Source organism: Strongylocentrotus purpuratus, unplaced genomic scaffold (genome assembly GCF_000002235.5).
Source record: "Strongylocentrotus purpuratus isolate Spur 01 unplaced genomic scaffold, Spur_5.0 spur5_scaffold_6, whole genome shotgun sequence".
In the NCBI taxonomy this organism is placed as follows: Eukaryota; Metazoa; Echinodermata; class Echinoidea; order Camarodonta; family Strongylocentrotidae; genus Strongylocentrotus; species Strongylocentrotus purpuratus.
The window spans coordinates 37329134-37431803 of NW_022145612.1; the positions used below are offsets into that span (position 1 = coordinate 37329134).

At 36.9% G+C, this 102670-nt stretch overlaps 1 protein-coding gene across 5 annotated transcripts; it reads left to right on the forward strand.

Annotated features, from left to right (window-relative positions):
- Nucleotides 1-52649: 52649 nt before the first annotated feature.
- Nucleotides 52650-95014, forward strand: COLP1alpha (alpha-1 collagen). Of its 5 annotated transcripts, XM_030999851.1 has the most exons (51): nucleotides 52651-52850; nucleotides 64223-64654; nucleotides 65526-65948; nucleotides 66273-66689; nucleotides 67059-67496; nucleotides 67731-68576; nucleotides 68926-70620; nucleotides 70937-71368; nucleotides 71569-71976; nucleotides 72293-72727; nucleotides 73002-73427; nucleotides 73618-74049; nucleotides 74501-74920; nucleotides 75362-75375; nucleotides 75781-75846; nucleotides 76069-76116; nucleotides 76429-76482; nucleotides 76816-76974; nucleotides 77358-77402; nucleotides 77656-77709; nucleotides 78108-78161; nucleotides 78595-78648; nucleotides 79001-79054; nucleotides 79425-79523; nucleotides 79832-79984; nucleotides 80376-80474; nucleotides 80866-80964; nucleotides 81412-81510; nucleotides 81881-81934; nucleotides 82265-82318; nucleotides 82598-83164; nucleotides 83585-83683; nucleotides 84219-84272; nucleotides 84677-84730; nucleotides 85088-85141; nucleotides 85711-85764; nucleotides 86194-86247; nucleotides 86737-86790; nucleotides 87074-87181; nucleotides 87576-87683; nucleotides 88189-88350; nucleotides 88687-88794; nucleotides 89202-89309; nucleotides 89730-89837; nucleotides 90147-90254; nucleotides 90691-90852; nucleotides 91326-91565; nucleotides 92023-92197; nucleotides 92551-92654; nucleotides 93174-93434; nucleotides 93821-95014. In XM_030999851.1, the coding sequence occupies exons 1-51, from the start codon at nucleotides 52754-52756 to the stop codon at nucleotides 93965-93967; spliced, it is 11049 nt and encodes a 3682-aa protein (XP_030855711.1). In that variant the 5' UTR covers nucleotides 52651-52753; the 3' UTR covers nucleotides 93968-95014.
- Nucleotides 95015-102670: the final 7656 nt, after the last annotated feature.

Below are 102670 nucleotides of genomic sequence, written 5' to 3' on the forward strand. Positions count from 1 at the left end.
TTAATTCTAGGGCAATTCCATAGTATATTGACTCGTAATTCACCAACATCATTATAGTAATCAGAATGAACTTAGATACATCAAAGTTACAAATTTATTTATTTATGCATGCATGCATGTTCACAACTTCACAATTCATTGGAGTTAACATCACATAAAAACGAATACAATATAACCAATCATTTTCAATTTTACAATCCATTTGAATTGACTTCACGTGAAAAAGAATATAACAATATTTTATCGAAGACAAGTTGCAACTATCATACACAAAAAGGTGATGAAAGATAAGCAAATAGAGCTTGAATCGTTAAAACACCTTAACCAAGGTATTTCCCTTGAAACTCACATTCTAAAACCGTATTCATGTATGCACAAATTCACATTCCTCAATGTGTGACCTTAAGCTTTTTGACCCATGAGGACATTATGATGTATGTGACCAAAGGGGGTGGGGGCATGAGTCCCAATAACTTCATAATATACCACTAACCAGAGCAGAGGTTGGTCATTATGTTTCTAATCAATATAGCACAAGTACTAAATAGCTGACATTTACATTATTTGCAAGATTGTTAAGCTGGCAGAAAAACAGTTGGTGTTGTTTATTTTCAGTATCGTGTCATGCTGTATCTATGACTGTACATGTACATTGTATTTAGATATTGAAGCGGATTGTTTGTGTAAGAAACACAAGCGGAGGCTGAGGACCAATTTCATTAACATCTATTATTCCCATGTTATGTTGAATTAGTCGTCGAGTAATAAGCATTTTTATACTATAAGTATAACACTAATTAACTAATTGTTATACTATATTGTATCTTTGTCTAATTAAAATAAAGCTTAACCATCTCCACCATCACGGATGTACGTCGATCGTTGGAGCAAAGGGCTCAAATGAAAGATACACTCTTTGTTCATACGTGGCTTCTACAAAGTGGGTGGGGCTTGGTTGCAATAATTTTCAAATAGATAAATTTCAAAGTAAGCCTAAAACTCGAACATATAGTTCTCCATTTTGCCTAATGTAGTTGATGCTACAATCATAATTAATTGTGAGTCTACCCATTTACATGTATGATATTCCGTTAACAGTCCGTATAGAGCCCGTAAGACGAAATTAATTACAAGGAATTAAAAATGCCACATTTTGTTAAAATTTTGTTTCTACCCATTTCATCTGCTCTATTGAATTTCATGTACATGTATCTATTTGAGTGTTATGTATATTTTAAAATTTACGTGGAATAGAATCAGATTTGAATGTCATTAAAATGCAACAATATTGTTCGTTTTAATACAGGCCTCTGTTACTCGTTAGTAAAACACTGCAACACAATTTGTTGATTCGTGTTTCAGTACATACTGCAGAACACGCCATAACGATTAGAAGCACCTGTTATTCTACTCTGCTATATGTGACCAAACAACAAGTCGATTTCAGTTTTTGTGTATAATTTTTGTGTATAATATTCTACATTTCGTACTCATGATATTTATACACAGTTTTCGAGACTTGCCACAAATATTTTCGTCGGACTACGGGTCGGGAAGAGACGGCATGAGCGTGGGCAGGGGTGCACCCCCAAACAGCGGGGAGCTAATTGCTGACTATGCTGGAATTCTGCCCTCTCGTTGATCCGCCCCTCCTCACCCCCAGTTATGCTGGCTGCACCCTCCCCTCTCAAAATTATACTCCCTCCCCCTTGTCGCGCTCTCTGTCTTGCTGTATTAATGTACACCCTCTCCCACTTTAAACGTTCTCTCTCTCTCTCTCTCTCTCTCTCTCTCTTTCTCTCTCTCTGTCTGGCTCTCTATGTCTGCCTGTCTCTCTTTCTTCCTCCCATTTTCCCTCTTTGCCTGTCACTCGCGTGGGGGGGGGGGGGGTGTATCATCGACCGTCGATGGGGTTCACTTAATTATCATATTGCACCAGGCATTATATGTTATCATAATTATTAGTTCATTTATCCTATTTTGTCGAAAATATTTTGTTCAGCCGATGTCAACGCTGTGATATACATGTATGTGCGTTTTGAGTTTTTTAAATTTTTAATCCAGACTGATTTCGCCTGGATTTTTGTGTGCAAAAAAAGAAAGAAAAATCTATAGTCCCAGGTAGAAACAAACTAGACAGACACGAAATTGGACACAGCCGACCTTGGTGACATTCACGCGAACAATTTTTTTTTCACGAGTTCATGGAAAGTGCTATCATTTTTTTTCTTCCAGTTTCGCAAACAGATTATTGGGAATGGATGGGTGTGGCCATAACCAAACGACCTTGAAAGTGCACCCCAGACAACGAAAGAGGAAAATGATAATCCATGGCTAATCCATGGCTAGACAAAGAGAATGACAAGTTTAAGACGAAATTGTGTTTTTAAGACAATCAATAATTATTGCTCAAAAAGAACTGTGATTGATTATTAATCATGGTAATTGATCTGTCATTTGATTACGCTAATTAGCGAAAAAATGTTTTTTAAAGGTCCTGCAACACTGGCAGTGACCTTCAAAACCATGAAAATTCTTACAAGCGCCGGATAATTCGGTCATTGGTTATTTACTTCTTCCTTCTTCTTTTTTTGATGTTGATCTTTTTTGGTCGGTCGGGTGTCGTTCTTGCGTCGGCCTTCTCTGTGCGACTGTAGGATATAGAGGGAGAGGGGCATCGAACCCCTAACAACCCCCTCTACCAACGCCCCTTCATGACTGAAAAGAAAATATTTTGATGATCGTGCTGGAGGAGGAGGGTGGGTGTCACCTCGGTTACGTCATCTGGTGTTGATTTGGCACTGTTTTTGTAGTTGCTAATGAGGACAGGGCCGCGCGATAACAGACATCTGATGTGAATGGAATCGAGTATTCTTTTGTTTCAAACTGTTCAAACAAGAAGAGAAGTTGGATAAATTTGTTATGAGAGTAATTAGATCTGAAATTACCCCGGGAAATTACAAGGGGTAGGGGTGTTCCTTTTCTGATTTTGGCGAATTGAAACAAATTTAGGTAACATACCGGACAGAATAAGCTTTTTAAACAAACAACCCTGGACCAGGGACATCTCTAGCATGTCCCCTTAAATTTACCATCTGGTGTTTTTCATCCCAAGACCTGGGGAGGAGGAAGAAATGTTAGAAACCATGTGGGTGAAAAGGAGCAGTAAGTGCAGAAGAAGAATAAAATGGCCGAGGAGGAAGGAGAGAGAGAGAAAAAGAGAGAGAAAGAGAGAAAGAGGGAGAGAGAGAGAGAGAGAGAGAGAGAGAGAGAGAGAGGGTGGGGGAGAGGGGGAGAGGGGAGAGATGGGGTGATTGGGATCTCTTATACTCTTAACAGGATTACAATTACATGGACTGTATTCAAACAAACGTAGTAGTACTAGTACTAGCTAGCACTTAGTACAAATACGTAGTAATCCTGTCTTAATTTTCGTGATTATTGACATCATCACCACCACCATCACCATCATCATCATCATCACATTCATCATCATCACATTCATCATCATCACCATCAACGTCACCACCATCACAACACTCGCCATTTCCCTATCTCATTTGGAGCAATGCGTAATCCTGAAAATAGTTCGGCACAATTATTATTCAAATTTTGTAGTCCAGTACAGGGATCGGAGAAACTTCCAAAACATTACGCGTATAGTTCGGTAAAAAAAAAAGAAGACACGAAAAATTCCGGTTAGTTACAAGAACAAAAGCCTGTTTCTTTCCTTTCAATTTCACTGTCCGTGCCAAGGGTTGTGTGCTTTATCAACTGAAATTGGAATAAGCAAGTTATTGCAGATTGGATGAAAACGTCTTGTAAAGTATGGGATATGGGAGTTATAAACGTATGAAACTTTAAAACGAATATAAATTTTTAAAGAGTGCTTTTGTGTGTGTACATGTATTACACATAGGAGGGGAGTACTCCCTTTCTTTATATTTTTTTTCATTGTAAAACAAATGTCTATTTGAAAGGATATTTGCAAGAATAATTACAAAATAAAAACTAGATGGGAACGAAACAATAACTGCTGCCCTCCTGAAACCTTACATCCCGGAGTTTTCAAGTGTATAGTAAACTTTTACATTCCATTAACAATTTGGGGTGTACTCAGACTTTTAATCACATAATCGAATTGTCTTGTGGGGGCGGGGGCCCCAATGTCCGAAAAATCTCTGACAAGCCAAAAAAGTAAAGGGGCTTGTGGATCGTTGTCTGCTCTAAAATTGCTATCGGGGCAGAATTAGGACAGGGAATTGATTATGTACATCATTCTAGAGAGGTCATTTCTATGTATTGAAGGTATGCAATATGGGGTTTGCGGGGCGGGGAGGGGAGGGGGTCGTGTGTCCAGTACCCCTGGATCCGTCAATGATTACAAAGACGGAAGGAAATTATCAAGTAGACTCGGATTAAGAATAATCTACCCCTCCAGGAAGACAGGCTTGTCGAATATTATGCTGATAGCACAAAAAGTGCTTCGTCGCACAGTTCGTCAAAAAGAAGACACGCCACAGTTGCCCAATCTCTATACAAGAAAAAAACATCCTTACAACCTGTGAATGTTTGGTTATTCTACTTCACTAATGTTTCAAAACAATATGAAAAGAACTGCAAATGAAGAATCTGGTGTCCACTGTTATTTGTTGGTCTATATGCTATATACGAAAGATGTGCAGAAATATTTCGCATATATTATATTACACTATTTATCGTACGGAGTTTCAAACAGATATCACCGTTTGAGGGTAAAATTATGTGTAACACTAACATGTTGAACTAGAAGAAACTAGAAAGAAATTGCTAAAAGTTTCGTCTGGAAAACATCATCGCAATCCACTGGTTATTCGAGTGGAATCCAATTTCCTTTTATGATGAGTATGAATTATGAAATGGTTGAGTATATCGCTCAGTTGGTCTCGAATCCGCAATAAAAATGTTGCGAAATAGAGAGACTATAAGCTCGGCTTTTCAGGCTCATTTTGCAATAAATAAAGAATGCTTACTTTGTAATATATCTCGGTATACTGGGCAAGGGAGAGAAAGAGGAGGAGAAGGCGAAAGGAGAAGGAAGGAGAAGAAAAAGAAGAAGGTGATGAAGAAGAAGAAGCACAAAAAAGAAGAAGAAGAAGAAAAAAAAAAGGAAGAGATGATTACAAGAAGAGAAGGAGGAGGAGCAGAAGAAAGAAAAAGGAGAAGGAGACGGAGGGGGAAGTGGATGAATTAGGTGGAGAAAGAAGAGGAGTGGAAAAAGAAGAAGAAGAAGGAGGAAGAGGAGGAGAAGAAGAAGAAGAAGAAGACCTTGTTCAACAGTCAGCACTTTCTATAAACAACAACATTATTGAACAATTATACAACTACATGTCTTTTGGTATAAATTTTGAGTTCACTTTCGTTTGGAGGGGTAACCGAAGTTCGTGCATGGAGCTGTTGCTACCAACTCAAATTCGCTCCATTGTGTGTATGATCAACCACGCATTTTATCAAATTTTCTATTGTTTTCAGTCGCACCTCCCAACAACATCTTTTAGTAATTAGGACCGTTGATCAGGTTAAATCGATTAAAAAGGAGATCTGAACTGAATTTGAACTTGAATTTTGGGTCATGGCCCCGGAAGAAAAAGAGGATAGATAAACAACCCCATTGCCAGTAAAAGCTGCGACTTCCCCTTTCGACCCTCAGCTTCACATTCAAGAACAAACTCCCGTTTTCTTTTTCTTTTTTCGAAATGGATCACTTTTGCAGATGATAAGTTTTTCCCCTTACGTGAGGATGTATCGTCGGAAGTTCAACCTTTGGTAGGTCAGTGATTAAGAATGGAAGAAGTTCAAATGCAGGTCATGCCTTTAAACCCTGGCTAACAATATCCTACTCATCCTAACAATACAAAGGGATGTTGTTTGAATGATCCAACCTGTACAATGTCCTTTCAGAATAGAATCAGTATGATATAATACAATATCCTCTTATAAAAATTGCTCAGTTCGATACAATACTGCATGCATCAAGATGATGTAAGAAGAGACTTGTATAAACAAATTATTAAAAAAGAGATTTTCAGAGTTTTTCAAACTTGTGTCAACCCCCTCTTTTCCTGAATCCTATAGGTTCGCCCCTGGCCATTGACCACGATACTGTTCTTATCTTTCTTGACCAGTAGGGTTTGCACTTTTCCCGACGGTACCTTGACTGCAGCATTCAGCGGCAATAACAAGGAAAGGGCAAAGGATTATCAACGGTTCTAGATCCACTTCCCAATTTCGTTTCCATGTCATGTGTACCACGAAATTAACAGATTACTCGCTGGTAATCTGTTAAACTCCTCGTGAACTGAAGTTTTTACATCGAACTATAAAACACCTGTAATCGAACATGTTGTCATTATACGGTTGGTTATATTTTGGCTATATATTTTACCATGATAACAGCATGCATAATGAAGGATTTTGTAAATTGTTTTTTAAATGTCCACGAAAAAGAAATATGCTAGGAATTGTTAATTTTTATACTTCCAAGTATAATGACATCAGGTTTAGCGTTGGAAACAAATGCCCTCTCTTGTGTTTATTTGTTACAACGTCCTTGTAACAAACCAAATGGCCAAAATAATCAACGTATTGGACTACAGTTTATAGAAGTTTGTTTATTTGCTTGCTTTTTCAAACCTTTGGATAACTAGAGACAATAAACGGTTATTATATACTTGTCTATCTCGATGCACTTATTGATTTTTACTAATTTTGATTCATTATTCCCAAGATAAGATTCATCTTATTTTTCGTCTAAACTTCCACAAAATTCAGGGTTATTATCAAAACGTTGATGTTTACTTTCTTCTCAAAATAAATTATCCACAACGTTGGTCTGGATTGATTTAGATTTATTAACTCTTACATTAATCATCAAGTTTGACAACATTCAGGATAACTAGATCGTGAAGAGGAAAGGTGGCAAAGCAATAGGCTGAAAAATTTGACATTTGGAGACAATGACCTGTGCAATTAAAAGAGCTTTGTTACTTTCGGGTTGTTTCTCCATTTCCTGACGCGCTTGTGAGAGACGCCACTGGAGACCATTTTCTGTTTCAACACAACTCTACAAATAAAAACAAACAATAACAAAAAAGATAAAAGAGAGAAAGGGAAAGGGAGAAGGGATGGGTAAAACAGAAGTCTGGACCACACGACTCCCATCTCCATAATCAGTAGCTTTGTAAATTCGCATTCCATTTTCTGAGTAAGATCTGTGTCCCCCCCCCCCCTTGTGCCAGAGCCCCCTCAATGGATGGCCTTACGCTACGTCTCTGCCTCTCATTCAACATTTGCATTCAATTCCAATAGAAAATGCAACGCCCATTTACGGAGAGCCACGCCCCCTCGATAATTGATATCTGCACCCACCCCTGAATTTAAAAACAGTATTATGCTTTGCCAAATCGATAAACCAATTTCCCACAAATAGGATCGTCGCTATGGGAGGGGGAGGGGGTTTGGATGTAAAACCCCTAATCGTTTTTTTCCACCACCACCAAATTTGAATTTTGTTGAGCGTTGTCGAAAAAATGTGCAACGTTGAGAACCTACTTTTCGCTTATTAGGAAGAAATAGGCTTTCTCGTTGGTAAATTTTGTTTTACCCCCGCCGCCCATATTGAACATGGTCTGTTGACGCCCCTTGACATCCGTGGATATGAAACTAAACCAAACCATGCTGATAGAGTCCATGACCAAACGAATAGGAAATAGACAGAGATTACTCGCATTCTTGGCAGAAAACAAAGAGGTCAATACCTTGAGCCGGAAAACTCGTTTTATGCTACCTTTTCACACCATCAGATAGTTGATAGCAGTGGCGTCATTAGATCATTAGATCATGTTATATCATGGTGGAGGAGTGGGGAGGGCATAAACCCAATACAACGAGATTCCAACCAGCGAAAAGTGGTCCACAGACTCAGTTACAAATTGTTATGTCATGGCGACGTTATCACAAGCCTCGTGAGTTTAGGACTGTTGCCCCCTTCCCATTGAAACACTGATTATACATTCATAAAGGAAGGAAATGAAAAGTTCTTTTTAATCCGACGCGAGGTTTCGATAAAAAGGTCCTCGGTATTTATCAAATTTACCAGTAGAGGTTACAAAAAATATCATCAAACCCGCCCTCATGGCCTCACACTCTAACGAATATTATTAGGATTGGAAAAGTATACATGTATTCGCCAATGTTTTGGTCAGGGGTGCAACCCCTACCCCTCCCTCAATATTGCGAGGCGCCTCTTTGATAGGCGATACAGTAGATTGGTAGACCTTCTGTTTCTGGCCAAAGACTGGAAGAAAGGAAACCAGGGATTTGCAGATCTGTCCTTGAACTACGACTTCGATGAATCGAGTTGTCATGGTAATCAGATGGACGTCAAAAGAGGAAAGAAGAAGAAGACACCAGTTTCGAAACGGAGGAAACTCTTGACGAGACATCATCCTGTCTGGCGGTCGAGAAGGAGAACGTACGTGCCTCGCAGGTGGATATAGGGCGTTTCCATGACGACGGGGTCTGGATCGTACACGAGATGTGGTTTCACCCATATATTCTTGGAAGTTATCTTGGTATAGGAAATGGCTAAAACTACTTTTTTTTTTTGCAGAGAAGTTAAAATTAGGTTACCGCGCCAGTTTCAGTTTTACACTCTGATTGATCAAACTTCCTTAAATAATGAGAATAATAGAATATGTACGTATATGAATGTAAAATAGCAAGGTGTGTGTTTTTTTTCAGTATTTCTATGACAAAAAGTGCAACTCAATCTGTTTTCTCGGTGTTCGACCGTTCGCCAGATGCCACTTTACGAAGAATTAGAGACTGGAGGAAAAGATGAATATTGATAAGGTTGTATATCTAATAACGTTACTCTCATATGGAATGAAATGTAAAAATCTTAAAATCCTAAGTATTTCTTAATAAAAATGCTTTCGTTTTAACTCGATTACATCATTGATAATTATTTCCGTGAAGTAATGACAACAATTGTCCGTCCGAACTTTGATATGTTACAGCATAGCAACGATTCTGTAGATCTGGGAGATGATTTGGGATGAGGATGGGAAGAAAGGTCAAGTATTATGACGTCATGAATTAAGGGTGAAAGACGTAGGCCGATGTACATTCCTGAACTAATAAATTCTCTCACAATGGCATGTATGACCTACTATACATCAAAGTTCACAGACCTACAGGTAAAAAAAATGTACATATTGAAATACAACACAAACAGCAGCAGCAGTATCAACAACAACAACAACAACACTGCTGATTAATATACTTCAGATTTCGAAAAAGATGAGGAGGAAGTAATAGCAGGAAAATTGATACTGATAACAATAATGGTGACAATGATGCATATTCGATGATAACAGCAAAAAGGAACAACAAACAAACGACAACGATGCTGATGATGATGTATTGATAATAATGATAATGACAGTATAATTAATGATAATGATGATATCAATAATGATGATAATAATAAAAACCATTAATTGAATTATTAATGATAACAGAATACTTTTGTGAAGGCCTAGGCTCTTGCTCTTCGAATACTAGCACAGTAACTACATCCAGATGGTCAACATGATGTCCCCCACCCAACCCTTTTCTCTCCCCTTCTCTCTTTCTTTCTCTCTCTCTCTCTCTCTCTCTACATACTTGTTTCAAGCCTTGACCTTAGCCGTTCCTCTGCCAAGGCTAATAATCAATTCCCTCATCTTCACTGACTTGTGACCCTTGGCCGTGAGAAGACAGACATACCATTCTCACTGCTATGTCCATCTTTCTTATCTTGTTTGTTTGTTTGTTTGTTTGTTTGATTTTGTTTCTACATTTTTCAACATAATAAAAAGTAATTTACAAACTAGGTCCATATATATTATTAACAAAAGTCAAAACTGAATTTGATTACATTACAAAACTGGCCTATAGTAAATGCCACGCATGTACTTTTCTCTTTGTTTAATTTAAATGTGACAGGATAGAAGCATCTTCCAATTTAAAATAAATCATTACATTTCCATGACAATACAACAACATATCGATTGTTTTGTTTTGCATTTTAGACGGATAACATAGTTATTCAAACAATATGCTTACAGTCTTATCGCTGCTTATATCCGACATAAAACACACATAGCACGGTTAATGTACTATCATGACATATTTCAGATCATTTATTAAGTCAGGGTGTATGCACTTTAGATTGTTCAACAAACTTTGGTATATCCTTAGAGTTGATGCCCTTTGATGATACCTTACACGTATCAAAGGGTGCGTTCAATCGAATTTTCAAAGCTAGAATCACAAACATGAATCACAAATCAAAACGCCGTTACAAAAAACAAGGTCACTGCGGTTTGCGTTCAAGCGATTTTTCATCAACGCTGATTCTAGCTCATTACATCATAATGACAATCCGAAAATTTTTCCTACTCTCCTCCTTCTCCATCTGTATTTCTTCTTCTTCTTCTTCATCATCATCTTCTTCTTCTTCTTCTTTCTTCTTTATCTTCTTCTTCTTCTTCACCTTCTTCTTCTTCTTCTTCATCATCATCTTCTTCTTCTTATTCTTCTTCATCATCTTCTTCTTCTTCTTCTTCTTCTTCTTCTTCTTCTTCTTCTTCTTCTTCTTCTTCTTCTTCTTCTTCCTCTTCTTCTTCTTCTTCCTCCTCCTTATCTTACTCTTTAACCTTTTCCCATTTAATTGCTTCATCCTCTTCCTCATTCTTTCGATTATTCCACATTGTCACCGTTATCATCGTCACCAACAGCAACACCAACAACAATATCATTGTCATAATTTATCTCTAAAGATACATGTACATTATTCTCTTCTTCAAGAGTTATGTGAGAGCACACATACTTCATCAAGGCATTAGGTAGCCCCCCCCCCCCGTCCTCACACCACCCCCTATCTCCCCCTCCCCACAATCAATACCACGTACAGCATTCCAATGGGGGAGAAGTTGTCTTATAATACCGTATAGCTGGAGTGTTGCGCTATTGGTGAAAAGTTGTAATGATTTTTGATGACTGAGTCTCTTTACGAACGTTGTCTTGATTTAGGCGGCAACACGGATATATTGAATTGTGCTTCTGAGAAACTGTCGTCAGCACATTACCAACAGACTGTGAACAGCTAATTTGGGGTCACTTGCCAGCCTCAGAAACTAATGTTAAAATGTCTTTATTCAGCATTAGGGTTTATTCTATGCTAAATAAAAAACACACTTCAACTATTTTCTCCACCTTATACCAACAAAGTGAATCCTTCATTGAAAAAGTAGGTCCATGCAGTCTTTCATCTTTATAAAAGATGCTCTTTAGTATTTGGCTATGACGCTGTTATATGAAGAAGAAAAAACAGAACAAGCGAAAGTTATATTTCTTCGAAATAGACGAATTTCCGAAACAATTTCGGCGATTTTCAACGACTTGCAAACAAATAGATACATACAATCTCTTTGCTCCCCTGTGTGGGGGTGAATGAGTGGGTGCAACGTGGACAGAACGTGAGGAACCGAAGTCACACCAGATGGACAAGTCGACTGAAATTCTAAGAACCATAATTATATTTGCCGAAATGTTATCCCTACATTATTTCCCCGAAGGTCGCTATAAACGACAGTTTTTCAAAGTAAAAAAGCAAACTTCATTTCGAACTTTACTCTCACTGCCACAGGCAAACGCAATTGGTGAGAGATGAAAGGAATATCATTGAGAAGTTTTAACTCCAAACCCAAAATGCCTCTGAATTTGAATGCATTGCATTCCTAAATAGAATTAGGAAACAGGCTACAGATGTGTTCGGCATTGCTTATTCATTTTAAATTAGGGATTGTGAAACTCGCGGTTACAGAAACCATCAGCATTACATTGGTAAAGAAAACGCACCAAAAGCAGAACCTAGTAAGTGGTGGCACCAGGCTTAAATGTAAGGGCGTGGCGAGGGGCACGGTGAAAATTCGAGCCTCGTGTACAGGTTGTTCAAACGCTGACTCGGGAAGCATTAGTGAAAAGGGCAGAAGTATCAACCGGGGCAAATTAAGGCCCATCTCCTACCTCCCAGTGCTGCCACTGTGTGGGCTCAGATTATTTGCAAAAGCAAACTCGATTGAAAGAATATGGAAACCACAACTTTGAAAAAAAAAAGAAAAACATACAGTTGAAAATAACGCGGTGAAGTGGAGGAATTTCCATCTTTGAACTGGCACGTTCTTCGTGTAATTCTGTTTTCATCTACCGGAGGCATTACGGGGATTCAAACCACCATCTCTTTTGCCGTTACGACATTATTATTGTACTGGTTCATTGCGAAGGGGCACGCAGATGTATAAAAACAACGGATTTGGACGATTTAATCTGTATTGTAACAGTTGAAGGGGGGCTTCCATGTTGGCAAAGACAGCTGATGATACTTGAGGGAAACGAGGAAGTTTATGAAGTTACTGCCCTTGGCGTAAATCATGACAGATGTTTATTCCCCCTAATCATAATGAATAAAACATGATTGGGTAAGGAGAAGTTAGGGATTAAAAAAGGTACAATTTTTTCAGGGATGGAAAGAAGGTATATAGCTTACGAGAACTCAGGCACAGAGGAGAGATAGATAGTTTGATTGTTTGTTTGTTTTATTTATTCACCATGTAAAATAACTGTTTACAGATAATGACATACATTGGGTACATTGATATATAATACATAGTAGGAATAATGCATAAACAGTTTTTTTTTTAAGCGCAACGTCCCTAAGTAACATGGTTGATAATTATTAGGTAAAAATAGAACATGGCTTAAAATAAGACATTCGTTATAATAGTTGCGCCCCCCACCCACCGATTTGCATTTTAGGGTTTAACGATCAACCCAGGGTGCGTTTGACATTTGTATCTTACGAAATGCCCCCCCCCCCACACACAAACCTCTACCACCACCACCACCACCACCAACACCACCACCACCACCACCACCACCACCACCACCACTACCACCACCATTAATTTTTTAAGTCGTATGCGGCTATATATGGATATGAGAATTAACTACCGAAAAAATGTATGTATAGGCCTATGAATCGTTTTATATTATTTCATTTTCATATTTTAAAAATAAGCGGTAAAAGGGCGTTCATTCTATACTATGAGTCAATGCCCTTCTGGCTCCAAACAGTAAAAATGTATACATTCAAAAAAGAATTACAACAACAACAAAAAAACGATTACAACTAGGGTCTAGCCGAAAACACCGTTTCGACTACATTGTATTTCTGGTAAATCATGGGATAAATGCATACATGTACAAAACTGTTTTAGATATAATAAGCGAAACATAACGAGATAAAAGAAAACGTACATGAGATGGCATGAGTCTAGTATTCAGTCGGGGATCCAAAGGGCATCGGGGGAATTTTCCAACTTGCCTCCCCCTCTCTCCCCCCCCCCCCCCCCCCCCACCTAGCAGCCATAGAATCTGGATCCGCCACTGGTCCATATTGGCGGTGTATTCCTTCGTCTTTGAGAAAATGACTTTGGCCCTGTCTGACCCGGCATGTCACACGGCCCAGCAATGAAAGAACGTCATCATAGACCAAAGTGACAGATTTATTCCAAATATTATAGCTGATCGTATTTGAACCAGGTGGAAAGAAATGAAATACAAGAATATTTGTTTTTTGTTTGTTGTTGCATTTTTCAAGGTAATAGAAAGTAATCATATACAAACTAGGTACATTAATATTACTAACAAAAGTTGAAATACGTTAATTATCATATCATGATATAAATCAACGAAACATTTCAAAAACACATAGTAGATAATTCATTTCCAAATTGAAAAATGCAGGTTACCACTGTATTGTAACAATGATGCAGGGCCCTCAGGGAGAACAGTATGAATACTGAGGCTACCCTTGGTAAACAAGAAATATTATTATTATTATTATTATCATGAATGTATAATACAAATTTTTAAAATACCGTCTTTTTTTGTTTGTTTCAGTGAGCAAAGGCAGTTAAAGATCGAATTCGTCAAACGCCTTTCCTTTTGTAGATTTTTTGCAATTTATGGTAAATATGATTCAATAATCATTGGGTTATTGGTAAGGTAGGTCACGGAGCACGTTTGTCCCCCAAAGAGTCACAAGTTCGACCATCTGACCATGACTTGTCAGTGGCATAGCCATTTAAAATGACCCACACATGTATGGGCAATAATGGGAGTTAACAAAATATAATTTAGTAGAACAACTTTACTTCTAGAAAAGGATGATAATCAGGGGTGTATCCATATGTTGATATAAAAGGAGGATGGTAGGGTGCCGGGGAGGGGGAGGGGGTGTTGCAGTCCCCCGTATTGTATATAGTACCACCCCCTCCCCGAACCTTCAACCAGGGGCGTACCCAGGTTTATATACCTGATGGATACGCCACATCAAAGGCATTGTCTTACCATACATTCATTTTCCCCCTTCAATTCAGCATTTCATAAACACATAGATTTGATTGAATACCCGGTCACTTCACACTATACTAATTTATTGTATTTCCGTATTGCAGCTATAAAACTTTATATACTAAAAAAAAATGGATTTATGGACCTGAAACAAGATGAAAATCACTTCACTGGGGAGCAAAATTAGAATTCATGAAAAGGTCTTGTTCAGTACTGCTGTCTATGTCTGCAAAACGGGAGGGGCACATTATACGCCGGCAATCCGCCCTGGATACGCCACTGCCCTTGTCCTATTTCGATTTACATACCTTAGTCACGGAGGATGACGAAAGTTTGTGCAATTAAACATGTTAGAAATAATAAATAAAGTCTAACATGTTCCTTTTTTTTATAAATATAAATATAGGAAACAAGGCAGTCTAGACTTGTGTTCATTCTACAGCGGCTTAGAATTCATACTATTCAGATACCCTTTAATCCCTATTAGACCCTCCGGATTGATTTTTTTTTCTTCTCCAAAGAAAAACAGCCCCACTGTGGGTATCAAACCGCACATGACTGAAATAACAATGCCCATGTGGAGAAAGACATTAGTTCATGTGACAGTATAATACCATGTTCAACGTTGCTGCTCACAACATGATGTCTGGGTTCAATGATGCAAAAAAACAAAAAAGGGTCACGTCTACTCTTGAAACAAGAACGATGATAATTTTGGTAATGATTTGTGAAGCTAGCACAACTTTGGATGATGGAGCAGGAGGATATGGGGGGGGGGGGGGGGTGATCGGAGGGGGAGCGGGAGGTGTCTCAGTAACCCCATATCAAAATAATGAATAAAACAAATATCAGATTAGATTTGGAGAAAACGAACTCGTGCATTTACACTTCAATGGCCTGTGCTTTGTTATTGGTCAAGGCGTCAAGCTATGTACTTGAAACGATATAACCTAGAAACACTGAAAGATCAGAATTTATTATGCTTCATGTAAGATTGTCAAAATATCAACAAATATCAAAAATATCAGTGGAGGAATAGGAAAGCGAAAGAGAGAGAGAGAGAGAGAGAGAGAGAGTGAGAAGAAAAAACCCACCTGTCCATTATCTTGGTAGGCTAATAGCTTAGCAATTGATAAATACCGTTCGTGATTTTATTCTCCAATGAACGCCCTTCAATTTTTAAGTTATTTTTTCTCTTTCTCCAATTACTTGAAGTAATGTCTAATGAAATGACCATTAATCAAAGAAGAATGTCTCCCTCTTCAGTGCAACTGAGATAATGTCGTCTGCCGACATGGCTACGATCATCGATGATGACAAGAAAATGACTGCACATTTCATTGAAACGAAAGATTTCAAGATTATTAGGTGCTTTTGCAGGTAAGCCAGGATGAAAGTTGAAGAAACCGTATGAAAAGATTAAGAATTAAAAGTATACAAATACACAGCCCACTTTACTGGCTGAAAGAATATTTCTTTCAATTTCGGCTTTGCTTTGTCAATGACTCAATCGTGCCACCTGTCTCGTCAACACAAGTCAATGTTCTTCTGGACACTTTGTATCGATTTTCTCATGTACGAGGTTATAGGGCAATAAATGGCGATGGGAATGGCGTTGGCATTGATTTATACTGTACAGTGTAGCTTACAACATCGAGTTAGTGTAAAAATTTGCAATGTGATTTTTGTAAAACCGATCAACGTGAATGAATATCGAGTATCCAGACGACCTTTCAAAAAAACAAAATTGAAGATCGTGTGAAGATGCGTGTTGTTGTTGTTGATTAGTTTTTTGTGGCAATCAGTCAATTTTGACTATATTCGCCAACAAAATATTAATTAAGGCCAGACCCTTTGTAGATTTTCACAAGTGTCAGGTTAATTAGACTAGACCATTGTAGAGAGGGGTTTATTCCCCGTAGGGTCACTCAATAAATAGGGGTCAGGAAAAGGGAAAAGAGAAAACCCGGAAGAAAACTTCTCGAAGCCAAGTCTTGTCCTTGAAATATGGTAAAATAGGGGTAAATTTGGGAAAGTGTCCTAACAATCTTATAAATATAAATAGGGGTATTCCAAAGTACGATTTTGTCCTTGTTTTGACTTAAAAAGGGGGTTAAATATCACAAAATGTCCTTGAAATTGACCGCAATAGGGGGGTATTTGCATTTGTGGTATAACGGTCATATGCGTCGCCCTCTGCGGGGCAGTGACCCCACCGGGGATTATTTTACTAACAACATTGTGTTGAGAGGCTATATAGGCCCGGCCTGGCCTGTGTATGAAACGAAGTCTGCAGTTATATACAAACACTTTAGTAAGCAACCAGGGAACCGACAGCTTTAAGTCCTCTCCGAGGGGCTTCATATGAGGATTAATGCCTTACCAAAGAGCTTCAAACCTAGGACTTCCCGGTTACAAGACCACTGCTCTACCACTGAGCAATTGCGCCCCCCTCCATGTGTTATGAATGTGATGACAATATTAAAGTAGGCCACCATCGTAATGTAATTACTATGTTCCGGCCATACTGTGAAGATCTCTTGTTGAATGTTGGTTAGATGTTGATCTGACATTGAACTCAAGGCCCCATACAGGTGTAATGCTAAATTTGCAACACATCTGTTTTGTATCAATTAGCCTAGCATTCAGGTGGACTTTAAATTAAAGCTTTTGATTTGGTATTGCTCACAGCTTATTAAATCCAATAGAACAGTATACATGTATGTCATTCAAAGTTTTTAATGTTAATAACCACATTCTCTGGTGTCAAGCTGTAATGGGATACACTAGTTATGTATGATAGCATCTCTATCTCATCACTTGTTGCCATGTCAGGCAAGCCAATGATAAGCTTTTGGATATCTAAAGTAACTGTGTCAGAGGTATGCATAATGAATTATAAACTGGGCTTATACATAATCACCCACCCCCCTCCCAGAATTAAAGAAGAAAAAAGAGAGACGCACTCACACATGCAGTTGCTTCAGAAGCTTTGTTAACCAGTTAAGAGTAGAAAGAAATTTAAGCAATTGTGCTTATAATCTTTGTTGTGAGCAGTTTAGTGAATACAAATTTAGTGTCTTGTATATATGCACATAGAGATTTTAGCAGTCTGAAATTAATATAACCCTCACAACACAAAAACTGAAATGAGATTGAGAGAAGAGGGTTTTGATAATATGATTTCAAAGAATTTGAAGAATCGTCTTTCAGTTCATTTGAAGCTATCTTTGGAAGATATCAACTTGTTGCAGTCTGCAGTAGTTGTCCTTCATTTCTCATCTCTTGTATTTCTGTGCTTTGTTTTGTCTCGTGCTGTCTCCCAATTTCAGTCAGTCCTTTGCCCCCTTCTCTCTTATCTAACACTCTCCTCCTTCTGTATTGGCCCTTTCTCTCTCTAATATTCATTTATATATATTCAGCCTGTCTCTCTGTCTTTTTCTCTCATCATGTCACATGGTTTATTCTCTTTTAATCCATTTTCTTTTTTGTGTACTACAAACTTATCTCTTTTTGTCCCCTCTAACCCCCCCCTCTCTCTCTCTCTCTCTCTCTCTCCCCCCCCCCCTCTCTCTCTCTCTCTCTCTCTCTGTGCTCTTATTCAATAACTCATCTGGAGTACATCCACTTCTTTTTATTAATAGACTTCCTTACCTTGTCGATCACACTGCTTGATTTATCTGGGCTGTATATTATTTTCACTTTTTTTTATGGCAGTGGCATAGTAATCAGAGGAAAGTTGGAGAGGTCGATCTTCAAAATTGCTATTAGAGAAGAAAAAGATGAAAAGGGGGCAAAAACAAAATATGTGGGAGGGGGCTTTGAATGGGCATTTGATTGATCTGCTCCACCAACTATAAAATCCCAGCTAAAGGGTTGTCATACTGTAAATTTTCCCTGATGTTCTACTGGACCATGGTTAAGCTAATTTACATGTAAAATTTTGCACAAGTCACCATAATTTGTGTCAACAATTCAAAATGGAGTCTTTGCCTGCAGACTATCTCTCACATCCTCATCCTTTACTTTATATATTTCCTCTTCTTTTCATCCTTGTTCCTCATTTCTTCCTCCTGTTCTTATGTCTCTCTGGAGGATGAAGTGACTCTGCCAGTTATTTATGAAGTCAGAAGATCAAGGGCTGTTAATACGATTTCCAGGCTGGCCTTCCACTTTATTCAAACTTTCTAGGCATTTCTCACCGCTTATCTGCAAGGGGCAAAAGTTTACTTCCTTCTTCCACCATCAATCTCTCTGTCTCTCTCTGTCTCTCTTTCATACCTTCTTTTTCTCTCATCTCTTTGTCTTTCTCTATTCTCTCTCCCTTTCTCTTTCTATTCCTCTCTTTCTCTCTCTTTCCTCTCTCACTGTTTCTTTTCCTCTCTCTCTCTATCTCCTTCCCCTCTCTCCTCTCTCCCCTTTCTCCTTCTCCCCTTTCTCCTCTCTCCCCTTTCTCCTCTCTCCACTTTCTTTCTCTTTCTCTCTCTCTCTCTCTCTCTCTCTCCCAATTCTGTCTCTTTTCTCATTTTCCATTGGGAATTCACACCCCTAACCATTTGACCCGTGGAAGACTCCTGGCCGAGGGTAACTGTGAAGTGATCCCATTCATTCACCATCTCAATTTACATGTAGGCTACATGCTTCTGTAATATATCTATGCATTGAACAATAGAAATTTCTATAGATACATACATAAATATATATTCCACTAAGGAACAAACAAATTTAACATTTATAACTGTTACAAATTACAAAAACATTATCACAGGCCCATTACAGATAAAACAATAACAAATCATTGGCAATCCTAGGGTGCGTTTAATCGACACTTTTTCACCCTAGAATCACGGTTTCTAAAGACGTTTAGTTTAAAACGCAATGCGTTCAAGCGATTTTTTCGTCGGTCGTAAAAATAAACGTGTTTGAAAACACAAACATGAAACGCTGAAAAAGATGCGTTTTGTATCATGATTCAAAAGAATCACGGTCGCTAAAATTCGATTGAACGGACGGAGTTCTCAATCATGATTGTATGACGAAGCCTCTTCCGGTTTGGGAAAAACCGCGCGCCCGCTTTGCATTCAAGTTTGCGTTCACTATACCATCGTGGCCTGTTCCGTTATGTTATTCCTTGTTTTTCCTTCTATCATTTTCTCTTTCTGTCTTTCCTTATGTTATTCTTTGTTTCTTCCTTCTATTATTATGTTATTCTTTTTTTTTTTTCCTTCTATCACCTTTTCTTATGTTATTCTTTGTTTTTATCATTCTATCATTTGCTCTTTCTGTCTTTCCTTATATGTTATTCTTTGTTTCTTCCTTCTATCATCTTCTCTTATGTTATTCTTTGTTTTTATAATTCTATCACTTTCTCTTATGTTATTCTTTGTTTTAATCATTCTGTTACTTTCTCTTTCTATCTTTCCTTATGTTATTCTTTGATTCTTCCTTCTTTCACCTTCTCTTATGTTATTCTTTGTTTTAATCATTCTATCACTTTCTCTTTCTGTTCTTCCTTATGTCATTCTTTGTTCCTTCCTTTTTTCACATTCTCTTTCTGTCTTTCCTTTTGTTATTCGTTGTTTCTTCCTTCTATTTTTATGTTATTCTTTGTTTTTTCCTTCTATTACCTTCTCTTTTGTTATTCTTTGTTTCTTCCTTCTATTCTTATGTTATGCTTTGTTTTTTCCTTCTATCACCTTTTATGTAATTCTTTGTTTTAAGCATTCTATCACTCTCTCTTTCTGTCTTTCTGTCTTTCCTTATGTTATTCTTCGACTCTTCCTTCTTTCACCTTCTCTTATGTTATTCTTTGTTTTTATCATTCTATCATTTGCTCTTTCTGTCTTTCCTTATGTTATTCTTTGTTTCTTCCTTCTATCACCTTCTCTTTTGTTATTCTTTGTTTCTTCCTTCTATTCTTATGTTATGCTTTGTTTTTTCCTTCTATCACCTTTTATGTAATTCTTTGTTTTAATCATTCTATCGACTTTATCTTTCTGTCTTTCCTTATGTTATTCTTTGTTTCTTCCTTCTATCACCTTCTCATTCTTTGTCTTATTATTGCGATCTATGCTCAAAACAGCAGTCGACAGTCGGCCGTAAACAATTCCAGAAAGCGCGCGCCGAAGTTCCTGGGCCATACTGCGCAGTGTGATGCGCAGTGGTTTGGCTCGCAATGAGCTAGAATCAGCGTTGATGAAAAATCGCTTGAACGCAAACCGCAGTGACCTTGCTTTTTGTAACGGCGTTTTGAATTGTGATTCATGTTTGTGATTCTAGCTTCGAAAATTCGATTGAACGCACCCCTAGTCAGAATTTCATACACCACTTCCTCTTACTTTATAATTATATTAAAACAAAAACAGTTTGTGTACTGATGAGATGTCTGTGGTGGTTCGTAACCTTGCTGCCAAAGCATTTTGTAAACCTTGTAAATTCTTATCATTATTGAGCAGAAAATGGAATAGTGATGAGTCTCTCGAAAGAAAAATAGAGATTGAGCAGAAAGTGACTTTCAGATGCAAACATTTCAAAATAGTCAGACATGCACAAACATAATTTGAGTTTGAAATGATAAAAATCCCCTTGCTCTGAAAATACATCATTTAAATACACAAAAACATTGATTTGTCTTTGTTACACTGTAAATCACATGAATAGAGATGTTGATTGGAGCATTGATATGACAAGGAAGTGGATTAAAAACCATGCCTTATTACACTGTTGCCAATTTAGATTGATGCTATTACCAGGTATTGATAATGATTAGCGTTGCCCTGCCCTCGACCTTGATGATAACCTAGACAGTGTTGTTGACTTCCACTTTGGTTTCCTGCTATTCAGCATCAATCAGCTACAATTAGCATAAATATTATTGTTAACGGCACTGAAATGACGCAATAAAATACTGCTCCCAAAGTGTTACAGACAGCAAGTTATGAATACAAAAGAGAAGCCAAATTCATTACACTATTCAAAGCTATATTTTCTTGTTTGTTTGAAAAATAAAGTTTTTGTTCCATTTTTCAATAACAATATTTTAATGATTATTTTGAAATTGGTTAGGATTAATTTCCCACAATCATGCAATGATACTTTTGGATACTATTTATCAATTTATTGGAATGTGTCATTACAATGTCTACTTCTACTTGTTTTGTCCAAATTTGTGAATAGGGGCTTGTAAATGAGTTACCTATATTGCTTCCTGAAATAAGCAGTACCAGGTTTTCAAGAATAGGAGATAATAGATGGAAATGGAGGGCCATGACCATCAATCAGCCTTTTCACACACATCTAAAATTCATCGTATCTAGAGATGATTAGAATCACTCAACAGTTTTAAACATGTTTATAGACAAAATTTCCCAGTGTGAACATCGTTTATATGATGTTGGGATAGATACAAAGTCGCGATCCATACGCCCCTAAAAGCAGGCTGCAGATACGAAGTTCATATCTAGAGCGCTTGACATTTTGTGTGTGAAAGGAAATTCGTGTTTAAACGTGTTTAAACTGGATGGAGCGTGCGCTTTGATTGATATGACATGACCTTCAATGCGCAATGGCACTACTGCACATTTTACGAGCAGTAGTTAATCACGAAACTATTAACGATCGCAACGAAATTTCTGTGTGTGAAAGGCTCGTGATTAGTTTAAACACGTTTCAAACACGTTTATACTAATCATGTTTATAGAATTTTAGCTGTGTGTGAAAAGGCTGCATGTCTGTTACAGACCTGGCACTTGATGTTGATGATGATGATGATGATTGCAGCTATTCAGAATTATGAATGCAATTTTTCATTAATGTGCATTGTTTTAGAGTGCATGATCGGGAGGGGGGCATGGGTTTGTGAAAGCTGTGTGGGGCGCAGAGATGAATTATGTATTGGTGAAATGCAGATCTGGACTCTGTATAATAAAGAATTGTGATTGATTTGAATCAAACGCAACTCTTTATAAGACGGAGCCCTGCACCAGTATTTTCAGTGCCTTAGTACACCACAGGAACCTGCGGAATCTGCTTCGAATTGGCATTCATATTCCAAGCCCCTGGTTACTATTACGTGATACTCTTGCTGATTAAAAACAAGCTTACACCATAACACACTTGCTATAGGAAGCAATTAGCAGATGTTATAGCAGAGATATCAACAGCAATACAAAACCATCCACTGATAATTTCAATCAGTCGGTTAGTTTTTGGTGATACTAAAGGGCTGGTCGTATCTCACTGATAACGATAGACTATTAATTGGCATATATTATGTAACAATAACTGTAGTGACAACGATAACTAAGGTTAGGAGAGAATTGTTAAGATTTTGTCAGCAAAGAACAAAGGACAATGACCACATAAAAAAAGTAAAGTTATTGCCTGTCATGATGTATTATCTTTGAGATCTTTCGTAAGAAATATGGTGCCCAAGCAATGCCAATAAGAAAATAAAATAATTGAGCAAGGCTCATTAATCAACATGATGAAATGTCGAGCTCTGACCTACAACAATGATTTCCGATGCCTTGTACACATAAACGGAGAGAGCAAACAATTTATCATAAACGTGGCTGGTTATAGTTATTGATTAGGTCTGACTGGCTCTTTAACCTAGGAAATAATGATGAGAATTTCAAGTCCTTGTGTCTAGTATTTTAGGTTTGTGGGACAAAAGAGTACAAGGCTATCACATTTAGACCAGAAACCATACAGGAAAGAGCTTGAAGTTTCAGAGATAAAGTGGTATTGTCAAGGCAGAATAGACAAAAGATGATGAGGGGCAGGAAATGAGCCTATAGATTTTCGAACGAGGGGTTTAGAGTTAAAGCTTTAGCGTACTTGGCACATCCGTCATACAACATTGCGTAAATGTTTACAGGTGCATGATTGAAAATTATCAAACAAGTTCATCAAAAAATTTGCAGTTGAATCCTCAATGGAATGGAAGTAATTCCTTTGGAATTTACAATACAATTAGAGAATCCTACAATGAATAAACACATTTATTCATGGTGTTAAATAAAAAAAAAAACTTTGATCTCTTTGAAAAAAGCCTTTATTAAGGTGATAGATGAGAAATCTTGTTATTTATCATCATTTTTAACAAATTAACTTAACTTATCACTGTTTACAAAGAGATTTAGAACCAAGCTCAAATTGTATTTGTTACAAAAATTTGTAAATTCAATTTATGTAATACCTCAAAATAACATATTTTAATCAGTATTCATGTATATTCTGATTTTCTTTGTTTTACTACACATTTATCTGCATGTCTTGGAAGAATGTGAAATAACATGAAATAACATCAATCTCATTTGATCTCACTACCTATCATAGTAACCAGTGGCATGTACAGCATCATTTCTAATTCTTACTGGGCAACTTATATATAAATCTAGGCAATACATTAGCCTATTCAGATATATGACTGAATGTAACTTACAAATAATGAGACAATAAAAAAAGTGCATCAGTCGTGAAATTAAATTCAACCAGATCTGGTATAGAAGAGATCAATAGGACTACTTTAACTGTTTACATGCCACACATATGATCTCTTAGTGCCACATTGTAATTATCATGGGATAGATGTACCAAAGGCTTTAAGATTATTTAAATGTTTCCTGTGCAAGATTAATCTATATCGGTGTTATAAGGAATGTCATGGAGCTAATCAAAACCAGAAATGGATAATTTTGCAAAGCCATTGTGTTGCGCAAAGAACTTTTCTGTCGAGTGGTGCCTCTTTTGAGAAGAAAAACATTTATTTATTTGTTTACTTCAACAGATATATACCGTTTTTGAAAAAGAAAAAAAATGAACATGAAAAAAAACCCAGTATTTAATAATTATTTTTACTATTATTGTTTTAAACGAATAAGGAAATGTATAAAAGAGTTGTTTTGTGCAAAATTGCACGTGTGGAAAACGAGTGACAGTCTAGAGAGGTGAAGAAAGCAACCAAAGTCTCAATCAGACATTTTTTAAAGGAAAAAAAGTGCGTCTAACCACAAGATATGATTATCATCAGTCTGCAAGGTTTCCTTTTTTGAGGAAACCAATAGATAAAAGCATGGATTATTGATATCTCATATGGTCTGGAAGAATTAACGTATTTGTTACATGTATTTTGGAAAGTATTACAGGAGCATTGACAGGTCATAAACTTGATTTCCCTATAAACCTTTATGTTCACAGAAGATGCCTTCAGTGAATTTACTTTTAATATAGATATTCTTTGAGAAGAGAAGCAGATATTGGTGGGAAAAAACAATGTCAAGAAATGTACATTTTACTTGAGTGAAGAGAAATTTGAAAATATGTACCATATTTTACCATGTATGGTTTTTATGATTCCAATGAATTTATGCAAAGGAGCCTAAAAAGTTATAGACGGTTAATCTGGAACTCTTTTGAAAAAAACTAACAAAACAACAACTTTGTGACAGTAAATTGTTCTTGTTATTCAGAGAAAGAGGGGAGGAGAGAACAAGAGTGAGAGAGGGGGAGGAAGAGAGAGAGAGAGAGAGAGAGAGAGAGAGAGACTGAGTAAGAAAAAGAAAAAGAAGATTTAGAAAGTTTGAATGAAATGAAAGGCCTAGCTGTAGTAATTGTTAATTGCTACATCAAGTGGTAGAATCTACTGTTAGGATAATGACAGGATAATGGTATGTAGATTATTGCACTGTAACTAGAAAGACAAAGGAAAATTACGCATTTTGTCTGGAAATGAAGTAACCGGTAGGTAACAACTATTAATTTGTAAATGAAAGTGCATAATTAAGGCAGGAATGCAGGGTTTCCTTGAACTTATGGCCAAACAAAAGTTTATATTCCCTTTTGTTAATTTTTGTTTGTGGGTGATGAAAACAAAGGTGTCTTTTTGTGCTACTGACAATGGAAATGTATGTTACTGAAATTGATAACATTGGAAGGTTTGACTTCACACTTTTTCTTCCGAAACATTTGGTAAAATTTCAACATAACTCAGGGACAGTTCATAAACCTTTATTGAAACTTGCTAATTTTGCAATATTTATTGCAAGTAGTAGACCTGATTTTAGCATAACTGGAACAAATCTGTCATTTATTCCCTGAACCTGTGGCGTTTTGCCAATCTAATATTCTTTTGTTAACGTTTGGCTCTTCACAAAATTAAATGAACAATGATGTGCTGGTCATTGTTTTGTTTAAGTTGTCTGTTTTGATATTATTGTTATTTTATCAATAGGAAGGTTTTCTGTAACATTTAGGCACCCAAACATTCTTTATACCTGAAAACTGTTTGGATTTTGCACCAGACTCTAAAAGTTATAAAAAGTTACAACATGATTTGGGCAGCCAGTGGTTTCCTCTTTCAACAGTTGATATTTTCTTATTCACCCAAAACAGGGTGTTTTATTGGAAATTTAATTCCTATGAGTCAGAAAAGCCCTGTCCATTGTTAATTAATGGCTTTTTAAATGGACTATAAAGCCCAATGTACCGGTATGTCCCATATGTAATCAAGTATTGAATTAAAACATATATTGACAAGAAAACATTTTATTTCAAGTTTTGTCTGATTCAGGCTCTAATAGAGCTATCAGCTTGAAACAGTTTTTAGATACACCATAATCTTACATATGGTTGGTAAATTATGGAAAAAAATAGTTTGGAATTGTCTAAATATATATGATACAAATACAGTATACGGAGATAATAAACCGATAAGATAAATACCCAGTGAACATACAAGAATTTTTTGACCTAGGTTCTCACACCTATTTTATCTCCGCTTTCTAGTGTCTATTCCTGAAAAGTAAAGAGCCCCAACTTGTGGTGGCGTGAGGACAGGTTGCCACCAGACGGCAGGATGTGGACGTATCCTTGGTGAGTCATGTCTACAGAATCAAAACTAGTCACTAATACTGATAAACCCCCTTCTGTTTATTTCCTCTCGTATGTCATCAGCATCAAATTCCGATTACTGATTAAACATGAAATATGTGGCTATATCAGAAGGGTTATGATAATAAAGAGATATCTATCACTTTCCTCTCAGACAAACTTTTCATGGTACTTTAGAAAAGTCTCCTTTTTCAGTCTCTGGTGAAATACAGAAATCTTGAATTATTTGTTTCCAATTAACGAATACTGTATGAACTTCTATCCTCCTAGAGTTTCACCAAGGAGTCAACCCTTGCTTGAACCAATTATTTTAATCAATCTATTAATTAAGGCTCATTGAACTTGGTATCTATTAATTAGTTATAGTTTGTTGTTTTGATAATACCAGTTTCTTTGAATCTTGTTTATAAGTATGTATCTATAAAAGGGAAAGTAAAATTAATCAATATAGTGAAGAAAAAAAGGAAAGGAACCGAGAGAGAGATAGAGGGAGGGGAGAGAGAGAGAGACAGAGACAGAGAGACAGATGAATAGGCAGAGAGAAAGACAAATTAGAAAAAATAATTTGAAAATAATGGTTAAAAATAGTTGTATCCTCTTTTTCTTTGCCAATTAGTCAGTGGTATTTAAAGTTAACAGTGGTGAGCTATCTAACAAACAAAAATATATATAGAAAGAAAAAAGGGAGAAATTCGGAGAGAAAGAGGGATAGTAACAGCAACAGACATTTAAAAAAAGGAAGTTACATGGTGTTTATGTTGGGAGGAAGTAGTTATCGAATTACAAAAGGGCACATTTCGAAAACCTAATCTGTTGATCTGGCAACATCATCTGGATTTCTTCTTCTTGGTAGGGAGTGCAGATGAGATATTGATTATGAATGATGAGGCGAGTCAAATTGTCAATTAATTTGCTTTAATGTTGTCTCAAACCGTGGACCTACCAATGCTCAAACCATCTCTGACGCGCCAAGTATTTAGAGGCCCAAGGGGGGGGGGGGGGGAGATGGGTAATCAATCAGTTTGAGTTAGGTTCTGTGCTAGCATAATGGCCCAAAATGAAGGGATGTTTTGATGATTCTGGTAGATAACCAGATTTTATCATCTGTAGCTATAGTGCAGTGTTTGAAGTTATCATAAGAAAAAGATTTGGAAAAGTTTTTTTTTTTTTTTTTTTTACTCCTTTTGATGATTATGCCATGAATCAAGGGGGATGCCCCCCTTTTTCACACTTTAAAAGTTCTTTTGAAGACACATTAATGAAGATATGAATAAATGCCAAAGTTGTCTTCCACTTTGCTGTTCTTTACAAGTAGGAATAATATTATGGAAAATGCAAATATGAACATACATGTGAAATTATCATGATATCTATCAAGAGGCTGGGCAAAGTGCTCATGTCATCAATTTATCTTAAAAAAAAATGTTTCATCCAATACTCCCTCTGTGAATACGAAATTTACATACAATACAAAAAGGGCTATTTGAGCTTATTTTTCTCCAAACTCTCAGAATCTCTGTTATTTCATGATTGCGGAATATAATCACCTTTCTATATTCTATTATTTTTGTTTTCTGTTTATTTTTGGTCGGATGCCGAATTTGTCAATTAGTTCCAGCATCCTTGTTTCATTGATAGAATGGGTGTATTTCCTATCCAGATGTAGAATGATAATGAACTTGAGCTTGAACTCAAAATTTAAACTTGACCTTTTTCATCACCATCATAATCATCACCACATATACCTGCCTAGTTTGCAATTTTGCACATTTATCAAATACAACCAGATGGCATGCAGTGTAAAAGTGATACTGAATTGTTAAAAAATTTAACTGTGCACATTCGTAGTGTAAATAATAAATGTATGGATCGAAATTAATTCCAATTAATCCCAAACTACAAAAGTTATTTAATATAGCACCTTTTCCTTGCAGTTACATAATAGATGAAATAAAATAAATATTACAGTGCTTTTATAGCACACATAGCTGCTATAGCATCTATATGCACTTATATAATCAACAAAGCATGTTTCCACATTGTTTCACCTAATTGGGGCACTTAAACAATACAATCAAAGTTCTATAGAGCAAAAGAAACGATGGTCAAGTGAATGTCCTTTCACTTGAAATGCTTGCAAACCGCTATTTCAGATTAGATGATACATCAATGGATTGATATGTAGGCCTACACCTTCTGACTGTTGTAGCATTGATCATTTGCCTGCAATCAGCTGGAGGAAAGGACCTCGAGTCTTGGCCATAGATTATCTATCACAGCCCATCATGGAAATCAAATTAGTTATTTACTTCTAAGGACCTTGATATTTACAGTTGCGTTTTAGATTACATCATGTCATAGCTTTAATAGCTGTGTGTGTGTTTGTGAACAAGTGAACGTAGTGCTATATGTGTGTTTATATATCTATGTATATATATATATCTGACTGCGTATTTGTGTAGGCAATACTGAAGTGGCATAAACAAACTTTCTATAAGGTCAATTTGCAATCGGTGCATCTTATACATTGTACATTCATTGTATCAAATACTGGCATGCATGAATTATGCTATTGTTTCATCATTGCATCTTTATTCTTATAATTACAATTGACAAATTGATATAAACATTGTTTTTTCATTCATTCTATCACAGCTTAAATGTTTCCAACCATTTAATTAGAAATTACTAAATATTTCCTATTTTAACTTCTTATATTTACATATTTGTTATTTGATTTCTCCTATTTTTCTTTTGCCAAAAATAAGAAAGATGTACAATGTGAATGACTTTCAATCATAATAGAATACAAAATACATTCTATGAGAAGAGGAGTAAAAACAAGAATGATAGAAGTCAGGCATGATGTACTGTATTTTTCTTTTGTCAATATTGCCCCTTGCATCTAAAAATAAAAGGAAAAAAAGAGGGAAAAGAATGAAAATAGTTTTTTAATGTAGGGCTATATTTATACAATGATTGGCTTCCATTCGTACAAACTGTATGGAGCTTGATACAGGTGTTGGATAAATGGATGTGGAAGTTTGACAAGGTTATTTAAGTTTCACTAGTTGTTTTAGATTAAAACTTTGTTATCAAGCATGTTACAAAATGGTATTTCCTGTGCACTCAGATTAAAACTTGCTAAATTGAGCAAATTACTAAACACAATTGCAATGAAATGACCAGTTACATTAAGATGCCCTTTACCAATGTAAGGTCTTTTTACATTTAAAAAATGTTTATCTTTAGGAAATTGTATTCAAATGCAATTTTACAACTTTGGTAAATTTGTATTCGAATAAAATGTTCTCCTTGTTGTGTGGTTTGGCTAGTAATAGTTTCTTTCCATAGATAGTACTCTTTGCAATATTTTTAATTACCTGATGTTAAGTTTTGCTATGTGATTAAAAAAGATTACCTGTTAAAGTCATATTGAGCCCAAAGAAAGTTGCTATTCTAATTATTTGGGGAGTTTGAAGTAATGTATATTTTCCAACCTAATTGATGCACTAGAGTCTAGCTTCCTTGCCTTGTGAAGATGTAATTGCATTTTATTTTACATTAAATTTTTGCAAGAAGTGAACATCGTACAATTTTACAATATTCTTGACAAGTTAAATTGTTTGAAAGACAGCTCAAGTGTGAATGGTGCAAATACCTGCTCACTTTCGATGATAAGAAAGGTTGAAGTTGCATAATACCTGATACCTGATAACTACAGGTAACTTTGACCTTGTAGGCTATATTCATAGTCCCATGGCTCAATGACCTGTTTCTTTATTGATGAGTGTGCTTTACCTGATTAAAGGTTCAAAAGTTTAACTTGGGAGGGCTGCTCATCAGTTTGGGTGCTAATTGCTTGTCACATGAGTACATGATAGGTACATGGAATGTTGTCAACAGGGTTTGAAGGAGGGGTGGGGCTGCATGGGTGTTGTGGGTGTTCCGGATAGCGTACATTGTTTCATATGGAATGTTTGTCAACAGGGTTATATGCTCTGGGATGTTTGTAAACAGGTTCTGGGTTGGGGTAATTGGGAGAGTTAATTTTAGGTAAATGAATGGCATATGTATATATATATATATATATATTGTTGGTGATAAAAATCAAGATTATAAGCTGGAAGGAGATACATAACAATTTTATTTCAAATTTCTTTTATTTGATGGGCTGGGCTATTACTAGGCCTTTTGAATTACTCCTCCATCTTGTTAAAAGGTAGTATTGTGTTTGTTATTGTGGCTAGCATGTCAGAGTATTTAACTTGTTTATGTCCTGACAAGTATATATATAGTGATGCAGAATAAAACACCAGCAGATCACCTGTCTGACTCACAAACCAAGTAGTGATGTCTCTAACTGTTGAGTAGATATAATGCACAAAAGGTAGTCTTTATATAGTTTTTACTCCAGAATCCTAAAATGTACAAATGGTAGCAGGGGGCCTCTACAGACCCTTTCAGACCCCTTTATCTTGATACCCATAAAAAGGTAGTGTGGAGCCTTGTTAACATCACATGCCTACATTTCTTTGATCATACATGTAGGCTAGCTGTACCTACTTGAATCTAGGCCTACCTGTAAACTAACTAGCCGCTGAAATAATCGCAATCAGAGTTCAGACTTCAGGAAGATCAGAGAGATTGGTAAATAAATAATTGACATGATGAATTGCATTCATCAGGTGTTTGTAGCCTAAAGGACGTAAACTGATATGAACAGATATTTTTATCATGCCTGTAGGCCTGCATGGACCTCTGTGTACACACTCAGCAGCGACATAAATGTCATTACGTTGAAGTAACTTACAGGGAGATTGATTACATATAGGCAATAATGTATGTTTGATCTGACTGTGACCTCACATATTTTCTTCCATTCATGAACCAGAAACATGAATATCTATGTCCACACCCTCATGGTTTTTAACTTTGAGTGTGTGCCAACCTCAAAGGTTTAAAAAATGATCCAATAACAACAACGAGTGTTCACCTAGGACAAAAAACAACAACAACAAGCAAACAAATATTCAACATTTAACAAGTCAGGTAATATTAAGCAGTAAATTCCACTACAAGCTGGCATAACCTCAAAGCTCATTGTAATTATCGTGCATAGATCGCTTGTGGTTATAACTTCAAGTAAACTTGAAAGTTTCATAATCATGAGCCCTTCCAAACTGTCTGTCAAGATAATCTTGAGGTTCCAAACCAAGACCCAAACTTTATGTTCAGGGAATGTGATGTAAACCTAACTAATGTAAAAGTAAGGCTAGCTTGGAAATTCCATGAATAGGTCTGACCTTCTTCCTTGTCATAAGACTTTTTAGGAGCCACCACATATTTTGGTGGATCAGCACTCGTAAATAAACAGGACACGATGAAAAAGTGATGTCTAGACAATCTATCATAGACATATAATGCAATGTCCCATGCTATCCTGCCCCTTATTCTATGTACCCTACCACCATCTCCTATACACCACATCCTCTGGTGGTGGTGTTGAGGATTGATGATGGGCTGCAGATAATCGGGTACAGGTCCAAGCTATGTCCAATGCTATCCCGCCCCTTACCCCTCCCTATGCACCCCTTCCTTTGCACCCCACCCCTCTTCCATACATTACATCATGTGTGGCGATGTTACAGTCAGCTACAGGTTCAAGCTCATGGAATCCCACCCCTTACCCCTCCCTCTGTACCCTACCCCCCTCCCATACGCTATACATCCTCTGGTGGTGGTGATGAGGATTTGATGATGGGCTGCTGACAATCGGGTACAGGTTCAAGCAAGGTCTCATGCTATTCTGCCCCTTACCCCTCTTTCTGTACCCCACCCCACTCTTCCATACATTACAACCTCTGGTGTTGAGGGTTTGGTGATGGGCTGCTGAAAATCAGGTAGCAATATCCAATGCTGTTCTACCCCTTACCCCTCTCTCTATACCCCACCCCACCCCTTTCCACCTCCGGTGAGGTGGTGGTGTTTAGGGTATATGATGATGGCCTGCTGACAATCAGATACAGGTTCAAGCAATCTTCAATTTAGTCCAGATAAACAAAAGAGTCCTCAAATTAATTGTTGATTGAATAGGATAGTTTGCAAAAGTTTTTGATGTAAATTGAAAATAGTAATTATAAATAAGTGGCAAAGCTTCATTGTGTCAAAGGTTCTGGTTTTACATGAGCCTTTAATTGCCTTGATGCTGTGTTACATGAACATTTATAACACGATTGCAACTACATGTTCTTTTGAAAAATCATCCTACCCTTAGGCAATTTCAATATTCTTTTGAGTCACTTCTTAAAATGTGCAAACATGGCAATGAAGTATTACATAATTCAAACATGATTTCTTTTGGATGTACAACAGGGCAGTGAAGTTACCCTTAGGAAGTTATCAAGGTCCTTAGAAGTAATTCATTATCTGAAAATATTCATCATCTTGTGTTATGGACTGAAAACTGAAAAGTGATGTGTTGTACGAATAAGTTTAGTTTTTCTTTATTATAATGTAAACAAAGGGTAAAATCTAAAGAACAATGCTTCAATGTTAAATTGTACCTTTAATCTTCTACCTACCCAGATGGGGAGATGAGTTTGGTATCATTGCACTTTTAGAGTACTGTAAATTTGATTGATATAGGTGGATTGGTTGACCCCTGACCTTCGTCTGTAGGGGATGTACCATGTGGTGTGAAGTTGAGAATAGTGTCAGGAGTGGAGTGAGTGGGAGAGGAGAGAGTTGGAGAGAGAGACAGAGAGTTAAAGAGAGAGAGACAGAGAGAGACAGAGAGAGAGAGAAATAGAGATATAGAGTGAGAGAGAGAGGGAGAGAGGGAGAAACGAAGATGGAGGCTTTTGAAATGAATAGTGTGGGAGTGGTAGATAAAAAACTCCACAAGAAGCAAAATCAAAGCATGATCGAGTGAGATGTTATACCAAGATCCTCCTGATTTTTGTGGAAATGGTAATTATACTGGATAGGAAATTGAAACAAACATCCCCTTCCAAATTAGCTTCTAAATAATGATAAGAATGATAAGAACAACCAGAATTTTGCTGCATCTAATAAAGTCCTTTTAGTCAATTCTAGCTGAATTGGCTTTAAATCATAGACAATCGCACTAGTGGTCTGACTTCATTATATGAGTCTGAGCCTCCAAGGAAGATTGAACTCTCTGGAATTTTAGATTTTATTGACTATTCAGATCCTTGAACATTAAGATTTTGCATCTTGGAATGTTCATATCAAATGCTGTTGCAAATTCTTAAAAAATTGGATCATAGTTGGATCGTATAGTATGCGTTAGGCTTTAGAAAATAAATAGGGGTGGGGTGGTTAAATATGAGGGATGATGGAATGTGATATAAATATCCGGCCAAATAACAATTCATTCCATGCCATCTGCCAGGTGTGGAAGTGTAAAAAAATGTTCCTTATGAAATATCTGGCATAAAAGATATTCTATGCACATGTTTCATATCTTGGCGAGAGGGTAATGTAATTTGTATAGTCCAATAATATATAGTAAATATTAAAAAGATATGTACCGCAGCCTGCATTTGTTATGGGGTGGGATGCTTATCGAAACCAAATTTTGCGTTTGCCACACGTTTTTCAAAACACTACAGTCTATTGGGGAAAACGAGTATGGTAAAATCGGTCGCTCAAAGATATTTACTTTTTTGAAGCACTTCTTGATCATTTTGAAGCGCAATTTATTTAGGAGGCTTTGGAAATGAATTTTAGGGCTTCAATATTACACCATATCACAGACACTGATAACACCTAGGGCCGTGCATCTCAGATTTAACATTGTTAAACGATCCCTTTAAGAGAATATCTGCGCAGTTAACCCATGTGCAATGTTAGAGCTAATGTACAGCATTGAAAAGGATCATTAGAAAGTTGTTTGAATAATTTCAGGTAATGATAAATTTCTATAATTCTAAATGGTTGCAAAGCTGTTCCTTGTTAATTCAAGTTGCACATTAAAAAAAAGAGACAAACATGATTTAAAACGAATGGCTAACTTATGAACTAGGATTTTTTATCATCTATTTAAGTGGTAACAGCTTCTTCTTTTTGGGGGGGAGGGGGAGCACTTAATAGGTAAAATGGGGATATTAAAAAAAACATGAAAAGAAACTTACATGTACATGTTTATTACCCCTTGCCACAACCTACATGTAATATGGTCAGTGGTATTGTCATATATTGCATTCCATCCACCTCATAAGATCGGACAGCTGAACGATTAATGCACCATAATGACAGTGCCCCCTCAGTAGCTTGACCCATGCTACATTACTTTACTGTCTCTTTATGTAACCAACTTAATTTACTGATATCAAATCAATGTGCGTTTAAATAGAGCCTGCCTCCATCCAAAAGATGAAAACGCTGTCCTCATTATTGTGACATTTGCCATACATACATATCCTACAGAATATATTCCAACCTACTATCATCATTTTCATCATCTGTTATCCAAATGACATTCTAGCAAGGGTGTGATTACTTTCATTATGAAAGCTTCCCATGCCGCTGGCATTCATGAGAATGTTGATGAAATCGAGATATGAAGGTCCCACCTAGTACACATACACCCACTCATAGAAATATGTTTTGATGGTGCTTGTTAGTACTGACAGTAATTGATTGTCAGATGACTTCTTTCTTCTAAAAAAAATGGTTTCCGGAAATCTGATTTCAATGATTGCACTGCATATCATTGCAGTTGTGAAGGTATTTTGGAGTTTTATTAAAGGTTTCATATTTCTCTTTTTTTCTATTTTTTTTTAAAATTCCCTACAGTTATAGCGTTTTTAATTGACTGCATTCTTGTGAGACAAAGTATTTCTGACTTTATTGTTCTTTTTTTTTCATGTTTTATTTTTCATGACCAAGATGTAAAACAGATATTTGTATTTATATTTAATTCTTGTCATGAGCAATCAAGAAGAATTAAGAAATCTATATCCACTTATGTGAATATGAGTCAAGTTGATCTTGTTTTTGAGCTTAGGAAGTTTATTACTGAAATATGTATACTCATGCAAGGTCGAGGTTGATTGGGGGAAGCACCTGGGGAGTCGTACATAGAAACACATGCATATAAAGTAGAATACAGAATGCGTTCCTTGGGAGGTAGTTGGGAATGAACAAATTAACCCATCTGCTATTGACCTCATGTGACCTCGTGACCTTTGCCCTGTCTGGTTCACCCCTGCTATTAAATTGATAATTAAATAAAGTTTAGTTGTGCTCGCTGTCTGAGGAGGAAAAAGTCTGCTATATTTTAGAAGGCTATGTTTTTTTCATCAGTACAATCATAAAGAGGGGGAGAATGAAGGGGTGCATAAAGAGAAAGAGAGCGAGATAGAGAGCGAGAGGTAAAGGGAGAGATAGAGAGAGAGGGGGGGATGGGGGAATAGAAAGGGGAGGTGAGAGAGGAAGAGGGGGAGAATTCAAATAGACCCAAAGAGGAAGAAGAAGGCAGGGTGTGGGGTTTTGAGGGTGAGATAATGGGGGGGGGGGGGGGGGGGTGTATTATGAAAGTGAGACGGTTTAGAGAATTTTCATAATACTACTATTTATACTACTTTCTCTTATAATATTCTCTAAGAGTGAACTAACTTTGACAATGTCATCCTTTATTACATTATCTTCCAAGAATGAAACTATTGTTTGAATGTGTTTGTGAAATATTTCCGATGCTGGGTGAGGTTAAGTGACGAGTCAGAACTCAATACAATGCATTAAAATTGGTTAAAGATTGAACAACACAAATCAACCAGTGTCAAAAGAAGGAAGAGAACTGCTGAGAATGCAGAGCCAACAAATGTCAGTGGAGGACCCACTATTTAAACTTGGAGTTGAATTTTTGTTCTTAGCAAGGATTTGTAGGTATTCCCTGGGGGTGGTAATGGATTCCCTGCCTACAAGTTCATCCAAGTCAAACTACTCTCCAGATGAGCACACAGAGAAAAATCTTGCCATCTGTCGAAAATAAAAGGTTACAGGTTTTGACAAACCAAGGGGGATTGAAGTGCAGGGCCAGCTAAAAACTGTTATTTTCAATCCACACATGCCCTAATCATTCATTGACATGTTACCGTGGTAATGCTCTAGAAAAAAACAAGGCTGCACATCAGCACTCTTGAAAGTGGATCTCTCCATAAAACAATCTATAGGAAAGACTGATATTGTAGATTAATTGAAAAATGTATACTTTATCTCAGTTTCATATAAATTTCTACAATTTAAATATTCACCTTAGATCTTCAATATGTCATTTTGTATTCCTGAATCTACCTGTCATATGTTTTATCATGCATTGATATAACAAAAGCATTATACTCAAGTAGCAGCCAGTGCTAGCCAGTTTGACCATGATAGCATAGCATAGAAAGTTTACTAGTAACAATGTATTGTTACTAGTACCATACATGACCATGTGTGAAAAACATCCAGATCGACAGCAGAGGAAAGATGTTGCATCTTTTCTGGAAATGACAAATTTTGTTTGCTATTATTTATTAGCAGAAATGAAACAATCCATGTTTCCAAAATTCCAAATTTATTGAAAGACTACCACGTTTTATTTTTTAAATATTTTCTCTGCGTATTGTCAACACTGGAATGAGCCTAATTTTGTTTGTTAGTGCATTCTCACACAGTTTGATCAATTTTGTTAAAATATATAAATGGCCATATTGGTACTGACAAGCTTTACTTTAGGGTTTTTAATAAATGGAATACCTAAATTGGCTGTACACCATGTAGATTGGAGGGAAAAAAATTATGAAAAAAGTGTGAAAAATGTTATGGGATGCATGATGGTATGTCAAAAGCCATTAGGAAGTCATCTCATTTAATCATTATTTTTAAGATATGCAAGATAGTGAAAGGGGGACTCAGGCTACTAGCATTGTCTTCATCAATTGGTTTTGGTTCTGAGGGAAGAGCAGCAATGTTTTTCAGTTCCAAGACAGAGAGAGAGAGAGAGAGAGATGGATAGACAGACATACATACAGAGAGAGAGAGAGAGAGAGGGGGGACAGAGACAGAGAGACAGAGACAGAGACAGACAGACAGACAGACATACAGAGACAGAGAGAGGGGGAGAGAGATGGATAGACAGACAAACAGAGAGAGAGAGGGGACAGAGAGGGGACAGAGAGAGAGAGACAGAGACAGAGAGAGGGGGAGAGAGATGGATAGACAGACAAACAGACAGAGAGAGGGGATAGAGTGAAAAGAGAGACAGAGAGAGATAGAGGGAGAGAGAGGGGAGGATGGATGCTAGGTAGGGTGCTGTGATCAATTAACCCTTGACCTTGTGAATTATGAAGGATAATACAAGTCTTAACTCGAACTGAGAGAAACCTATTGACAGCTCTTCACTTTACAAACTTTACTTTTTTCATTCAAAGCAAAAGTTTCATACCCAAATTTGCACTTGTAATTGTAATAAAAATATAGATATATCTCTCAAACCAATAATTAAAACCCTTTTGATCTAAATCTGGGGCATTGATTATTTGGTACAATCAGGAATACTCTTGAATGTACTTTTACGGGTTTGTTCCTGAATGATTTTATAATTTCAATAATCATCTCCTCAACAAACACAAAAGATTAACATGTCATATAAAAATGGTACTCTTCAAAGGTATGAGGTCAATTTGTTATGCATCAAATTTGGAATATTTAGCTTATAATATGTAGTTGACCTCATCACAGCATAGCCTTTCGTTAGGAAATATGATAATACATATGCGCTTAACTATCTGTTTACTGTAATAAGTTTGGATGCACCTCTTTCTGTAGCAAGTGCATAGCAATTAAATAGTGACTTATTATTTTATTTTGCTTTAGATATTTACACTATTTTATATTCATGAAATTCAGTGTAGATTTCAGGACCTGAAATTAACATGGAATATATGAAATCATCACTCTGGATTGACAGAAGCTAGACCCCTTCATGGGTTTTCCTCTGTCTACCACCCTTCAACCTTGTTTCATCCCTGACCTCGTCTTTCTCTACAATGCTCGTCAAAAATGTATTTCCAACAGTTAAATTCTGTAAACAGCTGATAGATTCAATTTTTGCTGACAGTGTGAAAATTGCAAGAAAGTGGTCCGACCAATCCCCCAAAGTGTGGTAGACATAGGAGTTCTCATGCAGGGACCTTGTCGAAAATTCAAGGCTGGTCGTATTTGTAAGAATGCTCACAATTCTAACAAAGCTGAAACATGAACAAATGAAATAAATTTGTAGTGATGGAAACTTATCCTGTTAAAGTTTTGCAGTAAAGGTGATGTCCTTGCTATTGTATATTGTGATAGACTTCTAATAATATATATAGCTTCATTAAAAAGTTTTATTCTAAGGGATCAGCATCCATTTTCCTGTCATTTTTTGGTGGAAAAATTGCTGTAGTTTAGAGAGGAAGTGAGCCCCCTTGTGGTAAAATTACAGACATTCCTGTACAGTCTGGGTTGGTATTGTTTCATACATGATCATGGCTTGACTGAACGTTACAAGAGTCCTCTAATGCTCCGTTAGAAATCAAAATGTGATCACATAGAATGACTTGTTTGATAGATTATGGTAGGGCCCCTCGTTTTTCAAAATAATTTCTGAAAATATATATATATATATACTACTTGCATAATATGTCATCATCAGTAGTGATATAAAGACAGGTGTAATATCTAGCAGCTTTCGTTCCCTGCCAATATTTAAATAAGTTATTTGAAAGAGTTAATACTTTTTTGGTGTGTTTAGATCAACACAGAATATAATTCTTAGACGTAACGGTCTATTTGTAAACTGGTGGGGAAGAAACAAATATATGTAGGGGATTGGTCTGTCATATTCAAATTTTGTTAGGACTACAAGTTGTATGATCAGTGAGTTATGTAAAAAGATAGATGGGTTTATGGGTTTATACGCTTTATCTGCACCCCGAAGTCTTGCATATAAAAAAAAGCTGGATCAATTGAAATGGTGACACAACATTTGCTCCTGCGACAATTGCTCCGGGCTTTATTTCGTCTAAGATGTAGGGTTAGGGTTAGGGTTTCAATAGGGTTTTATGTTAGGTTTAGGGTTAGGTTTAGGGTAGGGTATAGTGTTGAATCCAGGGTTGAAGTTAGCCATTCGATTAGTGTATGAAATTTACAGCGGAGCAATTGTCGCCGGAGCAAATGTCATGGAATCATTGAAATACAGTACTTCCTCAACTTCATGAACCATTAGTGACATCTTTCTCAGAGTGTTATACAGTGACCACACCCCTCCACCAAAAGGCTCCCCCCATTAACGCCTCATATCAGACAGGTCAAAAGTTCAAATGCTGACTGGAAGGAAATCCACACGAAATGTACCGAAACAATGAGCAGAGACACTGTCCAGATACCGGTAACGGTATGCATAATACCAGGATACCACTGCCCCTCTGCCCTAGTGTTGCCCTGGTAGTTCATTCTGGCTGTGATATGGCCGTGATGTATCCATGGGTGTAAGCTGTATGGGAGGAGGTCCTGTGGAGCTGGTGTATGATTGTACCAGCTGGGCCACTGGTATCAGTTAAAGGAACGTATCAGCACCGCTTTCCCTATTTTGCCTATTTTGAATTCATAAAAAAAATGTAGGCCTAGGGAATACCACTGCCCCTCTGCCCTATAGCTTTCATTCCAGCTGCCATATTATAATGGCGGTTAGGGAAGAAGGGCCTGTGGAGCTAGTGTAGGGCAAGACCAGCTAGGCCACTGGGTATTGGTTACAGAGATGTAGCAATACCTTGGCAATACTTAATTTTTTGCAGTTTTAATACAGGATCAGCTGTGGTAATTCTGGGAAGGGCTTGTGTCATGAATAAAGGGGCATATTAGTCCTGCCATCTATCCTGTATAAATGTGTGGATATGTGTTGGTATGTGTGTGTGGGTGGGGGTTAACAATGTGAATATTCCAGTATGTATTGTGAACTATCTTTCCAAACTCATTACAAAATGTCAAACCTATTTTGGACAAAGCAAATATGCCTACTTATGAAACAAAAATATGTTTAGGGTAAAATTAGGAAAAAACAATTAAACATGTGGGATCAAAATTACTTTCAGTTGTCAGGTTGATAAATGTGTTAATAACCAAGGAGTGTAGGCTTCAGTCTAATATGATATCTCCTTGGAATAACGTAAACTTAATGATATATTTACTAATGTTTGTTGTCATTATCATAATAAGGTGAATGTAAATAGAAAATATTGTGATAAAAGATGCACAGAATCAGAAGAAAAAAAATATGCACAAGGTAAGTCCCTTGATTTCGTTGGTCTGATTATCTGAGAGAAACATTTGTGATAAAGAAGAGGATTCGAAAGTGAAGAGTAGGGAAATAGTGAAGTAAAAATGAAAATGTCATTAGTTTGGACAGGAAAAAAACAGCTCTTTGCAATTGAACTTCACCTGAAGAAAAAAAAGATATTGGAGAATTAACTATACCTTATACTATACATGTTTAGTGAACTATGGTATGTCTATCAGGAGACTTGGAATAATTTGTAATCTCTAACATTTGAATAAAATAATTATAATTGATATAGGCCTACCTTTGAAGCTTATATTAGGCTTATGAAACTGTAAAATGCACCCCTTTACATTTCATTCTGCTACATATACATGCTTTGAAAGAAATTTTGCAGGGTAATTCCAAGAAATGTGTCCTACATTCAAACAAAAAGTTAAAAAACATTATTTAACCAAAATATGACCATTGTTTGAAACATTTTTTTAATGTCACAAATAAAGACCAAATAATATGTTTGAACAAATCATGTGTACAATATTCAGGCCAGAAATGTTTCCCTAAATTCTCATAAAACGTACACCTAGTTGCTAAACTAGGAAGTAGGAATACAGTTTGCTTATCAAAGGATGTGTACCAGCAATGGAAGCAATGTTATGAAAGATAGTTCTCTGTACTTTTCCTTTTGTTTTGTGTGTAGATTGTTTGTAAGTTTACAGAAAATTGAACCAAACAGTATATATATATATATATATATATACACATATATGCCAAGAGCAACATAAAAAGATGTGCTCCTGTATTAGCCATATAGATGTGTTGCATATTGCATCTCTCTCTCTCTCTCTCTCTCTCTCTTTCTCTCTCTCTCTCTCTCTCCCTCTCTCTCTCTCGCACTCTCTCATTGTCACTGATAATCAAATATGAACTTGGTCAGTTATATCAGATGTATGCAGCCCTTAAATTTTATTCCTTTGAAGAAAAAAATATAATCAAGATACCCATTTAGAATTTACATTATTTGATTATTGATCCGCCTACCTGCATTATATCAGTTTTGAGCCAGAGTGGAATTAACTCTGTGTCACCCTTTGTTTGTACCCAAACCACCTTACCAAGCTACCAATCTATACATGTATTCTATCTTTCTACCTGTATATCTCTATCCATACATCTATCTATTTATCTATCCTTGTCTATAGGCCCGATGCTCTATGTAATATTGATTGTGTATGATCTATATCTGTTTGTCTATCTTCTTATCTTCCCATTCCATATGCACTTACCTACCTCCCCACCTACATATCTATGTACCTATCTATATACCTATCTATTTATTTATATAGGCCTATGAAAAATAAGTATATCTGGCAAATTGGGACAGGTATGTGTTATCAATAATACACATCAAAATGTGATAAGAGTTCAAGTTAAGTGTTGGTGAACTAGGTTAGTATCTTCCTGTATGAAACCTATCCTTTCCAGTTCAACCAGAATGATTGGAAGCATATTTTGGGTTTGTAGGGGGTTCAATGGTAATTCCTGTGTTCTTCAAAAATATTTAGCTGTGATGGAACTTGTTATATGGATTAAGGTTTTTGTATCTTTCTGTGAAAGAGAAAGTATTAATAGACAATAGGATTCAAAATAAGTGTTGCAGTTTGTTTCAAATTCTATTTTGTGATAGAGCTGTTGATTTTCAGGCTTGTGAAATTTAAAATGTTTGAATGATTTGTTGATTTTAAAACTCTCAAATACAGTCTGGAATGAATCCAAGTTAGCTTTTGAATATATTTTGTTTATTTTTTCATCTCTATCTAACTTTATAATTTAGATGGGTAACAATATTTTGTAGGCCATAAGTTAATGATCCAGCAGAGTTACTCTTCAAAGCAAAGTCAATTGTTGCAGGAGCTTATGTCCTACCATATATGATGTTGCTAATTTGTTTTATTCTCTGGTCAGTGCTTCTGCATATCAGGAAAAGTACCCTGATGATATATATACAACATTTAACACAAAGACATTGTTTTACAGTTCAGAAAAAAAATTCACATGACTTTTCAATAAACAAAATTATCTACCGGTATGTGTGTTTGCATTTCGATGCTGCAGAGTGCATATTGCCTCCATTGTGCAAAGGAGGTATATATAGGCACTACTGGCTAAACACTGGACTGCAACAGGGCTATATCTTCCATTCATAAGTTGCTGACAGTACATATGGTTTAGATTACTCAGCATAAACCTCCGTCTAAATTGAATCAGACAAGTGGTAGAACTGGAAGATTCTGTTTGCTACCAGTTGCACATGTTCCCAAAACAGGATGATGAATGTCGAGTGTGCACTCTTGCTAGCAGTGACGGATTGGCCTGGTAGAAAACAAGGGCCAGAGAAACAAATAGCCCATAGAGAGGTATTGTCTCCATGGACCTAAATTAGCAAAGCAAAAGTGACCTAATATAGAGCTCTGAGAGTAAAAGATATTTACCTCACCCAAGGAAATTTATCTTTCTTTGCCATTGAAAACACAAAAAGAACTCCCAAGATCAATTTCAGTAGTGAAGTAAGAAATATGATATCATGGGCTGGGGAGCTGGGCTATATTAATGTTAGAATTTAATGCATTTGCATTCATTTTAGAACTTTTTGGATGTAATTGAATTGTCAGAACTTGTATGATGTAGTTTCCAGTTAATGTTACTGCAGGACAAAAATATTGAATTGTATGGATATATATACTTCAGCTTAAAAAAGAAAAGACCATTTAAGAACCCCACTCTGAATGTAGAAACTGAGAGTTGACTTTTCTTGGAATAAATTGATCCTTAGGCTTAGGTTTTGAATTGAATTTTCGGCTGGTCACCACATACTTTATGGCTATAATAGGGTGCCAAGTTTTTAATACTTGTGATGTGTAATAATATCTATGATTCTAAATCAGAGTTTGTTATTGAAATCTTTCTGGAGGTTGATATTGTCCTTGAAAGCAATTGATCAGGTTGGTTTTATTACTGTAAGAACTTATAGGTGTTATTGATTGGTATATTCCATTATTATATTTTTGAAAAACTTTGCAAAAGGGACACTGATAGATGATGGGATGCAAAGTACAATGTACTATGAACACATGAAGAAGGAAAGTAGTCAACGATATAATTCTACTTACATTCATATTCGTGATGGTACACAGACCAATGTCAAACTTTACTAATATTTTGTAATATTTTTCAATTTGTATTAAAATTTCTAATAAAAATACAAATAACTGTCCTGATTTCCTCTTCAGCTATAGGCACTGTGGTACCTCCACTGGTTAATGTATCCATATCTGACCCCTGTTTGATACAAATATTGTAAGGGTAATATGTTGCTAGGCAACTGCATCATACCATGCTGAGAAGCAGGAAGTAGGGGGCATTTTGGGTTCGTCATGCAATTAGAACAATCATGCACCCCCTCCATGTTACACGCTAGTCAAAGAGTGTATGCAAGGTACTGGTATATTTACACTGAACCATGCTACCTCTCAACTACAGTAAATCTAACTTTAAATTCATGAACTCAACATGAACTTACTGTATGTAAATAACATGAAATCTTTTTTAGTTAAAAAAAAAATGAAATGATGTATATAAACTTGTCGTGGAATAAATAGCACCAGAAAGTGAGATAAGTGGAAATCCAATCTTGGTCCTCTTGCATAAAAATGTGTATTTAAATGGAGTTACATAAACAAACACAACTTGATTTTTAACAAGTTCGGTTCACCATTTTGGGAGTTACCGTAATTAACGGTGTATTAACTGCACCTTTTTGCCGCTGAAAAAAATTCAAAGTCGGGGGTGCAGTTTATACACGGTACACCCAAAAGTTTAAAGTTTTGATTTATGCCCCTTCACCTGGCGCTATGCCTGGCAATGTCTCAAAGCTCAGTAATCGGTGTGTTGACTCACCACTCGGAAACTAGAACAACACTCAAATTTTTCTGTCATCTTGGTTTGAAAGTAATCTTTGTGATAGATCTCAATATGTAGTTTATAATAATAATTCCTCCAATTTTTCTTCTATTACACGGCGTACCACAAGGTTCTATCCTAGGTCCTCTACTGTTTTTTAATTTTCATTAATGATCTTACACATTCAGCTGTACCTCGCACTTAAATGAAAGGCCTTCCAGCATGGGTTTTTTAACAAGGGCGAAAAAGAGGGGTGGGTTAATACACGAGGGCGGTTTATACACCCTTAATTATGGTAGGTGTAATTTTGTTATGGATGAATCTAAGTAGAATATAGTTTTAAAGTTTGATACAATAGTTTTCTTCATGAATAAATAATTACTTTTATATTAATGAATGAGAATTTAAAATGGGACAAATGCTAACAAACTACCAGTTGTAATCTGTAATTATTTGTAAATATCTTAATAATGACATCAAAATAATGATATGCATAGAATGGTACATAGAAGAACAGATAGAAGTTTTAAAAGAAATTTAAAGAGGTTGATTCAATCATCCCTGATTTAATACCTCCAAAACACACAATGTTAATAGAAAAATTGTCATACAGTCAAACAATAGGCAACACAAAAAAAGAATTTTTGGTTGATCAGGTGGTAGATAGAATTCCAGAATTGCATTCCAGATGTGTTACATTAACCAAGATTTCATTAAAAAAAAAAACAATAACAAGAAAAATTACACTAAACGTTGCAACCTACATGATTGACATGTGCTAAATATATTTCCACTGTACCTCGATAAGCAATTTTCGCTGGTCACTTGACATGTGATCCATTTGTGAGGGAGATAATCCGGCAATAATACCATAATATTGTGATATTCCTCTGCTCATAAATTATACTCATCAATAATCAGGTAATATTGGCAAGCACTGCCTTGCATTGCATTGTTGTTACCAACTATGCAATGCCTTTTTTGGTCAAGGATCAGACCCCCAACTTCAGAGTTTAAAGCTAAAGACCAGTTATGGTCATGCAATTGCATAGTGAAAGAAACATTGTGAAATCGATCAGAAAAGGTTGATCATCTAGCATAGATGTACTGCAAGGTTCTGGAATCATCAAAATTATAAGAAATTTGGCCAAGTCTTCATAAAGTTAGAAGCACTGTACACAGAAAGTTGTATATGGGACTACACACACATGCGCGACACATGCATTTGTATCTCTCTACAGTATATAGATATACTAATTTACCAAATATATCAATTAGTAGGTGGTTTCCCGTCAAAATTATTATCGTCATGTAATATTCAAAACATATTCTTTCACATGATTGGTAATAAGAGCTTCAATTTCATTTTTTGAAATTGGGGCGTTTCCAATACTAGTCTTTACCTTTAACTTCACTAGGCAAGCCTTTAAAAATATTATGTCCATTTTGCAGATATTGTTCATATCTGCCCAATTTCAGTAATAATAGCATTTTCCCTAGGTACAGGCAAGATATAGAGAAAAAGGGTATTGGCTATAAAATAATTGGAAGCAAAATGATGATTATTTAGGTGCAACTATTCATATCTGCTAGTGTTTTAGCGCATCCGTAAAATATCTGTTATGTTTGGAGCCAATTTTATGGATTGTTAGGAGATGTGAACAATAGGGCCAAGACGCCCTTCCATTATCGCTTACTGTCTTCAGTAGATGACAAGATACAGTAACTCCACCAAGTCCCAAGATTTCTCTTTTCTTCCACCAAGGCATGTAACAAAAGATGGACAGGCCATCAGTGGCTGAAGGATAATAGACAATGTCAATCAGCAAGAGATAATGTGATTAGTGCAGGTCTAGACCACGAGGGTGCTATTAGGGGAAGTATTGTTTACATTTTCCACCTCATTGCACACAGAAGTGCAGCCTGGAAGAGAATGTTGTCATTGCTAGTCTTTTTGAAGACACCCTTTGCTCTGGGTACCCGGTAGGATGCGAAAGCTAATGTGGTTTGATTAGCATGTGGCGCTTGTAAAATGGCGACTGGCTGGAATGCTCCCCAGGGAGTGGAGAATGTGCATACCTTGTGTGCGTGTAAGCCTGAATCCGATGACCGGGGTAATAATAATATGTTGTAAAGCGCTGTGATACACATGTATGTCTGTAAGAGCGCTATATAAATGCCAATATTATTATTATTATTAGATGTTATGATCCATGCATCCTTCACTGGCAAATTGCTAATTGTATTTTTTAAATGCATGGATTTCTTCCACCCCCCCCCCTCCTCATTTGGAAGCATCTCCATAGATGAAACACTAACATTGTATGCTCCAGCTATGGTTGTGATGGTTACGTCAAATAAGAGTTGATAGTTAAAGAAACTGAGTATGCATGTTGTTCCCTCTTACTTCCTTTCTTCTGATAATAATGGAAGAAAGAAAGAAAGATCTTAAAAACTTTAGGCATTAAATAACATCATGTATATAATTCAATATAGTCCAAACTCATTTTGTTTTTAATCTCTCAAGTGCATGGACAAATGAAAGTTTAAAAGAAAGAAATATTACGATAGCATTTTGTATGAGTGGGGGAAAGATCAAATGCAAAATCACATTTAACCTCTCCACCTAATTGAAACAAAATATCTGGCCGAGTTAAATGGGTTCTACCTACACTCAAACCTCAAGGTTCATTGTTACATGAATAACTCGTTGATATGTTGATGAAATATCAATCCAAGATATGTTTTGTATTAAGAAAATACGATGGTGTAACTCTAAATAAGTTTAAACCTTTGATTAATTCTAGATGTTTGCAATAATATGAGGTTATTCAAAAAATAATGTAGTAGACAACATATAAACGAAGTAACAAAGTAATCAATGGTGTTGTGACTTTTGTCATGACTTTGCATCCTTTTAGTTTTATAGATGTGTTTTATGTAGTTTGTTTATTGTAAGATGATACTGACACAATAGAATACATATCTGCACTTTTACTCTGAAATGTTGTTTTAAATGTACAGAATCTTGTAGAGAAGTATTAAATAATTAACATAATTTTCAATATTTCATACTAAAAATTTGAGAATATTAATGTTCCTGTTTCATGCCAAATACTGATTGCTTGAGATTCACTTTCTATGCCATTTTATTACCGAAAGATTGGTTCTCCCAAGGAAAATACCAATATTCAGACACTGGAATCTAGAAATGTTCAGGTCAAAAATAGCATTTTTGAATAGATTGAGGCAACAAAAGACTTCAGATTTGATGACAAGATGATTCTTCATGTTATATCATCTATTAAAAGCCGGAAGGGCATTATGTAACTCCTATTCTTTTACATGACTATCTTTCGCAGGATGCAGTGGCTAAGCTATGGAGGGCACATATCCTTCAATGAGACCAGAAAAGAAGGAAATAGAAGAGAGGGAGAGAGAGAGAGAGATAGAGGGCGAGCGAGCAACAGAGAGAAACAGACAGACATAGAAAGAGAGGGGGAGGGGAAAGGGTACCGGTACATGAAAATGAGATGGTAGGGACCCATCCCATACCCTAACCCTTTATTTATTTCATTTTTTCAAAATTTATTTTCATTTATGTAGGTCAATATTTCATGTCAGAATCATTCCTTGGGTATGAATACCATATGTTTGGACAGGAAGTAATGTCTGGTCTAAGAGAAGTTAAAAGTTAGAAGACCATGGCCTTCTTTCTCATGTCCACTATTGGTAAACCTTTTTTTCGGTTTGAGGGGAGGTTATAGTTCTAGAACCTTTGGTTGTAAGCTGTTGGAATTCTTGTCTGTAATAAAAAACTCCTGCATTATTTTGTACCACAGTGTGTACACTTTAAAAATATCCTCCAAAATGTTACTTTCATAATATCTGCATGATTTTGTTCATATGAAATCATGGGAGAGGGTCTATTCAATTGGATGGCCCAACAAATATTGACAATATTTTACACTTGAGTGAGCACTGGCTAATTTAAAAAAAATGGTTTTGCACAAAATAGGTCCGCTTAAAAAAAAAATGATTTCAATAAACTTGAAATATGATAGCATATTAATCAAGCTGATCTTTAAAATTTGCCTTACACTATTCATATATCAGAGATGGTCCTTTCAGTCTCCTTTTTTCAGTACATGTAGTGTTTTCCTACATTTCCAAATTCATTCTCAAAATAATTTCTGAGAGCATGTCAATATGCATTGCTGCCATCTATTGCTAACAATGGGGTAATGTCCACAGGGGCTGTACAGTACCTCTTGATTCGGGAGGAACAAGTGAAATTTTATGAGGGAAACCATTCATGTCTGAATCCCCTAACAGATATTTGTGGCCATACAAATATTGCAAGATGTCATTATAAATGTTACATTTATTGAGCCATCTCATATTCTTAAAGTCAAATTTATAGAAATGTAAGATTTTGGGTCAAACCTTATATAGTAGTACGATAATATGAAATTTTCATTTCATTATTTGACTGTTTGTAAAGTGGTGCAACAACATTAAATCACTTATCATCTTTGGGTTTATTAAATAAACCGTCATATTTTGTTCAAGTTCAGTATAAATCCCTTTCATGTCTATCTCTTTTCTATAATTATCAACAATGAAAATAAAATATTTTCACACTAAACACTGGCTTCGAATCTGTCTTTTTTTCATAAACTGTATGGTAATTACTAATTATGAGTTTGGAGTAAATTATTGATCAGCAGCGCTGTGAAGAGAAAAATGAAATACGTAGACCATAAACAAATACCGGTAGGTAAATCACATTAAGTTACTTACGGAAGAAAGAGGCAAGACAGGTTGATTCTCTTATGGACGGTGGAATACTGTTCCATGTTTTAAAGTGTTAAATAATCTGTCCATTTATGAATGTTTGAAATATGAGATCACTAAGTCTTTGCAAATCTCAAATTGGTACTTTGGTCAGTGGATTGTGACGTAGGACGTGGATAACTTGCCCATTTGCCAGGTACAAAAATATCATTAATTTCTGTTTTTCTCGTAAGTTCCTTCTCCCTTGGGACACTTCTCAAAATATATTATAGATAGCATATTATTATAGGTCCTCTAGAAAGAATGGAGCAATGAATTTTTTTTTTTTTTTTTTTTTTCGTTGAAAAAATTAAATTGTAGTCATTTTATACATTAGAACAGATGGGAAAGCAGTCCGGCACTACATCACATTGACATTACCGCTTCAGCAAATTTGAAGTGCCCATGGATAGGTATAGTGATTACAACTTTCAAAAATTCAAAACTTTCTCATATTTAATCCGATTTAATTAACACTTTCATCAGTTTGCTTCTCTGACTTTTCTGCTTTTATTTAGAGTAGTTGTCTATTTGGGTTGGATTTCCCTTTAATAGATTTGCTGATTATATTTCAACCTTACGAACAGCCTTTTCACACACAGCTAAAATTCATCGTATCTAGAGATGATTAGAATCACTCAACAGTTTTAAACATGTTTATAGACAAAATTTCCCAGTGTGAACATCGTTTATACGATGTTGGGATAGATACGAAGTCGCGATCCATACGCCCCTAAAAGCAGGCTGCAGATACAAAGTTCGTATCTAGAGAGCTTGACATTTTGTGTGTGAAAGGAAATTCGTGTTTAAACGTGTTTAAACTGGATGGAGCGTGCGCTTTGATTGACATGACATGACCTTCAATGCGCAATGGCACTACTGCGCATTTTACGAGCAGTAGTTAATCACAAAACTATTAACGATCGCAACGAAATTTCTGTGTGTGAAAGGCTCGTGATTAGTTTAAACACGTTCGAAACACGTTTATACTAGTCATGTTTATAGAATTTTAGCTGTGTGTGAAAAGGCTGAAAGTTGTTTCCTGAACAAATCTTGCAGAGATGTAACATTTCAGGCCTTGCTAAGCATTGCTCTGTTTTGACCTTTGCATACTCTTTTGGGTTGCATGATTCTAATCATTTTGCTTGGGTTGAAGATAACACCGAACATAAAATAAAATGTTTTGGACAATGTTCTTTCTTTTTGTAAATATAAATTAAGTGCACAATAGATCTTGACATGACATATACTATTTAGATTATTGAACACCCATTTTCAATCTTGTGAGATTTCCAGAACTCAGTATTGTCATTAAAATAGAATATTTCAGAAGAAATGTTGTTAGAAATTCCATTAATCTCTTTGAGATATGCTACCTATTGTTTGATTTATAGCATACCTGTAAACCCATATTTAAGACAGCTGCACCAAGCAGTGTATTTCCTTTGAAGTTTTAAACAATGTGAGTTGTGAAATGTAATTTATAACACTTTGGGACACATATATCAATGTTTGTTTTTCACTTTTTTAAAATTCATCCAAAACATTTCAAAGTGTATTTCAATGGAATGGCCTTTTAAAACCTGTCTGGAATTAATTCTATAATTCCTCATGGTTTGAATTGCTGCTATATTTCCATCCTTATTTTTCGGAGGCCAAACATCTCCACTGTGTTCTTACAAACTTCTTTTAACATATTCTTTCAAATAAGCTCATTTTTTGAATTGGTGAATAACATTTCATCCTTTGTGCTTCATCAGCAATTTACCAGATTGTAAAAATTGTGTTTTTCTTTCTGATAAAAGTGTGTGAAAAGAGCACATTCTAACAGGGTTCCTGTGGTCATGGAAATTTGATAACATATTCCTGGCCTGGATAAGTCATGAAAAATGAAAAATACCAAGTCTTAGAAATGTCATGCAAAATCACTAAAAATCAGTGAAATATAATCATGAATATTATAAAGATAAAATTTTACACCTTTGAGACAAAAACAAATCTTTTCCAATTCTACTTCATGGATCTATTATTTAATTTTTGAATTATGGAATATATTTTTCTAGAAAGTATAAGAATCATGTTCTAATCTTAAACAATAAATATAGAAAACAAGAATAATGGTTTGCACAGAATGCGCTATTTTCTATAAAGCTGATTCATTGCCTCTTTTCACTATTTACATAGGCCTACTTGTTGTATTGATATGCTTCTTGTTTTTAAATTTGTTCAACTAAAATGGTAATTTATTCAAAAGAAAATGATATAAATATGATAAGAATGAGACTAAGAATCAGACGAAAATATATGAAATGCAATTTCCCATTCTGGTTAATGAATAAAGTTTGAAAGAAAAAAGCTTTAACAACGATGCAGTACGTACCTGCTTCTTTAACAAAAGCCTAATAATGTTGTGTCTATTTCTAAAAAGTTATGAATACGTACTATACTTAGTATGCAAGACCATAAGCATCATGTAGTTATACATTTTATATTGATTATTGATTAGCCAAAGCATTTAACCGTAAATTTAAAATCAAACATTAAATATGCTTTCATCAATCCGTTTAACTTGTTTTATTTGCCTGTTTAATAATCAACATTTGTTTCAATTAAATACATTTTTGTGCATTATTGTAGCAAAATGACTTTCATACAATTGTGTTTTTCCAAAATATGTTAACTTTTTTAACATGTGGTAAAGTAAATCTGGAGCATTTCTTCTTTTCTGGCAACTTGCTGAGTAAGAAAAGGTGAAAAAGTTAATTCATGTGCACGGATTTCGTTTACTCCAATATAATGTAGAGCTAACAAATTTCTGCAACAATAAGCATAGAAACGCAACAACTTTATGTGCACAAGCACTTTTCTCTGACAGATATCAGCTGAGAAAGGAATAAAAAAAAAAAGTTTGACAAAAAAACTCCTTGAAATAGCAGAATTGTCATCTAGGTATACACTGTATATGCACTGAGGTGTCTGTTTTTCTGGGCTGGAGCTCTGTATCGTAGTAGGAGAGTAACACATGGGCTAGGTGCTGAAGCCAGCTGGACTGCAGTACTTCCTCTGTGATTGGCTGAGGGAGTGACCCTGTGTCATATATCCCATAATAAGGGGATATAAAGGTCTCCTGCCATTCAGTGCAAAGTGAGAACCCTGATCCAGGAAAAGTTAGTTTGGCAGTAGTCTCCACTTTACTAGTACGAGTTTGAGGAACACAAAGATTGTACCAAGATGTATAGCTTTGTGGACCTTGCTGTTTGCCACAGGCGGAAGATCCTTCTAACGTTATTAGTATTATTTGCTGTACAGTCGTTTTCAAATGGACAAGGTAAGTTGGAAATACACTCTCCTACTCCAGGTTCTGGATGGTTTTTGATTTGCTCACCTTGTTTTTTTCATTCATTTTAAAAGTGATATGTTCTTCTGTTTACATGTTTTGTCCAGTGGAGTGGGACCACTCATGCATGATGGTCTTGCAGGCTTGCTTGTGTTTCCAAACTTTGAATGTCTTATCACCTGTCAATATTATTATACACGAGGAAGAAGCTTGTCTTCTCTTTCCTATTCTTAAATTCTCTAGAAATTTATTGGAAAGGATGTTTCTTACTCTGCATAATTATAGCTGGATGAAAGACTTTATTTCCCCCTACTTATTGCCTTAATTGTCGTAAGGTGCTGCCCGGCTTCACTCTCACTGTTTACTGTCTCTTTAACAATAGATGGAATTTTATGACAATATTATCATCCAAAATGAAAAGCTGTAAATTACCATAGTCAGCCTTGGCAAAGCTTTCTCTAAATTTGATTACGTATTTGAAATCCCGTAAGTTTGAATTTTTTTAAAAATATAGGTATAGGAGATATCCCACAACATGGGTATAAGTTTACACAACAACTGTTAATTTATATTGTTTCTTTTTGTTTGCTTTTAGTTTTAAGTTTCTGTGTGTACATACAAACAATGATCTACCGTACATATTGAAGCCAATGATTTGAAATAGTTTCAACTTGCAATCTATGAATATATTTATTCTTGAATTCATATTTTAACATGATAGAACATATACTTCTTGTTGGAATTCACACATGAACTCAATTGAACACGTTACCCGACCCTGCTGCTATGCTATGTCAGCCTAAACTGTTTTTATTGGAATAGCGATCTGTTCCATTTTTCTTGCCTTCCTACCTCGCCGGTCCGGGCCATGACCCTTTGCTAGTGCTGTATATATATCAGTCATTCCATGATAATGGATGAATCAATCTACAACCCAGACATGCTGACAGTGACAGGGTTTTTTATATTTTCACTACTTCTCACTTTAGAATCGGCCCATGGTGTGGGGTATGACTTATAGTGCAGTATATATGTATTATGCGACATTCCTAGTTCATAAAGGAGATTATTTAGAAATATGACTGTAAGGAGGCCTAGCTTATATATTAACTTTATTACATTATCTCACTACCTGTTTGTGAAGACTATTTGATTATTGAGGAACATACCCATAGACATGCAATTTCACTTTGTTAAGTTTAAAAGTTATGTTGTCATTCTTTGTAGAGAAACAATCTTTCTGAAACAGCTTACGGTGGTGAGGTCTATATTAGAAGAAATGGAATATGAGAATATTGAGTTAGGTGATATTATAATTCTTTGTATATTACGACTGGAAAAAACTTGTTTGGTGAAATGAAACATCGGAAGTAGAAAATTAGGCCCGGTTTTATGTCTTTGTTTAGTTTTTATGTCTTTGTTTGGTTTAGGAGTATCAAGTCAACTCAGGACTGCTATCAAATAGATTCAAATAGCCAAAGTAGAAATATCTTAATCTACAGATTCAGAATTATATGTGAATGTAACTAAATTAACTGTCAGGAAGGCAGATGATCAGTTTTGTTTTAAATGTCAAAATACAAAGGGGAAAGTGACTAGACACCTGTAAGTTGAAGTTGCTCATATTACATCGACATATTATTAACTACAATACAGGATTAGGTTTTACTTGTCTACTTCCTTTTGGGTTAAATATGTCAGTTCAGTGAGTAGGTATTTCCTGAAAACTATTGAGGAGGATTTTGTTCAATTTGGAAAAGAGACAGTCTAGCCTCTGTCTGTTCGGATGTTCCAGTGATTATATTAAGGCAAAATAACTAAAAAGAAAAAGAAATTAGGGGGATAGTAATAGTGAAATAGGATATGTTATAATTTATCAGTTATTCTTAATTCTTATTTCTTATTCTTAAAAATAGAGTGGATAGGTTCTAATGTTACATGTTTCATCCTGCTTATTAAGACCATAAAATTATACATTCGGCAACATCAGTGAACTGGACTTTATGAAAGGTATGCAAGATGAGATCCGGAAGATCCAGGAATTGGTCACCTGATGAAATTTGTGCCTGCGTGTGTCTTTTGTGTTTTTCTTGTATCTCTTTATGCCTAGACAAGCAGTATTTCCCACCTCCACCTCCGCAGAAAGTAATCCCCATAGCCCTTGAGAACCACTGGGTCATACATATTGCTGCAGTTGCAGTTTTGTGATGGAGGGGCGGTCCTATTCCTCTCATTTCCTGCCTGTATCATACCAGCCATGTCTATGCCCTTGGCGCGGCCAGACAATCAGCCCCATGGGGAAATGATATCTGCACATGTGCAGTGGTATATTCTCCCCATCAACAATTTTTTTCTTTTTCTCGCCTCCTCCTCTCTTCCCGTTTTTTTATGCTAAGGTAGGCTAGTTCATTGTCAACCCTGCACAAACTCAGCATCTCCTACGTGCACCCCAACCGATTTGCTGACTGAGTTATTTCTCAGTGGTGGGATGCAGGCCTGTGGTTGGTCCATTGCTAACCCACTTTTATTGCCAGCCAACTAGGGATGTTTCTAGCATTCTCTCTCCCTATATCTGACCTCGCCTTGAATTCTCAACTTAATTTCCGCAAGGAGGCATATTTATTTTTTTCTCACTGAATATTATTTTAGTCACATTTATTAGTTCGATAATTCTTTAGGAAATGTGGGCCCTCTTAGGATGTCATGAACAAACCTGAAGCAAATAATTTATTTTTCAATAACATCCGTTGATATAGAAAGAATAGTGTTAGTTTTGCTTGCGTCATATCACTAGATAGGTCCTATTGTAGTTCTGTTAACTTATATATTCTACTTAATATTTTCTTTTGCATTCCTGGCAATGGTGCACATAGTTACACTTTAATTTCATAATTTATCTTATTATAGCTTATAAGCCATATCTCTTAAAAACTATTGTTAAAAAACTATAAAAAGCAAGCAATGTGTTGATTATTGTCTTTGAAATTAAAGGGGAATTGCACACTGATATTAGGTTGGTTGTAATAGAAGCAGAAAAATTAAGAGGAACTGGTTAGTTCAAGTTTAAGCAAAATCTGATTTGAAATAAGAAAGTTATGAATTTTTAAAATTGCGAATCAATCAAACACAAGTTGGCAACTCTTTATCTTGCAATGTTCCTTCCCATTTGCTCTGTACTTAAACAATTCTGAAATTTCTTCTTCCCCTCAGAGAATGTTCAATCATACTTGCGACTTCTATATGATTAATTATTGTAAATATGTTTCTATTCAACCCCTGTACGAAACAAATCTATTCTGTCATCAATAACTAAGAAAATAAAGATAATGAAACTTCTGTACAAAGCACATTGGAGAGGACCTTGCAAGGTAATTTCTTGTGAAAGTTATGCTTTTTGATGACTAGTAAACATAAGAGTGAAATCCTTCATTTTTTGCAAGGATATTTCAGGATTTTAACAAAACATTTTGTTTGATTGTTATTTTTTTTTCTTGATACTGGCAGCATAATCTTAGCAACTTTATGTTGTCATTTATTAGACTTTTCATAATAGAGTGCTTGTCCATTGATGTAACAGCACAATTAAACTTTACCACTGATAGGTTTGTCACTAGATATATCTTAACTGTCCACTATCAAAGAAGGCCCCCTCCCCCCCCCCAACACAAAATTTATGAAAAAATGACTTTTGCATGTAGGTCAAATTCAACTTCCTCCCCGACTTGAGTTTTCAGATGGTTCTAATTAGTTCATGTGTCATGGAGCTAGCCTGTCTGCTATGCTCGTAGTAGTTGCAGTGTATCGCTGAATTTTGGTACCGGTAATTGAATTCTGTAGAATAAGAAACTGGACAACATTATTGAAGACTTTTAATATAATGGATTTATATTTTGTAGGATAAGGGAATATTTTCATTTTGCATTTATGCATTCTATTTATTTTGTGAAGCCTAGTATACCAAATCAGTTATAAAAAAATACTGAAGCCATTAAACATTGATTCCTTTTAGTTAGTACATTAACGAAACTGATAAGTCATTCAACATTGAAATTCTATCAGTATCCATTATCAAAATGGTTCATTCACCTTTTGCCTGGTTTATAATATTCAAAGTCTATTAGATTTTCAATAGATAATAAGATAGGATAAGGGAACACATATAACCCCAGTGCCTCAGAGAGGGAAGTATTCAAGCTCCAAATTTCCAACATCATAGTAAACTATTCTTTTTTGTGAGCAGTATATTCCTACTCCCCCATCCAGTTGTTTTTTTAAAAAAAAGGGTTAACCTTAAAATGCTCAGAGAAAATGTGCCCACCTAATGAAATCATTGTCATCAGTTTCATTTCTAAAAGAGTGAATGACAAACTTGAATGGCTTAGTCATTATTTGATCTACTCCAAACATATCCTCTAATGTAGGTGATACCAGATTAATTTTGTGACTCGAAAACATTGGATATTTAAGATACACTGAGATATATAGAGGACTGTATTATCCAGTTGATAGTTGCTTTTTTGTCCGAGACTATAAGTGATGTGTGAGAAACTTGAGAGAGAGAGTCGGTAAATCAAGAACTTAGTTTTGCTTTAAATAGTATAGCTGAAAAAAGTAGAAAGAAAATAAATAATTCCCAAAATCATAGTAAATGAAGGATGGTTTTATATCATATGATATCACTCATGAAGACATAGAAACAAATTATACTACAAAGATGTACATCAGAATCATCTTTAAAAAAAGAATGTTACAAATAATACACTATATGTAGAATTTACTACTGTAAACACAACAGTTCATGTATGTCTGTTATTTTCTTTTTCTTTTTGAAGATCTGAGTTTAGTACAGAATGTATTTCAAATTGATCTTTTGGATGCCATCATGTGTACCATGATTTTGGGAAGGTATTCATTCACAACAAACAACAAACTCTAGTCTTTAGAACTATTTACACTATAGTTACAAGTACAATGTACTCTTTCTGGATCACAACAAACAACATATGGTACTTTAGTCTTCAGAACTATTTACACTATAGTTACAAGTACAATGTACTTTTTCTGGATATACAAGGGAATGATTATTAATCATGACCACCTTTCGTATTCATTCTTTGGTTAAATTTCTTCCAAAAAATAATTTGAGGGTTCGTTAAATTTTAACTTCAAATTTTAATTTGACCTGAGTATTTTTTTTGGACCCAATTTGGAATTTCTTTATTCCTATCCTGCTTGCCAAGGCTGAATTAGTTGAGATATTATTATTATTTATTCTTTTGCCTGATAATTGTCAAAGTATCCGTGAATTATTACTCCAAGCTTGCATTATCTCTTTTTTTCCCCACCAAATTATTATGTTATAGATTTTTTTGCTTTGGAAATATAGGTAGTCCATGCATGTTATATTGCCTGAATTATGTCACTGGATTCGAGTGTTTCAATGTTAGGTCTTTTTGTCATTTATGCAATAGTCCCTTTAGTAGTAATTCATTCGTTTGCAAATGCTTTACAGTTTACACATCATGCATGAGTGGTCCCCACATTGAGTTTTTGGAGTGGAGATTTCCCTCAAATACAAATACAATGTTCATTTTATTTTGTTTTTGCATGATTTTGTTCATGAAGAATGTTATTCTGCCTGAAATTGTTATTTTGTAAAATTCATTTTGCATGTACTTTTGATATATACATATATGAGCATGGTTAATGTTTCATTTGAAGTGAAATGCTTTCATTCTTAGCATGAATTATTTCAGCATGATTTAAAGTGCACGATTGTTATCATCATAAGAATGAAATCTTTTTATTTATATGAATGACAGTATGTATTTCAATATATCATTTTTAAAATTGTTTTGAGCAAAACATTGAACAATTATCAAGTGGAAATTATGGATTTGTCTTAAAAGATTATTTTAAAAATTATCTTTCTTGCAGAGAGCACTGTAAAAATTATTATTTTTGGTTCATTCCCTTCAACTGAAACTCATTTAAAAATTCTAATCAATTGAATATCATTATATTTGCTCAATTCAATTTTATCGAGTCTACTTATTGCATCTTGTGCCTGTTAGTTTGTTTTTAATGTGTGCATGTGCTGTTGCAACTAAATGCCTGGTTGTATCAAACTTTTTTCACTTTTTTTCTCCTTCATCTGTTTTTTTTCCTACTCTTTTGTTAATTTCCCACAATTTTATTTTTCCTTGCCATAAGAAAATAAAAATACATCAAAGTAAGAATTGGATTTTTTTTTGCAACTTTAATTATTTGGAATTGAAATTGAGGGGGAATAAAAAACAAACAATTTTAGTGATACATTTTACATTAAGAAACAGGCTTTTACGAGCCAATTGAGCCAGTAGTGTTGATTGTTTTTTTCTTTCACAAACTAATTAAACCCACAGAACATCATGATTTCTTTTCATTAGACTTTGCACAATAATTCTTTTCACATAGACATACAGACACAAAACACTTGGAACATCTAGTGCATGTCAAGTAGACCTCATATTATTTGTTTGCACTTGAAAAGTAGTGACTTGATAAATTAACTTAATTAGTTTGTCTGCACAGAGTAGACTAGATTCGTACTGCACTTGATAACCTCCGGTCTTAAACTTTTAATTTTTTCAGTAGCAAAATTAACCAATACTTGAAAACTTGAGATTAAAATAATTTGGCAAGTGGCAAATTAATCCCGTGAAGATCAGATGGTTGATTCTTGCACCTTTTGTGAGGAGAGCTTATACCAACCACACCTAAACAAGTGTGTGGTAAGGGCTGTATGGGATATCAGTGATTTATTATTAGAGTTCAAATTTGGAAAGATTTTGGCGTTATCCCCAGTCCATTGGAACTTTTATCAACATTGTCTGAATGCATACTGGCAGATAGTATTGTGTTTAAACAAACAAATTTCTTTATTAGGGATTATTTCCAAGCTAACTTAAATGTTGGCTTTTAATTTATAAGGTGATATACAAAAAGAATATATTTAAAATTTGGATCCTAAATATGAAAATCCTATGCAATAATCTGTGCCCATTTGTTTAAAAAAAGGATAGACCCTTCATGAGAAAATAAAAATGGGTTTTTAGTTTGGGGGTGGTAGAGTTTCCTAATTAGCAAAACCTAACCCTTGGATGTTGCTTGTATGTGTTGTAGCTGTCTCTTGTCCGTGTTGTGTTGTAGACTTGTACAGTTGTAGTAGATATGTAGGAATGTATGCACTGCCATGTTGTAGAGAGAGCTAATCAATTAATTATGGCCTTGTGGGCTCCAGGAATGAGAACGCTTGACGGCTAATAGAGTTGGATAGCCTGTCTCAGAGTATTCAGCATGAAGTTTATCAATTGTGAGTGGTGAACTGCATGTCAACCACACCGAATAGATGCCTAGCTGGAATGCTTTACTTGCATGAAGAGTGCATGCTGATCGAGTAGACTACACAAAGTAGTTGCCTTGTTTGTATGAGAATATTTTCTGTTTCAGTAGTTTAAAAAATGTACATTGGCTTAATTCGTTCTTGATATTACCTGTATGCCTCAATGTTACTTTCTCCAATGAAATTACTCATTGAACATCAGTGTTCTTCACATAAAAGTGTCTTTAGAATAAATTAAATAATCAAGTTGGTCATTTGATACCATTGAACCTGATAAAATATGGCACATTTTTTTCCTTCTCATATGCACCCATTTGATATAACGATGACATTTTCTCCCATCACCTTAGATGTGCTTTTACATTTCAGATGTGTGATTGTATTTGTGTGTGCATTACCTAGATTGTTTTCTCAAGCTTTTCACAAGTTCAAGTTTTTAGTTTGATTTATTTTCGTTGTATTTTTTTTCATCATTTCTAATTTCATTTTTCTTGATTTGAGATAATGTTTGTTTGATTTCATTTTGTTTTCATTTTCGTTTCAATTGATGTTGTGTAAACTTCACTCATGAGCACCTTTCATGATATCCAGAAAAGTCTCTTTTAGTTCATAGCATTTTCAAACGCGAATTTTGTCCTGAGTCCATGGTGTGAGATAAGTTGGTTTTTTCACAACCATTTCCACCGACCACTCCATAATGTCACCATTCCGATTGGAATTCAAACGCACCTAACACATGCAGGCTTGCTAGGCCTTTCTCCACTCAGTCCACAGTTCACTGTCATTCATGTGTGCTGTCATATAGTTTGGATGAGAGAAAATCAATGACATAAAATCTTGTTACCTTGTGTTTTCATTTTTGAAACCATGGACATTTTGACAATGTTTCTTAGAGTTGGAATCTTTTTATCAGCTGGGTTATGAACCCCCGTGAGAATCATGCATTTTGTTACTTTTGAGGTGAGTACCTAAATGAATTACCATGTGTTATCTTGTATGTTTGCACTCAGTTTTTTAAAATCTGCATGATGCACTATGAAATGTAATCGTGAGCATCCGATTCTTTCTCTCAAATTAATGATTGTTGAAATAATGCAAAAAACTACCTTAACCAAAATAGCAAAGGAATATTTGCAATGTCCTTTTGTATACTCAAAGGATATATTCATCAGCAAATTATTATGTTTTGTTTGCTTGGACATTTTGTGTCATAGTGAGAAGAAAATACATACTCTGAAACCCTCACCTCATTCTTCTAGTTTGGAAGTTGAAAGAATCGGATGCTTAATCATTATTTCTATATGATCTAAGTCTATTATTTGTCAATGATGTAGCTTTTCTCAATTTTATTATGAAATATAAAAATTCAATTTAGAATTGGTTTTTTTAAAGTAAAAAACTTAAATGAATGGGAAATGATTATAATTCACTAATGAATATAATTTGTGTTTTGCAGCAAAAATGCAATTTCAAAATTCATGAAACCTTGATTATGAGTTAAAAAAAGGATTTAAGGAATTCAATTATTTTTGAAGATTTTTCATCAAAAATTTACTTTTTTAAATTTGAGAAGAAAGCTCAAAAATACCAAAGAGATACCTGTCCCATGTTCTGACAGCTGGGCTTATTGGTGACTTTTCTACGAAAATGAAACCATTCATTATGCTACTCTGACAAATATATAGACTGATTGTAATGCTTTATAATCTCTGCATAACTTTCTTGACTCCTCAGGCAACCTTCTGATGTTGAAATATATTCCCTGCAACTTGTTAATCTAAGATTTTAACAAAGAATTTGAGAGGGAAACTTAACTTTCTTTCTAAATATCAGTATTTAACAGTTAAATTTCTGTGCTGGGGATTGTTTTAGTTAAGTCCATTTATTTAAAATGTTAGGCAAATGTTCTTAAGTTGTAGGTCAAAAGCAGTTTCTTCGATTAATATATACCTTTGTTAAATTCAGTTAGTTATGTGATATCTGCAAGGAAATCACTTTGATAACAAGTTATTTTAAAACTTAATACTAAGTAATCTATATTAAGTGGGTTTAATAGTAGTAATTCTTGCCAGGGAAGAGAAATATTCTAATTCTTAACAAATGTTAACCCTCCACTATTATAAATCTCCTGCATCTACACATTTATATCCCAATCTAAGCAACTTAATGTAACAAACCCCCTCCCAGTCCCTTTAAAGTTTGGCCCATTCCTCTTAATCTCCCATCTAAAACCATATGAATGATTGAATAATATGTCCTATATATTATGTATATATATTAGTAATGCTGTCTTTAATATGATAGTATGGATACTGCATGGATCTATTCTCTTATTAATTCAATACCCTTCCCCAATGCTTGACGATCCCCTTCCCCCACCAAATCCTCTTCGATGCATGGATTGTGCATGGGCACCAACTCACACAGGCATGCTCAATGCTGATGTATACAACAATGCCCAGGCCGACAACCTACCCTGCCTGTACCGTGGATTGTTGAAACCCCATGGCAAGAGGTGGAAGGCAAATGAATGCACCACTTGCACTTGCAACAATGCTACCACCACATGCCAGATTGACACCTGTAAGGTGCCCAAATGCCCCAACCCTAAACAAGTTCCTGGAGAGTGTTGTCTCCGCTGTCCTATTGGTGAGTCTGGATTGACAAGTACGATCCCTGCCTGAGTAGCCAGAAACCTTCACCACCCTGCTGAACGGACCTTGCGCTCCTGGACCTTTCATCAATCCCTCATCAACCATTCTGCCTTCCTTAGTGAACCATCTCTCCCTTCCTTGGACCTTCATATCCCTTTATCTTCTGTCACCTTCCTGTAGAGTGGTCTTTGGTTGCCAGAAATGCTACTGATGAACCTTCCATCAAGTCCTTTATCACCATCCTGCATTCCTATGTGAACCATCTTTCCTTTCATTCCTTATACTTTTGCAACCTATCCCCTCCTATTCTATAATTTTCCTGCAGAAAACATTGGTTTCTTTGGAAGCTAGAAGCTTTATATCTTTCATATGATTCTTCCTTGGAACTTCTATCCTGTCCTTTATGAATCTTCTCTCTCTCTTCCATTGGACTACCATGTTTCTTCAACTCTCATAACCCTCTTTGGCTATCTTCCTGCATTCTATTTCATCTGTTTTCTTAAACTATTCTTTTTTTGTTATTTCTGTAGATCATCCCAGTTCTTGTTTCATAAATTTCTTTTGTAGTTTTGGGTAGCTTCACTTCTGTAGAGGGCCATTGTTTCATCTGTCATTCCACGTTGCTTCTTGGATATTTGCTCCTTACATCATTCGTTCACATGGAGAAACCAGATATCATACTCCTTGGCTTATTATGTTGTCCATTGGTTCTCTTCTCAAAGTTCCAATGTTCTTGTAAACTGCGATGTCACTAGATGGTTTCTTTAGAAGCTTCTTGTCATCCATTCTCCATGTTCAGTTCAGTGCCTTTCCTCCCTTCCTTGTTCCACCACCTTCCCTATTCCCTTCCCCTCCTTCCTCCCTTGTCATTCCCTATCCCCTACTTCCTTCCCTTAATTAAACTAATTGGGTTTTGCATGCTAATTGCATTTGTAAGTAAATATGTGGATAAGTTAAGTAGGTAGGTTGAAGAGTAGGGTATCTTTCTTAACACACTTAAACAGTGATCAGTTCAGGATTCTACAGAATTAGGAAATACTTAGTAAAGCTGTAGATGTAATAACCTGGTTACATCTGTTTTTGGAGTCTTTTCGTGATTGGGAGGGTTTGTGACACAGTCATGTTAGGTTATAGTCAGAGTAGAATAGGAGGGTAGTATGGGAGGGGTAGTTGCAGTAAGTTACAGGGGGGGGGGGTAAGACATGGTAGTTTGACAGATTGTAGTATAGTAGGGGTTAGTGAGGATAGTTAGGTAGGGGGTAGGGATGATAAACAACAAGGTATGGATGTTGACTGAATGGACACAACTCCTCTTTATCTCGCAGCGGTGACCATCACAAATTTGGATGTGATGCTGAGCAATCCAGCTCCAATATCGGAGGGCCAAGTGAACAGTGTGCCTGTCGACGTGAACATAGACTTGCTAAACAGAAAGACTCAAGATGTATCTGGCACTGGTCTTTGGAAGCTCCAAGTGTGGGGCTCGCTGCGGGCCGACGGTGTCGGGCAGCAAATCTCCTTATCAGAGCAGGCCCTGACAAGGAATCAAGAAGCAACACCCGTTGAGCGGGGGGCTCCATTCTTCTTTCGAAATGTCCCATATGAGCTGGACATGAGAGGGGTCAGTTGCTCAGAGATCAATTATGTTTGTGTACGCATTAGAAAGGGGAATGATCCAGATCCTCAGTTCACATTCAAAGGGAAACCCAACCAAGCCACCACATTCTCAGACTGTGCACCCATCTCAGAGTGTTCAGGTGAGTAGCCAAATAAGAAGTTTATTTACAGAATGTAAGAAATATATATGTATTGATGTGTGTGAGTGAGAGTTGTGGTGATCCCATTCATTCCAGGCTCATTTCACTATGTAAGCAGTTCAGTAAATCAGTTCATGTCCAACTTTTAACCCAAGCTCATTTTCAGAGATTTCACAAAGTATATATTTTCACAGGACATTTCCATGCGCCAGAAAAGGTACATTTACAATTTTACATGTATCACAGAACATCTTCATGCCATAAGGATAAATTTAACCCATCATTTCAATTCGCACTCTATGCAGAGAGAAGGATCCTCAAAACTATCAAAAGAAATTTGATATTTGAAAATCATTTTGGATTAGATAATGATGCTCTTTACAACTTCATCTTTCTTTTGTACCTCTGATTTTTTTAAATGATAAGCTCTAGTGATTCAAATGATAGTTATTTTCCCAAATAGATGCCAACATGGCCAAGTGTTTATACCCATAGGAGCAGTGTATAGTGTCTGGTCATTGTGGCGTGCAGGACTTGGGTTTTTGTGGAGGACATCAGTTGTCAGTGGGCAGAGCTAGGGGAACTTGTCTGATCAAGGCAGCCTTCAGTATCTTCAAACCCTGTCCTTTGAAAGAGGAAGTAGTTCATAACCTGCTTGACAGTGCTTGTACATGTAGCACTTGAATGATTTAACTGTTTGTGCACTATGAATCAGATTCCTCACTTCTGACCTCGATTGTCTGGTCATATCGGTTGTGGTTAATAAGAAAATCACAACTAGCTCAATATATAGCTTTTCACAATCATTAAAATTCTGGAGACCTGTTTTGGCCAAAAATAAACTGATTGATTACTGGTATCGATGTTGCAGGTGTTCAATTGCGAGGACTTACGTGGGAACTTCAAGCCTCGAATGTTATCGCTGGTATGCGCAATCCCCTTAACATCACTGCACAAGTAAACTTTGTGGAAGGTGCCGGTGATGTATCTGGAGAGAATCTCTGGCGGCTTGGACTGTACGGGAGTCGCAACGCCCAAGGATCCGGAGAGAAGTTCAATTATGTTAGACAGACTTTGAATGAGTTTGAATCGGCCTATCCACTGAGGGGTGCTGGAGATATCAACTTCCGGTTTGCCAGGGCTGCGTTTGATCTGGCTGCCATTGGGTGCACAGATTATGATTACATGTGTGGAGAGTTCACCAAAGCGGACAATCCCAATCCAGACTTCAGTTTCTCTGTCTATCCATCAGGAATGACCAAGATCACATGCAAGGGTTGGCCATGTAGAGCAGGTGAGAATTATATTAGATTTCAATGCACCCTCACAGAAATTTTGTCTGAATAAAATGATTAATGTGCCCTACATATGGAAACACATCATTTTAACCATTGTATACTTTCTCTAATAAGGAAAACATTATTTGTATCACCCATTTGAAATCTAGCCAATAGATTTGTCTTTACCTACATTTCATCTGCCTCTGTTTTAGGATATGCAACATGATAAGAATCCATTCTCTTCTTGTTGATGATGAACATATACTGGTCATATCTTCAGTAGCCTGATTATGTACCAATTTGTGATTTTTCTTTCTGGGATATTTTTATCTTTTCAGTTGTGAATATTGAGGCTGTAAGTGCCATCCCTGTTCGAGGCAGCCTGGTTGCTGGGCGAGCCGACAATCCCATCGAGATGTACGTCAAGGTGAACGGGTCTGGTGTTGGTGTAGCAGGACAGAACCTGTGGACCCTCTCTTCCTATGGAAGCCAGAACAGCAGAGGAGCGGGCAGGAAGTACGCTCAGACAATGCAGATCCTTACCCCAGAGCAGCAGAACACCATGCTCGTTCCCGGCACTCCGATGGAGCTTGGGAGGGTGTCTATGAACATTGACATGACCAACCAAGACTGCAATCAAGTCACCCATGTCTGTCTGACACTCGGCAAAGGTCAAAATCCCACTACTGTCTTCAGTGTTGTTCCTGTTCCCAACTCCAATGTCCTCACCAAGTGCATACCATACCAATGTGCAGGTAGGTTTCTTGACATACCTTGTACTAATACTTAACTACATATCGTCTTTTCAGAGCCAGAAGGGCTAAACTCTGTAAAAAGGTTTGTGACTCATGTTAGCACCCTTCTGGCTCTAAACAGATGATATATAAATAAGTAGGAGTTCTTAAAATTAAGCTATACTGAAATAGTGTAAGAGAGAAATATAAATTATCTCTATCCCCACAGTGATGAATTATTATAAATACTAATGAACTTGTCTTACTCATAATTACCATTTGTTTATAATTCAATTTCAAACTGCATACAGTCTGCAAGCATAACTTTATTTTGATGCAAAATATGCTTCAAGGAAATAATATTTTTTAATGTATATTTTCTATTCACAGTGGCAACTGCAAGGTCATTATCTTGGGATTATGATGCTCCAACTGTGGTGCTGGGTCAGCAGAGCGACTTGACTATAAATACTGAGGTATCATTTGTGGACAATGAGGCTTCCGTAGTTGGATCAAATCTTTGGAAGTTGGGAATATTTGGTAGTCGAAATCTAAATGGTAGAGGACAAAGAATCGGAGAAAAAAGACAGATTTTGAGAACTAATGAGGCATCTACGCCCCTCGATCCCAGGACAGCAGACGGGTTACATCGACTCAACATCAACAACATAAGGACCACATTCGATATGAGTTCCATTGGATGCGGTGCTTTCCCGTACCTGTGTGTGGAGTTTGGACAAGCGGACAGGCCACGACCTTCTTTTGAGTTTGCTACAGAGGATGGGACAGACTCGGTTGTTAACTGTAAACTGCTGCAGTGTGAAAATGGTGAGCAAGAAAACTACTGGTTTTTAATCTTATCTAATTTGCTGGAAAAAAGCCTTTGTTTGTAAGTTACTTTCCTACATTCAAATTGTAAATGACAGTATTTCGGGACTGCCTAGTTTTCCTCAATTAACAGTTAAACATCACAAGCACTTATGTTAAGTTGAAGCCATAGCTCCTGTCCTTCGTACTCATAACACCACTCAATATACTTTTGTTCTTTGTTTGCATATATAGATGTCATGCTGAATGAATTGCATCTGACCCTGGAGAATGGTAGAATTCTGGATGCAAGGCCAGAGAATCCACTCACGTTTTCTCTGGAGGGAAGTCTCATAGGTCCAGGTGTCCAAGGGAGAGACTTATGGACTGTCTCAATGTTCGGAAGTGGTGAGCCCGATGGAGTGGGACCCCGTTTTGGACAAATGGACCAAATCTTGGATACACGTCAGAGGAACAAGCCCTATGTGCCAAATGAGAATTTAGATTTTGGGAATATTGACCTAAACTTTGACATGAGTTCTCATGAATGTGCCAGAATCAGATACATGTGTGTAGAATTTTCAAAGAATGATCAGACATCAGTGCCATTCACGCTGACAGCCAGCAGTGGGGAAGCTTGGATATCTTGTGTTGACATACCATGTGAAGGAGTCATTGCTTCAGATCTAATATGGCACTACCAAGCACCTGAAGGCATCACCCTTGGTGCTCCCATCCCTATCTTGCTGGATGCGGTAGTTGAATTCAGTTCAGTGTCAGCGGATGTCATTGGAAGGAACTTGTGGGCATTGACACTCTATGGTAACACCATGGAGAGTGGACGAGGGGATATCATTGGCATCTTGGAAGGCAACATCCTAGGCAATAAGGCAGCTAGTCGAAACCTTCTTGTAGGAGATGACTCTCTAAACTTTACAAATGTAAGAAGTGAGAAGGACCTTAGCAGGATTGGATGTCTGCATGAGGGATATCTCTGCCTCACCTTTGGACGAGGAGCCAACCCCAAGCCACCTTTCATGCTACTTACAACAAGTGGAGGTGACTCAATAGTGAGCTGCAAGAAGGTGCCTTGCCCAAGAAGTGAGTACTCCAACCACTGAAAAGTGCATGTCAAAGTTAAACCTTATCTGTAAATAAGTAATTGAACAATTAAATGTCTTTTTTTGTACATGGAGTTGTTTGTTATTTGTATTTGAATTTGCATATTGTGTTATGAATCATGCAACCACTGCAGTTGATGATCGAATTGAAATTCATATGGGTTTTTGGATAAAAGCACTATTAGAATTTCAAGATTACATTATGAAACCACATTAGGAGAGGAACAATGAATGAATGCATTGAGGACTTATGAATAGTAGAGCTAATGAAAGTGGTGGAACAATCATTAATATTTACTATCTTGATGTTTACTTGTTTGTCTTTTCAGATGTTGAACTGACAAATATTGACACCGGTTTTGTGAGTGGTTCTTTGATAGAAGGCACTCCCAGCAATGAAATTGTTCTCTCGATGACTGCCAACAGTGCGCCCAACTCAAATGGCATCAATGGCATCAGTCTTTGGTCAGTGGGTGCCTGGGGCAGCCGAAACCCTGATGGAAGTGGGAAGCGAATCAATCCAGTTGAAGGGGAGGTCCTGAGTGGTGCACAGAGCAGCATCAACCTGACTCCAGGAGGCATGATTGACTTTGGAGAAGTAGCCATTGACTATAGCATGGAAGACGTCACCTGCAGGGATATCAACTACATCTGTGTAGAACTGGACAAGAACTCAGGATCCAATGTAGAGTTCAACCTTATTGCAGAGAGAGAAACCATGAGGAGATGTGAAGCAGTCTCTTGCTCTGGTGTTCTTGCAAGAACTTTGAGCTGGGATTTCCGGGCCAATGAGGTACGACCCAACCAGCGTAGCCCGATCACTGTCCAGGCAAGTGTTCGCTTTGATGAAAACAGCTCTCCTCTCACTGGAAGCCGTCTCTGGAGGATGTCGCTCTTTGGCAGTGACAACCTTGATGGCAATGGCAGAACATTTGATCCAATCCATCAGATCCTTGATGCCCAGAATCAACGCAAGTCTCTCAACCCTCAGTTTCCCCTCACCTTCAATAATGTACCCACTGAATACAATGTCGGTGCCATTGGTTGTGGTGAATATCAGTTTTTGTGCATGGAGTTCACCAGAGCAGATAACTCTGATCCGGCCTTTGTGTTTGATGTTGTGGGTGGAGGAAACAAACTGGTAAACTGCAAGCAGCTGCTTTGTAATTCAGATGTTGTGCTTCAGGGTATGACCACCAATATTGTTGGTAGCCCTATTGTCACTGAAGGAATCAGGAATACCGTTGACATCGACACCTCCGTCTTCTCCAGCCCTGAATCTCGTCCTCTGGACAGTAGTCCTGGCTTGTGGCAGTTATCTGCCTACCTCACCCCCAGTCCTGATTCTCCTCTCCAGTTCAATGTCCAGAACCAGGTGCTGTCGCGGCAGCAGGCAAGTAGCGCCCTCAACCCTGGAAGCCCCATTGGCTTTGGTCCTGTCTCTGTGAATGTGGACCTTAGACAGACTACTTGTGAACAGGCTGGTTACGTTTGCACAAGACTCAGCAAAGGTCCATCTCCAAGAGTGGATTTCAATCTCCAGATAGTACCAGACCCAAGCGCTGTGAAGTCATGTGAAAGAATTGAATGCAATGGTGTTCATCTTCAAAATAACATTGACTGGACATACAATGCTGATGATTCTATACCAGGGCGGGAGACCCCCATATCCATCACAACCAACCTCCTGCCTTTCCCAAACAGTCGCGACATCACAGGAAACGATCTCTGGGAGATGGGCCTGTATGGCAGTAAGAATCCCGATGGTTCAGGAGAAAAGTTCAACTACGAGGACCAAATCCTTAGTCCTGAGCAGGCGGGCACACCCCTTGATGGCGACACCCCATTCTTCCTAGACAACATTGACACCAACTTTGATGTTGGCTCTGTTGGTTGCACAGACTTCAGATACCTGTGCGTTGATTTCAAAAAGGGCAGGAACCCCTCCACTGACTTCACCTTCCAGATAGGAGACACAGCAGAGAACACTATCACTTCTTGTAAACGGATGGCTTGTGACTCTAGTAAGTTAAAAATTTTCAAAGGAGGAATTCAAATTATGTCTAATAGGGGACAAACTAGTGGCTCCATCTTGGCAATACTATTTATAGTGACAAAATATATTATATGTTCTCACAATTTTTTTCATAGTATAGTAGTAGTAGTAGCTCTATACAGAGTGAATTTATTTTTCATTTTTTTTCACATAATATAAACAATGACAGACAATAATAAACATAATGATATAACAGAAATGAGCATTTAAATATCTTTGACTTGTGCTTCCCTTTTTGTGGAAAAGGCATAACAATACTTTCATCTTCTTCATTTCTTTTACAGATGCAATTGTGTCGGACTTGGTATCTACTCTGGGTAGTGATGCTATTTTGATAGAGGGTAACCCACGCAATGGGCTTGCAGTTGATCTGCGTGCTATCACAAGTCTAGAATCCACACCAATCCTAGGTGACCGCCTGTGGCAGGTGGATTCGTTCCTGAGCCGAAACCCTGATGGCTCTGGTCGAGAAGGGGCACTGAACACTAATATCCTTGATCCGTTACAAAGTGCCTGGCCTCTGAGACCAGGAATAGACATTGACTACGGCCAAGTGCTGGTGGACGTGAATATGCAGGATGTGTCTTGTGCGGAGGCACGCTACATGTGCTTCAGACTGCGCAGAAATGCTGATGCAACGGTCAGCTTTAACCTGCAGGGAGAACCAGATGACTCTGTCCTTACCAGCTGCCTAGATATGACACAACAATGTCAAGGTATGTCAAGTTCCTTTGATCAATTTATGTTGATGTACTTTTTCATTTAAATACAAAAAATATGTATATGTATAAAATTGTACATACTGTAAATACATTGCATGAAAGTTGTCGATAAGCAGTTTTTTTTTCACTATGCCCACTGTGAAAGACTTGAATTGTTTGTTTTGCTATAATCTCATCATTTTTTTCTATTTTAGGTGTGATTCTCACTGGTATTGACTGGAGCTACGATGAGTCTGTGCCCAGGACACTCTCCATATCAGCTTCTGCAGATGTTACATTGAACAGCCGAAACCTTGATGGGTCAGGCTTGTGGACCATGGGCCTCTTTGGTAGCACCAACGGACGTGGACTGGGCAACCGCCTTGGTCACCAGCAGCAGATCTTGAATTTGTACAATCAGGGGCGAACCGTGATGCCACCAAGACCTATCACCTTCAGGAATATTGACACCAGGTTCAATATCGAGCAGTTGGGTTGTAACAGCCAATACCAATACCTCTGTCTAGAGCTCTCCAAAGGAGCCAACCCAAATCCAGAGTTCTCCTTCAGGACTATAGATGGTGATGACTCTCTGATGTCCTGTAAACAGAGAGAATGTAGAGGTAAGCTTCAACTCTAGATGTTCCTTGTACTTGTTGGTTAAGTATTCAGCCTGTCTATGTTTTTTTTAATATGCACAGAACTGGAGCCAAAGTTCGGTTGTTGTGAAATGTCTTTAGATTACTGGGAGGAATAACTGTTTATTTATTTACTAGTTGCAGTATTTGACAATAGCTAATTTATTCTGTTCTTTTTCACGGAACTGGAGCCAAAATTTGGTTGTAATGAAATGTCTTTGGATTACTCAGAGGAATAACTGTTTATTCATTAACTAGTTGCAGTCTTTGACCATAACTAATCTCTTCTCTTCTTTTACAGCTGTCATCATTACAGGCCAAGAAACAACACCATCTGCCTTCAGGCTAAGAGAGGGAGAACCAGTCAACGAAATCAACCTAGCCACTGTAGTTTCTACAGCTAGGGAAGGTGGTACTGTCACCGGGGATCAGCTGTGGCGCCTTGGCTTCTATGGCAGCACTAACCCTGATGGCACGGGGCAGAGGGTTGGTTACCAGGAGCAGATCCTTCCTTACTACCATGCTGACCAAGACTTAGAGAGGCCAGGAGACACCATAGATTTCTCTGGCTTGAATGCAAACTTTGACATGACCAGCATCCCATGCTCCCAGGTTCAGTACTTGTGTACAGTGCTTTCCAAGAACCCAGAGGCATCAGATGATTTCACTCTTACCACGCAACCCAATGAAGATGTTTTGACAAGTTGTTTTCCAGTCCCGTCTGGTGCTTGTAGAGGTGAGTTAACATTTTAATTTTTTTTATTACAAACATTTCTCTCTCGAGTTTCTTTAGTCAAAGATGTAGCTGAGCTCATGTTTTATCCTAAAAATTTCACTGAGACAATGAAGTATGTCATCTCGTAACAAATGGTAAAATAGATAGTACTTTTGTTTCTGAATTCCATTTCACTTGCTACAAACATGTCAGTACATTGTGGATAAAGCTTGTAGATGTATTACTATTTTGTCTTTGTTCTGTATGACATGGTTTTATTTGTATTTTTAATTAGGTGTCATTGTGACGGACATGGAGTGGTCATACACATCAAGTAAACCCATCCCTAGTCAACCAGATGTTTTGGAGATAGATATGTCTGTGGATTCACTTGAAACTGCTTCTGGTATTGACGGAAGAAGGATGTGGCGTGTTGGCATCTTTGCCAGCAAGCGTAGAGACGGAACGGGTCCAAGGCAGGGCACCAACTACCAGATCCTAAACACCTTCCAGGCTCGTAAGCCACTGGTCGCTGGTCAAAGGCTCAACATCGATACCATCGCCACCAGATTCGACCTGGATGAGATCAATTGTGACAGCGGGTACAGATACCTGTGCTTGGAGTTTGCTAAGAGCATGAGACCACTACCAGACTTTGAATTCACCACAACAACAGGAGGAAACACCATTATACGATGCAAAGAATACGAATGTGATAGAGGTGAGACTCAAATCAATCGATTAATTTAGAGATTAGCTCATTAATTGCGAGGATTTATCTCATATCATATTTACAACCCGTATTCAGAAAACAGTAGTATTGATAAAACTCATTAAATCTTTTAAAAATAAATATTATCTACATTTGAAATATGGTTTAAACATCTTTTTTTTTGTCAATGCTTTCTCAGGTGTGAAGCTCATGGATCTTGAGACAATCCCAGACACCAACTACCAAACTGTGATTAGCCAGAAGAGGGAGAATATCCTTCAGTTTGATATGATGGCAGCTCCTGCTTCAGACACTGCAGCCCTCCGTGGTGTCAACCTATGGGAACTGGCCCTCTGGGGCAGTGACAACCCCATCGGGGAAGGACCACGCCACAATGAACGCACTGCCTACAACCTCAACACCTACCAGAAGAGTGTCGCTGTCACTAACCAAGACGTGCTCCGCTTTGGAACTGTGGAGACCACTTTTGATATGACAGGATTGACCTGTGATGAAGTGCAGTATATCTGCGCTCGTCTTCAGAAGTCCAGTGACGCTGTGCCAAACTTCCAGCTGTCTGGTGTGCCTAACAATAGAGTTCTCACTCAATGCTTCAATGTTAGGTGTGCTGGTGAGTGAAAATCCATTGCTTTATGTTATGATATTTCTATGTCCAGTCATGCATCATTCCAACCAACATGTTGATGAGAAAGATTTAAAAAAAAAAAAAAATTAATTGTAGCAGACAGATTAAAATAACGTTACCTTTTCTATTATTATGTTTAGAAATGTCATCTCAGTTAACAAAGGAAATGAATATTGTTTAAGTAATAGAAATTAAATCTGGATGATGTAGCTACATCTACCTAACATGAACCTGTTGAAGAAAGAAAGCAGTAAGGTTGGTCTAAATGAGGAGGGTGCTCAATACAAGAAAAGTGGAGGGTGGGAGTGTCATCAAGGCATGGAAGTCTGTAACCCCTGGTAAGAGGGAAAATGCTGACTTAAATAAATAATGATGATGTTATTCTAAACAAAATATTTGATACAGTCCTGGTTATTTCTTTTTTTCCTGACTACAGGAGTGGTAGTGGACAATACACGTCTTTCAGTGTCCAGCAGCAGCCTGACCGATGGTAGTGACGAGGTCTTCTTCTCAGTCACCATGAATTCTCAAGACCAGAGTGCAGATGCCGCATTAGAAAACATGTGGCAGATGTCTGCCTACTTGACCAGCACCTCTGATGGCACTGGCAAAAGGGTTGTCCTCGGAGAGGAAATACTTACTCCTAGGGAGTCCAGTCAAGCCCTCTTCTCAGGCTCCCGGACCGGCTTCTACGATATGCGTACCCGGGTCAATCGAGACACACTTGATTGCACAGCCAGCAACTACCTCTGTATAGAGGTCACCCGCGCATCGAACGCCCCTAATACATTCTCTTTCACAGGCTCACAGGCCAACTCGCTCTCTTCTTGCGAGCGGTTGGAATGTGCCAAAAAGCGTAAGTGGTGTTTAGGAGTGGTGTGGCACCAGAAACGTGAACCAGATCCTGGGCCTAGTTGAAAACTGAGCTAGATATTTTTTTTCTTCAGTTCACCCCTGCATGACATTTCACTCAAACAAATTTGCATGTTGATTCAATAGGTTTCATCCTTGTGAAATCAATTATTACGTACAGTTTTCCTTCTGCCATATTTTATCAAGGTTCAAAGGAGAATTCTTTGTTCAGGTTGCATGCAATTGAGTATTTTGCATGAATACTGATGTCATCTGAGTAAGTGACACTATGGAGAAAGTATACTTAGAGGCAATAGGGTAAAACAAGCATGTGACTGTATATGCTTTTCCATTGAATGTTAAGAAATAAATAATCAATTATATTTTGTTCTTCCCTTTCTCTCGTTCATGTGTCATCTCTTTACTTTCTATTCTTCATCATCAGCTGCCGGGCAGTATGTAAGTGCAAGTTATTATTCAACCTATCTTTTCATAGTATTAATGTAAGCTAAAATGTGAGATATAAGCTAAACAAACCAAATGGCAAAGGGTTATTTTCTGATACTTTCTTCTTGATATTTGTAACATAGGAGCTGGAATATAAACCTTAACAGAAATGATGAATATGTATACCTTTTGCATTAATTGCCCTATTTGAATATAAACATATATATATATATTTATATATATACATGTTGCTCTCGAAATCTTACGTAATTAACTATTTGCTTGCGGACATTCATTAGAAACTGTAGTCTGTACATTCATTATTAAGGGAGCCTAACTCATTCCAGTATATTAATGGATTCTCAGGAATTATGATTATATTACTAATACATAATTTCCCTTTTTTCACATATTCAGTCAGAAGGCCCTCGCGGAGACAAGGGACAGAAAGGAGAACCTGGTGATGCCGATATAAATAGTGCTGTAAGTTGGCAACATTTCTCTCCTATTTTTAATAATAGAAAATGAATGTACTCTATTAAACTTTAATCATTATAAGAAGTAACATAAGCATTCCTAAAAAGAATTCACTGAAAAATGGATACCACTTATGTTTCAAGATACATGAAATGCTTGTTTGTTTGATGACCAAACGATGATTCATGTTTTTTTCTCACTTTCTTTTCTTTCTTTCTTTCCATGCAGAATTTCCCCCCTGGTCTACCAGGACCAGTTGGACCCCCTGGACCATCCGTAAGTCTTTAACTTTATTTTTTGAATTATTGTAGAAAACACCCAATTCTTTTGATTTTCTTAATGTGTGTCCTAGTTTTCGTTTCTTTGTAATAAAAGACAAAAACAGAAATCAGTGTTATTTCTATGAGTATGTGAACCTGCTCAACTTTAGCCTCATGTTTATGTCTCCGCCACCAAAGGTGGTGTCAGAGGAGGCTTATTTTTCTCTTTTTTGCAAGAAGTTGTAAAGTTTACTTGTTGGTTGGCTGCAGGTAGACTTAATGATAGGAATCCCTATTGATAATTGCATTTTTTTCTTTTCTTATACAGGGACCTTCTGGACCAGCTGGTAACAATGGACCACCAGGACCCAATGGACCCCGTGTAAGTTTTCTTGGCTGTTATCTCAAATAGCATTTTTTTTCTTCATAAACTATCCTTAATACCATACCATTCTACAGCCTGTAGCATAAAGTGATGCTTACTTATCTTGAGATCCAAATTTGAATTTCATTTCATCTTCATTCAGATTTTATGGATGAATACATAAATAATCAACTTGTGCATGAAAAATATATTAAAAAGTATCAACTTATTTGAAACAGAAATTTTTCAATATTATCCTTGTTGTTGTTATTATTATTAATGTTATGGTAATGGTTTTTGTTGTTGTTATTATTAATGTCATGGTAATGGTATGTGTTTTTATTATTGTAGGGAAACCCTGGTATGGATGGATTGACTGGTCTGCCAGGTATCCCTGGACCCCCTGGACCACCAGGAAAGTCAGGATCATTGGTTGCATCCGCCCAGACCTCATCCTTCAACAAGGGACCCTCTCTTGCTGGATACCAATACCCACAAGCACAGGCAGCTGTAAGTCTTAAAACCTCTTCTTTCATGTACATGCCTTTATGAAATAGTTTGCTTGCACAAGCCCTTGTCAGTCATTGTGCATAACGGTGTCTGCATTGTTAGACTATGCTGATGGCATACCGCATGGGATTGACACAGCCAGAGACTCACAGGGCTAGGCTCTGTTCAAGGTTTTAGGAATTGTTTTTAAGTGTCAATTTAGAGTCTGTGGGATCTTTTAAGTAAAATGTTGGTAGTTTGTGTTTACATTATTTATGTTTAAATTAGTTGTGTTAAGATTTGTTGTGTTGCTAGGTGAGTTATGAATTTCATATTCAGTAGAAATGAAGAAAAAGAAATATCATCTTGTTTAACATGCCTTTTTCTCACTTCTGATATTACAGGGCACCCCCGGACCACGTGGACCCCCAGGACCCCCAGGATCAAGGGTAAGTTGTACCCCTTAGTAACTTGTTTCAAGAATTGTGTCTTTATCATGTTCTTTTTCTAAGAAGCTAAACAAATTTACAGGCATTCATGAGTGATTAAAAAATTTGTTTTGAAACTGTATGTATTAAATATATGCTTTTTACAAATATTCATATGTTCATATATTTACATATAAATATATATTATACAAAACACAATAAGTGATGATCATCTGTACAAGAAATAATTATTATGTAAATTTTCATCTTCCAGGGACCTCAAGGTTTGACTGGACCATCCGGACCTTCAGGAGAGACTGGACCCTCAGTAAGTCTATCTTCTCTTCTTTTTTTTTTTTACATTTGGTATGATCTATTTTTTCATTCATTCAACATCCATCTTATGGAGATAAACTGTGGAGTTTAATGAAACATAATTTGAATATTGATAATTATGATGATGATGATAGTGGCTTCTTCTATAGCACCAGTTTCCCCCTCAATTTCTCACAAATTCAACATTCTTGCTCAGTGTTTCAAATTTAAATTATTTTCCATTATTGTATGGGACTCCTTATTTGAAAAGGTAATTCAACTTGTTGCAAATTTACTAGTACTACCTTGCAAAATACATGTTTGCAGTTGCTTTCATTCTTTTTTTCAATGGAGGATGATTTTTGATGTTACATGAATTTAATTTTTCTCTCCCTTCTCCTTGTATCTCAGGGTAACTCTGGACCACCAGGACCATCTGGACTTCCCGGACGCCCAGGATCTGATGTGAGTAAAAATTACTCCTGACATGATCAATCTCAGAAATTCAGACAGTTCTTAATTTGGACAGAAATAGTCACAATCAGTAGATGATGACAATGATAATAATGAAACTGGCCAGCAAATACAGAGATAATACTTTCCATGACTATCACACATAGTATAAAAGCTTTTTTTGTAAACGGTTATCAAGATTGTAGTCCACATCGATGTTTCAAAAATGACACCAAGAAATTGTTACCGGTAGCTGCTCGTACTCAGAATGCTGGTATATTACTTGTTGCTTTGATTCACAGGCTTTTGGTGATGGAGGGGAATAACTATGAACTTTCTACTATGAAACATACTTTAACATGCTTTAATTTTCATGTGCATAGATTGTTATGATAATGTTTATTGCCAACTTTATATTAAATAAGACTATTTTTCTCTATTTCAGGGAGATGACGGTACCCCAGGCTCTCAGGGACAACGTGGACCTGCTGGAACCCCTGTAAGTCATAAAATCATCTTTTTTCTCTCATATACCTCATCTATTTTCAAATCTTTATTGAAGGAAATGAAGGATATATCAATCATGTTATTCGGAATACAAGACTCTCTTGTGAAGACAATCATCTCTACTAATATAAGTAGTAATAATAATATCATTAGGTATACGTGTAGCAGACTCTGTTGGATATAGCATGTCATAATACAAGGTTAGTTGAACAAAATTAAAACAATACATGTACATAATAATGTCAACAGCAGAGTAGCCAAATAAATTTCAAAGAGATTCTTGATATTGGTACAAGTGAGTGCCTATAATAATCAAACATATTTGTTCTCTCCCTCTATACTAGGGATCCCGTGGAACCCCAGGAATGCCCGGAGCCCCCGGAATGAAGGGACATCAGGTTAGTGAACCAAGTTTTTTCATTCTTTTGTTTGCTTTGATCATTAAGTTTTATGTAAAATACTCTTAAAATTCCATGCAATTTCATGTTTTTTTGTGTGTAATTGATATGAAGATGTAAGGACCTGAGTGAAAATCAACTACTGCTGAAAGGGTAATCCATTTAATATATGGAAATGAATGAATAAAGGAAAGATGGTCCTTTGAAATGCCCTAGATTATACCTAATTACGCTTATATGTTCGTCTCAAAATGTCATATTTGGATTCTACAGGACTTGCCTAAAGATGTATGTCTTTCCTATTAAGAATATAATGTGATTCATGTAGTTGAGATTCTGATGATAAAGATATCATTTGTCTATTTCACAGGGTCTACCTGGAATGACAGGAAGCAAGGGAGAGCGTGGAGAAGGTGGAGAGCGTGGAAGTGATGGTAGCCCAGGACCCGTTGGTGCTCCAGGACCTGCTGTAAGTAATACAGTCAAACCTGCATATTTACAACATTTCAATTATTTTCCTTAACTCCCATTTAAGTTAGTTTTGAAAGAAAATTGTTTCGTAACGGAGAGCTTAAAAGACTGCACTCTGAAGTTGTGTTTAATATATAAGTTATTTGCATTGGTATCTGAAACAAAGGCAACCAGAACCTGGAAATCACAACTACTTTTCTTTGACATGTTAGAGTTGTTCTCACTCTTGTGCATGACTGGTCAAGCTGTCTTTGACTCCTTTGTGATTTTACCTACCAATTACATTGCTGTTCCTTTTTCATACAGGGACCCTCTGGACAACCCGGTGAACGTGGCCGAACTGGACCCGCTGGATCACAGGGAGACCGTGGAGCAGATGGAGCCACCGGATCTCAGGGACCACCAGGATCCACCGGACCCGCTGGAGCCCCAGGAATGCCCGGAATCTCCGGAGCTAAGGTAAAACAATACAGCTTCATTTGTATTCTCTATCTTCCTGATAAAGTTCTCTTTACAATATAAATCAATTTTGGGGGGAAGTTTCTTAGAAAGTTTTTTTTGGGAAGTTTCTCAATTGGAAGAGATATTGTTCGAACAAAATTTCTAAAGGGAAGTTCCTAAAGGCAAATCATACAACAAATTTGATAGTATGAAATTAGACAAAGTCAGCTACATTGACATTTAAAATTACAATTCTTGATATTCTGTCATGTTTCATCAACATAGCACAGGCTGCTTGGTGATGATTTAATTGATTTTACTTCATGAAAAATGGACGTTTTTGATGACTAGTATATTTATCCTTACTTGGCACTAATATTGAGGAAATGTATTCTTTGTTGCTATGTAGGGAGATGCTGGATCCCCAGGAGCACGTGGATCCCCTGGACTACAGGGAGCCCGTGGAGAGCGTGGATCAGAGGGATCCCAAGGACAGACTGGACCACCAGTAAGTAGCCATTGTTACAATTAAAAGGATTCACTTGTTTGTGTTATAAAGTAATTGATGTCTTTCATATATCCTTAATGCTTATTATTAGCCTGCAAAATCAAGAAGTTTGATATATACATGTATAATGTGTTGTACATTTGCCCTTCGGGTTGATGTGCAACAACAATGATGGATGAATGCTCTTGAAACTTTAGTGGATACACTGAAGATGATGTTCCATTCAAGCAGTTAATAATAGTTAATGGAATTATTTTAAGCATGTGTTAATCGTCTTTAAAAATTTCTATGGATTCTAGTATTAACAAAAGATAATAAAACATACAAAGAAGTATTTTCCAGTTGTATTTGTAAGATGATTTAAAAATCTGCTTGTTGTCTCTTCCTGTAGGGTGTCCCCGGACGTGATGGATCTAATGGAGCCAAGGGATCTGCAGGACCCTCAGGAGCTCAGGGAACACCAGGTTTCCCAGGAGCACGTGGACCACCCGTAAGTTCAAAGATATTTATAGTTCTTCGTTCTCTTTTGAGGAGGGGGAGGGATGGGAGAATAAGACCCCATTGGTAGAATACTCTTACTCAGACCAGATTACATAGCTTTGTTTTCAAAATAATGAAATTTTTTATTGAAGTGCCTCTATAAGTTGCTTAATTAATGAAATAAAAATAGACAAATGTCGAAAATGTATAGAAAAAGTTTATTTGGTTTTATATGAGTATGTAGCTGGATGATAAAACGGCCAAACAAAAAAAAACTTTTTATGAGTTTACAAGTTATGAGTTTACTGATTATGTGATTTCTATTATTAACATAGTAACCCAGACATATTGTGGGTGTGCTGTAATGTAAGGAAGTAATCATTTTCAGATAGTTTTGAGGTACCACTGTTAGCTCTTCATATGACACTTCATTTCTTCATGTTGTGGTTTTGCTTAGGGACCCGCTGGTAGCCCAGGACCTGCAGGATCCAAGGGAGACCAAGGAAACCCAGGACAGCCAGGAGCACAGGGAGAGTCTGGACCTCTCGGACCCCGAGTAAGTCAATCGCTGGACTATTGAATTCTTTCATTCCCATACGCTTTTAAGCAATACATTAACCATTTGATTCCAGTAGCTGAGTTATTGATAAGCAATCTCAATGAACTTTTTTTTTTCAATCAAAACTGCAACAACATAATTCTGAAATAATTGATACTGTTATTAAACTGTGGAAGGTCAGAGATTTGCATATGAATATCGAATCGATTTCAGTAAGTTGTCAGTCTACATCCTAGAAAAAAGATATAGAAATGAATCATACAGTTTTGCAGACTTGTCTCCTTTTCCTCTATAACAACTGCCTTTCTGCTCTTAAAAGTCTACAGTTAAATTACCATGATTCTCTTCCTCTTTTTTTCTATCACAGGGAGAGACTGGACCTGCTGGACCCCCAGGAGCACAGGGAGAGAGCGGAGAGAGGGTACGTCAGTATTATATAATCCATAAATTTATATTTATTCCTTAAGCATCAAGGCTGCTGAGAGAAAAATGATCAAAGTTGACGTAAAGAATTCAAGAGAATCCAGTATTCTCAAGTTAAATGTATTTCATCTTGATATTTGCACTTAAATTTTTCACTTTTTGTGATGTACATAATTACTCAACCTTTGTTATATTTCTTAAACAATCATTCTGATGAGAGGATGTGTGAGTGAAAAAATTATTGAAGTTGACATACAGATTTAGAGAGAAGTCGTTATTTCAAGTTGTTCACTTTGTGAAGTAAACCTTTGTTTCGCTTACCTTATAGGGATCTCGCGGAAGCGTTGGACCCGCTGGACCTCCAGGTGGTGTTGGAGAGCGTGTAAGTATTCATTCCAATTCATTTGTCTTTTTTATAGTTACCTATATGAAAAGAGTTCTACAAAGAATCCTTATGTATATTTAAATACGTGCTATTAATAGATAAACAGAGTATAATGTTGCCAAGAAGTTTGCAACCCATTTACGCATGTATATTTTTAAAAGAAAGAAAAATGACCCTTCAATGTTATTTTACAGTGAATGTATTTGGACATACTTGTGTAATTCTTCAATATTGTTTGAAATTTATGTAATATAAATTTAACTTTGACTTTGACAGGGACCCATGGGACCCCCAGGAATGTCTGGAGCCCCAGGAGCACCAGGAGCTAAGGGAGACCGTGGATTGCCTGGTGAACGTGGATCTGCTGGATCCAAGGGATCTGCTGGAGAGTCTGGCCGCCCAGGAGAGCCAGGTATGCCTGGACAGAGGGGACTTACCGGACCCCCAGGCAAGCAAGGACGTGATGGAAAGCCCGGACCCGCTGGTGCACCTGGTGAACCTGGAAACTCTGGACCTGCTGGAGCATCTGGACAACGTGGTCTTCCCGGACTTGTTGGTCTGCCCGGACCACAAGGACAACGTGGTGAGCGTGGAGAGGATGGTGGCCAGGGATCCCCTGGAGCACCTGGTCTGACTGGTGAGCCCGGAAAGCGTGGAGAACCTGGTGTTGCTGGACCTCCCGGACCTCAGGGATCTGCTGGAGAGAGGGGTAACCAAGGACCCCAAGGACAGGCTGGATCAATGGGACCCCCAGGACCTCCTGGAGCAAGTGGTGATGCTGGAGCACAGGGAGACAATGGACCACCAGGAGAATCTGGACCTCAGGGACCCCCAGGAGCCCGTGTAAGTAGATAAATAATGAATGGCTTTCTTAGGAATCTGAAATCACTTGCATAAAATCCTTATATACTATATAGAACTGAAAATTATGCCAGTTATGTACGGAAAGATATCCCAATATATACGGTAGACATGAATTGAATGAAAGGAGAGAAGCAGCTATCATGTTTATATTGTAGCAGTTTTTAAATACCTTGCAAGATGTAAGGCATGGTAATAAATTGTCTTGGCTAACAAATGGAGCCTATAGCTCTGGGATGTGTTCCATCCTTACATCTCTTGTAGTTAACAGGAAAATTCTTCATACACAATTTGGAATCCAACATCTCTGAAGTATACAAACTATGTTCCTTGCGAATGAATATCGATATTAGAATATGAACTTACATGTATCCATTATTTTAATTTTCTTGCTGCAAATAGGGAGAGCGTGGCGCCCCAGGTGAACGTGGACCACAGGGACTTACAGGAGCACAGGGACGACGTGGAATCGGTGGACGTGCTGGAAATGATGGAGCTACCGTAAGTTACTCTTTCAGTTGCTTGTACAATTTCAGGGGTTCCAGAATTAGATCTTTCATAGAGTTTCATAAGAAAGCATTCTCTTGATTATCTCCTCCAAAAAAAAATTGTCAGAAGGCTACTGATCGAAAATTAAGAAAATCATGCAACTGTTGCGTGTAGTGTGGGATTTACAGAGATATCTTGGTTGTATTTCTACATGTATGTACAATACTCTATCCAAAAGAAAGGTAAACTGTACAATTTCTAGCTATATGAATCACCTTTTTGTGGCTTTTTAAATGATATCTGCAACTCTTCAAAGAGATAACACTGACACTTGTGAGCACTTCTTGTCAGATCAAAAGTGGTTATAAATATTCCAGATTTACAAAGAATTATCATCTATTAGGCAGGGACAACTTTTATATCATGAGGGATAGCTGTACATATATTCTTAGCTTTTTTTTCCTTCTTCATATTAATGTGTTATTATGTGTTACATCTTGTTTCATCTTGTTTCATCTTGTTACATTTTTGATCTTCCATATTGCAGGGACCCCCAGGACAGAAGGGAGAGATGGGACCTCCAGGAAATGTTGGACTTCAGGTAAGGCCATCTCAAAATCATATGTTATGTTAATTGGAATAATGAGATTAAATGTTGGCCCTCATTCGTAGGGCTTATCACAAGTTGAATTGGAAAGGTATTGTAATGCAAACACTTTTGCAAATCTAGAGGAGAATTACATTAAACTTTACTGTTTATATGCATGATATTAATAGGCAATTGCAACACTCATCAATAAATTATTGAAATGACTACAGTGATGAAATTGAAACCCCATACAAATCTTGCACCACCATATTTTCTTACACTGTTTAATTGGATTGCCAGTACACTTTGATGATTCCTTGATCATTTCTTACCCAGTCTACTAAAAAACACATTTTACTATCACAAAGAATCCTGTAAATACATGCAATAACTGTTTCTTGTAAATATTATTACAGGGACCTCCCGGAGAACTTGGACCTTCCGGACCACCAGGCGCTCGTGGACCACCCGTAAGTCTAACACAATTTAATACCAACTTTAATATACATATACTATGTTCATCAATGTTTTACGTGTGCATATTCGTTCATATGCAAATGCAAATCACTGGTTTTGCAAATTATGGACTGTAATAATGGTCACTGTCTATAGAATCAATTTGTGAAGAAAATAAAAGCTAAGCTAACTTACAATATGAATGATGAAAATCAAGTAACAATAGAAAGAACCATGTATTAAAAGCAGTGTTAACTATGTACAAATCAGCACAGTTGGGGACAAATTAGTTTGATTACACTCATGTTTCAATTTGGCAGCTACATAAGTATCAGATTACTTAACTTTTGTTCCTCTTTTCCATCTCTCAGGGACCTAGCGGAAGCCCCGGACCAGATGGACCTGCTGGAGCTGAGGGAGACAGGGTAAGTGTCATAGGGAGAAGAAAAACTTAACGAGTCAAAGATATATACATGATGATGCATCTTGGAATAGCTCTTTATTTTATCAATATTTTTATCATAGCTGATTGATTGACTTAATAAATACAACTACAATTTACAAATACAAAGTCAGAGAAAGTAAAAGTGAATGAATCAGGGGCATCTTCAAATATCTTCTTGTGATCATTTTATTAACAGAATGGGTTATTGCAGGAAATGTGATGAAAGACCATGTATCAGTATCATCCGCATGCATTTATTTTGTGGAAGAGAAATAAGGGAAAAGGGTTAAACTTAATGAAGGAATGTAAAAAATACAACCTTTTTGTTCTATAACATTGGATTATTATGCATTATTTATATTTATTATTATCCCTAATGAGATGAAACTCAGTGGTAATTCTAGATAGAAGTATGATTCAACATAAATCTAAATTAGGGTGAAGATGATGATGTGAATGTGATTGAAATGATCAGATAATATTTAAGGTTGAGAAAATTTTACATTGTTTTGTGATTTTTATGATTCATAATATCTTTGCTCCTTACAGGGACCAGTTGGACCTATGGGACCCAGCGGACCATCTGGAATGCCCGGTGAAAGGGTGAGTGAATATTGGTGGACAGTAGTCCCTCCCTCTATCAGGAGTCGGCTGTAGGTCCTTCAGTTAATAGCCATCACAAATATGAAGCATTATATTCCACATGAAGTAAATATCAATCAACCACCTTTATATACATGGACAAAACCAACCTGGATTTGGTCGCCCCTTGGTTTCTTTATTATATCAGCAACCAGGGTGATTTATACATATATATAATATGAACATCCAGCAAGCAATCAGTCTAGTCCTTATTTACACTGAGGATTTAGTGACATAAAGATAATAGCAAGCAACCATTTACAGAGCCGCCGGGAAGTTGCAGCATTTCTATGTTATTACTTCTGGATGCCCTAATGCCTTGGCAGAAATTTAATCTCACTTTGTAATGGATTATAATGTTGTTTTATTCTTCTCTCTTCTCTTTGATAGGGAGACAATGGAGAGCCCGGACCTGGAGGAGCACCTGGACAACGTGGAGATCCTGTAAGTCCATAGCTTTTTAAGAAACAACTAAAGAATCCAAATAAGCATACATTAATACTTTTAAAAGATGTATTTAAGGATAATAATAATGAGAATAATAACATGTTTAATTTATATAGCGCATTACATAACACATTTTATTGTGCTATACATAGGATACAATATTTTATATAATCCTGAAGAGTTGGGTTTTTGTGTCATTTCACTTTAAAGCTCTTTTCAATAGTGACTAGTAAAAGATGCTGAATTCCTGAGATGACTTTAATATTAGCCTGTCAATGGTGTATGCCTCACCCTTCCCAAGCAGTGTAGGAAATTTCTTAAACAGTTGAACAATTTAGTTTTCTATCAAGAAAAGTGAGATATATACATACTGCAAAGAAAATTTAAATTCATATTTATAATATGCATTTAAACAATAACAATGTATTTCATTCTTGGGATTGAGCTTGAATTTTGACTAATTTCGTTTTCTTTGATCTTTTCTAGGGCGATCAAGGACCACAAGGATCCCCTGGATCACCTGGATTCGCTGGACCACCTGTAAGTCACCCCTCTTTTAATCTTTTAGTGGACTGTAGCTTTATAATGACATCACTGTTTTTTATATATTTGTTTTTTTTTTTTAGTTGAAAGAATTTCACCCCTGTTCACATTGTCAGCAGATAACAGGTCTTTCTAATGAATGAATAAAAGAAAGAAGAAAACAAATAATCTTTTACTTAATGAATATCTGCACACTTTATTTGTGTTTGTGTTTGATATTGTTATCCTTATTCCTATGAAGATGATGCTGTAATTTTTTTTTATTTCGATAACTTCTTAGGGCCGCTCTGGAAACCCTGGACCTCAAGGAGAGCTTGGACCTACCGGAGCTAGGGGAGAGACTGGAGGACCAGGACCCTCAGGACCTACCGGAGACCCAGGACCACAGGTAACATTTGGGCCATCTTTTGTTTCCCCTAGCTGAACAAAAAATAACCTGGAATTGCACACCTAGACTTTATTTAAACTAACTTGTGTCTTTAAATTATGAAGCATAAGTGTTATAAAGAAACACCAGAATTCATTTTCTGAGAATACATAGTGATATTTTACCATTTAGGGTGGAACTACTTCTGAAAAATGTTATGTTCTGCTAAATGTTTTGATTATGCGATCCCAGTTCTCATAAATCTGACGTGATCTACTAGTTGGTTAATATTTCTGTGTTTTATAGAATGGAGGGAGGAGGGGGGGGGGGGGGGTTGCAAAACTGAATAGGATTTTGTACTTCATGGTTATCTTAACTTCATCTCAAATTAACATTCTTCTTCTTTGTAAACTAGGGACCTCTTGGAGCCCCAGGACAACAGGGAGAGCGTGGAGAGACAGGACCTCAGGGACAAGGTGGACCACCAGGACCCATTGGAAGCCTTGGAGCACCCGGAGCACAGGTACATACATCATTATGCAATACTTAATGTTGGTAGGGTAAAGGGGCAGTTTTTGATTAGATAATGACATTTCTCTGAAGAAAGCTTCGAATGGATAATTTCATTTATCAGGGTTTTTTTAAATCTATTAACAGAAAAATTAGAATATACTTGGTTGGCATATGAATATCTGTAGTTGAGCCTACTGTAAAAGATATTTTATTGCAGGGCCTTCAATGGTTCCTGGATTCTACCATCTGCCTCCATTCATTTATTTTTCACTGGCTTAGTAACATTTTGCCATCTCAAGAGAAGATTAATGTTTCTCCCATCTTATCATAAATCAGCATTTAGTGTATAAACCGCCTGAATCATTCAATTTTGTTTCAGTGATGCCTGTTGCTGTGTTTTTCATGAACTTATGTAATAATAACCTGACTTCTCTGTACATCGGTCTCACCAGTTTGTGTTACCTTCTTATTTATTCCTTTTCTTGTTGTTAAATTAAATGTTTTTTCCTTGATAGGGACCACCCGGACCCACTGGACCTTCAGGTAATGCTGGTAGCCCAGGACAGCCTGGTGCCCGTGGAGAGCCAGGACAGTCTGGATCTCCTGGACAACCTGGACTTGCTGGAACAACTGGACCCTCTGGAGAGCGTGGAGACAAAGGAAACGATGGACAATCTGTAAGTTAAAAATTAAATAACCTTTCTTTGTTTAATAGAACTTAGGCAAACAAATAAATGAATAGAATGTATAAAATCAACATTTGACCATTTATTGTAAATGTATCTAAATTGCAATATCTCTTTATAGAAGTAATATTTGAAGCTCATATTTCAAATACAGTATAACCACCTGGAACCCCCTTCATCAAGAGCAATAAAAACATGTTTTGGTACACTCCGCACTCTACAGGATAGTATTCATTTGTGAACATTTAAATTTCCTTGGTAGTTTTTCACAGTATCCTGTAACATTTGCATTGAGTATTATCTATGATCTGTCTCTTTTCATGATAGGGACCTCCCGGACCCCCTGGACCCACTGGACCTGCTGGACAATCTGGAATCCTTGGTCTTGCAGGAGGCTCTGGACCCCGTGGACCCGGTGGACCTGCTGGACCACCTGTAAGTGGACACTAAGTTTTTCACTTTTATTCTTGAGTCAAGAGAATAATGAGAGGGTATAGATTTTTTGTTGATGGGAGCTCTTTTTATTTGCTTTGTGTAATCTTAATGCATTTTAATGTTTTTACCAGAGCTCTTTAAGAAATTTCCAAGGCCTTTTTATTTTTCCCTCTTTGTTTTGATAAGTTCTTCAGATTATCCAGGCCATTGATTTACAATTCTTCTGGAAAGAAGATACAATGAATTGTTAACATTCATGTTAGCAAGCACATAGATGTATCAATGAACAGTATGGAAAGAATAAGTATCCCTAATTCAACGAGTTTCCAAGGAAAATTACCTACTGGTGTACATAGGAAGTATGTTGCTTGCACATATGATGAAGGCTTATATCATTGTTGTGACAGGGTGAAGCTGGAAGCCGTGGACCCGCTGGAAAGTCTGGAGACAGGGGATCTCCTGGAGCTGTTGGACCCGCAGGAAACCCAGGACCCGCTGGAGAGAATGGCATGCCTGTAAGTAGTCAGAAGCATTGAATTGAATTGGAATTGAATTGGAATTGGAATTGGAATTGGAATATCATAATTGTTTTCTTCTCTTAGGCGGTTCAATGTGGTAAATATAGAGATCAGTACACTATATAATGTGGAAAACAGGAGGCTAAAACCTTGAAAGCCAGGCTTTTATTTGGAATGTCCTTTAAAAATAAAGACAAGTCACTATACAAACATAATTATATGAATATGTTTCTTCACCTAAATCAGGAATCTATTGTAGAAAAGAAAGTGGGAGGAAAATTGAGAAGAAAGTTAGGCATTGGATGATTAGTTCATTTGAATTATTTGTTATACGCTAAGATCAAATGCTTTTTATTCAATTGATGATGATATTGGGTAATACATCTAGAATGTCCTCTTTATCTTTTTCCTGTGTAGGGAAGCGATGGAAATGATGGAGCCCCTGGACCCCAAGGATCTCGTGGAGAGAAGGGAGACACTGGTGCCTCTGGAGCCAACGGATCACCTGGAGCACCAGGACCAATCGTAAGATCCCATAGCTATTTATTATGGTTACTTTGGTCCAGAATGCTTAAGATTTTGTATGTTATCCTTTAGTATATAAGAGATTGAAGTCTACCTTAATTCATATTGATAAAGTTCAACAATTTCATGCATTAGCCAAGATGTTACTATTTCAGATGAGGTGATGTTGATGGTGATGATGATTTTTCCTGCCATGTACCCATTTACTTTACCTGGATGGAGAGTGGCAAATGTAGATTATCTGTTACCTAAGGCGTTAGTGCCACACATTTCCCAACCTTATTCTTTGTTATTTTTTTCTTCCTTTAGGGTGCCCCTGGAGCTGCTGGTGCTTCCGGACCACGTGGTGAGACCGGATCTACTGGTGCCCCAGGACCTCAGGGTCCTACCGGTGCCCGTGGCTCTACTGGACCTGCTGTAAGTCGTTTATTCCCTCTCTTCTTTGCTTATCCATTAATTGCCTGTGGAAATGAATTTGCAAAAGACAAATAAAAAGGAAAAATCTTCTTTCGAAGGCTGGAACAAATCCTGTGATTGATATAACAAAAGGAACTGCTACAGTTTGTCATTTCTTTAGAACAAAACAAAAACATGAAAATAAATCAACATTGATATTGACAAATAAAACCTTATACTATTAAAAGCTGAAATGCCGAAAGTTAAGCTTTAAATAAGCTTTGTTGTAATCAATACTTCCTGTTAAGAAGTGTTCTGTTTACATGCTCTTTTCATGCTATATTATATTTACTGCATTCTGACATGGTATTTGGCCCTTGTGTAACTGGGTGTATGCATGGTCTTTTTCGACGATGAAGAGAATTCATTTTTTTTTCTTTCTGATGATTGATTGCAGGGACCATCTGGACCATCTGGACCTGCTGGAGAGCGTGGAGAGACTGGACCTGCTGGACACAAGGGACATCCTGGAGTCTCTGGACTTCCTGGTCTACAGGGAACTTCTGGACCCATGGGAGAGCCTGGTGCACCCGGAGAACAAGGACAACAGGGAACTAGGGTGAGTGCCAGGATGAATTCATTTCATTCGCATATGATGACATGTTCACATCTATGTTTCAAGTCAGCCTTCAGGGAAGATCCAGGACTCATGGGACATCATATAGAAAACTCATAAGCAAAAGGGCAAACAAAAAATATATATATGTGTATACACACATCAGGAATTTCATATTGAGCTTTAGAGGGTTGGACATGGGTCAAGTGTAACTTACACTTTTTTCCCTTTAAACCATTGCCAAATGTTCCTACACATTATACTTTATCAACTTCATTTATTGTATTCCCATAGTAATACATACTTCATTGTTTTATTCACAAGTTTATTTATGATACTGTGATACTTTTTATTGATTGAAATTTTTCAATAAATCTTTTTAGACATTGAGTTTTGTTAATCATTTGTATTTGCTGATGAAGTTTGAGGTGAAATCGGACATTTACTAACATGTTTGTTCTGGGTTTTCTATTCAGGGATTACCTGGTGCCCGTGGATCCAATGGAAACGATGGACCCTCAGGACCCCGTGGATTTGATGGACCCGAAGGACCCCGTGGACCCCGTGGAGAAGGTGGATCATCTGGACCACCAGGACCCCCAGGACCTCCCGGACCCCCAGGACCACCAGGACAAGTCCAGTCTTCATACGGAGTCAGATACCCATCCTTCCAGTCTGGCGGCAAGGGACAAGGAAGCTCTCCTTATGGTTATGCTGTAAGTTTTCAATTTATGCCACAAATGCTAGCAAAATTGATTTTTATGCCTCTGCTACAAAGTAGCTCGAGGCATTATTAAAACTTGTAGGGTCAATCCATCCATTTCCCCAATTGCTGTAATAGACCCATTTTGTAGCCCAATCCAAGATGCTCTTGGTGATAGAAAGCTCGCCAGAGGTTTGTAAGATGCATGCATAGCAACAGCCAATTTATGAGAACAGGACTTCATCTACAGAGGTACTTCAAAACTTGATAGGCAAATTAGATTGGTTGGGGAACTTGGGATCTGATGAGAAACATCCACAGATTAAAGATACATGAGAAAGCTTGTCCATTTCTAAGAAGATACATTGATGTGTACAAATGTTGATATTTTAACTCTAATGTTTGAGATGCAATATTCCATGATGTTTCATCCTTCTGATGTCTTCTCTGATTACTCTTATGGCTTACAGTACAGAGACGACAGCAAGAATGATGCCGTCAAGATTCAGGATACCGAACTTCTTGGAGCTATCAGTGCTCTTGGCCAGCAGATTGAGTTGATCAAGGCACCTCAGGGCAAGGCTAAGACCAACCCCGCCAGGTCATGCAAAGACGTCTTCCTCAACAATGTTGAAGCCGAGAGTGGTGAGTAGTCTTTCCTTTTCTTGATTGGTCATGATCTGTGTACATTTAGTGCACTGGTGACTGTGTTGAGAATTGATTAGGTATCATTCTGTCTAAAAGTAAGCCTGTGAATGTTTTATGAATTAAAACCAAAAAAACTTATCTATGAACAAGTCAATTCATGAAGAAAAAAACAAACTCTTTTATACTTAGAAAATTGTGCTTGTCAAAACAACTCATCCACTGCAAAGTAGATGATTTAGATTCAAAATAAAGCTAATTCCTCTTTAAAAATCCTTTGATAACCAAAAAAGAATTAACATTTGCAAAAGTTAGATTTTTGAGTGAAATTTTTGTTTTTGTGCCTTCTTTAGGATATTACTGGGTCGATCCCAACCTTGGATGCCAGAAGGATGCCATCCAGGTCTATTGCGAAGCTGAGACTGGCGCCACCTGTGTACCCTCAACAAACAATGTTGTAAGTATTACATGTTCCTCAAATTGTCTTAGAGAATTGTAGTACTGAATGCTCTGCAACCTAGTAACTCCATTAACACCCTTTTAACTTTGTTACCATGTCACAGTTACCAAAAATATTTCGTTTTGAAATAGTTCTGAAAAAGATGCTTTTATTGATTAGTATAATTTAGAAGTAATATAAAATTCCATCTAAGGATTTTTCCTGACCTGTGATGATGTATTTAGCCCAAAGCCAGCTTGAGTACTACCACAGTATTTGCATCAGGCAGGTGGAATGTATTTATCTGTTGAAATAGATATAAGTGGGCAATCATTATTTTCATATACAATTTGGCAATTGAAAAAAATTCATTTGCGTTTGTTCATTCAGTATGTATTTTTATTTCCTTAAACAAAAGTTAAAAATACAAATAACTGGTGCCAATTTGAGGATTGATTGTTGATTCTTGTAGACCTTGACCTGCTATTGGCATATCATAACTCTGTGTACATATTCCAAACTCTTCTCACCCTACAGGTCAGCAACATGACATGGTACGTTGGCAAGACAAAGCGCGCTTTCTTCTCCAGCATGCACGGTGGTGACAAGTTCGCCTACATCGAGGACTCCACCCAGATGACCTTCCTCCGCCTCCTCTCCACCAGCGCCCGCCAGACCGTCACCTACTTTTGCAAGAACGTCCAAGGAAACCCAATCTTCCTCTCAAGCTCTGATGTCGAACTGGTCGATGACCAGGACAGCAAATTCAACTACAGGACACTTGAAGATGGCTGCTCAGTAAGTTTCTTAGACTTGTTCTTTGTGGTGTATTTACAAAATGTACTGGAGCAGAGAGTAATTTATTTTTTTAAAAGCTCAAATAGGAGATCTCAAAAAGTACATAAGGTCAGGTTGATAAAGATATATTGATTTTGAGGAACGGAAAATAGTTTTTCATTACCATCATGTAGGGGAACCATTTTTGTTGAAGTAGATTGCTATCTCTCATTATTTGCTACTTATTAAAAAACTCTTATTAAATTTCTGTTAAAATATTGTTTGTTCTGTTATTCATTTTTGTAAGTATAGCCTCACCATCCTTTTGGAAATATATTTTGTGTGTCATTTTTCATTGTGTTCATCACCTCATGATTTTTCTTCTTTTCTTTGTTTTCATCTTGCAGTCCTCATCATCACAGTGGGGCAAGTCTGTCTACGAATATGAGACCAAGAAGACAACACGTCTGCCGATCGTTGATTTCGCCCCTGGTGAAGTTGGCAGTGAAAGTCAGATGTTTGGCCTGGAGATGGGACCTGTGTGCTTTTCATAAAAATCCTAGTTCTTAAACTTATTAAGTCGTAGCTAATTGACTGATGCCAGGAACGACTCCAACGCAGCTCTCCCCCAAAAGACTCTAATGCTCTCTCTCTATCTCTCTCTATTGTGTCCTTTTTGTGCCAGTATTACGACGAAACCCGTCAAGATCTGGTCTAGTTTTGTGTGAATGTTACCAGGTCGCCATTCAATCCCGTAGTTACCATCTCACTTTTGTATATTCAAGGCTTGATGAAAATATGAAAGCATGTTTCGGACAGAAGGAATAAATGCGGACTGGAAAAATTTAAAAAAACAAGCCTCTGTTATTTTAAGCTGCTGCGGAGTCCGAGCTGGCCCATTTAAAAAAAAATTGAAACTAAATAAAACAAGTCTCTCCACGATATTCTTGTTCAGAGATCTGTTTTATAAATGTGCATTTGGTGCTTCATGAGAAAAGTCATGTACTTTCGATGTCAGTATTCCAAAATAGGGTCTTAACAAAAAGTCAATGTTTATCAGTGTGTTAATTTTCTTGTGCTTGGATGAATATAGAAGATTGATTGTTGTAAGTACAGATTAGTACATGAACTAGCTAATTATGTAGCTATAGTTGTGTCTAGTATCTATTTTCTCTTCCAATTTCTCAACCAGTTGTCAGCTGCCATAACTTGCCTTTTGTAGGAATTCCTAGATAGATAGCTCTCTTTTTTATGTGTTTATAAGCTAGTTCAACCCATCATTGATATGGGTGACACTACGATTGTGCAACTACACCGATATGTATATTAGTGTTTTTCACTGCATGCCCTTTTCACATGGTGCTCTTAAACTATAAATATTCTATATCAAAGTTTGTGAATAGTAGGGAAGTTTTGGTGATATCTTGTGATTCCTCAGGAATATTTTCAATCATGTCTTGCCAACAATTTTTTTTAATGAAACAGAAAATTAAAGTCCATGAACGTATGACCGTGAAGGAGCCTTATATTTTTATAGAAATTGTAAGGTGAGAAGTTTTTATTGCAAATTAAAAAAATGACCACATGTGTGCTACGGGAAATTTAACTGTTTTCAATGTCTTTTCTTATTGTGAACATTTTTGTCTGTGCTTAATATCGAAGTATGAGTTTTGGGGACTGTTTGGTGAGAGCATTGAAAGTGTTGTATGATGAGACATATTGTTATGTAGGAAGTTTGTGTATGAAATGCCATTTCAAATTATTGTTCAATTTGTGACATCAAATGCTTGTGTGAGTTTATAGACATAAAGATGGATGAACGATTTTGTATGGTTTCCTGTACTCTATAGCTTTGGACGAATGCATTGAATGGGGAAAACTAATAAAAGAAAATGCACAGGAACAAAGAGGATTTTGGGGGGAATAAAATAATGAAAACTGTTTCTAAAAGCTTTGGTTCAAAGAATAATGTGTTTTTTCTTCAATGCATCTTCACAAACTTGGGGAAGTGAAAATGCAACAAAAGAAAAACATGATGATTAGAAGGAGGAGGATGGCTATTAAATTGCAAAGATTTCTGTAATATGCTGGGAAAGAGATGGTCAGAATACTCTGATGGTTAAAAAAAATTATGAGAGTGAGGATGAATGGGGCACTTATTGATGTTAATGTGGTGGGAATGATAATGATGAAGAAGGATGGGAATATGTATTGTGAGGCAGATGATGATGTGATAAGTTTGAAGAAAATATGATAGTTGATGGATGATGAGACAAAGGTATTGATGATAATTATGAGGCTGAGGACAAGAATAATGATTGGTGATTATGATGGTGGTGGCAAAGAGATATTAGAGTAGAAGATCAAGATGATAGTGTTGAAGATGAGACAAAGGTGGTGGTGATGATGATCATTACGAGGCTGGGGTTACGATTGACGATGATGATGATGATGGTGGTGGCAAAGATATATTAGAGCAGTAGATCAAGATGATAATGTTGAAAGAGTAAAATGATGATGATGATGCAAAGAAGGAAAAGAGGATGCTCATGTGGTTCAACATAGTGAAAAAGGGATGGGCATGCTATAACGTCGAATACGATGAAGATAATGGCGAAGATGCTTTGATGGTTGAAGGTGACAATGAATAAGATACTGTCAATAACAGTGACAAAAGATAATGATGGAGGGGATGTGAAGAATAGTAATAAATGAAGATGATTCTGTTGACGATAATGATGCTGAGGATGTTTGGAAATGGTAGTAGTTGTGGTGGTCATTTTGATAATGATGAAGCTGTTGATGTTGGTGATGTTGCCGATGATGATTGAGATGGTGAAGATAGCGGCGGTGTTGTTGATGATGATAATAATGGCGACGAAGATTATAATGATGATGATAGCATGTAGAGGCCTCTTGGAAAGGAAAAGGGATTAACGGATTAAAGGGTAATTAATTGACTATTAGTGGTAGAAATACAAAGGGGATTAAGGGACTAACGGTTAACGGATTATGGGCAGGATTTAATGAGTTAAAGCTGGTAGAAAGGAAAAGGGGTTTGGATCAATAACTAACAAACAATAGGGAACAGTTATATTAGATAATGAGGGATAAGGAGGCCTCTACATGCTGCTGATGATGATGATGTCGGTGATGTTTGAGATGGTGGTGGTGTTGTTGACGATGATTTTTTTTCTTAACCTCTTAACATGGTGTTTTATTTCACATACTGATCATCATATACGTTTACATAAATTTACATTTTAAACATGACATAAAAGACAAAAGTAACTAAGTAAATGAATTATTATAACATTTTTTGAATAATTTCTTTGTGTTCGTGTTTCATTAATGATGATGCTGATGATGGATGGGATGGTGATTATGATGATTATAATGATCATGATGACAATGATGATGATGATAATGTTTTTTTATTAATTTTGAATAAAAAACAACTTTATTCGTCACATGCAAAGCCAGGATTTTACATCAGAGCTGAGCGCTATTAATACATCAAGGTGACGTTAAAATTTTCCAATGATTCATGATCTCAACTTTCAAAACTTGATTTATAACTACTAGTTTATATTAAAACTGCCACTTATGCTTTTAGACCATATGGAGGACTAGGGCAAATTTAAATTCGTCATTAACCGTGATCCAAATTCTGGGGAATTACTGCATATAAATAAAAGGTTCGCGGAGATCTTGTGTGGAGAATCTTCCCCCGCGATTTTGAATGGCCTGGGCATAACATCAAATCTCTAGTCAACGATTTGTTTGTGTGCGTTTAGGTATGCGTCCACCCCCCCCCCCCCCCCCCCAAAAAAAAACACCCCATTGACACACACACTAAAACCTGACCTTTTTAAATGCTTGACCGATAGCGACGATCCGAAACATGATGACTTTTTTTCCTCAAGCGGAATCTGTATAACGATACTGAAGAACCCCCGCCCCTTCCACGTTTTCTGGGCGACTTCCGCCTCTGTCTAGTTGATTATGAATTTACAAAAGTACGTGTACCTTTCCTTATGAAACAAGATAAGGATCGGTAAATAGATAATCCCACGCTACCAGAGGCGGCGCTCCTAGGAGAGAGAGAGAGTGTGTGTGAGAGAGAGAGAGAGAGAGAGAGAGAGAGAGAGAGAAAGAGAGGGAGAGAGAGAGAGAGAGAGAAAGAGAGGGAGAGAGAGAGAGAGAGAGAGAGAGAGAGAGAGAGAGAGAGAGAGAGAGAGAGGGTAGGGGGGAGGCAGGAAGCCGCAGTGCGGCCACTTTTCAAGTACCCTAAAAATGTCCTTTATTACATAAGAAAAGTGCACCCTTTTATTCAAGATGCGTACCCCCTTTTTTTGGATAGTTTTCTGTTCCAAATTTGTATAAGTGCTCCTTACCACCTATGATAAGTGCCCCCATAATCTCTAATAAATGCCCCTATTCAAATCTGATCTACGAATTTGAGACCAAGAAGACAACACGTTTGCACTGGCTTCCGATCGTTGACTTCGCCCAAGCCTGTGATGTAATTATGTAACTTCAATCAACTATCATTATGAGACTGGGATTGAATTACAATTAGGATCCCCCTCTTTATAAGATATAACCTAAATACGACCTCAAATTCTTTAAATTTTTGCTCGCTCACAAAATGAAATGTCAGACAATCACACAGAACTGCAAAGCATAATAAGCAATATCTTGGACCAATATTGATAGGAAAATAATCAAAATTGAAACCATCCCTGATAATGTATTAATCACAATGTAGGGTGTAGGTGCCCCTTTTTCCCGAGAAAGTGCCCCTTTTTTGTTTGTGCCACCCCCCGCCCCCCAACCTTCGGCTACAAACATGTTAAAGCCTTTGTCATAAATCATGCTTCTAATCCAGTAATCGACACCGGTTTTTCAAAGAGCATCCCGTCCTGAATGAAGTTATGAAAGTCGCGTGGGCTGTTAATAGAATCTGGATTTTCATTGTAATGATGGTCCGAGAGTCTGTCTAGTCGACAGCGTTTCATCACACTTTGTTTGAAAAAGCGCTGTAGACACCGTTTTGAAAGAACATCCTGCTTGGAGACAAAGCGGACAGTAATGTAAAGTGGAAATTTGTAGCACTTTAATTGGGTAAATTTTTTCTGAGCTGAAAATAATGTCTTTGCCGGAGCATCCGCGTATCCATTTGTTGGTTCGATCAGCCCCCTTATTTGTTAATTTTGATTCTAATTACAATCAGCCAGGGTTTCAATAGAAACTGATTTGTTGTCTCTGTTTTGAAAATTCCTACAAATTTACTCTTCAGTTCAATTTAATCTTTAGTTAATTTTCCCCATTTATTATGGCACACATCTTCATAGTAAACTAGCCAGCTAACAATATGAATCAAATCAACAGTTTACTTTATTTGTAGACCTTTTCTGAATTTGTACTCTTTTTCATGCAAATAAAAAAACAATTGAAAGTTTTCACTTGAATTACTAGGGTAATCGTTACGAAAATTGAGCAATGAATCAAAATAAAGGAGTAGTTCCGTCACCTGTTAGGTTTAACTCTGTGTTAAGTACCGTACAAGTTTGCTATTAAAACTAACTTTTATATCAAGATTGAATAAGGGTTAAAGTTCGGGTTAGGGTTTGGGATAGAGTTAGAGTTGCACAACAAATGGGTTGCATATTTATTTCCGTGTCAATGTGTTAATAACAACAAAAGAACATCGACATTAAGTAGCATACTAATCTGTTTCTTCCCCATCCGGACCAGGCCTACACAAACCACCTTCCACCTTTTCACCGGGGACGATATTACCCCCCCCCCCCCCCCGTCGAATTTTTGGAGATTCTTGAAAGGAGTTGAAGTTCAATAAACGCACGACAGGGAATAAAATCGATTTGCGTGGATGGCTTAATGTTTAACATTTCTTCAGCCTAGTAGAATTTTTCTTTCCTTCATTCAAGTAAATAGTTGTTTGATAGTGGTTTGCTAACATGGAAACCGAAACGCATACACCCTCGACGAAGCTACGGGATCTCTAAACCTCAAATTTAAAGAAAACTGTGTAGACCTACTTCTTGAAAATAGTATGTTTTCTCTTGTCTGACTGGTTTAAAATCGGAAGAAGTTGTTGACTTTTCTTTTTCTTTTTAGCGAATATTATCATTTTCGTCTGTGTCGATCAATTTTCGGCTTACAACTTTCCGCTATTCAAATTTTTACTAGTGTTGTGCCTATTTACTCGTAGAGAGGTGCAGGCAAATCATTACGAAATCCCTTCTCGAATTCCCGTTGGTGAATTTGAATGTTGTTGAGCACTGTTGGGTGTTTTTTTTTTTTTAATTGAGCGAAATATTGGTTGGCGCGATTTTCAAATTTTAGGCCCCCCCCCCTATCGGCAAATCCTGGATCCGCCTCTGGGTGGGTAAGCAAAAATTTATTTATTTGGCTGTACGGGGTGGGGGAGGAGAGAGCACTCTTTTTTTCTCAACACCCACCGCCCCCCCCCCCTTAACAGCAACAACAATACCCTTTTTCCTTTTTTTGCCAATGGCCCCATTTTCTTTTTTTTGTAAAGAGTAAAACTAACGTTGTTATCTTTTTAAAACCTGTTTTGGGCCAGGGGCGGGCCCGTCGCCCCCCCCCCCCACCGTGGATCCTCGCCTAGTTCTAGCGACGCTTTTGCTCTGAATATTTGTCGAATAATTTCGTATGGATCATATTTATACAGGTAGATTTGCATTAAACGGTAAGGTAAACAAAAAAGAAAGAAATTGTTGTTGTTGTTGTGGTGTGTATAAGGATTGTTACAATATTCCTCTAAAAACCATAGCGGAAAATCGATGAAATCAGGCTGAATATTGACTTTTAGATCAATTAATTATTTCCAGTATAATTATTTCAATAAAAATACCTAAAGCTTGTTCTCTTCGCTCACATCTTGCCTTTGTATTGTTATACAATACATTTATACAGCTCAGTCACACGCTTTACATCTAGTGATACCAGATACATCCTGAGTTATATCTTTTTTTTTTGTAGGCCTACGTTTTCCCTCTCTTTTTCCTGTACTACTTTTCCCTTTGTTTTCCATATTTCTCCTTCTTCGTCTATTATCATTGTTCGTTCGCGTACCAGACACATCTTCTGCATTGTGTCAATATGCCCTTCAAAATTATTTATGTCATTATACATCATTACTTGGGTATTATGTTGAAAAAAATCAATGTTACCTTGAGTTGAATAGTTTTGAATCTTCTTTACTGGTTGTGTTGTTGTGTTTCATTTAACCCTCCCCACCCTCTCTGTATCTGTTTCTGTAATACAAAGTTTTGGGAAATTTTGAAAATTGGGTGGATAGTGATTCTTTACAATTTGATATATTTGGATGCCCCTGTGGATGTATTATAAGCACTAGAAAATTTTGCCCCTAAAACACTCCTGCTTTCGAGAAAAATTGAATAAATTTCAAATAGCGCATACGGCCGTACAATGGTAGCTGCGACCACGAAAATCTCAGAATATGTAGTTGTGATAAATAATTTCCAAACGGGAATAGCTAATCGGTCGATTTCAGTCAAGAAACATTGTTTTATAGCTTAAATAATATTTTGGCCTTGAGAGGGAGCTATAAAACGTGAGTTTATTATTTACAAATTTAATAACTTTAGACTCGATTTCAACCGCGACAACGATCACTGAATATTGTAAGATCGCGTAAGCTTCCAATATATTCATTTGAACCAAATTCATGACCCCATACAAAAACGTTGTATTACCTTTTGTTGTATGTCTGTATGTCTCTGTCACTATCACCTCTATGTAACTCGATTCGGGGGTGGGGGGGGGGGGGCAGGCGGGGAGTGGGTTGTAAAGTGTCCCCTGCCGTCCGGTGCGCGTCCCTTGCTATGCCACTCCACTGTCTAGGACTAAATTTGCGAGGGAAATATTTTGGTACGGAAAAGAGAAAATTAATAATCAAACTGTGATATACAAAGCTCACATGCGCAGTTGCCGTAATTCGTTTATAAAGAAAACCACGGGATGTAGATTAACTCCCGATTAACTCCGAGTTTGTTTATTCTCTGTTATTGTTTTCTTTCGTCATTTTGACCACATTAATGGATCATAATTTTATCAAGTTGAACTTGAAGAGCAGGTGGATGTGTTCCATTTGATGGCTAGGCCTATGTCAGGAGACGGAGTAGACTGGAAAATCGACTTGAGTCCCTCCATTTTGCATAAATCACATGTGGTTACCTTGACGAAAATAGTTTGTTGAAGCATTGGTGGCATGAATTTTTAAAAAGTGGCTTGTTTGTGGCGGTGGGGGCGGTTGATCCTGTCGATTCTATTTGATACTAAATAAGATGATTTTATTATAAATAAGCAGTATTTCTTAAGAATGTACCAGAGAAACCCAGTCTACACCAACACCCCTGGCTACCTCTATAAAGGGGAGGAGACAAACTCATTTCTTTTCATTGTCCAACACTCATCCGGAGCGTGTGTGTGTGCGTGTGTGTGTGTGTGAGGGGGGTATTGAGAACTATGGGGGGGGGGGTTAAGGAGCACTTTAAAAAAATCAACACCTCCCCCTTCGCGCGCGATCAGCAAAAAAAAAAGCTTTTAAAACTGTTTTTCCCCCACTAACAGAAACATTGAGGGGGGGGGGTTAACCCCCAAAACACCCCCCCCCCCCCTGCGTACGCACCTATTTGTAAAGGATACTTGGTAGGATTCGAACGTTAATTTGGTTAGGTTGGCATCACTGATCAATGTGGGCAAGGTGGGCTTGAAAAATGGCGCCCGGCTAGACTGGAATTTTCCCCAGGGACTGAAGCTTGTGCACTATCATGTGTGGATTAATTAGCAATTTAATCCAATGACTTGATTAATAATACTTACAACGTTAGTAACAATACTTACAATGTAAAGCGCTACCCATGCATAAATAACCGTCTGGTATGGGTAGGCCTAATTCTTTAATAAAAATGTCAATTGTCAACCTACAAATTTGACTATCATTATAAATATTATTGCTATTAATTAAAATTTAGGTTATTCCGGACTCTCTGTATTTCCTGACATGCAAACTAATTGAAATTTGCAATACATGGAATCCACACTAATTTAGAATAAAACTTACATTTGAATCAAAATTGATGTTTGTCGTTACGGCAAAAAAACAGATTAATGTTATGTTGTTTCAGCTGGGTGTTTTCGTCTTCATAAAGACGCAGAGCGTCCGCAACTGCCGAATCTTT

Coding starts and splice junctions, on each gene's coding strand:
- COLP1alpha (XM_030999851.1), top strand. CDS start 52,754: ATGTATAGCTTTGTGGACCTTGCTGTTTGCCACAGGCGGAAGATCCTT. Junction 72,728..73,001: donor CCCGTCTGGTGCTTGTAGAG/GTGAGTTAACAT, acceptor ATTTTTAATTAG/GTGTCATTGTGACGGACATG. Junction 79,524..79,831: donor TTGGTGCTCCAGGACCTGCT/GTAAGTAATACA, acceptor TTTTTCATACAG/GGACCCTCTGGACAACCCGG.